Below are 137,798 nucleotides of genomic sequence, written 5' to 3'. Positions count from 1 at the left end.
GTAACAAATCGATGAGCATATTTTGCGTGAGGCAGCACGTATTATAACAATCCAGAATCTATTCTACCACATGTCGATCATATCACAGAGGCTAAGAAATGCTTCACTAAAGCCGACGTGGTCATTACACCAGTATATGCGCAAGACACTCCTCATTAAACGTTTTTACTATTCAGTGATTCCCAGATCTGTTGCTGATTTGTATTATTGATTTTCCAAAAAGCAATGTGAGTAAAAGCGTGTTCTGCATAACTAATCACAACTGTCTTGAAAACAGAATAAGCGCCATCAACGGTGTCTTCTGCAATTTTAGGAAAGCCTCGGGATTTCTGCGTTAATGAGACAAAAAAGTTGTAAAGAAACTTTGCGAATTCATCCAGAGGTGAACGTAAAGATCAGTCAAGTACTGAGAAGAGGGAGCAGCTGGATAAGCACATCTGGAGCCAAACTTTCAAAAAAGCACCTGACTTTGTCAGCAACATCCTGTACTTGTGAATTCATCTTATCAAAGGCTGCGCTGGGCGGTAAATAAGTAATCTTCCGAAGTGCAGCACAACAAAGTAAATAATTGACGTAGATAGAATTACTGAAACACTAAGATTTTGTCTTTTCTGTATTCTTAAACCATCTTCCAGTTCCACAATCCCCCGCAGTCACTGTCACAACACTCAGTTTCATTCAAGGCTTTACCGTCCTTCCTTTCATAGATATAAAATAAAACGCATTTCCTCTACATGTCCAATAATAATAGTAAACTTGCAGGAACGAGAAAAAGCACAAGATGGGAATATTCATGACAAGAGCCTGGGCATCAGGATGAGAATGTGCCTTGTCACCCATTACGTGAGCTCGTCTGCCATCCCTCGGTTACATTGGCACAGGTTACACTCGAGGGCAAATGCAATGGAGAATACCGACAATGTACACCTTCAGAAGTGGAATAAATCGACTGTATAAGTAGAACATTTCCGATAAACGATGAATTTTGTTAATCATAAACAATGCAACATAACTGTTATATGTGTTGTTACTTTTTATTTATACTCACCAAACGTTACATATCTACATGGGAAATAAACATAGGTAATATGTTTATAATCATTCTCATTAAAATACACTGTTAAAATATATTAATGAGCAAACTGAGACAGATTGGCCTTAAATATAAATATAAATAAGCGTGTGCGCCGTCATTTAGGACACAATGCATTGTTAACGTGACGCACTCTCTACTGACACGATGTCACGAAAAAAAAAAGAAACGGCGCAGTCCATGCAAACTCAAATCCTCCTTGATGTTTGACCTTATGATTAATTGTCAATATCAAATCAATAAAGTCATTTTAAGAAGATGATGTCTGCTGTATAGTCTGCTAAAGTTTCCTTATACAGAATATAAAACAGAATCTCAATGATACGAGACTTGCGAGTAGTAACGAATAATATGTGACACTGAGAAATTATAATTCCTAATAACGGGAACAAGTAAAAACTACGACTTCCTAAAACGGACACTGTAAATGTAGGCATTTCAATAAATAATTTAGGAGACTTGTGTGTGCATTTCAATATCGATTTAAGAACTACGTATGCCACCTGTTGTACTATAAACGGTAGCTCAAGCAGCACTTAACAGTAAATAGTCTAACAGGACAATGACTGACTGAAACGAAGATGCTGCGCCGCTACAATTAAGGTTCACACTGTCGTTCTGCATGTTTAGAAGGCGCTGGTTGGCTGAAACTGTTTATAGCGAATTGTCCCAAGTTGGAAGTGCCGTATAGCGATCAGACACGAAAAGACACATGTAGGCATGCTGGACAGTAGTTTGTTTTTCTACAATACGACACCAGGGTCTCCAAACACACAAATATGAAGTTTATTACGTTTTACAGTGAAACTCTTTACATACACAATATAATTAAGGGCGTGTGCCCCCTGCCCGACTACGGTGGCCCAACCTTCCCTCGATAGCTCGATTCGCTCGCTATCCGTCCAAGCTTGTTAAATGGAGGAATAGAAAAAAAACTTTCACAAGAGGAGGATCAGCGACGCGAACCTGAGCGACAACACCACTGAGCCACCTAATCCGGATAATTAACGAGCTCTGCACAACTGAACTACTACTACTGTTCTTACTGCGGGATGAAATATGTTGTTTGACATATGCACGTTAAAATGGTTTAATTGATACGAGAGTATCATTGTTGTATTCTCCTAATGAAGACGAAAAAATTATATTTATAGATGTATACTATATGACGTACGGTTTTGAACAAAATTAAGTGTTCCATAAAAAGGTTGAACGATTTACCTAATCTTTTCATATATATATAAAGTTAATATATGACAATATATCTTTGACACTATGTATCAGACAAAGGAAATCACAGCAATCCACAAGAACAATAATTAATTCTCAGCAACTACCTGAATTGTAGCTTAACCATATCAACTGAAATGTGTAATGTCAATACGAATTACAAAATATAACTAGAGAGTTAAGTGTCAGATAGACTCTCAAAATATAGAGGTCAATGCCTTTCAGTGTGCTGAGGCTTCACAAAGATTCAGTAACCAGTGACCATGTCTGCTCGAAGCCCTGTCATGATCCAATCTCGGTACTACGCATGTCTGAGGCTTCAGTAGCCCCGTCATGATCTCAGTAGTACGCATGTCTGAGGCTTCGGAGCCCCGTTCAAAGCCCGTCATGACGCAATCTCAGTACTCTGCGCAAAGCTTCGACTCATTATTTATTCATCGAGCTCCCGTTTGAAGTACATATGGCATCAACAGAGTTAAAAAACTCAACAGAATTCCCATTGAAATTAAAGTTTGTAGATGATCAATACATGTTAAATGATCGTGCCGATAATACGTTGTGGCAAAAAATAAAATTATAAATTATACATCATACAAACGCCGACTTGTTGAATGCATAATGCTTCAAAGAAGAGCTTTAGCAATACGGGTGACACACATCTCTCACTATAATACTCTCATAAATATCCATTCTTCGCCTCATGCAACGTTTTCATGCAACACTTAAGGTATGTCATATAGTATACATCTATATATAATTGTTTTCGTCTTCAGTACATACATACATGTATACATTAAAAAACATACATTATATACCATCCTCCTGAAAATAGTAGTGGTGCAGCGGTAGCTTCATAATAAAGCATACGTGGGTTCGGGTCCCACGTCCACCCACTGTGAATTATGACCCAAAAGAGTCTGATTTTCTTTTTTTTTTTATTAAACAGCAAATTCCAGCGTGGACCAGAAGCGAGCAAGGCGAGAACACCAGTAAAGATATATCAAATGGAAATGTGAATCTTGTTTTATGTCTATAACAAAAAAAATATTTGAGTAACGATTTCAACTGTTTTTGTAGTTGTTGATGGCGGGTTTAGCGGTTTAAATTTTTAAATATTAAATTGATAAGGTGGAATGTGTTCTTACTTTGAGTGTTAATGTGTTAGTAACTGGGATTGCGCCTCTATTACTGGAAGATTGCTTAGGAATGATACAGACTGGACAACTATATGTTTTAGGAAATGTTTTATTATTGCACTGTGCTGTGACTAAAAAACTTTTTACTGATCACCTGTCCGGACCTTGAAGATGTGTTCACGAGGGAGGGATGCTGTTGTTAAAAGCAAATGCTTTTTCAACAGCAGGTCCAGATGTGTTTATCCGCTGCTTTTTGTTGCCTCAGCACTCAATCTTTAATGCCGACCTTGATATGTGCACTGCTCACATTGGAGTGTCCCGTGTGTGTCTGTGTGCCGGTGACTGATCTGCGCCGTGTCTCTCAGCCTCTCTGATGTGCTTCGGATTGACGCCTTTGAATGTTTGGTGCAGCAGAGCAAATTCAACCTGATCTACCACAGTGGCTTTGATATCACCTTATTCCAGCTTTTCTCAACCTTTAAGTATTTCCGACCCGAGTTTTCATAACCGTTTTAATCGCCCCCTAACATTTTTTGAAATGTAGATGCATATTTGATTATACCTACTTAACTTTTATCGACATTTATCTAATCCTATACAGTATTTATTGTTCTATTATCAGAATGTAGTTTAAGTTAATTTGTTTTGGTTCCAACAGATGTTTTTTTTTTTCACATCTTCGCGCCCCCCTTTTTGTTACTTGCGCCCACAGGTTGAGAACCACTGCCTTATTCAATGGAGGGGTTCATGGACGTCAAATGGCAATGAATAGAAATGGATTAATGTAAATACGTGAGCTGCCATCCGCAATTAGACATCGCATTTTGATGGAGATTTTGGTGATTCCCGAACAGATCTCTTATGCGATCCTTCCACAGTATCTCTCAAAATTATTTAGTTCAAATTGGCTATAAAGATTTCAATTCTGATCATTTTTTTATGATTGTCAATTTTGATGAGTCTTTAAGTCGGATCGAACGCGGGCTCAGAATTTGAAAAGCAACCACCTTAGTCAGTTGAGCCATTGACGGCGTCATTTCTTTGTAGCTAATTCGTTACTTTCGCGCTCCACAAAATATTATAAAGTATTAATAAATGAAATATTTCAATACTTGATCGAATAATAACAACTGATTTAAGGATTTCACCTTTTCTTTCTCAAATGTGCTTACCTATATCATGGCAAAGTACAGGGATAAACCTTTATTTTCCGTCTACTCCATTTTAATTAAGTCAAACCAAAGAAAACATTTAAGGCTATTAAATGTGATCTCAAGAAAAGACGAAGGTTAATTCTAATACTAATAACAGGAGCGATTATAATGATACAGTGCAAAAACTAATTGAGAGAGCCGGGAATCCATGAGTGAGGCGTCTTGTTTTGTTTAACTCTTGCTATCGTATAGTGCATTGGTAGCGAACCTCTCAGTGGGCACGCGCGCCGTCGCCCGAGCACAGAGTTCGTTACTATAAAGCCAGAGGAATGCGGGGCCAGGCTGCTCCCCTCACCGCTCCCCCTCTTCACGCGCGCCGGAGGACTTTTCACATCACCCGCCCTCTGCCCAGCAGCCCAATGGGAGCGCTTCCTTCCTCTCCTGTCTGGGGTAAGGCGGGCGGCACACATGCTGCTTGAGGGTGCGGCAGGGACTGCAGCCTTTTGAGTCTGTGATTCCCGTGGTGCGTTTGGAGGGGATGTGGTATAGCGGGTCCACAGCTCAAAATTGAAAAGGCCAGTTTTAACAGATAATTGCTGCACTCGCGGCTTAAAGGGGGTTATGGTAGAGTGGCCGGAGCGGTTTCCGGGAGCTTTGTGATGCGGGCAGTCCTCGCTTAAGCGCACAGGTGAGGAGTCGTCCGCATCTGTAATTATTGCCGGGAGTTGCTAATTGCCACACCTGATCCACGACCCCGTAATATATAATAGAAGCTTTGGGGGCGGAGCTTAATAGGGAAGACCTGCGTGAAACACTTGAGAGGATCGAAGGGATGACAAAGGACAGCACAGTTAGTTATGAAAATGAAATCCTTAAAGTGTGGAATTCTCTGCCAAATAATCTTAAGTCAATGAAGGCACTTGAGATCGCTTTCCTTACTTTGTTTGGAACATCTTATGCTTGTGCGCAGCTGTTTTCAGCTTTGAATTAAATCAAATCTGACACCAGAAACAGACTAACAGATGACCTGAGTGCTGCATGTGTTGCTCTCAAGCTTACAAAGTATGAGCCAAGGTTTGACAAATTATCAGCATGCATACAACAGCAAAAAGCACATTCATTGTTCAAAAGCATACCGAATGCAAACTTTAACCTTTCAACAAAAAGTTGTTTGTATCATTGAAAGCTCTGTTATTATGTTTTTCTTTAAAGACAAAAGATGTTAATGTATGAGTTGCTTTTCTAAACTAAAAGCTCAGTAGATAGACAGACAGACAGAGCATCAGTATTGGCAGTCCAGTCCAATTTACCATCCAGCTGCACTCCCAGGTATTTATAGGTCTGTACCCTCTGCACACACTCACCTCTGATGATCATGGGGTCCATGAGGGGCCTGGGCCTCCTAAAATCCACCACCAGCTCCTTGGTTATGCTGGTGTTCAGTTTTAGGTGGTATTCAGGTTAAATTGCCATGTTGGCACTTTGCGATAAATAAGTGGGTTTTGGATTGCAGTTTGGGCACTTGGTTTCTAAATGGTTCGCCATTACTGGTATAGTGCATTCTGCTTGTCGGCGTTAGTTATATATATATATATATATATATATATATATATATATATATATATATATATATATATATATATATATATATTTTTTAGACATCAGACACTAGAAGTTGCTGACGAACCCTTCTCTTTATTGTCAGTCTGTAGCAGCAAAAAAATAAAAGCAATAAGAGTTATAACAGACGTCATTGAAGTGGAGCATGAGCTGGTGTAATGTTAATGAAAATGGCCAGGAGGGGTCACTAGAGAGGTGAGTGTCAAATGCTTCGAAGCTTCGATACGATTTCCGACACAATTGCTTCAAACGTTTTGATGCTTCGTGAGGCTTCACTCCGCCCATCACTAGTGGGTAGCGCTGCTGCCTCGCAGTTAGGTTTGCATGTTCTTCCCGTGTCTGCGTGGGTTTCGTCTCACAGTCCAAAGACATTCAGGTTAGGTGCATTGGCAGTCCTAAATTGTCCCTAGTGTGCAGCTTGGTGTGTGTGTCCTGTGGTGGGCTGGCGCGGGTTTTGTTCCTGACTTTGCTGGTTGGGATTGGCTCCAGTAGACCCCCCATGACCATGTACTTAGGATATAGCGGGTTGAATGTTGGATGGATGGATATATTTGGTCGGGTAGCCTACTCTCTACATGCTTATATAATTGATAATTCCTTTGTTTCTCCTTCACCTCAGGTCAAGAATCTGGGTGTCATCCTTGACATTACTCTTTCTTTCCAGTCTCACATTAATAACATCACCCAGTCTTCTTACTTCCACCTACGTAATATTAAATTGCATCCGCTCCTCCCTCACTCCCCATACCGCTGCCATTCTTGTTCACAGTCGTGTTACTTCTCGTCTGGACTCCTCTTTGGTCTCTCTAATAAATCTCTCCATAAGCTTCAGCTGGTCCAGAATTCTGCTGCTCGCCTCATTACTCGAACCTCATTCATTCACCATATCACTCCGGTCTTGCAGCAGCTTCATTAGCTCGAAGTTTCGAATTGATTTAAAAATTCTGCTGGTAACATATAAGGCCATTCATAACCTCGTCCCTCCATACCTGTCCGGCCATCTTCATGTTGCCATTGCCTCCCGTAACCTTCGATCCTCTTCCTCCATCCACCTGACCATCCTTCTCGCCCAACTAACCACCATGGGGAGCGGAGGATTCAGTCGTTCTGGAACTCACTACCTACTGAGCTCAGAAATACCGAAACATCTTCAACCTTTAAATGTAAACTTAAAACCCATCTATTTAAAATGGCTTTCTTCTCCAGGATTACAGTGGCTTTGTTTGGTTTTTATTTTTATATTTTCAGAGTGGCACGGTGGCGCAGTGGTAGCCACGCAGTTAGGAGACCCGGGTTCACTTCTCGTGTCCTCCCTGTGTGGAGTTTGCATGTTCTCCCCGTGTCTGCGTGGGTTTCCTCCCACAGTCCTAAGACATGCTGGTTAGGTACATCGGTGATCCTGAATTGTCCCTAGCTTGGTGTGTGTGCGTGTCCTGCGGTGGGCTGGCACCCTGCCCGGGGTTTGTTTCCTGCCTTGCCCCCTGTGTTGGCTGGGATTGACTCCAGCAGACCCCCCGTGACCCTGTAGTTAGGATATATTTGGTCGGGTCACCTACTCTCAGCATGCTTACAAAGAAAGTCAAAGTGAACTTAATTGTCAGCTCAACCATATACAAGTATACAAAATTGTGAAGTTCAAGATCCACAGTGTAAAACATGACGTGCAAATAATAAATTAAAAATAGAATTTAAAATTAAAACACAAACAAGACAAGACATTGTGCAAAGACAAGACAAAGAAGTAGCAGCCATATTGACGTGTAGTTAGCAATATGAACATTGATGCAGTGTATGGTATTTGCAATCTAGATACATAATACAGTCAATCGATATGTAATGTAATAAATAAATAATAGATAATACAGAAATGATCAGCGTATGATGATCATTGTTTAAGACGTGTAAACAATGACAGGTCAGAATGTTTCGCAGCAGAAGAATATCAAGAGTGTCAAAATATTTAAAGGTCAGTATGAGATCTTCAGTTCTTCTCTACCTGCCCACTCATCTTTACAGGAAAGTGGCTGGCATGTATGAAAGTTCTGGTGGTTGAGGCCGTGTGGAAGACCCCAGGGGGCAGCCTGGTGTTAAGGAGTCTAACAGCTTGGGGGTAAAAACTCTCCTGCAGCCTGGCAGGTCTGGCTCGGATACCACAGTATCTTCTCTTGGATGGCAGAAGTGTGAAAAGTCCATGTGAAGGGTGTAAGGGGGTCCTGCTCAATGCTGCAGGCCTTGCGGACATTGCGGTTGTAAAATATGTCCAGTAGTGAAGGGAGAGACGCCCCAATAATGTTCTCTGCTGTCTTCATTATCCTTTGCAGGCACTTGTGGTCAGATATGTTGCAGTTGCCATACCAGACAGTGATGCCATCTCCTCGACAGGACCGCCACCCGCACGCCAATCCTAAACCTACAACTGTGGCCCAGTAGGTGACAATCCATCCCATTTGACTAGATTAAATCAAGTCAGGACTCTCTTCTGTTAAAATGCTTTGTGTCCGCGATTCCATCCTTTAATTGTCAAAACCATTCACTCCAGTTCAGGCAGAGCTTACCAAGGTGGACACCAGCCATGGTCAGGGTGCAAGTCCGTTGCAGGGCAAATTTGTGGAGACATCATGTGGGAGGCTGAGAGTCACTGCTAACCTTAAGCACATCTAGGGCAGTGGGTGGAGGACCCATGAGGACAACGGGAGAACATGAAAACTACACAGAGACTATAAAAGCCAGGGTTCAAGTACACTATCCATCCATCCATTATCCAACCTGCTATTTCCTAATTACAGGGTCATGGGGGTCTGCCGGAGCCAATCCCAGCCAACACAGGACGCAAGGCAGGAAACAAACCCTGGGCAGGGCACACACACGCATGCCAAGCGACAATGTAGAATCGCCAATGCACCTAACCTGCATGTCTTTGGATTGTGGGAGAAAACCCAAAGAGACACGAGGAGAACATGCAAACTCCATGCAGGGAGAAGACGAGAAGTGAACCCAGGTCTCCTAACTGTGAGACAACAGCGTTACCACTGCGCCACCATGATGCCCTTCAAGTATATTATTCTCTGCCATTATATAAAATAAGATTATGAATGAATAAAAGAGATATTAAATAAATCATGTGCACGAGTGGCTCATCTTTCAGTTACACATCCATCCATTTTTAAACTCAATTACAGACACTCCTCACTTAACAACCGAGTCTGGTTCCTACAACTAGGTCGTTAAGCGAGGAGCTGCTGTGTGCCCCCTCCATAGTTTTGGATATCATCGTGGGAACAGAAAGGACAAGGGCACATCAACAACAACAGAAGAAGCGGCGCGGCTCGGCTCATCTGGAGACCCCCGTGCACACTGAAGATTTTCCCTGCCGCAGGCTGAATTGAGACACTTCAAGATCTCCATGGGAGGGGTCAGCCATGTTCTCCCCTTTTTCTCTTTTTCATTATCACACCCTCATTGCTGCCACAGGAGGTCCTCTGCACCTTTTGTGACAGCCAATTCAGTTCAGCGGGGTAGATCATGTGCGGTGGGAGAAGGGTCTAACTGGAGCCTGCAATCCCAATGACAAAGGTCAGGTAATGCCAACAGTGAAGGTCACGAACGCCTTTTGAGTCAGATAACCCTCCCATAACCCTTTGTGTAATGGAGCCATATAATAATAATTATAATAATCTTCTTCTTTCGGCTGCTCCCGTTAGAGATTGCCACAGCGGATCATCTTCTTCCATCTCTCCCTGTCCTCGTCATCTTGTTCTATCACACCCATCACCTTCATGTCCTCTCTCATCACATCCATAAACCTCCTCTTAGGCCTTCCTCTTCTCTTCTCCTCTTCCCTGGCAGCTCTATCCTTGCCATCCTTCTCCTAATATACCCCTCATCTCTCCTCTGCACATGTCCAAACCAACACAATCTCGCCTCTCTGACTTTGTCTCCCAACCGTCCCACTTGAGCTGACCCTCTGATGTCCTCATTTCTAATCCTGTTCATCCTCGTCACACTCAATGCAAATCTTACCATCTTTAACTCTGCCACCTCCAGCTCTGTCTCCTGTGCCACCGTCTCCAGCCCATATAACATAGCTGGTCTCACTACCGTCCTGTAGAACTTCCTTTTCACTCTCGCTGATACCCGTCTGTCACAAATCACTCCTGACACTCTTCTCCACCCACTCCACCCTGCCTGTACTCTCTTCTTCACTTCTCTTCCACAATCTCCATTACTCTGTATGGTTGATCCTAAGTATTTAAACTCCTCCACCTTCATCAGCTCTACTCTCCTAATCCTCACCATTCCACTGACCCTCCTCTCATTCACACACATGTATTCTGTCCTGGTGGTCCTACTGACCTTCATTCCTCTCCTCTCATATCTCCACCTCTCCAGGGTCTCCTCAACCTGCTCTCTACTCTCACTACAGATCACAATGTCATCAGCAAACATCACAGTCCATGGGGACTCCTGTCTAATCTCGTCTGTCAGCCTGTCCAACACCATTAATATTAATACTTATACAAAGCGCCTTTCTGAGCACTCAAGGACACTGAAAAAACAATTAAAAAATAAAACACATTATAAACAAAACTGAAAACATCAGAAAATACAGTCAGTCAGTCATTATCCAACCCACTATATCCTAACTACAGGGTCACGGGGGTCTGCTGGAGCCAATCCCAGCCAGCACGTGGTGCAAGGGAGGAAACAAACCCTGGGCAGGGCGCCAGCCCACCTCAGGGCACACACGCACGGGATAATTTAAAATCGCCAGTGTACCTAACCTGCATGTCTTTGCACTGTGGGAGGACACGGGGAGAACATGCAAACTCCACGCTGGGAGGACTCGGGAAGCGAACCCAGGTCTCCTCACTGTGAGGCAGCAGCGCTACCCACTGTGCCACTCAGAAAATATTAAAATGAAAACCAAACAAGCCACTGTAATCATAGAGAAGAAAGCCATTTTAAAATCGATGGGTTTTAAGTTTACATTTGAAGGTTGAAGATGATTTGGTATTTCTAAGCTCAGTAGGTAGGGAGTTCCAGAACGACTGAATGCTCCGCTTTCCGTGGTGGTCAGACAGGTGAGAGGGACGGTCAGGTGGATGGAGGAAGAGGATCTAAGGTTACGGGAGGGAATGGCAACATGAAGAAGGTCAGACAGGTATGGAGGTGCGAGGTTATGAATGGCCTTAAATGTTAACAGCAGAATTTTAAAGTCAATTCGAAACTTTGAGCTAATGAAGCTGCTGCAAGACCAGAGTGATATGGTGAATGGATGAGGTTCGAGTAATGAGGCGAGCAGCAGAATTCTGGATCAGCTAAAGTTTTTGGAGAGATTTATTAGAGAGACCAAAGAGGAGTCCAGACGAGAAGTAACGCGACTGTGAACAAGAATGGCAGCGGTATGGGGAGTGAGGGAGGAGCGGATGCGACTAACATTACGTAGGTGGAAGTAAGCAGACTGGGTGATGTTAATAATGTGAGATTGGAAAGAAAGAGTAATGTCAAGGATGGCACCCTGACTCTTGACCTGAAGTGAAGGAGAAACAAAGGAGTTACCAATAGCAAGTGAAAGATTATTGGCTTTGGATAATGATGACCGTGTACCAATAAGGAGAAGCTCAGTTTTGTCTCTGTTTAATTTAAGAAAATTTGAAGAAAACCAGGATTTAAGTTAATAAGCGAAGATGGTGGAAAAGAAGAGGTGGATTTACTAGCAAGTTAGAGCTGGGTGTCATCAGCATAACCGTGAAAATGAATGTCATATTAACGAAAGATATCACCAAGGGGAAGAAGGTAAATAATTAAAAAAAGAGACCCCCGGACAGAGCCCACCTGAAGTAACAGCGGTGGGTTGGGATGTGAAAGATTTAAGCTTAATGAACTGAGTGTGGCCTGAAAGGCAGGATCTGAACCAGTCTAGTGGATTGTGGGTAATGCCAATCAAAGATAATCTATTAAGGCGGCGGTTGTCAACTTGTGGGGAAGTACCAAAAAACGGGGTGCGAAGATGTGAAAAAAGAAAACAAGAATCGAAAATATGAAAAATACATCTATTGAAACCAAAACAAATGAACTTAAACTACATTCTGATACTAGAACAATAAATATAGAGTTAGATAAACGTCGATAAAAGTGAAGTAGGTATGATAAAACTTGTAGCGGTGTATCGGCAGCAAAAATTATAGGAATAAATTTTATTAGGGTTTCGAAAAAAACGTTACGGGGGCACGATTAAAACTGTTATGAAAACTCAGGTCGCAAATACATAAAGGTTGAGAAACGCTGTATTAAGGAGAGAGTGGTGTGACAAATAGTGTCAATGGCCGCACTCAGATCAGAGCACACTAACCATAGTCTAATTTGATGGCTGTCTGACGTTGAGGGCATTTTGTGATGTTGGGACATTACATGACTGACCTCATAGGTACTGCAGTCTGCAATTCCGCTCTGTTTATGGAGGTGGGGCTGGCGGCACAGTGACGAGAATGGAACGTGCGGGCCCATAAAAATTTACACGTGTATCTCCGCGAATACTGACCGACTGCGGGAACGAGACTGAGACTGAGGAAGGGTGATACGAGATGTGATGCTTGACACCGAGATGCCACGCTGCTGTTTCCATGACCAAAGTTCTCAAGCGGTATACGATACTGACTGGCTGGAGAACTGGTCGTAAGTCCGCACGGTCGTTCGACAGGTCGGTCGTTAAGTGAGGAGTTATCTGTATTAGGGCGGTATGAGGTAGAGATCCTGTTTGTCAAGTGCAGTGCCTTCAGAAAGCATTCAGACCCTTTCACTGTCTGCACTTTATCGTGTTGATTTAATGTGTAATGGATGCGAGTATAAATATATCCAAAGACCAAATGTGTCCAATTCTCACAGAAAATGAAAGGGTCTGAGGTTCGATTTCCGGGTCCTCCCTGCGTGGAGTTTGCATGTTCTCCCCGTGTCTGCGTGGGTTTCCTCCCACAGTCCTAAGACATGCAGGTTAGGTACACTGGCGATCCTAAATTGTCCCTAGTGTGTGTTTGGTGTGTGTGTGTGTGCACTCCCTGCGGTGGGCTGGCACCCTGCCCGGGGTTTGTTTCCTGCCTTGCGCCCTGTGTTGGCTGGGATTGGCTCCAGCAGACCCCTGTGTTGCGCCCTGTAGTTAGGATATAGCGGGTTGGATGATGGATGGATGGATGAAGGGGTCTGAATAGGCAGGGCTGTCTTAATGCACGGACATGCTGGGCATTTGCCCGGGGGCATAGGGGCACCATGCTAATCTATGTATATGGTGACTTGTTGAGTGGTTATGTAGGTAGGGGCCCCAGTGCACTGCTTTGCCCGGGGGGCCTATAATGCTGTTAAGATGGCCCTGTGAATAGGCAGTGATTCCACTGTCTCTACAAACCTGTTTATCTGGCTGAGGGTCACAGGCGCCTGAGCTTATCTGCTAAAGTACAGAAACTGTAAAATATTCTTTACATAATAATGGCGAGCAAGAGCTGAAGTCAGAGTTCAGCAGAATACTTTAGCTCAAAGTCAGCTGCGGATTAACCATTAAGCAAAATAAAATGGCGCTAATTCACCAAGGGAAGGGGTGTCACATGATCTGACTCGAGCCTTAACTGGAATGACTTTTGACACGCTTAACAATATCAACAAGGAATTTGAAACTGAACTCCGACTAAAAATAAACGGCTTACAAGATCTCTTGGCATATTGCCACAGCTAGTGTTCATATTTTACTCTTTTAATTTGTACAAGCCAACCCGTGGTGTACCATACGCCGCATAATCAGGCCGGTTTTTTAATAATTTTTAAGCACAGGGAGAAAATTAACATTTGAAAAATCGGTAATGTAATAAATCAGCAAGAAAAGCAACTTTGTAACAATGCACGGAACGAACCAACACACAATCGTCCGTGCGGCGCTCAGGCGCGGAGGGTGGAACGGGAAGAGAGGAGAAGGACGTCCACTCCGCTCCCTCCGTCATGCTGGTCTGCTGATTTCTCGTTCAGTATACACTGCCCGCTCATGTGCCCACCTCGTCACTCGAGTCCAGTCCAGATGCACCTGTGACTGACGTAGACTTTTCATTGCTCTGTGCGGTTTTGGCTGCCTTTCTATATATAATCCACCAAGACACCCGACCACGGTGGTAGCGAGGTGGGAGGGCGGTGTGTACAAAGTGCAGGAGTATCTAAGAAGACGCATGTTTGTCGCGGATGCGAATTGCTGTATGTAGCGTGTAAAACAGTTTGCTATGGTGCACGCGGTCGTGCGTCGTAACCGAAAACTCGTTTTTTAAAGACTGCTCACTTCCTTGTGTTTTAACCTCAGTTGTAAAGGAGTGTTTTAAGGATCCCATGGGATACCCCTCGCAAACAGTTTTACACGCTGCATATGGCGATTCACCTCCGCGAGAAACATGCCTCTATGATCTGCATGTGACCTCTACAACAGACGAATACAAATGACGCCGGTTTTTCTGTGTCGCCGCGTCCGAGTTGGTGGGCGTGGCTCTGTGAGTTGTTGTCGTATCCAATGGTCTTGGAGTTGGTGGCCGTGGCTCGTTCCTGCGTGCGCCATCGTGTCGGCGGCTTAGTGAATCCACACCCCTTCCGGCGTGCTTTCCATGGTTGTCTTGCCTTAGTGAATTATATATATAGATTCTGTTAATATACGAGGGCGAGTCAAAACACAGTCCAACAAAGAAGAAAAATGTTCTTGGTTTTTACTGTAATCCTGATCCCGGGGTAATTTGGGGCGCTGATTCCAAAAATTGCATTGGATAGACCGAAATCAGCTTTACTTTCTTTACCGAAGACAACAACTTAGTATTCTGCAATGACATCGGAAACCTTCAGAAGAAAATTGGTCTTTCAGAATATGAACCAAGTGAGTGGCGTCTTTTCATTGACAGTTCAAGACGTTGTTTGAAATGTGTTCTTTCAAATTGTAATGGCCGACCCCTTTACACCAGACTGGCAACTATACTACTAAGACTATTGCCTTGGCTAACCTGAGGATTTTCAAGTTAATAACAAGCCGTACTCCTTACAAATAGTCCTTTAACCCCCAAATGACAAAATAATAGGCACTATAAGTCAGTAATGTAAAATCAAGTGCAGGTATATTGAGAGTGGGTAAATATATACAAGGACAGACAAATACTCAATGCTATATACAGTATGTCCATATATATATCACACGGGGTGGTGCAGTGGGTAGCACTGCTGCCTCGCAGTTAGGAGACCCGGGTTCACTTCCCAGGTCCTCCCTGCATAGAGTTTGCATGTTCTCCACGTGTCTGCATGGGGTACTCCAGTTTCCAATGCTGGTTAGGTGTATTGGCGATCCTAAAATGCCCCTAGTGTGTGCTTGGTGTGTGCTTGTGTGTGTGTGTGGGCACCCTGCCCAGGGTTTGTTTCCTGCCTTGCGCCCTGTGTTGGCTGTAGTTAGGATATAGGGGGTGGTGGGGTGCACTAAACCTTCTCCTGTTATCTCTGCAGACCAGCCGCGGGAAAACCTGTCTGATTCAGAGCAGATGACGTCACTTCCAGTTTCAGCACCCAGAAAAATATCACTTCCTGCACACAATCTGACATCAGAAGAACATCACTTCCAGTTCCCTTACATCACTTCCTGTCTGATCCCTTAAAGCCCCATCTTTGCAAACCCTCGGCAGTTCTGTTTTGGACTACGTACTTAGAACATCTCTGTACTATTTAAAAGCCTTTTGCAGCCAGGAATAATATATGGGTAGCTGGAACAAAGGCTATAAATTTTTAATATATATATATATATATATATATATATACACTGTAATATATATATATTGTAATAATAACAACAAGCACACAGCATGAAGGTTTGCGGTTTTGGGCCCCGTATACTGTAACAAAAAGATAAAATTAATCTCCAAAACAGAAAATTTACATGAGACAAACAAGGACGGGTGGACAGACATTTTAAATTGGTGGACCGGAAATTAGGGATGTGGAATGCTGGGAAGGTGGATGGGTAATGGACGTCATCAAAGATGGACCCGATGAGAGAAAGGAAGCACGGAAGTAATGGCACTTTGTCCGGGATGGATTATGGCAGAGGCGCTTCAACCTTTCTATGAAAAGAGAGAGAGAGAGAGAGAGGTTTGTAACCCGTCTTTATCCCCTGGCACGACTTGTTGCGATGCGCGTCGGGTCCTTACGCTGCTCCCCATGCACTCGTGCGTGACAATATATAATATATATATATATATATATATATACAATGTAACATTGGATTGCGAGAAACTTGGTCTGCGAGTATTTTGCAAGACAAGCTCAAATTTTTAATACATTTTGACTTGATCAACGAGTAGTCCGTATATGCATTGTCTGCTGAGCATCACGTGATCACAACTGAGCTGATAGTTCTTCTCTCTCTCTCTCTCTCCTAAGCTGCGGGATTGTGGGTAATCGTCTCCCATGCTTGGTCTCAGTCAGCGTGCCTCACTCATTTAGTCAACATCCATATGAACGTATACTGTTTACTACAGCATTGTGACCTCGTGTGTGTGTTGTAACGTGTGAGTCCCTGTTATGCACCCGAAAACATGAAGCTGAGTCTCAGTACTTTAGCAACACCAACTTTATTTGGCGTGAAACAAGAACAACGCGGCTATTTATTGTAGCACGATCTGCCGCTCTCCTGTACACAGACACAGCAGTCAGGCAGGGCCTTGGCCAGGTTAGTGGCCAAGTAATCCTGTTACTTGCATTTACAATGTTCCTGTATCACCCATCGAGACCTTTTCTGTTTGCTTCGGTGAGGAGCCAGTGCTGAGCTATGAGCCTACTGTTGCGCCAGCAATGGATAAACAGTCTTCCACAGACGTGGCGATCGCACTTCAGGACGCTCTTCGGCATGTTGTCCCATTGACAGAGGTCCCAAGAGAGTTTAGACCCCTCACATTTTCTTGAATGAGTGTCACGTTAATAGGAATGTTTCTTGAATGAGCATCACTGAACCACATAAAAACGGCTTTTTCGATGTCTTCAAATGCAGCAGTCCACATACGTTTGCAACCCCAGATTTTTCTTCTTTTTTTGCTCAGTCATTCAAGAAAGTTGACAGCGTCGATGGTGAAATTCTGAATTCACTGGCAACGGCTTTTTTCATTTTGCCGCAATCGAGAGCTGCAAAAATGTAAAGTTTTTTTTTTCTATAATATGAACTGTTTTTGTTTTTTCGTGTCTGCCGTTTTTATAGGAGGGTGACAATGAGCTAAATTCCAATGGCTGTTGACGAGCAATAAGCTAAAGGTATCACTGAAAACCACCGAAAACAAAAACAGCAAAACAGTACAAGGAAAGAACGAAGAAAGAAAAAAAGAAGTATAGTGTTTCTGTTTTGGGATCGTTGTGCACAACTGAGCTGCAAACACAGAGCTAACTGCTGTGCAGAGGATTCATTCAGACATTTCAAGGTCTTTTGGGCACTTCATTGTAATTAAATTGGTTTGAATCCTACCTGGCAGGTAGAAAATTCTTTGTTAGTTGTGGTAATTATACTTCAAAGACACATGATATCCGATATGGTGGTCCACAAGGCTCTATCCATGCTTCCGTTACGTCAGATTATCTTGAGGAATAACGCGAGTTACCACAGCTATGCTGATGACATACAGCTGTATTTATCAATAGCACCTGGTGACCCCGACTCTCTTGATTCACTAACACAATGTCTTACTTTTGTTTCTAAATGGATGAATAGTAATTTTCTCAAGCTAAATAAAGAGAAAACTGAAGTTTTAGTGATTGGCAATAATGGATATATATACTCAGCAAAAAAAGAGACGTCCCTTTTTTAGGACTGTGTATTTCAACAATAATGTTTTAAAAATCCAAATAACTTGACAGATCTTCATTGTCAAGGGTTTAAACAATGTTTTCCATGCATGTTCAATTAACCATAATCAATTAATTAACATGCACCTGTGGAATGGTCGTTAAGACCTTAACAGCTTACAGAAAGTAGGCATTTAAGGTCACAGTTCTAAAAACACAGGACACTAAACAGACTTGTCTACCGACTGTGAAAGATGCCCAGGGTCCCTGCTCATCTGCGTGAACGTGCATTAGGCATGCTGCAGGGAGGCATGAGGACTGCTGATGTGGCTAGGGCAATAAATTGCCATGTCCGCACTGTGAGACACCTAAGACAGCGCTACAGGGAGACAGGAAGGACAGCTGATCATCCTCGCAGTGGAAGACCACGTGTAACAACACCTGCACAGGATCAGTACATCCGAATATCACACCTGCGTGACAGGTACAGGATGGCCACAACAACTGCCCGAGTCACACCAGGAACACACAATCCCTCCATCAGTGCTCAGACTGTCCGCAATAGGCTGAGAGAGGCTGGACTGAGGGCTTGTAGGCCTGTTGTAAGGCAGGTCCTTACCAGACATCACCAGCAACAACTCCGCCTATGGGCACAAATCCACCTTCGCTGGACCAGACAGGAGTGGCAAAAAGTGCTCTTTCTGCATGACAGCAATGTCAGTGTTCTGCCATGACCAGCGAAGAGCCCGGATCTCAATCCCATTGAGCACGTCTGGGACCTGTTGGATCGCAGGGTGAGGGCTAGGGCCATTCCCCCCAGAAATGTCCAGGAACTTGCAGGTGCCTTGGTGGAAGAGTGGGGTAACATCTCACAGCAAGAACTGACAAATCTGGTCCAGTCCATGAGGAGGAGATGCACTGCAGTACTTCAAGCAGCTGGTGGCCACACCACATACTGACTGGTACTTTTGATTTTGAGCCTCCCTTCCTTCATTCAGGGACACATTGTGAAACATTTTTAGTTTATGTCTTATGGTGTTGACTCTTTTAGTGTTCATACAAATATTTACACATTAAGTTTACTGAAAGTAAAAACAGTTGAAAGTCAGAGGACGTTTCTTTTTTTGCTGAGTATATATTTTTTATTGTATTATACTTTATTAATCTGAAGGAAATTACTTGGTTTTTCTCATAACCTTTTGGGTCAGAGCACAGGGTCAGCTAATAAGGTTATTAGAAATAAACTTGATGCATTAGGATTAAAAATCAAAACCGAGGTGAAGAATTTAGGGGTAACTATTGACTCTGACCTGAAATTTCAATCACATATTAATCAGATCACTAGGACAGCATTTTTTCACTTAAGAAACATATCAAAGTTAGACCTCTTATATCATTGCAAGATGCTGAGAAATTAGTTCACGCTTTTGTTTTCAGTCGACTAGATTACTGTAACACACTCACTCCTCTCAGGACCACCCAAAACAAGACACCAATCGACTGCAGCGAGTGCAGGATGGAGCTGCTAGAATCCTAACTAGGAAAAGAAAATCCAAACACATCTCTCCAGTTTTGATGTCACTACACTGGTTACCTGTGTCATTCAGGATTGACTTTAAAATACTGCTTATGGTTTACAAAGCCTTGAATAATCTGCTCCATCTTATATATCGGAGTGTCTGACACTTTATATTCCAAATCGTAACCTTAGATCGTCAAATGAGGGTCTGCTTAGAATTCCAAGAGCAAAACTTAAAAGAAGTGATGAGGCGGGCAGGCGGCCTTCTGCTGTTATGTACCTCAAATCTGGAATTGCCTGCCAATAGGAATTCACCAGGCTGATACGGTGGAGCTCTTTAAAAAAACTGCTAAAAATGCATTATTGTAACATGGCCTTCTCATAACTTCATTTTAGTTTAATCCTGACGCTCTGTATATTCAATTCACTATCATTACTATTCATGGTGGCTCCACAATCCGTACTGACCCCTACTCTCTCTTCTGTTCTTTTTCTGGTTTCTGTGATCTGCACCACCACCACCTGATCAAAGCACCGTGATGTCCCTGCATTGATGGATTAAAGGCCAGAAGTCCATGTGACCGTCATCATCAAGTCCTTCCATGAGAACCCTGAATGCCATGAGGACTGATTGAGGTCACTGATGTCTGGTAGAATGCCTAGAGGGGCTGGGTGGTCTCATGATCTTGTAACCCCTGCAGATTTTATTTTTTCTCTTCAGCTGTCTGGAGTTTTTTTTTTTTTGTATTTTCTGTCCTCCCTGGTCATCGGACCTTACTCTTATTCTATGTTAGTGTTCTCTTATTTTAATTCTTACTTTGTCTTTTTTTCTCTTTCTTCATCATGTAAAGCACTTTGAGCTCCATTATTTGTATGAAAATGTGCTAAAGAAATAAATGTTGTTGTTGTTGATAGTATCTGCTGAATGTACTTTGTAGTAACAAGATTTCTATAGACTCGTGTCATATGGGGAAACTGTCGGGACCATAAAACTACTTCGTTGTAATGAGAATTTCGTTGTAACGGAACTTTTCCTGTATTTCAATGTATTTTGTGAGCATATGAGGCTAGTCAGTGGAGATCAGGAGATCCCAGCCTGGAGTGCCTGCACCTGGAGGTGTGATATGAAAAGAATCGAGCACTGAGCGTGTAATTGTCACCTGTGAATGAGCCACAGAAATACGAGTTCTCATAGGTTCCGTGTTCCTTGTTCATAAAGGCGGATAATTTTTTTTAAGAGAATGTAATTTGTTCCATGCAATGATCAACAGAGAAAGTCGCGCTCTATTACTGTTTTTTTGTGCAAGCCTTGATTGCGAAACATTCCTGATTTCGAGGTTTGATTGACATTTTTGCCGGGTTTGTAAGAGGGACAGAATTGGATGCAACACCCGCAGCTTACGCTTAGCCCCTCTCTCTCTCTTGCTGGCGGTCCTGGCAGTGGTGCAGCACATCCATTTTTGAACTGCAGTCCAGGTGTTATCAGTGTTTCGTCACTTTGCTCTCCAATCCTCTCGATCATTTGATCGTGTGTCATTTCCTATGCATGGAGCTCAATGCCTCACAGGATCCTCCAACCCCAAGATCGTCAATCGAGAGGCTAAGCTTCGTGAGGAACACATTTACATGGCAGGAACAAATCCCCGGGCAGGGCGCCAGCCCACCGCAGTAGGCATGAATCACTTTGGAATAGTACCGACTAGAGACAGGCACTATATAAACTCACAAAAAACTGGTGTCACCCCTGACTTGAGTGTGACCAGGACAAGTCACTTCACAGGCCTGTGCTTAAGAGAGTAGAAATACTGAAGTAATTCAACTATCATGTGTAAAGCACCTTGTGATGATGCTAATTGGCGCTAGGATTGATTCATCACCATGAACACTCGGAACAGGTTGCCACCTTCTTGGGACGCCTCATCCAGTAACACAAAGTAAATAAATCACATACAAAGGGTATAAAACGAATCCCCACCTTTGAAATATTCCCATTTTTTTTTTTTTCTTTACAGCCTTAAATGAAGGCACACAAACCGACATTTTTTCCAGCTTTACTTACTCAATGCCATCTCTAACATCCAAGTGAAAGATATCACAGCTACAGTAAAAAACAAGAAATCCTGAGATGAATAAATGACCCCCAAAGTCAATCAGGTGTCAGTGGCCACCATTTCCATTGCGGTTACTGGCTGTGCTCAGTTGTAATGAGTGTGATTAGTGAAGCTGTTCTTGGGCCATTCATTCCCTTGCTTGGTAGTGAAACCGACAGCAAACAACTGACTATGACTGGCAGGCCCGAGGTGTGGACAGACATCAGGAAGGAGATGGAGACAAAAACATCTCAAAGGCTTTATCAATCTTAGTAAAGTCTATCATAAAGAAGTGTTTGGTGCTACTAGGACCCTCCCAGGATCCTCCAAACTGGACGGAAGAGCAAGGAGGAAACTGGTAAGAGAGGCTACCGAGAGGCCAATGGCCACTTTGAAGGAGTTACAGGATTTGATGGCACATTTGATGGTCATTAACAGTGTGTATGTGACAACAGTTAGACAAGTGCTCCACCATTGTGGCTTGTTTGGAAAAAGCCACTTCTCAAGAAAGGCCACATTAAGGCTCGTTTGAGCTTACCCAGAATGCACCTTGAAGATTCTGATGCCAAGTGGAAAAAGGTTTTATGGTCAGATGAGCCCAAAATCAAACTATTAGGCCTCAATACCAAACGGTACACCAAATCAGGTCACCACCTACAACACACCATACCTACAGTAAAGCATGGAGGGGGCAGCATCATGTTGTAGGGGGCCTGGGGGTCTCATTAGGGTAGAAAGAAAAATGGATGGGGCAAAATACTTGAGGAAAACCTGCTACCCTCTGCCAGAAAGTTGAACACGGGCAGGATGTTCACCTTTCAACACGACAAATGACCCAAAGCACACAGCAAAATTGAGCACACGGTGGCTGAAGAAGAACAAAGTGAATGTCCTGGGGCCTCATGTATAAACGGTGCGTACACACAGAAATGTTGCGTAAGAACTTTTCCACGTTCAAATCGCGATGTATAAAACCTACACTTGGCGTTAAGCCACGCACTTTTCCACGGTACCTCATGCCTTGTCGTACGCAAGTTCTCCACTCGGTTTTGCAAACTGGCGGCACCCAGCGTCAAAGCAATGGTACTGTTCTTGTGTGATTACTCATTATTTTCATGACGCGGCGTTATAAATACACAGAAACTAACCGCATATTGTTTGTTGGTGTAACGCATCGGATTGTAATTAACTCGTAACAATATAATGGTCCAGGGAACAGCCATAGTATATCAAATACCATAACTGCTTTAGCGTTGTTACTCTCACTGCACCTTCTTCTTATTATTATTTTTCTTCTTCTTCTTTCAGCTCCTCCCGTTAGGCGTTGCCACAGCGGATCATCTTTTTCCATATTACTCTCACTGCACCACTCGGAGTATTTATATCACTGTATCTGAGTGTGAATCACAGCAGCAGCTGATCGGAAAGAGAATTATCGATATACAGCTTTAAGGACACGCTGTCTCAGCCACTGCAAAACGTTTTAAAGCCTTTCCTGTACGGACCTCGCGGTTCAGAAACAGTTTAATCCCAAGAACTTTAAATGCACTCAATCAATTGCTCCTTGTAGAACTGTTAGGACTTATAAGTACAATCACCTCACTGTAAACTTGCACTACAGTTATAATATCTCACAACCTGAGCCACTTTATAAAGCGCGTATTTACATATGATGACGATATCATTTTTAAGGTGAAATGCAGCAAAATATGTTTGTTAAATTATACAGATAAAACTTTAACTTCATTTAAATAATCTATATTCTTCACTGGGAGTGTCGTGAAGGATAGAATAATTAAACATGTACTACGAAGATATTTCAATGTTCTTTAAACGTTTTGAAGAATCGGCGCTAAGCTTACAGATGGCTTAACTTCTATTACAGAGCTGATTGTGTGGCGATCGGTTACTTGGGGAAAGAAAAGCAAGGACTCTTGGGCGCACGCCAATATGTATTGAATATAAAACAGAAAGAGAAAATAACAACACAGCTAAAAACGCAGCTACAAATTTCGACAAAAGATAAATGTCATGAGCACGAGGCTCATGAAACACATGTTTAATAACGTGCTTTAACTCCTATCATCATTAAAATGATATCACGTATACATCTCAGTATTTTAGTTATTCAGAGAGCTGTAATATCACAAATGTAATGGACTCTGTGTCCAGTTGGAGGAAGAGAGCCGGATTAAGAAGCAAGTAGTGATTCACACACATAGAGCACATAGAAGATCAAATACAAAACAAAGCATTTAACGTGCTACTTTAATTACGATGTAATTTTGAGAAACTGGTTAATTAAACGATTTTAAGATGAAGTTTATAATGTTCTACTAAATGACAAAATAAACTACGTGATTAAAGTGGAAATGTCGAGATTAAAGTTGACATTTCGTGCTTTTTCCCCACCGTGTGCCTTTTTTTCTCTGTACCCTAATAAGTTTTCATATGACACTCAGACGGTGGGCTTACAACTCGGCTTTTCACGGCGACTTTGATATGTGACTTCTTTTTATTTCCGCACTGTGCGATTTTGTGAATGTGAGCTTTCAAGTTTCTCCAACACGCTATGTCACTCGATCAACTTCCTTTTGTTGATTATTCCACGGTTTATTTGAACAAATAGTACGTTTTTCCTTTGCCTCCACTTGGTATTCGCTGAAATTCGTATATTTTCTCCGTGCTTTTCTCATTGTCTTTTCATAGAAGGCTGCGCTTAAGGGCGATTTATATTGATTTGCATATTCAAATAGGCGTAATTCTGGGAGGATTTGGGGCGTTACAAAATGCGCGTGCACGGCGTAGTTTTCACGCTGATCGGGATTTATGTAACGGAAGAACGTGGAAGTTGGAGTACGCACAGACTCCTGCATCTGGATTTTTCTGTGCGTAAGCACATTTCGGCTTTTGTACTTACGCCATGTTATAGTGCGAGTTCTACGCACGGCGTTATACATGAGGCCCCTGGTGTGGCCAGTCAGAGCCCAGACCTAAATCACACTGAAAATCTGTGGAGAGATCTGAAGATAGCAGACCACCAACGCTCACCATCCGATGTGACCGAACTTGAACAGTTAAACTGTAAAGAAGAGTGGGGGGCAAATATCGAGTGGGCTCAGTCTAGGTGGGCAAAGCTGATAGAGAAGAATCAACAGACTCAAGGCTGTCATTAAAGCAACAGAATGACATTGACATTGGGGGGGCTGATCCTTCATTAATCTCAGTAGGTCTTGCTTTTGATTTTTTATAATTTTTTTTGAACTGTAGCTGTGATGTCTTTCACTTGGATTTTATAAGCTGCATTGAGTAAGTAAAGTAAATATTTGTGTGTGTTTTCATTTAAGGCTGTAAAGCAAAATAAAAATGGGAATATTTCGAATGGGGGGATTCTTTTCTATACCCACTGTATCGCTGTGATGGTCTCGAGATGCCGATCACCTCAGAATGTCACTACGAAGATGTGTGGAGTAACAGCCTCAACTATGGCAACAACAACAGCGAGGTGCTGAGCAGGTGCATGTTGGGTGTTCACCCTGCTGGTGTTGTGCCACCTGGTGGAGGCTGACAGCAATTACACATTTTCTTTCTGAGAGTGTCTGCATTCTGGTAAGCTGTTTGCTAATGGAAGCAATGAAGAGGAAAGCACAGTGCAGGGCATCACTTTAATAAAGAAAGGCATTAGCTGTGCGTCTAATACATGCGAAGAAGATGAAGTGGATGTCACCTGCCCATCAGCCATCTTGATGATCTGCCTCTACAGTAGTCTGTCTTGGTGGATTTCAAAACCTTGTCCTGAAATCAGCATTTTATTTATGTTGCCACGTGCATGGATCACTGAGACTGGTGCAGTGGCATATGGGGCACCATTTGCAAAAGTGTAGACTGTAATGCTCAGATCTCAACAGCAGGGGCACCACTGCTGCATACGCTTTAGCGAGGGATGGCGCGGATTTTGAATGACACGGGGACCCGTGTGATGCCCTTTTGGAAGTCCAGGCTTGGCTCAAGGCCTTCAGGAGGAAGGAAGGTGAACTTCTGAAGAAGAGACGTGAAGAAGAGGAAGAGCTCCATGCGGGCCAGAGGTTCCCCGACGCAGGAACGCTTACCTGAAAAGAAAAACATAAAAAAAAGAACAAAATAGGAGTCAGAGTGGAGGGGGATCTGGTGTGATGGATCCAATGTATGCAAGAGCAGTCCCCTAAGCTAAAATTAAAATCAATCTATCTATCGTATAGCGGCTTTATTTTATATTGCCTTCAACTCTATTTATCTTTGTTAAAATGAAAATACTGATTGCACTACTGAATGCAATCCAACCTATAATACACATTCATTTTGACACTGGATTTTCAATACAAAACTCAATATTTGTGCCAATTTGTTGTTTGAGTTCATGTCCATTCGATCGCTCACTCAAACATGCCTTAAGTCACGGATGTCGAACTCCGGTCTTGGAGGGCCGCAGTGGCTGCAGGTTTTCATTGTAACCATCTTAATTGGTGACCAGTTTTTCCTGCTAATTAACTTGGCCTTAGTTTTAATTAACTTGACTCAGCCAGACAATGAGACAAAACAAGCCGCCACATGACCAGCTCACCTGTGCTCATCACACTGTCTGAATATAAAGAAACGTGACGAGAAGGTCAATCTCTCGGGTCACTGAAACATTTTGATGATGGTTTTAGAAAAAAACTGAAAATCTGAAAACTGAAATTCTGCTGTGACAGAATGAGAGCAACAAGCTGTGGAATTAAATAACGGGTTTGATTAACAGCAAGAATTGGCTTCTCACTAAGGAACTGGTTGGAGTGAAATTGGAGTTTGAAGCCCCAATTTAGCTGGTCATCTGTCAACTCGTTTCATGTCTTATTTCTGTTTGGCTGTTATTTAATGAAGAAAAATCAATTCAGAGGACTAAATCCTTAAAAGCAATGGCTATTAAAATGAAGGGAAAAGGAGCTAATAAGCAGTGAAACCTGGTCACTGATTAGGAAAAGGGTTAGAATGAAAACCTGCAGTCACTGCGCCCCTCTAGGCCTGGAGTTTGACACCCCTGCTGCATATGGTTAGCAGCATACCAATCATATGTTACAGTACTGGCACTAATTGCTGTTACACCCCTCCGACCACATACGCCAGGCTTCTCTGTTAAGCCGCCAGATGCTGGGCAGATGCTGTAAGGATAAGTCTAAACTATTCCTCAAGCCTTTTCTAATTTTATTACATTTGACATGTATAATAGTGATGGTAACTCCGGCTCTTTTCAAAGCTTCGGCTGTCAGATCCTCAAATGAGTGTCTCCTTAGAACTCCAAGAACAAAACTTAAAAGAAGTGGTGAGGCGGGCGGCCTTCTGCTGCTATGCACCTAAAATCTGGAATAGCCTGCCAATAGGAATTCACCAGGCTGATACAGTAGAGCAGTTTAAAACACTGCTGAAAACACATTACTGTAACATGGCCTTCTCATAACTTCACTTTAACTTAATCCTGATACTCTGTATGTTCAATTCATCATAATAACTATTCATGGTGGATCTAAAATCGGTACTGACCCCTACTCTCTTTTCTGTTTCTTTTTCCGGTTTCTTTGTGGTGGTGGCCTGCGCCACCTCCACCTACTCAAAGCTTCATGATGCTCCAACAATGATGGACGGATTAAAAGGTAGAAGTCTACGTGACCATCATCATCCGATCCTAGCCCGATGTGTCGTTTGTGAACGAGCCGGCATTATGAGCAAATGTTCTGTGCGCCCATATAAATAAAGTCCCGTCCCAGCCGAATGGATTTTCAGCAGAGCTGAGCAGGAGCGGCTGAAGCTTCGGCTCTGCTCGACGGGCATCGGCTCCTCTCGTTTGCTTCAAAGCATCGGTTCTTAGAGCCGGCTCGTTCGCGAACGACACATCACTAATGTATAAGCACTTTGAGTAGTTTGAATCATTTGTGGCACAGGAGACAGAGCTGGAGGTGGCAGAGTTAAAGATGTGAAGATGTGCGCTGAGTGTGACGAGGACGGACAGGATTAGAAATCAGGACATTAGAGGGTCAGCCTGTTATAATATGAAGTGTAATGTGACTGTCTGTATGCACATTTTAGTGGCAGACCAAGTATGGTACACAAGGACTAGGCTGCATTTAGAAACCATTAGCCCAGACCAGGGGTCCTCAGTCACGGTCCTGGAGAGCCGCAGTGGCTGCAGGTTTTTGCTCCAACCCAGTTGCTTAATAAAAAGCACTTATTGCTAAAGTAACACTTCTGCTTCACTTTAGTGATTTTGAGCCCTTATTGCTTAATTTTGTCTTAAACAGCTATTTGAATTGCTCCTTATTATCAATAACATGCAAATGACAAGAGAGAGCAGCATTTCTCCATTTAGCTTATTTACATTTACACCTGTGTGTATTTATCTGCACTATTGGGTTTAATTAAATACTTGGAAGAAAAATGAAGAGAAAAAAGTGAAGGACTGAGAATTACTCGTCCATTTTAGCCTTCAAATCATTTGCATGATAGAAAGGGAAAGAAAATCTAGGATATGAGAATGACCTGACATAGCAGAGTTAATTTAATTTCATAGCTTGTTAGTGCTTTATTGGCAAGAATTGCTTTCTAATTAAGCAACCAGGTCAGAACAAAAACCTGCAGCCACTGCGGCTCTCCAGGACTGGGATTGAGGACCCCTGGCCTAGCAGTTTGGAGAATGGGAATACTTTCTGCAGTGTGAGCATTGTGCTATTCTTGTTAGAGGTGGGCTTTGAGTTTACTGTCCTTGTTTGGAGACCAGAGAGGGGAATTGTACAGTACTATTCCTGAGATGAAACTGAATCCTTACTTTCCTTGTTTGGAGAACAGAGAAGGTCCCTGCACGTGGAGAAGACAGTATAAATACATGGAGCAAGCAGTCAAACCCTTTGAAGTTGTCGGACGGAAGATTTTGTCATCCGTCCGTCAACCGTTCAGCGTGGTGATGAAAGATGGCAGACTGCGTAGATCAAGACTCCCACCTTGATAAAATCTGTGGGGCGTAAAATCGCGTAAAAAGTATATTTTTCTCATGTGATGTTTGTACTGCCATAATAACGATGGGAGGGATACCGCCGTTTCTGTCATATTTCTATATTTTTCGGTTACTTAACATGCCGCAATTTCAAACAAACACATTTCCGGAGGGCCTCCTAAGGAAACACAGCCCAAGTTGGACAGTTGGGAGACAAAGTCAGAGAGGCAGGATTGCATTGGTTTGGACATTTGAGGAGGAGAGACGATGGGGATATTGGGAGAAGGGTGTTAAAGATGGAGCTGCCAGGCAAGAGGAAGGCCTAAGCGAAGGTTTAGGGATGTGGTGAGAGAGAAGGTGGGACCCAGGCAACACAAACCCCCTCTGTTGACTCCACCACTAGATCTAGCCATTTAAGTGAATTGATTTATTTGTTTGATTTATCAAAACGACCCCGGGCTGGGTCTTATTGAAAAAACAAAAAAAATGTATAATCAAATAAGTCATACTTCATTTTTTATATTCACCCCAGCTTCAACAGAATGGGGGCATCTGAATGAAATTTAGAGTGTTATACAATACAATATTTATTTTTGTATAACCCAAATCACACAAGAAGTGCCGCAATGGGCTTTAACAGGCCCTGACTCTTGACAGCTCCCCCAGCCTTGACTCTCTAAGGAGACGAGGAAAAAACTCCCCTTGTAGGGAAAAAATGGAAGCAACTTTGGGAAAGGCAGTTCAAAGAGAGACCCCTTTCCAGGTAGGTTGGACGTGCAGTGGGTGTTAAAAAGAAGGGGGTCAATACAACACAATACACAGAACAGAACAAATCCTCAATACAGTATAAAAATAAAAACGTTGACATTTCAGTCTTTTATTTCTAATAGAATTTGCTAAGATTTCTAAAATCCTCTTTTTGTTTCATCATTCTAGGATGTTGAGGGGGTGATGCTACAGGCCCCTCCCACTGGGACCCCCGATCCGAAGCCAGCCCCCCATTACATGATCTATGTAAGGTCAAGGTTGATTTTAGCATAAGGATGCAACATAAAAAAATGTGAAAAAAGTGCAGAAGTCCGAAGATTTTCTGAATGCACGAGACGTTACACGTTTTTATTGCTAGTTTTGTAAGAAATGTTCTGTGCATGTGACGGTAAAATCTGTAACAATGTTTTACCACCGTGTTTTGCGTTTCCCACCACACAACAGGAAGTGTCACCTTAATACAAAATACGTGACGTGCATAGAAGAGTGATGTGGTGTGAAAAAAAGGCACATTTCTTGAGTTACGTGGGAGCCCCCTATACCTTATTGCTTTAACAAGATCACAACTTTAGGGGGTAATTATTGCTCCACATGTGATACACAGGGGGGTGGATGTGAAGAATAATGTGGAGCAATGTCCGGAGCTCCATCTTCACCAATGACTCTCCAAAGTCCAAACTACTAACCGATTTGTAAGATGTCACCTGCGCTCGTGGTCCACCAATCAGAACAATTCATCAGCCCTGAAGTCAGTGTGCGTTCAGTTTAAAGGAATCCTAACACTCCTAACCCCGCTCCCCTCTCGGAGTCCACTGAGCCGCCCACCAGGCTTTAGAAAGGAGTAGAAGAAAAACAAATGTTTTACCAGCTGAAAAAACAAAGAAGGCGTCTCTTCTCAAGAACTTCCCACTGGCGTCAAGGAAGTGCTCAGGTTTGAAGGTGGACGGGTCCTCCCACTCCTCCTCATCAAAGAGCACAGAGTTCAAGTTGATGATCACCGCAGTGTCCTGGAGAGGACAACAGAGTTACAGTTTCCTTCAAACCCCCCCTTTGCTTCACTCTTAAGTGCACCCTGTACTGTTCACCCCACCTTTGGAATGAAGTGCCCACCCAAGGACATATCCTCAATGGCTTGGCGGGCCTGGTTGAGTGGGATGACGTCAGCCATTCTCTGGATCTCATGGATCACTGCATTTGTATAGGGCAGGCTGTTCCGGTCCTGCATCGATGGAGGTTGGTCTCTACCAAGAATGGCATCGATCTCCTTCTGGACTTTCTCTACAGAGACAAATGCAGGAGTGGCAGTTAGTTTTCTGCATCCCATGGTGTCCTCCTCCTCCTCCTGAAAGGGTCGAGACCTTGACACAACAAACCTCATTCTCCGAACCTCTGCGTAGCAGAATTTTGTACTTTTTGACTTTCAAGAATGGAATCAGAAATCAAACGTGAGACCTTACCCTGCACATCCGGATATTTCATCATGTAGAGCAGCGCCCAGCGCAGAGTTGTGGACGTGGTCTCCGTTCCCGCTACAAAGAGGTCCAGAAGGCAGTAGCTCAGATTTTCTTCATGGAATTCTGCCTCCATGTCCTCCTTCCGCTGTGGGGAACAAAAATTTGTAAATCTCACTGCTGACCCCCAGGTGAGGTTGGCAAAACAGGCATTGTGTGGTGTAGTGGTCAAGGCTTTGGACTTCTAACTCTGAGGCTGTGGGTCACTGTGTGACCCTGAGCAAGTCACCTGATCTGCCCGTGCTCCAATTGGAAAACCAAAAGAAATGGAGCAGATTGGATCAGAAATATTGTAAGTCTCCTTGGATAAAGGCGTCAGCCAAATAAGATAAAAGTAAAAATGGCTAATCATCTAAATCTCTAAGATTACACTGAAAGGTGCTACATATTTCCAAAGATTTATTTTTTAGACAGGAGTCCCTGTGGACTGTGATGTTTGCTGATGACATTGTGATCTGTGGTGAGAGTAGGGAGGAGAATGAGGAGAACCTGGAGAGGTGGAGATATGAGACGAGAGGAATGAAGGTCAGTAAGACCACCAGGACAGAATACATGTGTGTGAATGAGAGGGAGGTCAGTGGAATGGTGAGGATGAAGGGAGTAGAGATGGTGAAGGTGGATGAGTTTAAATACTTGGGATCAACAGTACAGAGTAATGGGGAGCGAGGAAGAGAAGTGAAGAAGAGAGTGCAGGCAGGGTGGAGAAGAGTGTCAGGAGTGAATTGTGACAGACGGGTATCAGCAAGAGTGACAGGGAAGGTCTACAGGATGGTAGTGAGACCAGCTGTGTTATATGGGCAGGAGATGGTGGCACAGGAGACAGAGCTGGAGGTGGCAGAGTTTAAGATGCTAAGATTTGCATTGGGTGTGACGAGGATGAATAGGATTAGAAATGAGAACATTAGAGGGTCAGCTCAAGTTGGACGGTTGGGAGACAAAGTCAGAGAGGTGAGATTGTGTTGGTTTGGACATGTGAGGAGAAGAGATGATGGGGATATTGGGAGAAGGATGCTAAGGATAGAGCTGCCAGGGAAGAGGAAGGCCTAAGAGAAGGTTTATGGATGTGGTGAGAGAGGACATGCAGGTGATGGGTGTGACAGAGCAAGATGCAGAGGAGAGAAAGATATGGAAGAAGATGGTCTGTTGTGGTGACCCATAATGAGAGCAGCTGAAAGGGAAAGGAGGAGATTTTTTTGAAAATAATGCATCTTGTTGTACTTTATGAAATCTGATGACCAGAGAAGAGTCAGTCGGCTAGACTGTGGACAGTCTCTAGTGGTGGGCGGATTTCTCAACTTTTACAAGTGGGATACCACCTCCCTGCCGAGACCAAACACTCAGCCGATGAGCAGAAGAGAATTTGAAGCAACCTATAAAATTGGACTTCTCTAGGTGACCATAGAGGAGATGAAAGTTTACATTTTCTAACTGTCTATCTACACTTCACTTTTCATAATTGACAAAGAGTGTCATGTATTAGCCGCCATCGAGACAGACGTGGAGAGAGCAAACCAAATGAACAACTTCTTTAATAGGTTTGATCACAGTAACCCACTCTCACCTCGGAGTACTGCATCCTCCAACCATCCTTCTGCGGATACCAGCATAGGTGAGACATCCCCACCCACAATTACAGCAGCCCAGGTGAGCAGAGAGCTGAAAAGACTTTGTGCCAGCAAAGCAGCGGGTCCAGATGGAGTATCGCCACGACTGCTGAAGGCCTGTGCGTTGTAACTGGCGAGTCCTCTACTGCGCATCTTTAACCTGAGCCTGGAACAGGGGAGAGTCCCGAGGCTTTGGAAAACATCTCGCATCACCCCAGTCCCAAAGGTATCACGTCCTAGTGAACTGAATGACTTCCAGCCTGTTGCTCTGACGTCACATATGATGAAGACCATGGAGTGGCTGCTGCTTCACCACCTGAGGCCACAGGTCCGCCACGCCCTCAACCCTCTGCAGTTTGCATACTAGGAGAAGGTGGAAGCGGAGGATGCCATCATCTATATGCTACACCGATCCCTCTCCCACCTGGACAGAGGCAGTGGTGCTGTAAGAATTATGTTTTTGGACTTTTCTAGCGCCTTCAACACCATCCAACCTCTGCTCTTTAGGGACAAGCTGACAGAGATGGGAGTAGACTCACACCTGGTGGCATGGATTGTGGACTATCTTACAGACAGACCTCAATATGTGCGTCTTGGGAACTGCAGGTCTGACATTGTGGTCAGCAATACAGGGGCGCCGCAGGGGACTGCACTTTCTCCGGTCCTGTTCAATCTAAATACATCAGACTTCCAATATGACTTGGAGTCCTGTCACGTGCAGAAGTTCGCTGATGACACTGCTATTGTGGGCTGCATCAGGTGTGGGCAGGAGGAGGAGTACAGGAAGCTAATCAAGGACTTTGCTAAATGGTGCGACTCAAACCACTTGCACCTTAACACCAGCAAGACCAAGGAAATGGTGGTGGATTTTAGGAGGCCCAGGCCCCTCATGGACCCCGTGATCATCAGAGGTGACTGTGCAGAGGGCGCAGACCTTTAAATATCTGGGAGTGCAGCTGGATGACAAATTGGACTGGACTGCCAATACTGATGCCCTGTGTAAGAAAGGTCAGAGCCGACTATACTTTCTGAGAAGGTTGGCATCCTTCAACATCTGCAGTAAGATGCTGCAGATGTTCTACCAGACGGTTGTGGCGAGTGCCCTCTTCTACGCGGTGGTGTGCTGGGGTGGCAGCATAAAGATGAAAGACGCCTCACGCCTGGACAAACTTGTTAAGAAGGCAGGCTCCATTGTAGGAGTAAAGTTGGACAGTTTAACATCTGTGGCAGAGCGACGGGCACTGAGCAAACTCCTGTCAACCATGAACAATCCACTGCATCCACTGAACAGGATCATCTCCAGACAGAGGAGCAGCTTCAGTGACAGACTTTTGTCACCATCCTGCTCCACTGACAGACTGAGGAGACTCCACACTATGCGACTCTTCAATTCCACCCGGGGGAGTAAATGCTGACATTACTCAAAGTTATTGTCTGCTTTTTTATTTTATTTTATTTTTTTTCATTTTTATTACTATTTAATTTAATATTGTTTCTTTGTATCAGTATACCGCTACTGGATTATGTGAATTTCCCCTTGGGATTAATAAAGTATCTATCTATCTATCTATCTATCTATTAGCAGACCTTTTTTGTGGGGCCTTACAGGCTGAACATGTGTGACTTGTGCTTCTGGCCATCCTTGCAGGAGGATTTGCTATTGGAGATACAGCCAGCAGGGGGCAGCAGCTTCAGACACTTTCAAGGGGTATCATGGGAGGAGGCCACCTACCTTATTGTTTTTTTTTTTTTGACTGCAGAAAGGGACAATGACCTTTAGTGGAATTAACAAAATTTAGAAAATTCCAGTTATGTTAGGCATCCTCTAAGGCAGGGGTGGGCAAAGTCATTCCTGGAGGGCCGCAGTGGCTGCAGGTTTTTGTTCCAACCCAGTTGCTTAATTAGAAAACAATCCTTGCCAATAATTACATTCCATGGCTTGTTAGTGCTTTAACTCTGCTATGTCAAGTCATTCTCATATCCTAGATTTTTTTTTTACATTCTAAGGATATCATGCAAATACTTTGAAGTGTAAAACGGATGGGTAATTCTCAGTCCTCCTCTTTTTTCTCTTCTCTTTCCTTCCAAGTATTTAATTAAACCAAATAGTGCACAATAAATACACACAGGTGTAAAGGGTAACAAGCAAAATGGATAACTGCTGGCTTCTTTTGTGATTTGCATCTTATTGCTAATAAGGAGCAAGTGAAAACCGAGAATGCAGCTGTTTAAGACTTAGATAAGTAATAAGGGTTCAAAATCTTAATGAGGGAGACAACTAAAATGAAGTAAAAGTGTTTCTAGAGCAATAAGTGCTTCTTATTAAGCAATTGGGTTGGAACAAAAACCTGCAGCCACTGCGGCCCTCCAGGAATGAGTTTGCCCACCCCTGCTCTAAGGTCCTGGAGGGCCGCAGTAGCTGCAGGCAGGCCCGTCGCGACAAGGCAGGCAAACCAAGCAATTGCTTGGGGCCCCGAGCTGGCCTGAGGCCCCAAGACAACGACTGGTTAAGAATAAAATGCAGCGACAAACTGTGTGCGCGCCCCATTGATAGTGAATGCAGTAAAGTGCAATGACACTGTTATCGGGATCCCCCTCAAGGGGGCCCCCCTCGCTGACAGCAGCCAGCCAACCACGCGATCTCTGCTGCCGGCAAAATACAAAACTTCCTCGGCAGTCATGAAGCGGAATTATGCTTCAGGAAGCCAAAAAAGAAAGAAGAGAAAGGAAGAGGAGGATAAGAAAAAACAAGACAGTGGTAAGTGATAAATTACACACATAAAATAGCTCGACTTGTCTTATACAAATGGTGCAATTTTGCAGCAGGTAGGCTAGCAGAAATATGTACTGTATGGCTATGCTGTGGTTCCTTTGCGTGCGTGCGTGCGGGGGGCCTCCATGTCCATTTTGCTTGGGGCCCCCAAATTCCTTCAAACGGCCCTGGCTGCAGGTTTTCATTTTAACCCTTTTCTTAATGAGTGACCTGTTTTTGCTGCTAATTAACTTCTTTTCCCTTCGTTTTAATGGCCCTGTTTTTAAAGATTCAGTCCTCTGAATTGATTCGTTTCTTCACTAAATGGCAGCCAAACAGAAACGAGACATAAAATTGAGCCAACAGATGTCCAGCAAACTCAAGCCAATTTCACTCCAATCACTTTCTTAATGAGAAGCCGATTCTTGCTGTCAATTAAACTTGTTATTTAATTCCATGGCTTGTTGCTGCTCTCATTCTGTCACAGCAGACATTTGCAAAGCTGTTGATTTTCTGTTTTTTCAAAATGTTTTAGTGACCTGAGCAGATGTAACTTACTGAGACCACCTTCACCTCACTTTATTTCAGATACTGTGGTTAGCTGGTCATGTGGCGGCTCGTTGTGTGACATTATTGTTTGACTGCTAATTAAGGAAAAAGGAACAACTAAGAGGTCTGAATCACATTAATTTAAATTGAGGCAAAATAAGTTAATTAGCAGTAAAAACGTATCACTAATTAAGAAGATGGTTAGAATAAAAACCTGCAGCCACTGTGGCCCACCAGGACTGGGTTTGGACACCCCTGTTCTAACCCTTTTCTTAATAAGTGACCCGTTTTTGCTGCTAATTAACTCCTTTTCCCTTCATTTTAATTGACTTGATTTTTAAGATTTGTTCCCCTGAATTTCTTCATCGTTCCTCTGAGTTGTGTCATTTCTTTCCTTAAATGGCACCTAAACAGAAATGAAATGTGAAGAAGAGAAGGCAGGGCTTCAAACTGCAACCAATTTCATTCCAGCCACTTGCTTAATGAGTCGCCGATTGTCATTATTAATTAAACCCGCTCTTTAATTCCATGGCTTGCTGCTGCTCTCATTGTGCAATAGCAGACATTTCTGAAATTGTTGATTATCTCTTTTCTAAAAGCTCTGTTAAAATGTTTTGGGGACCCGAGCTGATCGACATTCCTGAGACCTTCATCTTTCTTTATTTTCAGATATCGTATGATGGTCACAGTTTGCTGGTCATGTTTTGAGTCATTTCATATCTCATTATTGCTCGGCTGCTAATTAAGGAAAAAGAAACAATAAAGGTGTCTGAGTCTTCAAGAGCAAGTCAATTAAGATTCATTCAAAAGAAATTAATTAGCAGCAAAAACAGGCCACCAATTAAGGAAAGGGTTAGAATGATAACCTGCAGCCACTGTGGCCCTCCAGGACCGGAGTTTGAGACCACTGCTGTAAGAGATGATACTCCATCAACTAACAAGATCCACGAGAAATTAAAATTTGTCTTTGGTGATCGCGTGGCTACTGACCCATCTATATTACGTGAAGACTGGCTGCAGCATAGGTTCCACTTTACCACACACACTGATCACACCTTTAACTCTGGCTCTGGTGAAGACATTTAGTGAAAGGATATTGGCACCAGTGCCCAGCGTAAGTTACCTTCTCAATTTCCTCCAAATAGCAGTCGATGAAGTCACGTGGTGCCTCAGGATCCAAGTGCTTCTTGTGTTCTTCTATCTCCGTCCTCAAAAACTCAACCACCTTGTCGTAGTCAGAAAACATCACGTGGTGGCGCCCAGGTAGGACCTTCATTATCGTGGGAAAGGCGTTGTACAGCTGGAAGAGAAGTGACACAGGGGGTCTTTCAGAACGTGGCAGCGAGCCTGAGGCATTCCAGAAAATCTCTCTCGGTGTCTCAGAGCTTCTGGAGATTGAGATCCAAGGACCAAGTCACACATCACTCACTCCAACGCAGAGCTGGCAGTCACCTTACCTCTGCCCAGATTGTCCCTTCCAGATACAAGGCTTCATAGATGAGATGCAGCAGCTCCTGGAACCTTTGGTCACTGTACTCAAAGCGGCGGCCGAAAACGATGGAGCAGATGATGTTGGAGACAACGTTGTTGATGAGGAAGTGAGGATCGAAAGGTCTACCTGGCATGGAATTAAAGGGATGTAAAATTAGGTCAGGGCTCACACCCTGTGCCACAAGACTAGGCAGACTTTTGGCCATTCTTCTTACCCTGCTCCTCTTGGATGGCCAGCTGAAAGTGCTTGAACTCCTCCGTGATGCTGAACTCCAGGCTGCTTTTGCCAACACCAAAGTTTCGTAAAGTCGTCAACATGAATCTGCGGTTTTGTTTCCAGCGGTACCCGCTGCTGAGTACCACACCTGGCAGGATAGAAGGGGGCACACATTTCAGGTTAGACATCCCAGAATCCATTTCCCTTCACGCAAAGCATCTTGGGGCAGACGGACCCTCTGACTAGTAGAACCACTGGCCGGTTCAAAAACAGACATCTTTTAGGCTGAGGGATACACAGTCACTATGGGCAGCGGGTTTTGAATTCACTGCTACACATACATCACTGGACATGGGTTCAAATCACATTTCTGCACAACTTTGCGAGAGTCACTTTCTCAGTTCTGTAAAGACAATGTAAATTATACAGAGAAGCTCTTTGGAATGAGGTGCACCGTGAATCATGGCATTGTGCAAAATGAAAATTGTAGATATCTACCCATCTATTTTCTACCACTTATCTGGGTCCAGGTCACGGGGGCAGCAGCCTGAACAAAGATGACCAGGGTTTATTTTGTCCCTTCAACTCCTCTGTGGGGATACTGAGGTGTTTCCAGGCCTGCCGTGAGATATAATCTCTACAGTTTGTCCTATGTCTGCCCCAAGATCTGTTTTCCGGTTGGACATGCTGAAGACACCTCCTCAGGGAGGCGACCAGGAGGCATCCTAATCAAATATCCGAATCACCTCAAATGACCCCTTTCTTGGCAGAGGAGCAGCGTCTCTTCATTGAGATCTTCCTGAATGTCTGCGCTCCTCACCCAGGCGCTCTGAAGGACAGTCATTTGATTCGCTTCTATTCATAATCTATTTCTTTCGGTCACTAGTCAAAGCTCATGGCCATAGGTGAGGGTAGGAAAGTAGAGTGACCAGTAAATTGAGAGCTTTGCCTTTTAGCTCAGCTCCGTCTTATCAATGACTGACTGGTACAGCATCTGGATAATTCATGACGCCACTCCGATCTGCATTTCAGTCTCTTGCTGCCATCTTCTAACCTATAGATGCTTAAACTACTCTGCTTTAGGCAGCTCCTTCTTCTCCTCAAACTGGACATTGCACTCCAGCCTTTCCTGGCTGAGAACTATGACCTCAGTGTCTTGGAGGTGCTGATCCTCATCTCGACCTCTTCACACTTGACAGCGAGCCTCCACACCAGAGGTCACCACCTGAAGAATGCAAAAATCAAAGGTGCGATCCTGAGGTCACCAAACGGGACCTCCTCCATCCCTTGGCTGAGCCTAGAAATTCAGCCCATAAAAATTATAAACAGTCCCACAGCCACCGGGAAGAAGCCTGACTTACTACCAGAAATGAGAGCCAAACTTTTGGTCCAGTTCTACGGGTACTAAATAGCTTATAACAGCAGGTCCGGTACCCTTATTTCTAAAGAACCCTCCATAGGACACTCCAAGAGATGTGGTTTTACGCCTTACCAAAGTCCTCATAACACATGTAGCCTGTAAGGTATCCTCCCATGAACCCTCCACAATTCCCGTGGGAATAAAGAGCTGGACCAGTGTTCCAACTGGAATGAAATCCACATTGTTCATCCTGAATACAAGAAATGACCACCAGATGGATCCTCCTTTCTAGCATCCTGGTACAGACATTCCCAAAAGACATGAATGGTGTAATCGCCCTAAAGTTGGAACATACCCTCCAGTCCCCCTTCTAAAAAATAAGGACCATCACCCCAGCTTGCCAATCCCAAGGCACCGTCTCTAACCTCCACCCAATGTTGAACAGGCTTGTCAATCAAACCAGATAAAGCTTTCGGGAACTCCAGGAGAATGTCACCCACCGCCAGAGCCGTTCTACCTCAGCGACATCAGCTCTAGTGATGGGTGAGCCCTCCTCCGAGTCCCCGGACTCTGCTACCGCTAAGGAAGGTGTGTCAGGGGGATTCAGAAGGTCCTCCAAATTCCCCTTCCACTGCCTCAATCAATCCCCAGGAGAGGTCAACTGCACTCCATCCCTGCTGCGTAGAAGGCTTTAAAAATTGGAGGTAATCGTTTTTAATTCCTGTCTATTACAGTCCCTGACTTTGAAAAGAACGTATAGCTGCTGTTCATCCTGAAAGGCGCTATAAACACCTGTAAGGCACCTCATTGTTACTGGGACTGTTAAGTCAGAGGCTTTCTGTCTTTTCAATCTTTCTGGTGTGTTTAAAAGCCATAGTGTGTGACTATACATACATATGCTGTATATATAAATTATATATATATATATATATATATATATATATATATATATATATATATATATATATATATATATATATATATATATATATATATATATACACTGCTCACAAAAATTAAAGGAACACTTTAAAGAAACACATTAGATACATCAGATCTCAATATGAAGTTGGATATCTATACAAATAACAACAGGGCAATGTCTTAGGAACAAAAGGATGCCAAGTCTTTTAATGGAAATAAAAGTTTTCTGCCTACAGAGGGCTCAATTGTGTAGACACCCTAAAATCAGAGTGAAATGAAGATGTGGCAGGCTAGTCCATTTTTTCAAAAACTTAATTTCTGCTACTCAAAATGCTTTTCAGTATCTTGTGTGGCCCCACGAGCTTGTATGCATGCTTGACAACGTCGGGCATGCTCCTAATGAGACGACGGATGGTGTCTTGTGGCATTTCCTCCCAGATCTGTATGAGGGCATCCCTGAGCTGTTGTACAGTCTGAGGAGCAACCTGGCGGCGCCTAATGGACCGAAACATAATGTTCCACAGATGTTCTATTGGGTTTAAGTCAGGGGATCGTGAAGGCCATTCAATTGTTTCAATTCCTTCATCCTCCAGGTACTGCCTGCATACTCTTGCCACATGAGGCCGGGCATTGTCATGCATTAGAGGAAACCAGGACCTACTGCACCAGCGTAGGGTCTGACAATGGGTCCAAGGATTTCATCCTGATACCTAATGGCAGTCAAGGTGTCTTTGTCTAGCTTGTAGAAGTCTGTGCGTCCCTCCATGGATATGCCTCCCCAGACCATCACTGACCCACCACCAAACTGGTCATGCCGAATGATGTTACAGACAGCATAACATTCTCCATGGCTTCTGCAGACCCTTCAACGTCTGTCACATGTGCTCAGGGTGAACCTGCTCTCATCTGTGAAAAACACAGGGTGCCATTGGTGGACCTGACAATTCTGGTATTCTGTGGCAAAATGCCAATTGAGCTCCCCGGTGCTGTGCAGTGAGCAAAGGGCGCAGTAGACATTTGGGCCCTCAGGCAACCCTCATGAAGTCTGTTTCTGATTGTTTGGTCAGAGACATTCACACCAGTGGCCTGCTGGAGGTCATTTTGTAGGACTCTGGCAGTGCTCATCCTGTTCCTCCTTGACCAAAGGAGCAGATACTGGTCCTGCTGATGGGTTATGGACCTTCTATGGCCCTCTCCAGCTCTCCTAGAGTAACTGCTTGTCTCCTAGAATCTCCTCCATGCCCTTGAGACTGTTCAGGGAGACACAGCAAATCTTCTGGCAATGATACGTATTGATGTGCCATCCTGGAGAAGTTGGACTACCTGTGCAACCTCTGTAGGGTCCAGGTATCACCTCATGCTACCAGTAGTGACACTGACTGTAGCCAAATGCAAAACTAGTGAAGAAACAGTCAGAAAAGATGAGGAGGGAAAAATGTCAGTGGCCTCCACCTGTTAAACCATTCCTGTTTTGGGGGTCATCTCATTGTTGCCCCTCTAGTTAATTTCATTAACACCACAGCAGCTGAAACTGATTAAGAACTCCCTCTGCTACTTAACTGACCAGATTAATATCCCATAAGTTTCATTGACTTTATGCTATACTCTGACTAAAAAGTGTTCCTTTAATTCTTTTGAGTAGTATATATATATATATATATATATATATATATATATATAGTGTGTATATATATATATATACACATATATATATATAGTGTGTATATATATATATATATATTATATACAGTGATCCCTCGCTATATCGCGCTTTGACTTTTGTGGCTTCACTCCATCACGGATTTTAAATGTAAGCATATCTAAATATATATCACAGATTTTTTCGCTGGTTTGCGGATTTCTGCGGACAACGGGTCTTTGAATTTATGTTACGTGCTTCCTCAGTTGGTTTGCCCAGTTGATTTCATACAAGGGACGCTATTGGCGGATGGCTGAGAAGCTACCCAATCAGAGCACGTATTACATATTAAATAAAACTCCTCAATGATATACGATATGCTTTCCATGCGGTGCTTCACAATCTTAAAAGTTCTAACATCCCGTATTGATTTTTCATTGTTTGCTTTTCTCTATCTCTCTCACACTCTCTGAGAAATACAGGCAGATACTTATCCATCATGCAATACCATCAGGGAGGCGTATGATTGGCCCCATTATCTGCTCCTGATGGAGGGGGTTTGAGCAGAGTGGCAGTTTGCTTAGAAGATACAGAAGCTCCTCTAAAAAATGTTGAAAGGCTACCTTCACATTGATCCCTTCATTGCGCCGCTTTATCGCAGTGCTTGCATACTTAAAAGCGCACCAGCCCTATTGATTTTTGATTGTTTACTTTACTTTCTCTCTGACATTCTCTGCTCCTGATGCGCACTTTGAAGAGGAAGATATGTTTGCATTCTTTTAATTGTGAGAAAGAACTGTCATCTCTGTCTTGTCATGGAGCACAGTTTAAACTTTTGACTAAAGGGTGTTATTTCATGTCTAGAGGGCTCTAATAATGTTAAAAAAACGTATTTAGAAGGTCGTAAACAGGTTTTCTATGCTCTAACTGTGAAAATATTAGATTTATAAATAAAGAATCCTACTTTGTGGAAATTCATTTATCTGTCTGGAGCGGATTAACCACTATAAACGAGGGTTTACTGTATAACTGTGCGGAGAATATTTATAAACAGTGTGGGAGAGTTTCTAAGAGCTTAAAATATATAAAAATAATCATACAAACATATGGTTTCTACTTCGCGGATTCTCACCTATCGCGGGGGGTTCTGGAAAGAAGGTAATGCCATGCCAAACCAAGGGGTGGAAGAGTGCACTGATCCTTTCTCTGTTTCCTCTGCATAACCACCACGGAAAATTCTGCCTGGGCCTGATGACATCACTTCCGGCTCCTGCCCAGATGACATAATTTCCCCTGTTCAACTTTAAAACCACCATATTTTGTCTATCATCTCAGTTCTGTTTTGGGCTAATGTCTGTAAAGACCTATTGCTGAAACCTTTGCCATTTTACTGCCAGTTCTCAAGTATATGGGGTGGCTGCCTCAAACCTTTTTGAAATATCGCTTGCATTTGACAGTATCCAGTGTGTGTGTGTATATACATATATATATATATATTTTTTTTTTTGACTCATTTCGGCTTACACAGAAGGGGGATTGCAGTCAATACTTTCACCACTAGTGGGGTGGCAAATACATTGGATGTTTCCTAAAAAGACAACACAACCCCATTCCTCATTCCGCCGTTCCTTGTCCAAATCCAGTTTATTGAACGTTTGATCATTGAGAAGCTATGCCATAATTTTAGCACTGTAGGTGGCACCCACCATTCTACACACTACAACACAGCCGCACCAACACATAGCCAACAACAGAGTATATTTTCTAATTAACCCGACCACATCATTCTGAACTGAAGACCTAAGAAGAAATTTGGCTGATCCCCTAGAGAATATCCTTCAGAGACCACTCCAGTCCAGAAACTGACTCAAGTCATTCACTTAATTAAAAAGAATTTACCGTATAATTTGTTGATTCTTTTAAATACAGGGTCTTCAGATCGCCCTAGGATGGCATCTGGCTGGTTGACTAATGCCTCCTTGGCCATCTTATAGCCATTGACAACCACAATGCGAGATCTTCCCAGGCGCAGACTGAAGACGTTGCCATACTTTTGTGCAAGCTGTAAGAGATAAAGACTAGTAAATGTCTTTTTTTAGTGAAAGGCACTATATGCTACAATTACTGCAGGACCCTTAGGTGATTGACAGTAAATAAACAAAGACCCTCAAATGGAAGACACTGGGCATTGTGCCAGTGCCAGAAGAATTAAAGACAATGTAAATTATACAGAGCTGCTCTTTGGGATGAAGGGCACCATGAAAAGCACTATATGATATAAAAACCACAGTCTATTACAATCACTGATATTGATGTGAAACTGTTGTTTAGATGGATATTTATATTAAAAGCTGCTATATAAGGGCTACAGGTAATTGTTTTTATATCTTGAAATTCAGAGATGGTGGTGATATTTTTCAGTTAAAACGGAGAATGAAACTGTCCATGTGAGATGTTACTTCACTATTTATTGGGACAGAAAGTGAAAGTGATGGAACCAGTTTGGAACTGCCAGAATCGTTGAGGTACCTACCTAGTAATCCCTGTTTATTTATAACAAAAGAAACAAAAGGGTGCACAATGGCACAATGAATAAGACACTCGGGAGCGCTTTTAGGACTGGGGCCTCATGTATAAATGGTGCGTATGCACAAAAATGTTGTGTACGCCCATTTCCACGCTAAGGTTGATCCCTTGCATACGCAAGTTCTCCGCTCGGTTTTGCACCCAACGTCAAAGCAGTGCTACTGTTCCCGTGTACTTTCCCTTCCCCTGATGTGGCTTTTTCAAATACATTGAAATTAACCGCATATTGTTTATTAGTTTAAAGGCATCTGATTGTAATCAACCATAAAAGCAAGTGCAATAAATGGAGGTAAAAATCAATAAATAATCTTTAAAACAAAATCAACACCCTTTTTAACACCGGTGCCTTCTTCGTCTAACTGGCGGCTTCCCTGATTATCCCGACAGGCTTTGCAGCAGGGGAGTCACCCTACCTGCAGCTACAGCTGATCTTCTCCCGGTCTGGCTGCCTTCCATCACCTGCTAACGTACGACTCCTTCGCCGGACTGAGACTCAGGTTCCCCGGTAACCAGGGCGCTCACACTTGGGCTCTCCCTCTCAAGCCTCCTCGACTCCCGCTGCCCTCCGTGGCGAGTCATCCACACTTCTGGTCACTGCAGCTCCTCTGAACTGCTCACCTGGAGTGACCGCTTCTGTCTGCCGCCCGAATGTAGGCCAACCACTCTTTCCAGGGGCTCTCCTCCCGGCTGCCTGCCTTCACACTCCCGAGCCTGCTCTTCCTGCTCGCTCACTCCCGCACCGGCTCTTTTCATCTCCCGCCTTCCTCTTCTCTCTTTAACCTCCGTTCTTTTGTCCTCTTTATCCTTTCATTTTTTTTCTCCCCTCTGCACTTCTCCTTTTTATGATGGGGACGTGGCACAGGCGTGGCGATCAGCTACTCCCGGCATTAATTACGGACACGGGCGATCCCTCACCTGTGCACTTCAGTGCGAGAAATGCCGACGCCTGAATCGTCCCCGGGAACCTCTTCCACCATGCTACCAGGCCCCCTATCTATCTCTATGGCTTTATTATATAGTGCCTTTTCTATCTCTCTCTGTCCCTGTATTATAATGCCACTCCTATCTATTATTTGTTTAAAAACTGGCCACCCTTTTAGAGCCGCGGACCTGCTATATCACAGACGGTCATTAAAAAAGACTAAGGAGACGGAGATTTGGTGCTCAAAACACCCGAATCGGTAAAGTGCCTGACGAACCACGGACGAGGCTGCAGGGCATCCACCTTCTGACCACATGTCTATATGCACAACTAAAGGAAGTTTACATAATTTGCGAACTGGAAGTACAAACATAATCATATTATAGCCACAGAATTTTAACATGACGTATACCTGTAGACCTCAATGCTTACCTGAACTTTACTTGTTGTTGTGATGCCATTTAGTGATACAATACTCAAAATGACAGAAAGATCTGGTAGCAGACAGAAGCACTTCTCAAACGTGTGGGGCCAAGTACCTGCATGAATTTATGTGTATCCGTCTCCTCTGTTGTTATGGTTGCTACAATGTACAAAAGAATCATTAAGCTTCAGTAACCTTGTGCTACTGAAGTCGTGAACAGCAGTTGTGTTCAGTGGAAGCCTTGAAGAAGAAGGTCAATGCTTACCTTAGAAGATGGCTTGGGTTGCCCAGGAGCCTCAGCAGTATGGCACTCTATGGCCAAAACAACAAGCTGCCTCTGCAACTGCCACTCAGAACCTTAGAAGAAGAATTCAAGGTGACGAGAGCCCAGGAAGTATTGTCATACTGGGAGTCAAATGAACCAGGAGTGGCTGAAGATGGAACAAAGTGGCAAGCAAAGGAAGTGCTTCAGCAGGCAGAGACTATGCTGCACTTGAAAAGGTGGCTGGGAGTTGCCACATGAGGCACAGCTGAACTGGGATCTTTCACAGCTTCACCTCACCATAGGAAGGAGAGCCATTACTTGGTCCAGTAGGAAGTGAAATGACTTCCGGCCTGTCGCTCTGACGTCATGTAATGAAGACCATGGAGCGGCTGCTGCTTCACCACCTGAGGCCACAGCTTCACCACGTCCTCGACCCTCTGCAGTTCGCATACCAGGAGAAGGTGGGAGCAGAGGATGCCATCATCTACTGTATATGCTACACCAATCCCTCTCCACTTGGACAGAGGCAGTGGTGCTGTAAAATTATGTTTCTGGACTTCTCTAGCGCTTTCAACACCATCCAACCTCTGCTCCTTAAGGACAAGCTGACTGAGATGGCAGTAGATTCACACCTGGTGGCATCAGTGGACTATCTTACAAACAGACCTCAATATGTGCGTCTCAGGAACTTCAGGTCTGACATTGTGGTCAGCAGCACAGGAGCGCCGCAGGGAACTGGACTTTCTCTGGTCCTGTTCAGCCAACATACATCAGACTTCCAATACAACTCGGAGTCCTGCCACCTGCAAAAGTTCACTGACGACACTGCTATGGTGGGCTGCATCAGGAGTGGGCAGGAGGAGCAGTACAGGAACGTAATCAAGGACTTTGTTAAATGGTGTGACTCAAACCACCTACAACTGAACACCAGCAAAACCAAGGAGCTGGTGGTGGATTTTAGGAGGCCCAGGCCCCTCATGGACCCTGTGATCATCAGAGGTGACTGTGTTGAGGGTGCAGATCTATAAATACCTGGGAGTGCAGCTGGGTGATAAACTGGACTGGACTGCCAACACTGATGCTCTGTGTGAGAGAGGACAGAGACGACTATACTTCATTAGAAGACTGGCATCCTTCAACATCTGTAATAAGATGCTGCAGATGTTCTACCAGACAGTGGTGGTGAGTGCCCTCTTCTACGCGGTGGTGTGCTGGGGAGGCAGCATAAAGATGAAGAACAAACTGGTGAGGAAGGCAGGCTCTGTTGTAGGCACGGAGCTGGACAGTTTGACATCCGTGGCAGAGCGACGGGCACTGAGCAGACTCCTGTCAATCATGGAGAATCCACTGCATCCACTGAACAGGATCATCTCCAGACAGAGGAGCAGCTTCAGCGACAGACAGACTGCTGTCACCGTCCTGCTCACTGACACACTGAGGATACCCCACACTATGAGACTCTTCAATTCCACCCGGGGGTTTGGGGTAAACGTTAACATTATACCAAGTTATTGTCTGTTATACCTGCATTGTTATCACTCTTTAATTTAATATTGTTATTTATCAGTATGCTGCTGCTGGAGTATGGGAATTAATAAAGTATCTATCTATCTAGAATGTGGCCACAGGACAACTGGACAAGATGGAGCAATGCATTAGAGAGGAAGTTGACATGGGCAGAGCTGTGGAAAGTCGTGTCCCACGACTAAGATAGACATGTTCACAAATTCACCAATACCTTTCAATGGAGGAATTTTCAAGTTGGTGGCATGGTGGCGCAGTGGGTAGTGCTGCTGCCTCACAGTTAGGAGACCCTTAAGGGTTCACTTCCCGGGTCCTCCCTGCATGGAGTTTGCATGTTCTCCCCGTGGCTCTGTGGGTTTCCTCCCACATTCCAAAGACATGCAGGTTAGGTGCATTGGCAATCCTATATTGTCCCGTGTGTGTGATTGGTGTGTGTGTGTGCGCCCTGCCTGGGGTTTGTTTCCTGCCTTGCGCCCTGTGTTGGCTGGGATTGGCTCCAGCAGACCCCCGTGACCCTGTAGTTAGGATATAGCGGGTTGGATAATGGATGGTTGGATGTCTAATACTTTGAAACACTTAAGTCTGTAATAAGTCACATTTAATCCATGTCCTTACATGTAGTTTTTTATGTTTAATTTAAAAAATATTAACTCTTATTCTTTTAGTGTGGTAATATGCCATTTAACACAATTTGTTGTGGTGTAAAACATGGCCACTTGTGTATTTTGGGTTTTAATTTTTATTTTGATTCCTACTTTATTTAATTTGCATTAATAGTTGTGTTTATAATAATTAGTCATTTATTTGATTTATTATTTAATAGGCAGTGGCAAGAAACTGTTCTCCTTTTTTGTTTCTGGAAAGGTATGCTACTTTATTTCTTTCTTAAGAATATATAAGATTATAAAGTCACAACAGTTTGATTGTGCAAGGCTATACATCTCTCTATTATAATAAAAAATCCAGCGATGAGGCTTTTTGGAAGAATTTTTCCAAGTCCAGAGAGTTGAGACTTTGACCATGAGATTTTTTTCAATTCCCGACCTCCCCTCAACCATTTACGGTTAACGGCCCATGCCTACGGTCCTCTCCCCTCTCATTCGTGTGAATGCTTTTGTCAGACACAGTTCCTGCGCTCTCAGCTCTTATACATTTTTACGTTTTAGTCACTTCAAGTTCCCAATTCAAGAAGATTTATTACTGTATGTCCAAATCTTACTGAAGAATTTCATCCCGAGGGGTTATCAAAAGAAAAAATGAGTACACAGGCAATCCTAGCAGCGGGAAACAATGAAGTGAAACGAATTAACGCCAAAATTGTCGATCGGTTACACGGCAAGTTGGTTAAATGCGTATCAATAGACTCTGCTGAAACAGTTGGTGTTGATGGTGAGGAAGATGAAAACATCAACTTACAATATCACGAAGAATATCTACAAGTGTTAACACCGTCTGGTCTTACTGTAGAAAGAAGGACGTATCCAAGAAAGGTAATGTAGTACATCTTCAGGGGATAGCATTACACAACAAAGGAGATCTTGAAATGCCATTCGCATTCAAACAGTAACAGTTTCCCATTAGAATAGCTTTTGCAAAGACAATTCACAAATCACAGAGCCAAACATTCGAAAAAGTCTTTTTTTATTTAATAGAGAAAAAGAAATGAAATTCAATCACGGGCAGTTATACCGTTAACACCGTCTGGTCTTCCACCTCATGAATTACTGTAGAAAGGAGGACGTATCCAAGAAAGGTAATGTAGTACATCTTCCACGGATAATGCTTGAATTTGAAAGAGTCATTTTATTTAATAGAGAGAAAGAAATGAAATTCACTCACGGGCAGTTTATATGTTGCATTGTCACGATGAAAGCCCAAACACAGAATCAAAATTCAGTGTGATATCGATGAAAATTGAACTCAAAAAATTATTTTTACTGAATTTTTACAGTAAAAGTGTAAGTTTAAAAAGTATTTGCGTGTTAATTTCAAAGCCAAACAGAATGAAATCGTATTATGCAATGAATAACTCTAACGCAACATGAAACATAATTTACTTTCAAATTATTAGGTCTTATTCTTTTTTAATATGGTTAATTACTCGCTGTAATGTAAAATAGTTCTATTATGTATATGTAACAATTCCCATGAAAATAAAAATCTGTTTAAATTGTACAACCGCATCCCCATATGCGAGCGACAGAACTGCAAAGAGGCTAGCGGGTAGCGCTGGCATGGGGGTTGGCGAGCGAAGATAAGCAGGGGCAATGCCCCCTAGTATTGTAAATAGTTTTTTCCTAGTGAAAGGTGAATAATTTAAATATTTTTATATGTAACACGTTTATTATGTTATTAAAAAAGCAAAACTCATAGGGCATTGGGGAGAAATTGTTGGTGTGACGCCCTGTTTTTTTTTTTTTATCGCTTCTGGAAAGAGAAAGTTAAATAAAATTCTGTTTCGTCTCCACGTGCCTCTTAGTTGATTTTTCCTGACACCACACGGAGTAGGAGGCACCGCCGACTGGTCACACCGTTCTTACTAACCTTTGACAGTGGAGCCTCCTAAGCTATCAATGGGCATGGGATTTCAACTTACTGTCCTTGAGATACTTGAATCAGCCCGATCACCCCTTTTTTACACAAAAGGATAATATTTGCCTGCGGTGGGTTGGCACCCTGCCCAGGATTGGTTCCTGCCTTGTGCCCTGTGTTGGCTGGGATTGGCTCCAGCGGACCCCCGTGACCCTGTGTTTGGATTCAGCGGGTTGGAAAATGGATGGATGGATGGATAATATTTGCCAACTTCCAGCCTTTTCGTATTTCCCCATTACAGATCGAATTCCTTAAAATATGTGTCAAGGGTTTATATCTGCAGTTGCTCACCTTCTTTAACACTCTGTAATAAATGTCATCTTGTCCTGGTGATTTGTTTGCTGTCAGCCTATTTAATCTCGGCAGCTCTTCTCCCTCCACAGTATCCAAGTCACTCAGTAGCTCCTTATTTATTCCCTTCAGAGTTTTCTTTTAACAATTAACTACTAAACATTTTAGATTGAATTTGTCCAACATTGACTGTGAATATTTTTAGACCTGTCCCCATGTCCACACTTATCCCAATTTATCTCACTGAGGCTTTGCTGCATCGTCTTAAAGAATTTGCCAGTAACGTTTCCGAATGCATCCTTACGCGGTTTTCACAAATCAACAATTGCGCGTGACGGCAGTGGCATAACTAAAGTGGTGAGGTAATCTGTGATAGTCTGTTCCAATGTGAAGTTGATTTGAATTAATTACTCTTGTTTACAGGACATCCGGTATAAAATTTTGCCAAATCCATATGTGGACAGATGATCCGCTGTGGCAACCCCTAACGGGAGCAGCCGAAAGAAGAAGACGACTCTGGTTTACCTTAGAGGGTCAGCTCAAGTTGGACGGTTGGGAGACAAAGCCAGAGAGGTGAGATTGCGTTGGTTTGGACATGTGCAGAGGTGAGAGGCTGGGGATATTTGGAGAAGGATGCTAAGGATAAAGCTGACGGGTAAGATGAAATGAGTAAGCCCTAAGCGAAGGTTTATAGATGTGGTGAGAGAGGACATGCAGGTGATGGGTGTAACAGAACAAGATGATGAGAACAGAAAGATATGGAAGAAGATGATCTGCTGTGGCGATCCCTATTGGGAGCAGCCGAAAGAAGAAGACGACTCTTCTAGTCGAAAGTAGTTAGTACCTCTATATATAATCTTCATTTGGATCTTGATCTTTGTTTGTCCGCGAATGAATTAGAAGAAGAAGCACTAGATGGCAGTAGAGAGACAGCTAAAACATAGGCATTGCATTAAGAATCTCCTCCAGGCTTATACTACTGAAGACTGTAGTACGCCAGTCACACCTCAAAACACAGACATTCAAACTAAACAAATTGTTGTGCTTTAAATTACCTAAAGAGATCTTCATTTAGATCTTGATCTTTGTTTGTCCACAAATTCCACGCATGCACAGACCACCTTCCAGTTTAGTACGCTGTTGTTACTCACGGGTGTCATCAATGTGCCAGAATAACGAAAGGGGTGGTGGACAGTGTTACGCTGGTCAGCTCCTGAGGCCTGGTTAGAGAATGAGATTGCCGAAGATAAAAGGTACGTGCCTACGTAACATATGAGTGAAAGAAAAGACCGTGGGTAAAATGAATGACAACGTAACAGCACGTTCTGGAAATTATTACTGTTACGTTGTAGCCGGCGAGTGCTGCGCGTCTCACAGTTGTACCGTGGCTTGCTCACATGTCAGTGAAGTGATCCCTATTTATGCTTTAAAGAGCCTGGATACCTATGTGTCCCCCTTTTATCACCATTGCTCCGTGTATATCGCCTCACTCTTTGGATTGCCACAAAGCAACCTGCGAGATTGGAGAAAGAGAAAGAGATCGTGAGAGGAAACAACAGCGTCGTGAAAACGAGATGGACTGTGAACGGACAGAAGCAGAAATGCTCCTACACCACCACATAATTACGATTCGGACAGTAGGCCGTTCCTATCGAATCAATATCCGAGGGTTTTCTTTTGTAATTTTATTTCCCTTATAAAAAATCATAATGCTGTGCGACGAAGGGCCCAGTTCACAACTGGCAGCCGCGTTTAAACAGCGAGCCCTTCACAGACAACTTTAACACGTGCAACGTAGCTGGGCGCACATGGCTAGTAACTTTTATAACGTGTTTGAAACCATAGATAAAAATATGCAAATATGTTTAGGGCATCATTTCCATCAGAAGAAAAAAATAAAAGTTGTCCTCCGTTTATGAATTTGCAGACTTCATCAAAATAAAAAAAAAATATCACATGATAGCAGTAGTCTGCATGTGTTTCGTTTCAACTATTGCAGTGGCAGTTGGTACGGCTGAGCGGTCATTCAGAAAGCCGAAACTTATTAAAAATGATTGACGATCTATAATGTCCCAGACTACACTCATAAGCAGGCTCTTTTATTAACTCTTTGAGAGCTGAATATTTTTTCCAAAAAATTCTGAAAAGCACACAAAGCAATGGTTTCACACATAAATCAACCTAAAATGTCTACTCTTACATGCTGCTGTTGGCGCATGTTTGGCATCTCTGTGGCTGAGCGGGCGGTTTCCTCCCACAGTCCAAAGACATGCAGGTTAGGTGCATTGCCGATTCTAAATTGTCCCCAGTGTGTGCTTGGTGTGTGGGTGTGTGCCCTGTGGTGGGCTGGCACCCTGCCTGGGGTTTGTTTCCTGTCTTGTGCCCTGTGTTCACTGGAATTGGCTCCAGCAGACCCCCGTGACCCTGTAGTTAGGATATAACGGGTTGGATAATGGATGGATGGATGGATGGCTGTGAGGTGGCACCTCAATGACCAGCAGGAATGCAAGGCGCAGCGGTGGCAGTCGCAGTGTGACGCAATGTGGTTTGTACCCATTGTCATCATCATAAGTGGTGGTCCTCCCAGGCGAACGCTGCTGTAGGCGCATCAGCTGCCCAAACGTGTTCAGCAACACGAGACCAGCTGGGGACTGATCAGCTAATGCTGGTACCTCACTTTCGTTTTCGATATCCATCTACTGATCACTTGCATCAAATTCCAAGTCCGACAAGTCAGAGTCCGATTTAGCGATATTATGTAAAACGCACATGGAGTATTTTAATTTGCTCATCCGCTTTTTGTCGCTCGCCAGATGTCGATGCCATTTTAGAAATTGTTTGCTATTGGCTACTCACACATGGAATCGAGGTCAAAACAACAAAGCTGCTCAATTTTCCTTCTAGCAAAAAGAATCGAACTAAAACGTAAGTGCGAGTTTTGACGCAGTTTACAGTCGATTAACGTCCTCTAACCCTGAATTTTCGACAAAAGTCAACATCAGCCCTGAAATAGTTAACAGAGTCACGAAGAGCTAAGCAACTAAATGTGAAGAAAATAATTCAAGATTCTGACAAATTCAAATCACAAATGAGAAATATATATTAAAACTAGCCATCCCCTGTGGCTTTGCCCGCGTATTAGTGAAACAGGACAGTGAGCTTCATGATGCTCCAACAACGATGGATGGATTTAAAGGCAGAAGTCTACGTGACCATCATCTTCATCAAGCCGTTCCGTGAGAACCCTAAATCCAAAGACGACTGTTTCATTTATGTTAGGTAGAATGCCCAGAGGGGACTGGTCAGGCGGTCTCATGGTCTGGAATCCCTACAGATTTTATTTTTTCTCCAGCCGTCTGGAGTTTTTTTGTTTTTTCTGTCCCCCCTGGCCGTTGAACCTTACTCTTATTCGATGTTAATTAATGTTGATTTATTTTATTTTATAATTGTGTCTTTCATTTTTCTATTCTTTAATATGTAAAGCACTTTGAGCTACTGTCTGTATGAAAATGTGCTATAGAAATAAATGTTGTTGTTGTTGTTGAGGAGGCCTCGCCCAGCTCTCACTCCTGACGTCACTCTTCCTCCTCCCCTCGGCCCGCATTGCCTGTCTCGGGTTAGCGCGAATATATCACTCCTGCAAGCGAACTATGACACTTGGCGCAATGAGAAAGTCGCAAAATCAACTGTAATGGTCAAGCAAATTATAGAAAAAAAAAAAAAAAGATCTAAATCCGTTAAGTAGCTCTCTTGTTCGCTAACTAAGCGGAGATTACGCGAGTGTCTATTCTTTAAATCGATAACTAACTTCATACTGAGCACCTTTACCTGCTGAAAGAGACATGTTTGTTTGAATTGTTTGAATAAAGTTCCAGCCTCTACAATCTCCTGTGTTTCTGTGCAATTCTGTGACCCAAGTGTGACACCCTGCAGCCTCGCTGTCCCTGGGGTTGAGCCGCTGCACTCGACTAGCCTGCCAGCATCAGCGCTTACCTCTGTGTGCTCACGTGCAGCCAGCTCGGTGATTTACCGTTGCACCTTCTACATCTTGTTCCAGTAGCTTTTTTAGTTCATTAGCAGTGTGTAAAATTATCAGTGTTACAGTAATTTTAAGTGATGCTCTTTGCATTTAACTAGATAGATAGATAGATAGATAGATAGATAGATAGATAGATAGATAGATAAATAGATAGAGTGAAAGGCACTATATGATAGATAGATAGATAGATAGATAGATAGATAGATAGATAGATAGATAGATAGATAGATAGATAGAGTGAAAGGCACTATATGATAGATAGATAGATAGATAGATAGATAGATAGATAGATAGATAGATAGAGTGAAAGGCACTATATGATAGATAGATAGATAGATAGATAGATAGATAGATAGATAGATAGATAGAGTGAAAGGCACTATATGATAGATAGATAGATAGATAGATAGATAGATAGATAGATAGATAGAAAGGCACTATATGATAGATAGATAGATAGATAGATAGATAGATAGATAGATAGATAGATAGATAGATAGATAGATAGATAGATAGATAGATAGATACTTTATTAATCCCAAGGGGAAATTCACACAATGCTCCATTATTAAATTTCACTTTTTCTTTGTAAATTGTGACGTTTACTTAAAGTGCAGCAAAAAAGTATTTGGTGTCCAGGGATGCATTGACCCCCAAACACAATGTAAAAAGCAATTCAAGGGACCTCTGACCATCACTTTATCAAATGCATGCTATTAGGTTAAAAATTCAAGTTCAATGATTTTATTAAATATTTCAATTTGAAAACATTATTTAATGTGCTGACGTGAAAGAATTATACTAGTACGTACTTTAGCTTAGACCTGCAAGTAATCTAAACTCAAATTCCTTTTTTCATTTGTTGAAAAACAAAATTCAAGTTCGTCTAACCTAATCTAACGCTATGGCTACTTCATTTCTCTGTTTCATGGGTGTGCATTAACTTTTTTACATTTAAGATTTTTCATTTAAAGATTTACCAATGTTGTTTCGTGTCCTAGTGTGAGGTTCCGTGAGAACCCTAAATCCAAAGACGACTGTTTCATTTATGTGAGGTAGATTGTCCAGAGGGGACTGGTCAGGCGGTCTCATGGTCTCGAATCCCTACAGATTTTATTTTTTTCACCAGCCGTCTGGAGATTTTTTGTTTTTTCTGTCCCCCCTGGCCATTAAACCTTACTCTTATTCGATTTATTTTCTTTTCTTATTGTGTCTTTCATTTTTCTATTCTTTATTATGTAAAGCACTTTGAGCTACTGTTTGTATGAAAATGTGCTATAGAAATAAATGTTGTTTCGTGTCCTAGTGTGAGGATATAAACAGAGGAAACTCCATTTTCTGTATTCCATCTCGCCTGAAGAAGGCGCCCGAGTTGCCTCGAAAGCTTGCATACTGTAATCTTTTTAGTTAGCCAATAAAAGGGGTCATTTTGCTTGGCTTTTCTCTTCATCCATCGTGGCTAACACGGTACAACACCCTAGTACTATGGGAAACTCCACCCTGTTAACGCGCTCTGCCAAGTTCGTGACGCCATACTGCAAGTGAAAAAAAAACAACTACGGTGAGAGACAGAACGGATATTTTAATCGCTGTCAAAGGTGAATAGTAATTAATTCCTCCTTCACTAATCCTGCATTATTATTTGTGCAATGCTGATAGGACTAGTAACGTTACTTTACGTCTGTAGAGGTTAAGCTATACGGATTCAGACCGGCTAACGTGATGGCTGTCTAACTAACATTACACAGACGAGCAGATAAAAGCTAAGTGATAGAGGATCAATTTCAAGCTAATAATTATTTACATTGCTCTAAGATAGTAAATATCATTTACTTATTACCGGTTGAATAGCTCTAGTGAAATTTAGTGCCGTCCATCTTACCATATTTTCACAACATTACTTTTTTTTTGCTCGAGCCGCTAATCATTTCTCACGTGCGTTTCGATGTTGGTTCAGGATTTTAGACGCAATATTGCCTTAGTGCATGTAAGCCCGATGGCATTGTGGAGTAGGACCCGGACACAGACGGGCAGACACGTTAAACTCACCCCACACACGTTTATTAACACAGTCCATATTTACAATTAAGTGCTCAAAACCCCAAAATTCCCCCAAAGTCCTGGCCACTCAATCCACAGTGCCTTTCACTTCAGGCCGCCTCCTTGCCTCTCCTCCAAGACCTTGTCTTCTCCTCCCGACTCCAGCCATTTTCTGAAAGGAGGCGGCCCCTTTTATAAACACCCGGATGTGCTCCAGGTGTTGTCCCGGCAACCTCCCACCGACACGCCCCAGTGTGGCGGAAGTGCCGGCTGCGTACCCAGAAGCACTCCGGGTGTCCCCAGTCTTCTTCCAACTTGCCCATCCGGGTGTGGTGGAAGTGCCGAGATCCAGAGCTCCAAAGGCATGGGGGCGTCCCCTGGCAGTGACCACGGGCCCCTACAGGGTTGAGCTTCTAAGCTCTGTACCCGTGGCCCCCAAAGGAACCAGGGCGGTCGCCCCCACATGGTCTGGGGAAGGCATAAGCCCTCCTCCGGTCTTCCTAGGCATCCCGGCCATCTCCGACAGCATATTGAGAAGATACTTCATTCATTGTAATCTTTCTTTGACTTTACTTATTTTCCAGTTGTTAAGTTTAGAGTAGACTCTGAAGCTGTAATGTAAAATGTTTTTGCATCTTACAATAGAAGTCAGGTTTGACATATTTGGCATTGAGGCCTATATTTTTGCTGCTGCATTTAGACAACTTTTTTGAAAGATGTTGAAAAATGTAAAAATGCAACATTAAATTTCCAAATAAAGTCAGATTTGCAACACTTTCATTCTTTAAGGGGCTGTAGTTTTAACAATTTAATAAGTAATTAAACTTGATATGGCTTAAAATTAAAAGGCAGAAAACACTACTTACACCAGCTTCATTTTTTACATCATCACAACTTTATATATTAATAATTAAGTATGTAGAACTTAAAAGTGTCTTTTAAAAATGTAACGTAAATTAGTTGGGACAACTTCATTTTTATGTGCAGTGAATTTAAAAAGTTGTGTGTATCCTATAATTTTTAGGTAGATGGTGCTTAACAGTAATTTAAGATCTGAAGGAAAAACCTTTTCCAATTACTCAGTGTTGGAGGCTGGTTCTACGTAATTTTTAACCAGAAGTTGTAGTAACTCAAAAAGCTTGACGCAGAGCGTTGAGTTAATTTTTTTTTTGTTGACCCCAAACAATTGTTTTTAGAGTGATATATTTGGCAGTTTAAGGGTTAAAGCCCCCAAATCGCCGAGACGCCCTGCACCTTCTAAGGCTTCTGGCAATGAAAACGCGACTGCATGAATTCCAGTACATATGGTGGTAACGTCGGTATTTTACATTCTAGCACTGCGAGAGACTTAGCAGTACAGTACTGTGCAGTATACGGCTTTACCTTTACATTCTTTATTGTTAGGTGATGTATTAAGTTGAGTTTGGAATTAAATAAAAGTGTTTTGGAGGCATATTTAGGGTTTAAACTATAAAAATGGGCATTTTTTTTTTTTTTGGGTTTTTCACAATTCTCGGGTGCTCTAGAAACGTAACCGCCGCAAAATTTGGGGGTGTACTGTAAATATAGATTACTTGTTTTTATTATTTTTTTCAATAGTGAAATCCACCTTTAGTATGCAGTACAGTTCCTTATGGATCATTTTTTGTATCATATACAAATTACATAATTATAACGATAATTCTTCCTAAAGTTTTCATTCAGTGCTACTGCAGTATTATGTAGATTTAATCATAATTAATCATTTTTTGATTAACAATTTTAATCATTGAATTCATTTTCAAGTTTACAAAACATTTGACAACAGTGGTTTCAGTAACTTATGCGTACTGGTACTGCACACTAAATTTGGGTTTCCTATAACTTTAACATGTGATGAATACATAATTTTACATCCATCCATCCATCCATTTTCTAACCCGCTGAATCCGAATACAGGGTCACGGGGGTCTGCTGGAGCCAATCCCAGCCAACACAGGGCACAAGGCAGGAACCAATCCTGGGCAGGGTGCCAACCCACCGCAGCATAATTTTACAATAAATGTTAAAAAGCATTGTAATACTCATATACAGTGGTGTGAAAAACTATTTGCCCCCTTCCTGATTTCTTATTCTTTTGCATGTTTGTCACACAAAATGTTTCTGATCATCAAACACATTTAACCATTAGTCAAATATAACACAAGTAAACACAAAATGCAGTTTTTAAATGATGGTTTTATTATTTAGGGAGAAAAAAAATCCAAACCTACATGGCCCTGTGTGAAAAAGTAATTGCCCCCTTGTTCAAAAATCACCTAACTGTGGTGTATCACACCTGAGTTCAATTTCCTGATTACTGCCACACCTGTTTCAGTCAAGAAATCACTTCAATAGGAGCTGCCTGACACAGAGAAGTAGACCAAAAGCACCTCAAAAGCTAGACATCATGCCAAGATCCAAAGAAATTCAGGAACAAATGAGAACAGAAGTAATTGAGATCTATCAGTCTGGTAAAGGTTATAAAGCCATTTCTAAAGCTTTGGGACTCCAGCAAACCACAGTGAGAGCCATTATCCACAAATGGCAAAACATGGAACAGTGGTGAACCTTCCCAGGAGTGGCGGCCGACCAAAATTACCCCAAGAACGCAGAGACGACTCATTCGAGAGGTCACAAAAGACCCCAGGACAACGTCTAAAGAACTGCAGGCCTCACTTGACTCAATTAAGGTCAGTGTTCACGACTCCACCATAAGAAAGAGACTGGGCAAAAACGGCCTGCATGGCAGATTTCCAAGACGCAAACCACTGTTAAACAAAAAGAACATTAGGGCTCGTCTCAATTTTGCTAAGAAACATCTCAATGATTGCCAAGACTTTTGGGAAAATACCTTGTGGACTGATGAGACAAAAGTTGAACTTTTGGAAGGCAAATGTCCGTTACATCTGGCGTGAAAGGAACACAGCATTTCAGAAAAAGAACATCATACCAACAGTAAAATATGGTGGTGGTAGTGTGATGGTCTGGGGTTGTTTTGCTGCTTCAGGACCTGGAAGGCTTGCTGTGATAGATGGAACCATGAATTCTACTGTCTACCAAAAATCCTGAAGGAGAATGTCCGGCCATCTGTTCGTCAACTCAAGCTGAAGCGATCTTGGGTGCTGCAACAGGACAATGAGCCAAAACACACCAGCAAATCCACCTCTGAATGGCTGAAGAATAACAAAATGAAGACTTTGGAGTGGCCTAGTCAAAGTCCTGACCTGAATCCAATTGAGATGCTATGGCATGACCTTAAAAAGGCGCTTCATGCTAGAAAACCCTCAAATAAAGCTGAATTACAACAATTCTGCAAAGATGAGCGGGCCAAAATTCCTCCAGAGCGCCTTAAAAGACTCATTGCAAGTTATCGCAAACGCTTGATTGCAGTTTTTGCTGCTAAGGGTGGCCCAACCAGTTATTAGGTTCAGGGGGCAATTACTTTTTCACACAGGGCCATGTAGGTTTGGATTTTTTTCTCCCTAAATAATAAAAACCATCATTTAAAAACTGCATTTTGTGTTTACTTGTGTTATATTTGACTAATGGTTAAATGTGTTTGATGATCAGAAACATTTTGTGTGACAAACATGCAAAAGAATAAGAAATCAGGAAGGGGGCAAATAGTTTTTCACACCACTGTATTTATAATAATTACACGGTCCATTTCAAAAACTCCTTGGCAGAAATGCAAAGTGGGTAAGGCAATCCTAGTGCAAAGGACATCACCTAAAGACTTCAGAAATCAAAATGTGTGTTTGTTACATTATATAGTTATATTTTTTGTGTTTGTATAAAAATGTACAAAATGCTTGACATGCATATGTGTATCGATGTGCCTATAAGTACACACAGGCCCCATACTGTCCAGTTATGCCCCTGGAGTGTGAACTTGCACAAACGATGGATTTAAAGGATTATTTGTAAACCTTACAAAGAAAAAGAGGTTTGAATTTTAGTGATTTGTATTTTTTAGAACTGTAAACATTATTATTGAATTTTAAAGCAATATATTTGGTTTGTAAAATGAAAAGGCCATCAAGCAATTTTCTGTTTATTTTAAATTGTTATATGAATATATTATATTTCTGTTGACCTGTTCCATCCATCCATCGTCCAACCCGCCATATCCTAACTACAGGGTCACAGGGGTCTGCTGGTGCCAATCCCAGTCAACACAGGGCACAAGGCAGGAAACAAACCACGGGCAGGGCGCCAGCCCACCGCAGTCTGTTGACCTGTTTTCTAAGCAAAATTACGTCAAAACCTCAGTTCGCCCGATTTGGGTAGTAATCGTCTTGTCGATAATTGTGAAAACCATTAAAACAAATCAATGCCTTGAGTACAATTAAAATGCATCCATGGCTGTGAATTAATACATCGGTTTGGAATCCATTTCAGCTACCAGTTTATTAACAGAACACGTCATAGCTACTACTGACGCTAGCACAGGCTCACACAGCAGCGATCCACACTGCCTGACATAAGAGTTTCATTAAAGGGTCACCCAACTGATCTTAGCCGGGACGGGGGCGTGTCGGCGCCTTTTACAAATTCTTCTTCTTCTTCCTGGGCTGCACAATGGCCGGAATCTTCCCTGCTCACACGCCCATTTAAAGAGTAACAGTCTTTCATAATTCATTTTATTGAGCCCTTAAATAACCACGCGTATGCCCATCCATCCAACTTGCATAATTCACTTAAGGGACCCAAAGTGAAATCGCGGAGTGGTCGGGTTTTCTTCTTGTAGTGGTGGCGGCTGTAATGGCTACTTAAGTGGCCCCCTGCGTAAACAGACCTGCACAAGGGTCCTACCGGTTTCTCCTCAGCTGGGACCTTTCAAAGGCCACCCCGCCGCCATGTTTGCCATAGGTTGACGCATCCACACGCGTTGCAAGCGAGCGGTTTATAGCGTCGTTTGCGCTGGGAATTCCTATAGTTTCGTGTGTCCCCCTGACGTAAAATATTTTTAAAAGCCGCTCTTTTAAAATCCGGGCATGTATGCGTTCACATTTTTAAAAATAAAGCCAATAGCTTTGCAAGATCGACACTGTTGCAACATTTAGGGATTTAAGTGAAAGGCGCTATACATAAAAAAGATTAACGCATCGATTTTAGCCTGAAAAAGGCGAAGAGACGGTCCACTCACCTTTTTCATGTAAATGTGCGGCTCTTTAGGGTCCATGTGAAAGACATTCCCAAAAAACGGCACTCCCGGTGGGCTCGGTGGAAAGTTCCTCGGAGCTCTGTTCTTAACGTAATCGGTGACCAACAGAATGCCGGCGATGAACAGCAGCACATACTGCGCCTCCAGACGCTCCCACAGCGGAGCGGGCAGCAGATGGGTAAGCGACATTGCGGCTCGGAGTCGGTGGTCCCGCGGTGTCCACACACAGATACCCCAGGACGGGCCCCACCACCACACGCGGCTGCGCGGATTCGCACACGAGCGCCACACCCCTTGCGAGACTCGCGATCAGCGACTAGTAACTGCCTGCAAAAGCCGCACCTGTGGACGTGAGGAGGGCACAGCAGTCAGGGTGCTCAGCCGTGAAGTCTTCACAGACCACCGGCCTGCCCTCACACACTACACAGCATAATGAATAAACTGTAGAATAATGCTAGCTGGGATAGGCTCCTGCACCCCCTGCGACTCTGTTCAGGACTAAGCTGGTTAGAAAATGACCTTGCTGTGAAATTTGTCAGTAAATAATAACAGCGTGAAATGTAAGTATAGATATTTAAGTCATGAAATATTTGGGGCGGCACGGGGGCGCTGCTGCCTCGCAGTTAGGAGACCCGGGTTCGCTTCCTGGGTCCTCCCTGCGTGGAGTTTGCATGTTCTCCCCGTGTCTGGTTGGGTTTCCTGTCACAGTCCAAAGACATGCAGGCTGGGTGCCTTGGCGATTCTAAATTGTCCCTAGTGTGTGTGTGTGTGTGTGCGCGTGCCCTGCGATAGGCTGGCACCCTGCACCGGGGTTTGTTTCCTGTCTTGCACCCTGTGTTGGCTGGGATTGGCTCCAGCGGAACCCCGTGACCCTGTAGTTAGGATATAGCGGAATGGATAACAACAACAACAACAACATTTATTTCTATAGCACATTTTCATACAAACAGTAGCTCAAAGTGCTTTACATATTAAAGAATAGAAAAATGAAAGACACAATTATAAAACAAAATAAATCAACATTAACATCGAATAAGAGTAAGGTTCAATGGCCAGGGGGGACAGAAAAAACAAAAAAACTCCAGACGGCTGGAGAAAAAATAAAATCTGTAGGGATTCCAGACCATGAGACCGCCTGACCAGTCCCCTCTGGGCATTCTACCTAACATAAATGAAACAGTCCTCTTTGGATTTAGGATTCTCACGGAAGGGCTTGATGATGATGATGGTCACGTAGACTTCTGCCTTTTAATCCGTCCATCATTGTTTGAGCATCATGAAGCTTTGAGTAGGTGGTGGTGGCGCAGGCTGAAATATTTGGTTGCTTATTTATGTTTTTGTTTCATTGATTTATTTCCCCGACACTGCACACAACATAAAATAAGCTCTGAAAGTCAAACGCAAAGTGGGCTTTGTTGCTTGAGGTAGGAGTCCTGTGGCTGATGCGCATGCCCAAAGTTGGAACTGCTGGCGACAGCAAGAAAGAGTTGAACGGAATGACTCGGCCATGCGGCTGCTTTAATTCAAGAAATTCAGTACGGATCAGCATCTGAAGTGTCTTCTATAAATGTGGCCCCTGATGGCCAGAGGTTTACGTCTGCTCTCCCATCTGCCAGGCTGTATGGGTTAAATTACACCAGAACAACAGATCTATGAATGGTTTCTTTTCACAGGCCATCAGGCTCATTGATGGTTAATTCACTTGTCTGTGGCCTGGCTGGGCTTCTCCAGATGAGCCGGTGGTGTCCAGAATGGTGGACTATCTGTCGGGCAGGTCGCAGTTTGTGAGGGTCAAGGACTGTGTGAGCAACACTGGAGTACCACAAGGACCAGGCCTGGCTGCTCTTCTCTTCATTCTGTACACCTGACACCGTACTTATACAGTAGGTCAGGTCACATGCAGAAATTCTCAGGTGATTCTGCAATTATGGGGTGTACTGATAAGGGGGATAAGACAGAGAAGAGGAGTCGGGTAGGACTTGGAGAATTGTATGCAACTGAACATCAGCAAAACCAAAGGAACTGCCTATTGACTTTCACCACAGCAAACAGCCCCCATGTCTGGTTCACTATTCAGGGGGTGGCTGTTGAGGGGGTCCACAGCAATGACAGGTTGGACTTGTTTTGTGACACACAGGAGACTGCATTCCTTTAATGTGGGAAGTGACATCCTGAACATCTTCAACAACTCTGTGATGGCCAGTGTGGTGTGGTGCACTGGGCTGGCTGGTAATGTCACTTCAAGAGAGTCCCACCAATCAACAAGCTAATTAAAAGGACAGGCTCAGTTGATGACGTAGTCCTATGGTTTCTCCAAAGTCTTTAATGGTTTTATTCTTGCCTTTCATCCTCATTAATGGTTTCTTTGACTTTCATTGGCACAGCTCTTGTCCTCACGTTCAACGATGGCAGCTGCAGACTCCAAAGGGTAGAAGCAGGCCAGGGTATTAAGAAGCAAGAAAACCGACCTGAGGAATCGCAAACACTTGTGATGCCAGTTGTCCCAAACATTATGGTGTCCCGAAACACCATGTCGAAAAAGTGATGTCATTTCAACATCGTGTGACGGAAATGTCTGCTGATCCCCCTAAACGAAAGTCTGCAATGTCCACTTTAATCGCAATGTCTGAATTGTTTGGATTCGCCATTTTAAAATGTGGAGTAGAGGGGGAAATCGAGTAAAAATGGGAATTTGTCCCAAACATTATGGAGGGCACTGTATGTTGAGGGTAAAATAGCATAAGACAAAGGAATAACTGTTAGAGGCTATTTAAAATAAAAAAGAAAAAGAATCCAAAGTCTGCTGATAAAAATCTCAAATACAGAACTGCATAAGCTTTGAGATGCATTCACATAAACATTAACACATTTCCATTTCAGGATAATTAAAGCAGAATTGCCCATTAGCTTTAGAATATAAATTAGTATTAATTATTATTTTTATTAGACTCTATTACTTTTTGTGTCAACAGTTTTGTGCCCTAAAAAAGCAAGCAGAGCTTTCAAATCTAATGATAAAACTCCACCTCCACACGTACCCAGGTATTTTTTTTTTTACAAAACGTTTGTTTTTGTATGCATTTTGGCCTTTCGTCCACACGCAAACTGCATTTCAGGTCCGTGAAAACAAACCTTTTGAAAAACTCCGTCCAAGGTGAAGATGTTTAGAAACCCACGCCTTCCTTGTTTACTTATAGCTGAGGAAAATGGAGGTTTTGGCTTGTAATGTCAGCGTGTGCGCCGGTATCTTCTCTGCTTGACGTCAGTGTTGTGCTCCATTATCTGTGTTGTTTGTTGGCATAGCTAAAGTAGTGCTGGTGCTAACCTTGTTAAATGGGACATTCTTACATGTTTAGATCGTGATGGGCGGCCACGGCCATCACTTGGCTGGGATGCCAACAAAGTGGAAGGACCTGGGAGAGGGCATTGATGAGGCAATACCTCCCCTGGGACACTAGAGGGCAGCCCTCCTGGCAGGCCCGCCGCCAGAAATGCTTGGGCCCCCTGACAATTGGGTACGTGTAGGCCCCTCTGCCTTCCCCTGGGTCCCCAGATGCCAAAACCTTCAAATACGTATAGAAAATGATGGAAATGTAGTTTATCCGACAGCGACAATGCTGCATTTATGAATACCATACTTGATGAGTTAAGCCTTCTCGCATATCAAAGTTTGACTGCGAGAAGGAAAGCCACTGCTAACGGAAGCTCGTAGCGGAATTGAAACAATACATTAATGAGATAGGCCTACAAATTATCTAACGTGTAACGGTAAAATTATACCAATGCAATGAACAGGAGTAACATCTGAACATTTTAATACAGTGGGATGCAAAAGTTTGGGCACCCTTGTTAATAGTCATTATTTTCCTGTATAAATCGTTGGTTGTTACGATAAAAAATGTCAGTTAAATCTATCATATAGGAGACACACACAGTGAGATTTGAGAAGTGAAATGAAGTTTATTGGATTTACAGAAAGTGTGCAATAATTGTTCAAACAAAATCAGGCAGGTGCATAAATTTGGGCACCACAAAAAAGAAATGAAATCAATATTTAGTAGATCCGCCTTTTGCAGAAATTCCAGCCTCTAAACGCTTCCTGTAGGTTCCAATGAGAGTCTGGATTGTGGTTGAAGGTATTTTGGACCATTCCTCTTTACAAAACATCTCTAGTTCATTCAGGTTTGATGGCTTCCGAGCATGGACAGCTCTCTTTAACTCACACCACAGATTTTCAAATCTATTCAGGTCTGGGGACTGAGATGGCCATTCCAGAACGTTGTACTTGTTCCTCTGCATGAATGCCTTAGTGGATTTTGAGCAGTGTTTCGGGTCGTTGTCTTGTTGAAAGATCCAGCCCGCGCAGCTTCAGCTTTGTCACTGATTCCTGGACATTGGTCTCCAGAATCTGCTGATACTGAGTGGAATCCATGCGTCCCTCAACTTTGACAAGATTCTCAGTCCCTGCACTGGCCACACAGCCCCACAGTATGATGGAACCACCACCATATTTTACTGTAGGTAGCAGGTGTTTTTCTTGGAATGCTGTGTTCTTTTTCCTCCATGCATAACGCCCTTGTTATGCCCAAATAACTCCATTTTAGTTTCATCAGTCCACAGCACCTTACTCCAAAATGAAGCTGGCTTGTCCACATGTGCTTGAGCAGACCTCAAGCGGCTCTGTTTGTGCTTCCTCTTCATCACTCTAGCATACAGCATCTCCTTGTGTAAAGTGCGCCGAATGGTTGAACGATGCCCAGTGACTCCATCTGCTACAAGATGATGTTGGAGGTCTTTGGTGCTGGTCTGTGGGTTGACTCTGACTGTTCTCACCATTCGCCGCTTCTGTCTATCCGAAATCTTTCTTGGTCTGCCACTTGAGCCTTAACTTGAACTGAGCCTGTGGTCTTCCATTTCCTCAATATGTTCCTAACTGTGGAGACAGACAGCTTCAATCTCTGGGACAGCTTTCTGTATCCTTCCCCTAAACCATGATGGTGAACAATCTTTGTCTTCAGGTCATTTAAGAGTTGTTTTGTGACCCCATGTTGCTACTCTTCAGAGAAAATTAAAGGAGGAGGGAAACTTACAATTGACCCCCTTAAATACTCGGATTCACCTGTGTATGTAGGTCAGGGGTCACTGAGCTTACCAAGCCAATTGGAGTTCCAATAATTAGTTCTAAAAGTTTGGGAATCAATAAAATGACAACGGTGCCCAAATTTATGCACCTGCCTGATTTTGTTTGAACAATTATTGCACACTTTCTGTAAATCCAATAAACTTCATTTCACTTCTCAAATCTCACTGTGTGTGTCTCCTATATGATATATTTAACTGACATTTTTTATCGTAACAACCAACTATTTATACAGGAAAATAAGGACTATTAACAAGGTTGCCCAAACTTTTGCATCCCACTGTATATACCAACGGTTAGGGTTATGGTGTACAATCAGTATGGTAACTTGCTGTATCAAACTTCAAAGTTGTCAAAAAATCCAGGTGATCCAGAATCTTCAGTGATACACACAAAACCAACGCACACTTGTCTCTGCTTTAAAAGCAACAATAAACACTCAAGCGAATGAATTATCAAACTACGGAGTCGGACTTCTGCTACACCACACACGTTAACATCCACGATAGTGCACAACAATATGGCTGTTGTCTGAGACAGAACAGCGCCTGTGTGTGTGAAACGGAAGTATTCAATCACAGCGGCGAAGTCAATCCATTATCCACGTACCCTGTACAACAAACATACGACTCAACGTCAAGCTCAAGGACGTTGGCGTCGGCTCTCCTTTGTCTTTGAGAAGCGTGCCGCTGCCGGCCCCCTTTGACAAGCGTGCTTCACACGACACGAGCATGATATCTACTTGCGTGGAGCGTGCGACTATTAAAACACTCACTTGTATTGTTGTAAGCTAAATGATTTAACTTTTCTATTACATGTAACTTGGATAATTGTCTGAATATATATCTACGCGCACAACATCAGCATAAAAAAAAATCAAGCGTGAAGGGGCCCGCTTCCATTAGGGCCCCTGGACCAGAGTCCCGTTTGTCCCCCCCTGGCGGCGGGCCTGCTCCTGGGTGGCTGTGACACCATGAATTCCCACAGGGCATGTTGGGAGCTAGAGTTTGGCACAGCACTGTTGGGTTCCATAGGGGCCGACAGGGGGAACAGCAGAGCCCTATAGAGGACCTCCAGCACACCATGCTGCAAAAGGCATTGTGGGTCACCAAACTGTTCTTAGATGGTTGGGAGAAGTTGCTCTCAGAGGATGCTTTGGTCCCATTCGTTATTCATGGCTGTGTTCTTAGGCCAAATTGTTAGTGAGCCCTGCACTGCCTTGGCTGACACGAATGGTCTCAGGATGCTTTTCTTGTTGGCCTGACACAGAGCTGATGGCAGTGCTCTTCACCTTTTCTTTTTTCCAGATGCCCCAAACAATCGGAAAGGGGATTTTATCAGACAAAACGACTTTCCCCCAGAAGTCCTCAGCAGTCCAATCCCAGAATATCAGTCTGTCCCTGATGTTTTTCTTGGCTTCTTTGCTGCCCTTCTTGACACCCACCAGGCCATCCTCCAAAAGTCTTCACCTCACTCACACCTGCCTGCTGCCATTCCTGAGTAAGCTCTGCACTGGTGGTTCCCCCCTCCTCCCGATCCCGAGCCATGAATAAAGAATGGGACCAAAACATCCTCCAAGAGCAACTTCTCCCAACCATCCAAGAACACTTTGGTGACCCACAGTGCCTTTTCCAGCATGATGGAGCACCAGGCCATAAGGCAACAATGACAACTAAGTGGCTCAGGGAACAAAACATCAAAATTTGGGTTCCATGGACAGGAAACTCCCCAGACCTTAATCCCATTGAGAACGTGTGGTCAGTCCTCAAGGTGTGGGGGGACAAACAAAAAAAATAAAATAAATAATAATTCTGACAAACTCCAACCATTGATTATGTAAGAATGGGCTGCCATCAGTCAGGATTGGGCCCAGATGTTGATTGCCAACCTGCCAGGGTGAATGGCAGAGGTCCTGGAAAAGAAAGAAGGGCCAACACTGCAAATATTGACTCTGCATAAACTTCATGTCATTGTCAATGAAAGCCTTTGAAACTTCTGAAATGCTTGTAATTCTACTTTAGTAGACCAGAGAAACATCTGACACAAAAGATCTAAAAACACTGAAGCAGCAAACTTTGTGAAAACCAACACTTGTGTCATTCTCAGAACTTTTGGCCACGACTGTACAAGTCACTGAGTCCAGAGCACAGGAACCTGCGGCAGGGTTTCACCGAGCCCATGGGAGTCATGTAGAAATAAAGCAGCCATCCACAAATTCCATGGATTATTTGAACAGAAAGGGGAGGTTTTCTCTAAGCATACAAGCCACCGGTGATTACAAGTGTTCATTAATTGACGTCGTAGTGAACTGGGCAGGTGGTGTTCATGACCAGAGACGTTCTTAGGCATACGCGAATTAGGCATCCGCGTAGGACCCCGACCGTGAGGGTGGCCCCTGTCATGCCTCTGGCACTGCAGCTGTCTGTGCCAGTCCCTCACGTCATGTGTCACGATACCCTCCTCATCCTAAATTTTATCGTTCTGAGTGGAAATTGGAGGGGAAGGGTAGTAGCAGCGGGCAATAGGCAGGGAATTGGGGGCGTAGTCGTGGGGCTGGGAATGTATAAATAGCGATCGCTCAGTCTGGATAAACCATTGCACAACGTGGATTGGTTACTGGTCATCTAAGGCCTTTTCCGGACGTTTTATTAGAATATCATTCTGAGCTTCTGGGGGCTCTGCCCCAAATGGGGCCTGCACATTTCTAAACAGCGTCAAGCCCCCAAACTGCTAAGAACGGCCCTGTCATGACGCCCGTATTTTCGCAAATTCTATGCTGAACACACCTTTGGGGAAAAAAAGGGCACTGGACATTAATCAAAAAATGACATTCCCTTTGTTATCTATACCTGTTTCGTGCTCTGGACGGTGGACTTTTGCATTTTCATGTGGATGGATATTTATTTTAAAAAGTGATGAGCATGTGGATGGGATTTTTTTTTTTTAGAACAAAGGAGGAAAACTCCCCGTTTTTTTAAAAAATACCCAGGTACGTGTGGACGAGACCTGAAAGGCATACAGAAAATGTGGAACAAAACGCAGAGTGAAGTTAAAGAATCATACAGCACTAAAGTAGAAAACAAACTCACTCGGAACGGCACATGGAAGATGTTTGGAATGGACGGGGTATCATTATTAGACTCACACAATACAGGGCTTAGGTGCTAGAAGGGACAAATCTAACACTGGGAATCTTTTTTTTTTTTTTTCCTACCATCTCCACCTTTTTCCAAATGGCCAGTCTCCCTCACATCATCTATGCTGCATCAGTAGCTCCCTGTAAATATTTTACTCCAAGTATGACCAGAAACGAGTCCTCTTCTGACCATCAGTATGGACTGTCCATAACTACTGAGGAGATAACCAAGGAGGCCACACACAGGAAAAGCTGTGGGACTGGATGGAGTTCATAAGGCCTGTGCTGACCAAGTAGTATCTACAACATTCTGCCATAGTAAAAAATAGTAGAGAATTAATTTTGATCTTTAAAGGAAGATGTGATTAATTTACATTTAATAAAAGGAACACTACTCTGAGTTAATGACACAAAAATGCTACCTCTTCTTAAAAACAGTAAGCGATTAATCCTGATCACGAGGAATGGCGCACATCTTGTATGGAACAGGATTGCGCGTGAATCCATTTCGAGCCTTCAGACTTGGCTCAACTCCAGCCGGGGCACGAAATGTGAACTTCTGAAGCAAAGACGTGAAGAACAGAAATACCTGCATGCGAGCAAGAGTCTCCCCAAGACAGGTCCTTTTACCTGGGAAAACAGAAGAGACGACGCAGTATAAACACAAAGAAGAAAAAACACAAAAGAAAACTCCAATCAAAGCTGGAAACAGCGGAACGACTTCGAAAAAATGAAATCACACAATCGTAATCAACTAAAGTCCAGAACTGAAGTATCTGCATCGGAGAGTTTAGGCCAGGGGTCTTTTCCCCTGAGAGCTCCTTTTACAAAATGAAAATGGCCGAGAGCTCCTCCTGTTTTCTAACGTTTCTTCTCGTCGCTTATTTCAACCCAAACAAACTGAATAAGCTCGTTTTGCCTGAACATTTGTAAAATGTCGGTGTCCACAACTCACATTTTGCATTAAAACATCACAAAAAAATATTGAGTTCACCTGCAAGTGCATTTTCTATGTCTGTGTGCATTTTCTCATGTATCTCACACTATTGAATGATGACAAAACAAAACAATGCAATTCCAAATCCACAGATATGACATATTCATTTGTCATTTTGTCACATGTCACTTTATTCACATGTCCAGTCGCATGTGTGATGTGTTTTTGAGTTAGTCAGATGACTGGCACTGAGGTGTACGGTGGAGTGGAGCCACTCAGGTTCATTCTGATGGAGTCGTTTAAATGTTCGTCTGTCAGTCGTGTTCTGAACTTTGACTTCATGACATTCACGTCAGACCCACTGAGGTATGGAGACCCAAACAAAGCAGACATTTTCAGAGCTGCAGCTTGGTGAAGATTCTTATAGTCACCCTTCTTATAGTCTACTAAGCTCCAGAAGTGCTGTTGAGACTTTAACTGCACATTATTCTGAAGGTTTACTAATATATAATATAAACTAGCAGGAGTACCCGGCGTTGCCCAGGAATCTATAACCGGTGAATTTCCCAAATGAATGAAACAGAACATAGAAATAGAACAAACAGTTTTCTGATTCACATTTTATTGTAACAGGTAATATAAGTGGTCATTCCAGAGCCTTCGGATACACTACATTTATTGTTTTCCCTTGTGGTGCGAAAATGAACGAATGGGTATACAGTATTAGCGAAACGCAGGACAATTATAACGTGTTTCATGGTATTGCAAATGGAATAAGCACCATAGTGAGATGAATTAACCTTATTTACAATACGTCGAAAAGCGAACAAATAGCACCAGTCAGTCAGAAAGAGCAACACTGAAATCGTACTGTGAGTCGGAAAGCGAGCAAATAGCAGCACAAATACGGAAAGCCAGTCAGGCGCACTGGGTCGTTCACGCTTTACATACGACAGTTTTCTTCACCCCTATGAAAACAGTCAGCCTTCTCATACTTGGACACTTCCGCCATCTCTTGGCAATTTAAAGAAACATGGGTGAAGAGTGACGCACAGGGGCCAAACGTGCCACTAGATGGTGCCGCCGTTAACGTCTGTTGCAACGTGCGGCCATCTTGTCGATGATAAGTACGGGGACGTGTGCCAAATGTTGTGTCGGTGAAAAGGTGCCCTGCGCTTCACCACGAACATTTTTCCCAACCAAACATACCCCATGACCTCCTCCTGGTCACAAAGGAGCCCCATCCCCAGTTTGGTGGCGATCGGACGCCCAGTGCAGATTTGTATGGCGGACAAACAAACATACATATGCACACACATATATACATCGACTCTGCTTTATATATTAGATATAAAATCCAATGTCTCTCCCTCTGTATGTCCGTCCGCTTTTCACGAGACAGCTACTTCACGGGTTTAGATCGGGTTTTTTTCTATAATTTGCTTGAACATTCCGGTGATTTTGTGACATCTCTCATTTCATTATGCATCATAGCTTGCGGTATCGATTTATTTGCGTTAATCCGAGAAACATGCAGCGGGCCGAGGGAAGGGGCCTTCTTCACTCACTCGCCAGCTTCGGGGCGTGTGCCTTAACTCTGCTTAGCTAGCGAACGAGAGAACAAATGAATTCAACATTGTTTGATATTTAAAATAAAGTGTTACTTGGGTCTTGATGAGTTTGAGTCCGGATATTCTCTTAAGTGTTCGCCACATAGAAAAGAGAGATTGCAATTCAGATTGTGGATCGTGATTTTGTGTTAAAAGGATCGTGATATGAATTTTTGGAAAGATCGTCAACCCCTAATTTGACTGATCAAGTTTTCAAATTTATGCAGGATTCATTAACCCTTTGGCGAGCTACTTGGAAAGGGATTGCGAGCTACCGGTAACTCGCGAGCGACGTGTTGGAGTCCCCTGGTTTAGAGTGACCAAAGATTAGGAAACCATGAACAATCTGCTGAAGCTGCAGGTCTGTGAGTAAATGCGCCGTGTAGTAAAGACAAGTTCATGACAAACACGTTGCACTGTTCACACCCAGTGCCAATATGTACATTTTTTAAAAGCAAGTATTTATTAAAATCAGTGCAAGCAGAGTCTCTAGGATTGTGAAGTGTTTTTTACCCTTTGTTGCACACATGCGCCTTGGGGACAACTTAAAGGCTCTGGTGATGGTAATTCCTCACCAATCCACAGGGTGGCACTGTTTTCTAACACCTCTTCTCTTCCTCCCTCCCTCCCTCTGCAGACAGGATGATTGACAGATTCCCCACCTCTGACATCACTCCCGTTGTCCCGCCTCTTCCTGCCTGGCCTGCATCTTGGCTAGTCGAATCTGAGTGTCATGTTTTTATGTTTGCAGAAAAGATTTTTCTTTACAATACACGGGGTCGCAATGTCACCCCAGATCTTTGGCTTGTCCTCTTTAAACACAGAAGAAGAACAACGTCTTAATGAATTGCACTGCATTTCTTGCCACTGCTAGTCCAACACATCGGACTTGGTTGACGTTTCCAGCTTTTTGGTCTACAAAAAAAACCAATGTGCCCAACTACTGGACTTTCCTGTTATTTCATCATAAGAAGTCAACTTCTATCTACTGGACATGACACTCATTAGGGAATTAACAAAAGCAAAGCAATGGAGACAACCAAAGTGAAGTGGCCCTACCTGTTAGAAAAGGCAAAAATGCATCCCTCCTGATGAACTTTCCATCCGAGTCGAGAAAGTGGTCCGGATTAAAAGAGTCAGGAGTCTCCCACTCACTCTTGTCGTTAAGCACAGATGACAGATTAATGACCACTTTAGTATCCTAGACAGGGCAACATTTTTAATTACTTTCTTATAGTAATAAAATAAAATAAAGATAAGAAGAAAAACGCAGACAGCCATTATTTAACGAGCTACTTTAAATGACTAAATTCTAAAGAGTGCTAATTCACGTTCTTATTCTCCTGTTTTCTATTCATTTCCATGTCTCTGTCAGACTTAACACTTTTGGATTAAAATGAACTTCTTTTTCAACTGTTTCTTAACTTACAATGGTAATTGGCTGAAACAAATGTCATTTTGCAAAGTCTTGAGCACTTCACAGCAAACACAATCTAAGGTCACTTCAGACGAAGGTGGGCCAAAAATTAGTCACACGTTATAAGCTTAAAATATGAGAGCAGACAGGTGAAGTGATATTTTGGCTTTACAGATACAACTAGCAACCTTTGACATGAAGTCCAGCTTATTAGCCATTACACTATGTAGGAGGGGAATGGGTATCCTGCTCGGGAAGGGTGATTTATTACCCGGATGAGAGGCCAGTGTGGAACGACAAGTGAATTGGCCGGCAGGACAGAGAAATAACTTTGCGCCAGGTCGGTATAACAGATGAACCAGTGGAAGCTGATAGTCGGGTGCTGTTCCATCCTCCATACACCAGGTGGCAGTGGTCCTCATATGGCAGCCCAGTCAGGACACCCTAAAGGGTACTTGGGAAATGGAGTCTGGAAGTACAGCCGTGTCGGGGTCCGTACATACCAGCAGAGGGCGTTGAAATAGAGAAACAGGACTTCTTCTGGTTGTGCAGGAATAGTTGGCATTCGCAGCAGAGTGTCGATTAAAACACTTGGAAAGTAAATTTCAAATTAAAACTTTAATATGCAGGTATAGATGTACATATCTTGATCTTGACTTTCAGAAAGCATTTGGTGAGGTGCCACATGAGAGGCTGGGCATCAAAACTAAAAGAAGTGGGAGTTCAGGGTGATGTTTTTAGATGGGTACAGAATTCGCTCAGACACAGGAAGGAGCGGGTGATGGTGTGAGGAACCTCATCAGAACTGGTCGATGTTAAGAGTGGTGACCAGCAGGGGGCAGCGCTGGGGCTGCTGCTATTTTTAATATATATAAATGATTTAGATCGGAATATCAGTGACAAGCTGGTTAAGTTTGCAGATGATACCACAATAGGTGGATTAGCAGATAATTTGGAATCTGTTATATCATCACAGAAGGACTTGGATAGCAGACAGGCTGGGGCAGATTTGTGGCAGATGAAATTTAATGTTAGTAAATGTAAAGAATTACACATTGGAAGTAAAAATGTGAGGTATGAATACACAATGGGCGATCGGGAAATCGAGAGTCCACCTTATGAGAAGGATTTAGGAGGTCACAGGATTTTAAGTCACAGGAGGTTCTGCTCAACCTTTATCACACACTGGTGAGGAATCATCTGGAGTTCTGGGTACAGTTTTCGTCTCCAGGCTACAAAAAGGACATAGCAGCACAAGAAAAGGTCCAGAGAAGAGCGACAAGGCTGATTCAGGGCTACAGGGGATGAGTTATGAGGAAAGATTAAGAGAGCTGAGCCTTTAAAGGAGATTGAGAGGAGATCTGACTGAAGTGTTTAAAGTTATGAAGGGAATTAGTCCAGTGGATCGAGACTTTGAAATGAGTTTAAGGAGACCATGGGGACATAGTTGGAAACTTGTTAAGGGTAAATTCTGCACAAACATTAGGAAGTTTTTCTTTACACAAAGAACGATAGACACTTGGAATGAGCGACCAAGTAGTGTGGTAGACAGTAAGACTTTAGGGACTTTCAAAACTCGACTTGATGTTTTTTTGGAAGAAATAAGAGGACAGGACTGGCGAGCTTTGTTGGGCTGAATGGCCTGTTATCATCTAGAATGTTCTAATGTTCTAATATAAGTGCGTGTGTGATCTACAATAATACAATAAAGCAGAACTATTCTTAATTCTAAAGTTACACATAAAGGAAAATAACATTGCAAAATCTTACACAAATATTAATCACAAAGTTGCAATACTGAAGTTGGCCGCTGTAACTAAAGGCACTATTGAGAAGCGTTTTACAGAGTTAATGAAATTACAAGCATAAGTATTAGAACTTTATTAATAAGTTAAACATTCTGAGTGAACAGGTGCCTTATAAGAACTGCACGGTCACTTTTAGGGCGGATGTCGACTTTTGTCGACAGGAGGGGTTGAGGGCGAATGTCGATTAAAGTCGACATCCAGGGATAGAGGGCGATAATCAGCTGTTAATGGCGACAAATCTCACTGTCACGTCACAGGCATTCCCTCTGTGCTTGGAGGAATGCTAGACTCGTTGACTCGGCAACTAATCCTAGCGTGTGCGTGAGATGCGAAATGTAACCAATGGCAAGATGGCATCGACATGTGACAAGGGAGCGAAGTGAGTGCAGAAAAGAAAACACTCGGCAGACGATGTTTTGCGCATTATCGCGGAGTCAGACTCTGATTTTTCAGAATCGGATTTTATTGACAGTGATCAGGAGATCGAGCAAGAGAGTGAGAAGCCGGCATCAGCCGATCGAACACCAGCCGATGCCGCGCCAGTGGATCTGCTGCCAGTTGAGCGCTTCGCGCAGCCGATGTATCTACGGCAAGGTTCGCGTGGGATAAATACACAGACATTGATCCGTTGAGAGCCGATCTGGCTATCGGACTTCACAAGACGGCATGGCTTGCTGTTGGACACGACAGATCACCAGCTGCTGTACTTCAGGCTGCTCTCTCCTGATGCTGCTTTTCAGCTACCGTCAGACGAGACAAACAGGTAGGCAGAGAAATTGTTTGAATCGCGGGCTGCGTTTGCATCGCATTCTCGTGAGTGTAAACTCACAACAAAAGACGAGATGAAGCGTGCTGTGGTATTACAAATAGAGATGGGACAGAACTGGTGATATAACTTCAGGGAGCATTGGTCCAAACGTGCTTTGTCCCCTGGTGGCTTTGGACAGGTTATGCAGCATGGTGATAGGTACGTGCTGCTGCTGCAAAGTTTGATTCACTTCTGTAATAAACAGAAGCAAATCCCATGGGGTGAGCCAGGCTATAATGCCATGCATAAAGTTCATAAAGTTTCAGAAGATGAAAAGAGGTGACAATACGGTTTTCATGCGGGCAGAAAACTTGGTGGCAGTGGAATGGCACGATGGCTTACTTTATCATAGTAACATGTTGGGTATTAATATGTCTTGGGTTTGGGGCTCAGTGGCACCTCTTTGTGATAACCACCCTAATAATCAGAAATGCATGACCTAGCACAGGGATTCCCAAACTCGGTCCTGTGGCTGCAGGTTTCTGTTCCAACTATCTTCCGTTTTTCACTGGACTCCTGGGCTAATTAAGTGAACTGTTATTTCCCAGATTCTGTGTTTTGGGAACAATATAGGAATTGAAAAAGTAAGCTTGGTAGAAATATCTCTTGTGACAGATTAGGTGCTTTTCTCGCACCCTTGTACCCTCGGACCACACGTCAGACACCAGATAATATATAATTATTTATTATAATAATAAAGTGCACAAAGCACGCTCCTCTCCACAATTCTCAAATGAACAATACAATAATCCAATAAACCAATCCTCCACTCCCAGACGCTTAGCCACCCTGCCTCCCAACTCAGCTCACCGTCTGGGAGCTCCCACAGTCCTTTTATATCCCCGACCCGAAGTGTTCCCAATCCAACAGTCCATAAGTCCTTATTCCTTCCGGGTCAGGGTAAACAATGCTTTTTCTCACCCCGGAAGCCCGTCGCTCTTCCTATGACGAACTTCCGGGTCATAGAACTCTTCGGTCCTCCCTGCAGCTCCCTCTCGTGGCCCCATGGCATCCAGCAGGGCGGTGCATAAAAACTCCATTGTCCATGATGCCCTGCTGGTCGTCTGGGGACCTCCATTCTGCAAGGAGGGCTCCACCTGGCGGCTTGGGGGTATTGACCGGGATAAACAGCCGGCCATCCTCCACACTCTCTATTATATAAAAACAAACCCTGGGACAAGACAAGACTTTTTCAAAGAGAGAATTTCAAGTCCCCCGAGACCAGACTTTGTGCCAAGAGATTTAACCAGCTTATAATCAGCCCGGACCAAGTGGAATTGAAAACCTAGCGGGTCCAAATGGGGGCGGAAATAAAAGACAAAGAGTAGAAGACAAAGTAGAACGCCATAAAGAGGTTCAAAAATGTTGGTGCGATAGACATGCAGAGCAGGTTAGAGATTATGAAAGTACTAAAATTTGAAAGTCTCAAAAAACTGACAGTAAAGATCTCATTAGAGCTAACAAACGGAAATTATTACTCGCTGAAATAACAGAACAGGGAAAAGAGATCGAATATATGGACAGAGGTGATATGACAGAAGTATATGCAGCCATTGTTCGGCTTTAAAGTTTAGTCGAAGACTTGTTGATCGTCTAATTCGTGTTGCCATTAGGGAAAAGTAGCGTTTCTTCCCAATGAAGAGGCGTATCCACGAGAATGAAAAGATTTATTATTTGGTGAAAGTGAAATCCACAAAGACTACAGGTAAAATATCCGAATGTACAATAATCTGTTTGCAATTGCAACATTCAATGCTCAATATGTAGAATTACACGTTTCAGGACTACACGCTATGAGAAGCTGCGGTCCCACAACACTTAAAGCTACGACGAGTTTAATTTCAAAGAAATTTGGGCAGGTTTATATTTAGGATCACAGAGAAGCGATGCAACATGGAATCGAAAGAGTTAAACGACTGGACGTATTAGAAATTCTACAGCCAATAATGGATACAAATCCATACGTCTTTACACGAAATTTATCTGAAAACCACGGACAAAAAAGTTTTCTTGGATTTCTATATGAATCCGTAAGATCACGCTCGCATGTATAATAAACCAACATGTGACGAATTGTCAGTGATAATAGTTTTGAAAGACAGAGATATCAAAGACAGAGTTAATATACGTGTTTATCCAAAAGCACAGCGGCAGATCCGGGAAATGACCTGCGAGTACGGCGAGTGAAGGGAGCAGAGGGTAGAGCCCCCTAGTATATATATATATATATATATATATTAAAATGTACTAAGCAGTTATATGGGAATAATGTATTTTTTTCTTTTTTTACAATATTTTCATCTTGATGTTCATTCTACTTTTCTAATGTTTAATTAATTTATTATTTACTAATTACTGGGTCTGATGCTAAAGTAGTCTTTCATGATTCAGTGTCTGCTCTGCTAGTTTTTTAATTGTCATTGTTAGGAAACAATGAAGGGAGCAAATTGCACAGAGAAAGGGAAATCAACAAAGGAGAGTTTAAATTTATAGAAAAAACAGAAATATTTCTAAACGCCTTTATAAATGAAAAAAATCATGCTGTGGTACTTTTCTGAATGTAGAATAAGAGAAAAGGAAAAAAACAATACCAGCTAATTAATTGAGGTCCATGTTATCAGTTGTTGTCACTGATTATGAATCTGGTTGGAAGAAAAACCTGCAGCCACCGGGGGTCCCCAGGACCGAGTTTGGGAATCCCTAACCTAGAGGATTTCCTAGGACAAAGCTTTGTACAATTCTACAATAGTATACACATTTTGATAGATCTCATAATTTTATGTTTGCATTTGTAAACCTTATTTAACAGCTCGAAGCCCGTCTACGGTGAAGCGTGCTGTGTGCTGTCAACGCATGCGATTGGGCTCAGGGGATAGTAATTACCCTCCGAGCCAGGTGTTGGCGCTGTCATTAAAATGTGTCTCTTCTACCACCCTCTGCAGAAAGAATGATTGACGGACTGGCCTCCGATGACGCCACTTCCGGTTTCCACTCTACCGAACCCGCCTTTTCCTCTCAGTTTCCTGTATAAACTGCCATCTTGGGACATTCAGGTAAATGTCTGACTGAAGAAGACTTGTTTAGTTCTTTTTTATTTTTGACAACATCATTCTAATAAATGATGACTACTTTGGTGCCCCAAAACTTTATACTCTCTTTTTGTCTGTTCTTTTATAGTGCAAATAAAATGCACTCAACATTAACAATAGTTTGAAGGTCTTGTAATAATTCAGCACATAAAATCTAATAAAAAAAGCAGAATGTGTGTTGTCACACACATGCGAGAAGGAGGACATTGTATGGACCAAGTGAGGGTAATTCCACACCAAGCCATGGGTGCGCTAAACCTTTGTCTGTTGTCTCTGCAGACCAAACACAGGAAAACCTGTTTGATTCAACCTTGAAGACATCACTTCCAGTGCCGGTGCCCAGAAGCACGTCATTTCTGGTTCCGTTATATCACTTCTGGTCCTGGCCTTTAAAGCCGCCATTTTCTCAATAGTAATTCAGTTCAGTTGGGAGCTCAGCCAGGACCAATATATGGGTGGCTGCCGCAAACTTTTTTCCTGTGTTGACGCTGATTATTTTCACAATTTTCTGTCTAAGGAGACAACATCAGGTCTCCTCAAGTGGTAATTCCACACGGAGCCAGGCGTTGGTGTTGTCTTTTAATATCTCTGCTCTTCCTCTATTTGCAGACCAGAAGACTGACGGTCGAAAGACTTCTGATGTCAGTCGTGGCTTTCAGTCACCTGAGCTCACCATTTCCTGCCAGTTTCCTTTATATCCACCGTCACCGCCATCTTGATTCAGCCTGCGTCAAGACACGCATCTGAAAAGATGTCTTCTCTATAACTTTAAAAACCGTTTTTTGTGCAACAACCATTCAATTATACGGTGTGGCGGACGGCCCTGTCATGGAAGGGAGAGAGCATATTCAGGGTATTACCTCACCCGGAACACTAGAGGGCAGCCACGGGTTTGGAACATGGAAGCTCAAACCTGCTGGGGCCCATCATAGACCTATATAGATAGACGCCGCGTTCACTGTGTTGCCCAGTCGACACGATACGTCAACGCGTCTGCCCTACTGCGAGTGGCAAAAGTGCCATTTAAACTAATACAGGTAGACATGGAAACTGGGTTTTCTGATGAAAAAACAATAACGTTTAAAACTGTATCTTTTACATATTTGGCGAATCGTTTAAATGCACTTATTTATATCCATTTCTAAACTAATAATGGCAATTATTAAATAATAATAATAATAATTATTAATATTAAATAATTCCTCCCATGTAACATTTCTCGGGCTGCCTTCTTCCATCTCCGACACATTTCTAGACTTCGTCCTGTTCTTACCCAACACAGTACTGAAGTATCGGTTAATGCCCGAGTCACCTCACGTGTAGATTACTGTAATGCTATTCTATCTGGCATCCCACAAAAACGTATCCATCGCTTACAACTTCTTCAAAATTTTGCTGCCAGGATGATAACCTGCTGTTCTAAATCCACTGCATACATCACACCGATTCTCTCTCGACTTCACTGGCTCTCTGTTAACTACAGAATCCGATACACAACCCCGCTCTGAACATTTAAAGCTCTCCACAACCTCACTGATCTCCTCCAGACTGACACTCCTCTCCCTCACTCAGATCCTGATCTGCAGCTCGACTTTCTGTACCACACGTCAGACTCAGTGCTGTGGGAGCTCGAGCGTCTCTCCTGGTGCTCCTCAACTCGGGAATTCTCTTCCCTCTCATATCCGTCAGCTCGATTCAATAACACATTTTCAAACTGCCCTCAAAACGTATCTTTTCAAACTGGCATACCAATTGTGAATTTTGCACTGTTACTGCCAGTTATCTTTGTTTGTTTGCTAATTATTGCTTTTTGATTTATCATTCTCTTCTTTTAATTTTACTAATGTTGTTTAATTTAATTGTAAGGGGACCTTGAGTGCTAAGATTATAAAATGGGATTTTCTGATGGCCAAATATATCCAAAACAATTGTTCAGCCTTACCTATGAAATGTAATCACCCGGGATCTGGTTTGGAGCGTACAGCGGTTTGTATAATCCCAAGCAACACATGCGTGAGGCATCTTTATCAACTACTTCACTTCACAGCAGTGCCACTCGCAATATGGTGGCGACGTTGACGTACAATGCTGCTGGTCATGCGGCTTCTAGTAATTCTATGTCTATGGGGCCCATGGCCACCACCAGGGGGCGCCTGGATGATTGCTGAACCTTGAGATCGCCACAGCCGGAAATGCTGCCAGAAGATGAGCACAGAGCACCTGGAGCACTTCCGAATGCCCTATAAAAGGGTGCCGCCTCACTCCATTGAGGGAGCCGGAGTTGGGAGGGGGTGGATGAAGCTTTCCAGGAGGAGTGGAGGCAGAAGGACAAAGAAAGAAAGAAAGAAAGAAAGAAAGAAAGAAAGAAAGAAAGAAAGAAAGAAAGAAAGAATGTGTGTTTGTGTACTGTGCTGTGTTGGTGGGAGCGAAAAAGAGAAAAGCGCCTCCCCATTCAAACAAACATGTGCTGTGCTGGACTTGCGGTTCTGTGGCTGCTGTGTCCAGGGTTTGGGGAGCTGTACGCCCCCTGGTTACCACAACAGGGATGACCATTTAGTGTCCCAAACCTTTAAAATCTCTTTTGTATCCTTCTTACTGTTTCTCCAGTAAGCAAATTCTCACCATTGTCTCTGCCATTTGCACAGGAGGAGACCATAGACTCGGTTTCATCCTGAACGTTTTTACCTGGAGGAACGTTACTTAGTTAATCACAACTGTGCTTCATTAGGGGTGGCCCACTAAAGGGGGCAATTTTGAGACTTGGCAATGACATGCAAAGTTGCTCCCCATGGTGGGTTTAATCGGTGAAATTTTATTTTGGGGCAAAAAAATTTCCCCCTTGGGAATTTAATTAGTGGCCACCTGGGCACTTTATTTCACCCTCGATAGCATCAGGTAACGTTCCTAGCATTCTGTACAATCCTGCTCAAACTTCTAAGAGCATCACCATCGGCACTAGGAATACGATGAACTGACTCCTATTAAAAGAAACTGCTCAGAAAAATTAAAGGAACACTTTGAAAACACATCATCTGTAAATGGGAAAAAATCCTGCTGGCTATCTCTACTGATATGGACTGGGTAATGTATTAGGAACGAAAGGATGGCACATCGTTTGATGGAAATGAAAATGGTCAACCTATAAAGGGCTGAATTCAAAGACACCCCGAAAATCAAAGTGAAACAATGATACGGCAGGCTAGTCCATTTGGCCGAAATCTCATTGCAGCAACTCCAAATCATACTCAGTACTTTGTTTGGCCCCCATGTGCATGTATGCATGCCTGACAATGTATATACTCCTAATGAGATGACGGATGGTGTCCTGGGGGATCTCCTCCCTGATCTGGACCAGAGCATCACTGAGCTCCTGGACAGTCTGAGGTGCAACCTGGTGGCGTCGGATGGACCGAAACAGAATGTCCCACCCGGAGGTGTTCTATTGGATTGAGTTCAGGCGAGTGAGTGTGGGGGCCAGTCAATGGTATCGATTCCTTCAACCTCCAGGAACTGCCTGCATACTCTCACCACATGAGGCTGGGCATTGTCGTGCACCAGGAGGAACCAGCATAGGGTCTGACAATGGGTCCAAGGATTTCATCTGGATAATTTCACCCCGATACTTAATGGCAGTCCTGCGGTGCCGTTGTCTAGCCTGTAGAGGTCTGTGCGTCCCACCATGGATTTACCTCCCCAGATATACCATCAGTGACCCCCCCACCAAACCGGTCATACTGAACGATGTCACAGGCAGCATAACGTTCTCCATAGCTTCTCCAGACCCTTTCACGTCTGTCACATGTGCTCAGGGTTAACCTGCTCTCATCCGTGAAAAGCACAGGGCGCCCGCCAGTGGTGGACCTGCCAATTCTGGTATTCTATGGCAAATGCAATCGAGTTCCATGGTGCCCACTAGATGATGTTGGGCCCTCAGGCCACCCTCATGAAGTCTGTTTCTGATTGTTTGCTCAGAGACATTCACACCAGTGGCCTGCTTGCTGGAGGTCATTTTGTAGGCTCTGGCAGCACTCATCATGTTCCTCTTTGCCCAAAGGAGCAAATACTGGCGGGTCCTGCTGATGGGTTAAGGACCTTCTACGAGGGGCCCTGTCCAGCTCTCCTCGAGTAACTGCCTGTCTGTCTCCTGGAATCTCCTCCATGCCCTTGATACTGTACTGGGAGAAACAGCAAACCTACTGGCAATGCCACGTATTGATGGAGAAGTTGGACTACCTGTGCCAGCTCTGTAGGGTCCAGGTATCACTTCATGCTACCAGTGGTGAAACTGCCTATAGCCAAATGCAAAACGAGTGACAAAACAGATGAGAAGGGAAAAATGTCAGTGGCCTCCCTCCACCTGTTAAACCATTCATTTCTGTTTTTGGGGGTCGTCTCATTGTTGTCCCCCTCTAGTGCACCAAAGCAGCTGAAACGGATGAACAATCCCCTCTGCTACTTAACTGACCAGATCAACAGACCACAAGTTTCACTGACTTGATGCTATATTCTCCTTCAAAAGGGTTCCTTTCATTTTTTTTAGCAGCTTAACATTTCTTTTCCTCTTTTGTTTTAATGAATAAATGCATGCCAAATGTTTTGTTACCTTTGGTATCAGATATCCTCCAAGGCTGATATCGTCACTTGTTATTCTGGTCAGACTGAGGGGGATCACATTGCCCATCCTAAGCACCTCACAAATGACTGCCTCTGTGAATGGCATCTGAGGTCTCTTGTCCATCGATGGAGGGCCGTCTTGTCCCATAACACTTTCGATTTCAGTTTGAACCTTTTCTAAATGAGACAATGCAGAAAGACAGAGAGAGAGAGAGAGAGAGATGGTCAGATCATAAATCCATCACTTTGCTGTTTTTGCGATCTGTGGAATATCCCCACTTGACTAAACAAGACCCATTTACACTTATTTATTTGGCTGACACTTTTATCTAAAGCGACTTACAAAATTTGAGATATAATTAGTTGCATTTCTTTTCTTTTTCCAATTGGGGCACAGGTGGGTCACAAGGTGTCATTGGTGGGATTTGAACCCACAACCTCAGGATTTGAAGTGCAAAGCCATAACCACTGCACCACACTGCCAAAAACTGAAATGTAAACCCCACTTAAAATAACTCACAGACATGTAATTATAACTTCTTATTCTTTAGCAGCTTTAATAATAACTAAATCTTAATCTTATAGACAGAGAATGAGAAAGGATAATAAAATAGGGCGACATATTAATGAGAAGTGTGTTAAGCATCAATGAAAGAGTGCAGTTTAACTTGATGTTATGGCGCTTTTCCACTGCATAGTACGGCACGACACGGTTCAGTTCAGCTCACTTTTGGGGGGTTTTCCACTGGGAACCGTACCTGGTCCTTTTTTTAGTACCACCTCAGCCGAGGTTCCAAGCGCGTCGAACCGTTACCAAAACGTGACGTGTAAACTCTGCTGGTCACTGATTGGCCGGAGAAAATCGTCATTACTGCGTCACTGAACTTGCGACACAAGACACAACAGACCCGCTAGATTTTTAGCACAGCCAGCGAAGGTTCGGACGCACCATTTTGTTTTAACCAAAAATGGCTGTTTCGTGGTCGGATCCAGCGAGAGCTGGATGGGGCGACACGGAATGAAAAAGTTTTTCAGGAGGTCGGCGCAACTATAACGACATGTGAATAATCCCGCTCACTCTAAAGCGGTACTAAACTGCAGTCGAACGCAAAACCGAGCCGAACTGAGCCGAACCAAGGTGAGCTGTACTGAACCGTACTGTGCCGTACTATGCAGTGGAAAAGCGCCATAACAGACACCATGCATGGCCGGGCATCCCTTCCGGGATATGTTCCAGTCCATTGCCTGGGGGGTAAGCAAAAAAGCAGGAAGAAAGGATATTCCCTGCCAGACATCTACTTATGCTAGCTCAGGTTCCTTACCTGGCCAGGAGGCCAATAACTCATAATGGTAGAATCAGGCGAGTTAAACTGGCTCAAACTACTTGCTTCCCCTGATAGCAGCATCCCTGGGTTTGGATTCCCACAGGGCATGCTGGGACTTGTAGTCTCATGGGGCAGCCCTGTCGGGTTTTTGTGGGGAGCTGCTGGGATTAGCACAAGGGGTATTCTTCTGTTTGACCCAGCAGGCTATCCACAGGCACTGGAAGTGCTCCCCAGTCATTGATGGAAGATGGACAAATCTCACCTGGGAGGAGCAGAGGAGAAGAATGAAAGAAAGACAAAAAAAGAATTGTGTTGTGCTTGTGTCGCTATCACAAGGAAGCCTTTGTAAGCTCTTATATTTACCATAAGGTTTTCATTTACATCTGGGAATTGTGTCTGTGAGGTTTGAGGTGCTTCCACGTCCCCTACTGGCCACAATGGTCATATCACCTGGCTTACATTTTGATGGATGGCGAGTACAAATGATCAAAGTCAAAGTGAACTTTATTGTCATCTCATATACAAGTATACAGATAGACAAAATTTAAATTTAAAATTCAAACACAAACAAGGCATTGTGCAAAGACAAGACAAAGAAGTAGCAGCAATACTGACGTGTAGTTAGCAATATGAATATTAATGCAATGTATGGTTTTAGCAATCTAGATACATAAATATAGAATACAATAGAATGCCTTTTATTGTCACTATACACATGTACAAAGAGATTAAAAGCAGCTCCTTCAGTGCAGATATAAATGTAGAACACAACAAGTAAATAAACAAATGGTGCAAAAAAGTTCTGCGACGCTATATATATATGGAAAGAATAATAACTATTACACTATTGGGTTATTGCACATTATTCAAATATTGCACAATAATGATGATCATGTGCAGTGAGTAGTGGATGTTGGACCCTAAGAGTAATGATATTGCACCGTTATTATCAGCACCATTTAGATATTGCACAGCTGATGGACAGAAGGAAGTCCAGGGATTGGGGGGTTAGACTGTGTACTCAGTGCATGTGTGAGTTTAGAATGGTTATGGCTTTTGGGAAAAAACTGTTCTTGAGTCCGTTTGTCCTTGTTGTGATGCACCTGTAGTGCCTCCCTGAGGGCAGCAGGTCAAACAGATCAGAGCCAGGGTGGGAGCTGTCCTTGATGATGTTTTCTGCTCTGCAGAGGCAGCGGGAGGTGTAAATGTCCATCAATGATCTTCTGTGCTGCCTTCACTACTCTCTGTAGCCTCTCCTTGTCTGCCATGGGGCAGCTGCTGTACCCTACTGTGATACAGTACGTCAGCAGGCTCTTGATGGACGAGCGGTAGAAGGTCAGTAGCAGGTTGGAGTCCAGGTTGTACTTTCTGAGGACCCTCAGGAGGTGTAACCGCTGCTGAGCCTTCTTGATGACTGCTGTCATGTTGTCAGCAGAGATAAGGACGCAGAGAAACCGGAAGGTATGGACCCTCTCCACACACTCACCATTGATGTAAAGGGGGCTAGGTCAGTGCTGTGCATCCTGAAGTCGACAATGATCTCCTTGGTTTTCCTGGTAGATTTACCTGATTTACGTAAAATAATTTCTCAGCTGAGACCCTCCACCTGTGTCCTTGACCCGATACCAACAAGGTTTTTCAAAGAAGTATCAGGCGTGCTAATTGATAATATTCTTGACATAGTAAACTCGTCATTAGATACGGGGGTCTTCCCAGACTGTCTTAAGACTGCTGTAGTTAAACTCCTACTTAAGAAACATAATCTCGACCCCTTGGCTCTTTAAAATTTTAGACCCATCTCTAACCTGCCTTTCTTAAGTAAAATTCTAGAGAAGGCAGTCATTATGCAGTTAAATGACCACCTCAATAAACCTGCTTTTCTTGATAAATTTCAGTCGGGTTTTAGAACAAATCACAGCACAGAAACTGCACTCGTTAAAGTAGTAAATGACTTGCGGGTGAATGCAGACAGAGGCCATTTATCTGTTCTCATCCTCTTAGATCTGAGTGCTGCATTTGACACCATTGATCACGACATTCTTAGAAATCCACTTTGTCAATGGGTGGGCCTCTCTGGCAGGGTCTTAAATTTGTTTGAACCCTACCTGACAGGTAGAAAATTCTTTGATAGTTGTGGTAATTATACTTCAAAGACCCCTGATGTTCTATATGGTGGACCACAAGACTCTATTCAGGGTCCACTGCTCTTTTCAATCTACATGCTTCTGTTAGGTCAGATAATCTCAAGGCACAACGTGAGCTACCAGAGCTATGCTGATGACACACAGCTGTACTTATCAATAGCACCTGATGACCCCGACTCTCTCGATTCACTAACACAATGTCTTACTGGTATTTCTGATTGGATGAATAGTAATTTTCTCAAGCTAAATAAAGAGAAAACAGAAATTTTAGTGATTGGCAATAATGGATATAATGAGATTATTAGAAATAAACTTGATGCATTAGGATTAAAAGTCAAGACAGAGGTAAAGAACTTAGGGGTAATTGTTGACTCTGACCTGAATTTTAAATCGCATATTAATCAGATCATTAGGACAGCATTTTTTCACTTAAGAAACATAAGTAAAGTTAGATCTCTTATATCACTGAAAGATGCTGAGAAATGAGTTCACGCTTTGGTTTTCAGTCGACTAGATTACTGTAACGCACTCCTCTCAGGACTACCCAAAAAAGACGTCAATCGTTTGCACCGAGTGCAGAATGCAGCTGCTAGAATCCTAACTAGGAAAAGAAAATCCGAGCACATCTCTCCAGTTTTGATGTCACTACACTGGTTACCTGTGTCATTCAGAATTGACTTTAACATATTTCTTATGGTTTACAAAGCCTTAAATAATCTGCTTCTTCTTATATATCAGAATGTCTGACATCTGATATTCCAAATCGTAACCTTAGATCTTCAAATGAGTGTCTCCTTAGAATACCAAGAGCAAAACTTAAAAGAAGTGGTGAGGCGGGCGGGCAACCTTCTGCTGTTATGCACCTAAAATCTGGAATAGCCTGCCAATAGGAATTCACCAGGCTGATACAGTAGAGCACTTTAAAACACTGCTGAAAACACATTACTGTAACATGGCTTTCTGATAACTTCACCTTCATCTAATCATGATACTCTGTATATTCATTATAATTACTATTCATGGTGGCTCTAAAATCCATACTGACCCCTACTCTCTCTTCTGTTTCTTTTCCCAGTTTTCTGTGGTGACGACCTGCACCATCACCACCTAATCAAAGCACCGTGATGTTCCTACATTGATAGATTAAAATCCAGAAGTCTACATGACCATCATCATCATCAAGCCCTTCCATAAGAACCCTAAATCCAAAGAGGACTGTTTCATTTATGTGAGGTAGAATGCCCAGAGGGGACTGGGTGGTCTTGTGGCCTCAGAACCCCTGCAGATTTTATTTTTTCTCCGGCCGACTGGAGTTTTTTTTTTGTTTTTTCAGTCCTCCCTGGCCATCGGACCACCTTACTCTTATTCTATGTTAATTAGTGTTCTCTTATTTTAATTCTTACTTTGTCTTTTTATTTCTCTTTTCTTCATCATGTAAAGCACTTTGAGCTACATTATTTGTATGAAAATGTGCGACAGAAATAAATGTTGTATTCTTTTCTTAAGAGACGTGTGAGTTTTTTTTCCACATTAATCCTGTTTCTCATGGTTTGTAGATCATTGGTCTAAATTTATAATCCAGCTGGGTACATCAACAGGAAACGTAGTACTAAGCAAAATATCGAAAAATGATTATACCATAAAACGTAACATTTTCTCTTAAGGGTTATATAAAATAACAAAAAAATGCATTTATCATAGTGAATAATAAAATAACAGCACCAGCCATTAAGCATAAGCTCAGAAGGGTATGAGACTCAGACACATGCTAGGTGCACATTGGACTCAACTCTTACACAAGATGCTGTAACGAGACACCGTGTGAACAAACCTTGCACATCTGGGTATTTCACCATGAACAGCAGAGCCCAGAGGATTGTCGTCGCAGTGGTCTCACTCCCAGCTACAAACAGATCAAAGACCGTTGCAGTAAGGGTCCCTTCGGTGAATCCAGCGACGTCACTGTTGCCCTGAAGAAAAAAAAAAAGTAAAAGCATGTTTTGTGAGCAAGCACGAGGACGGTATGACATTTGTAATACACCGTTAATTTCTTTATTAATGCTGGGCAACACGTTTTCATAAAAGCTGGTGCTCTTTAACCTCATCAGACTAGTATTGTGCCATAAAGGTTTGACAGTATTCCCTGTAAAAAATAAAAGAACACTCACATTTTTTTTTTTTTTTAATAAAAGATCTGCACTATATAATTTTAAGCAGATACAGGGGGATGCAAACATTTGGGCAACCTTGTTAATAGTCATTATTTTCCTGTATAAATCGTTGGTTGTTACGATAAAAAATGTCAGTTAAATATATCATATAGGAGACACACACAGTGATATTTGAGAAGTGAAATGAAGTTTATTGGATTTACAGAAAGTGTGCAATAATTGTTCAAACAAAATCAAGCAGGTGCATACATTTGGGCACCACAAAAAAGAAATGAAATCAATATTTAGTAGATCGGCCTTTTGCCGAAATTCCAGCCTCTAAACGCTTCCTGTAGGTTCCAATGAGAGTCTGGATTGTGGTTGAAGGTATTTTGGACCATTCCTCTTTACAAAACATCTCGAGTTCATTCAGGTTTGATGGCTTCTGAGCATGGACAGCTCTCTTTAACTCACACCACAGATTTTCAATTCTATTCAGGTCTGGGGACTGAGATGGCCATTCCAGAACGTTGTACTTGTTCCTCTGCATGAATGCCTTAGTGGATTTTGAGCAGTGTTTTGGGTCGTTGTCTTGTTGAAAGATCCAGCCCCGGCAGCTTCAGCTTTGTCACTGATTCCTGGACATTGGTCTCCAGAATCTGCTGATACTGAGTGGAATCCATGCGTCCCTCAACTTTGACAAGATTCCCAGTCCCTGCACTGGCCACACAGCCCCACAGCATGATGGAACCACCACCATATTTTACTGTAGGTAGCAGGTGTTTTTCTTGGAATGCTGTGTTCTTTTTCCTCCATGCATAACGCCCTTGTTATGCCCAAATAACTCCATTTTAGTTTCATCAGTCCACAGCACCTTATTCCAAAATGAAGCTGGCTTGTCCAAATGTGCTTGAGCAGACCTCAAGCGGCTCTGTTTGTGCTTCCTCTGCATCACTCTCGCATACAGCATCTCCTTGTGTAAAGTGCGAATGGTTGAACGATGCACAGTGACTCCATCTGCTGCAAGATGATGTTGTAGGTCTTTGGTGCTGGTCTGTGGGTTGACTCTGACTGTTCTCACCATTCGTCACTTCTGTCTATTCGAAATCTTTCTTGGTCTGCCACTTCGAGCCTTAACTTCAACTGAGCCTGTGGTCTTCCATTTCCTCAATATGTTCCTAACTGTGGAGACAGACAGCTTCAATCTCTGGGACAGCTTTCTGTATCCTTCCCCTAAACCATGATGGTGAACAATCTTTGTCTTCAGGTCATTTAAGAGTTGTTTTGTGACCCCCATGTTGCTACTCTTCAGAGAAAATTAAAGGAGGAGGGAAACTTACAATTGACCCCCTTAAATACTCGGATTCACCTGTGTATGTAGGTCAGGGGTCACTGAGCTTACCAAGCCAATTGGAGTTCCAATAATTAGTTCTAAAAGTTTGGGAATCAATAAAATGACAACGGTGCCCAAATTTATGCACCTGCCTGATTTTGTTTGAACAATTATTGCACACTTTCTGTAAATCCAATAAACTTCATTTCACTTCTCAAATATCACTGTGTGTGTCTCCTATATGATATATTTAACTGACATTTTTTATCGTAACAACCAACTATTTATACAGGAAAATAACGACTATTAACAAGGTTGCCCAAACTTTTGCATCCCACTGTAGCTGTCACCAGGCATGCACAAGTAGGAGGCATTCATGAGGCTCTACTCAGGCAAGAGGTACTACCCTGTGCCAAGAGGCGGCACCCTGGTTAACTCAACATCACTTTCCAGCTGCAGTTCACGGGGAATGTTGCCCAGAAGGCAAGTGATGGCACCTCCAGGCACTGTGGTATAGCGGGTCCGCGGCTTCAAAAGAGAGGCCAGATTTGAAATAATCCATTTCGCCGTGCCAGTCTCCGTGGGCACGATCGTGCAGCCAAGGGGAATTCATGAGGTAATTGGGGTGAGTTGGACCTGCACGTGGGGGTGTAATCATTCTCAATTGCTTAATCGGCTTCCTTCGGTGCATGATTTAGGCGCTGCGCCCACAGAGCCGTAAAAGAATGGGCTGACACAGAGAGGATGGGGAGACGAGAAAGAAAGGAAAAAGGCTTGGTGAGCGAGATAAAGGCATTGGGGGAAAACGTAAGAGGACGAGCCGGCCAGCCAGATGGAAAAGAGAGGTCAGCGCGGCCGGGGGTCCCGGATGGAGCGAAGGATCGGCGCTTGACAGGATCGCTGCTACTGATTTGATAGAAGAGAGGGGTCGATCGAGGAGGAGTCCACCCTAGGGATCAGAGGGACGACTTCGAGTGTGAGAAGGAAGACGGGAGGACAACCGACCCCGAGTGGTCTGGCAGACGCCGGCCGAAGCAGCCAAGACGGGGGTCGGTAGTGTGAGGACTGTGGCAGCTGAAGTCTCTCCCACTGAGCCTACCTTGAAAGAGCTGGAGAGATTGGAAGGATCTGAGCTTGGCTGGTATGACCCTGAATGTCTGGTACAGGATATTAATCTCGTTTTAGCCTTGTTTTAACCATTTGGGATTTTTACCATTTTTATGGATTATTTATTTATGAGCACTCGAAGCACTCCACTTTATTTGAGATTTTGTTTTTTTTGTTGTTGTTAATAAAAACACCGTTTGCACTTTGCACCTTCCCCTTGCTTCGTTTGGGATCTTCATTGTCCGGCTCATCCGGTTACATTACCGACGGCGTTGGGTTCAAGGACTCTCAAAAGGGAGATGCGAGTGTGGAGCGGAACCCGCATCTGGGCACCCACCGGTACACATCATTGGGATCCGCCCCATCTGGGAATCCGTGCCATAAAACCCAAGAGTGTCTGGCTGCGGACCCCTTTGAGGAGGTTGTCGCCTTACATTAGACGTCAGTGATAACACTGTGGTTAAGTTTAGGGTTGGGGGAAGGGGATCTGACTCAAGTCAAGTAGACCAGGCGTAGGCAACAAAGGGTTAACAACTAAAATGTCCCTTTGTCCAGGCAGCTGTCACTGAGACCCTGAGCCTACCCTAAAACAGTTCAACAAAGACATGAAGAATGTGCAATCTTAAACACTCACTGTACAGTTAGCTCCATAAATATTTGGACAGAGACAACTTTTTTGTAATTTCGGTCCTGTACGTTACCACAATGAATTTGAAATGAAACAACTCAGATGCTGTTGAAGTGCAGACTTTCAGCTTTAATTCAGTGAGTTGAACAAAACAATTACATAAAAATGTGAGGCAACTAAAGTATTTATTGAACACAATCCCTTCATTTCAGGGGCTCCAAAGTAATTGGACAATTGACTCAAAGGCTATTTGATGGGCAGGTGTGTTCAAGTCCGTCGTTATGTCTTATCGATTAAGCAGATAAAAGGCCTGGAGTTGATTTGAGGTGTGGTGCTCGCGTGTGGAAGATTTTGCTGTGAACAGACAACATGCGGTCAAAGGAGCTCTCCATGCAGGTGATAGAAGCCATCCTTAAGCTGCGAAAACAGAAAAAACCCATCTGAGAAATTGCTGGAATATTACAATTGGCAAAATCTCCAGTTTGGTACATCGTGAGAAAGAAAGAGAGCACTGGTGAACTCAGCAACGCAAAAAGACCTGGACGTCAACGGAAGACAACAGTGGTGGGTGATCGCAGAATCATTTCCATGATGAAGAGAAACCCCTTCACAACAGCCAGCCAAGTGAACAACACTCTCCAGGGCTTGGTCGGCGTATCGATATCCAAGTCTACCATAAAGAGAAGACTGCATGACAGTAAATACAGAGGGTGCACTGCAAGGTGCCAGCCACTCATAAGCCTCAAGAATAGAAAGGCTAGATTGGACTTTGCTAAAGAACATCTAAAAAAGCCAGCACAGTTCTGGAAAAACAGATGAAACCAAGATCAACCTCTACCAGAATGATGAAGGCAAGAAGAAAGTATGGAGAAGGCGTGGAACAGCTCATTATCCAAAGCATAGCACATCATCTGTAAAACACGCTGGAGTCAGGCAGGGTGATGGCTTGGGTGTGCATGGCTGCCAGTGGCACTGGGACACTCGTGTTTATTGATGATGTGACACAGGACAGAAGCAGCCGAGTGAATTCTGAGGTGTTCAGAGACATACTGTCTGCTCAAATCCAGCTAAATGACGTCACATTGATTGGGCGGCGGGCGTTTCATGATACAGATGGACAATGACCCAAAACATACAGCCAAAGCAACCCAGGAGTTTATTAAAGCAAAGAAGTGGACAATTCTTGAATGGCCAAGTCAGTCACCTGATCTTAACCCAACTGAGCAGGCATTTCACTTAAACTTCAGACATAAAGGCCCACAAACAAACAGCAACTGAAAGTAAAGGCCTGGCAGAGCATTAAAAAGGAGGAAACCCAGCATCTGGTGATGTCCAGGAGTTCAAGACTTCAGGCTGGCATTGCCAGCAAAGGGTTTTCAACCAAGTATTAGAAATTAACATTTGATTTCCAGTTATTTAATTTGTCCAATTACTTTTGAGCCCCTGAAATGAAGGGATACTTTAATTGCCTCACATTTCTATGCAATTGTTTTGTTCAACCCACTGAATTAAAGCTGAAAGTCTTCACTTCAACGTCATCCGAGTTGTTTCATTTAAAATTCATTGTGGTAATGTACAGAACCAAAATGAGAAAAAAGGTGTCTATGTCTAAATATTTATGGACCTAACTGTATCTTTGACTCTAGAATGTCATTTAAAGAACATATTACAAAGTTGTCCAAAACATGTTTCTTCCATCTTAAAAATGTTAGGAAATTAAGGCGCTTTTTAAATAAACAGGATTCTGAGAAATTAATTCATGCATTTATCTCTAGTAGGATTGACTACAGCAATGCGGTGCTCACTGGATGTTCAAACTGTTCTTTATTCAGCCTCCAGTTAATTCAAAATGCGGCTACAAGAATTATTACAAGAACAAGAAAATACGAACACATAACTCCAGTTCTTAAATCATTACACTGGCTCCCGGTTAAGTTTAGGGCAGATTTTAAAATCCTCCTTTTAACATATAAAGCATTAAATGGCGGAGGTCCGGCTTACTTGTCTGAACTTATAATGACTTACAAACTACAGCGCACATTAAGATCTCAAGACGCCGGTCTCCTTATGATTCCAAGAATTAATAAAATAACAGTAGGAGGTCGAGCTTTTAGTTACAGGGCCCCTAAACTGTGGGGTGGTCTGCACGCCACTATAAGATATGCCCCTTCAGTCTCAGCTTTTAAGACTCACTACTTCAGTTTAGCACACCCTGACTAGAGCTGCTGATTAACTGTGCAGACTGCATCTCTGTTGTTAGTCATTAGCACAAAACATAAGTACTATGACAGTTATAATCTGTTATTAACCCTCACCTATTCTGTTTCTCTTCTTGGTATTCAAATATAGCACTTGGTGTATCCAGCAGGGGGCGCTCGCTCCCCGTGAATGAGTTCTTTCTTGTGATTGCGGTGTGTTACTTAACCTGAATCTATGTCGATATCACTCCCTAGTAATAGAACGGTAAGAAATCACATGGGAGAAATAATTTTACTTTGTTTAATGTCGGCTTACACTAATAAAAAGACAAGACCCCCGGTCGGGAGTGGGGGGCCGGAGGAATGAAGTCTGTCAGTGGCATCATTGCTGATGCGGAAAGCATTCTCACGAACAGGTGGTGATGTCTTCCATCCATTCGTTGGTTTCAAAGGTGTGCCGGGCAATATTCCAAGGATTTATACTCTTTCTTCATGTGCAAGGCCCGCTTCAGATGAACATGCTATTCCAAACAAGGCAATAATGCTTGAACAAGGATACAGTTCCATGCTGACTAACAGACAGAAATAGCACACAGTAACAGCTACAGCTACCCACAGTCTGACTGCGAACGGTGTCCATTTGTCCTAGCCTGTCTTTTTGTCATATTGCTTGCATGGCAATTCTAGTGCGCTTAATCTGACTGTGTCTGCTGTACCACATGTGAGTAACACATGAGACAGATTTGCACAGAGCACAGTGACATGTTAAACTTATGCTTACACTTTGTGCCACTGCTCTAATGCCAGCTTATTTACCTGCCTATGGAAAAAGTCATCTCTGATAAAGGAGTACTGGAATCATCATGTAGAAAGGTCCTTTCATCTGATTGGTTGGCACAGCACTGACTTGGATGTAGAATGGCCAGTAGGGGGCAGGTGGCTGGTTGGTCGAGTTCTCCAGGACTCTGACTATATCTTGCTTGTCTTCAACTCGTTTTGTAGAATCTGGCGGTGGTTCTACAATTGACTGACAGACAGACATTGATGTCTTTCATTTATGTTAATTAGTTTCTATTCTGTTTTTGATGTATTTTAATAAATCTGTATCCTTATATATGATATTTCTGTGCTTGGTATCATCTTGAGATGTTGTCGCTTGGTCACTTGGTGAGGAGCGCTGTGCAAGAACAAAGTCGTTTATATTATTATACTTCTGAGGAGGCCATGATAGACTGGCCATCAAGCTCTGTGAAGGTGTTCTGTTTTGTGTGTTGTATTTTCCCCATTTTCTGATATCCACTGAACGCCCAATCTACAGTGCATCCGGAAATTATTCACAGCGCTTCATCACTTTTTCCACATTTTGTTATGTTACAGCCTTATTCCAAAATGGATTAAATTCATTTTTTTCCTCAGAATTCTACACACAACACCCCATAATGACAACGTGAAAAAAGTTTACTTGAGGTTTTGCAAATTTATTAAAAATAAAAAAACTGAGAAAGCACATGTCCATAAGTATTCACAGCCTTTGCTCAATACTTTGTCAATGCGCCTTTGGCAGCAATTCCAGCCTCAAGTCTTCTTGAATATGATGCCACAAGCTTGGCACACCTATCCTTGGCCAGTTTCGCCCATTCCTCTTGGCAGCACCTCTCAAGCTCCATCAAGTTGGATGGGAAGCGTCGGTGCACAGCCATTTTAAGATCTCCAGAGATGTTCAATCAGATTCAAGTCTGGCCACTCAAGGACATTCACAGAGTTGTCCTGAAGCCACTCCTTTGATATCTTGGCTGTGTGCTTACGGTCGTTGTCCTGCTGAAAGATGAACCGTCGCCCCAGTCTGAGGTCAAGAGCGCTCTGGAGCAGGTTTTCATCCAGGATGTCTCTGTACATTGCTGCAGTCATCTTTCCCTTTATCCTGACTAGTCTCCCAGTTCCTGATGCTGCCACCACCATGCGTCACTGTAGGGATGGTATTGGCCTGGTGATGAGCAGTGCCTGGTTTCCTCCAAACGTGACGCCTGGCATTCACACCAAAGAGTTCAATCTTTGTCTCATCAGAGCAGAGAATTTTGTTTCTCATGGTCTGAGAGTCCTTCAGGTGCCTTTTGACAAACTCCAGGCGGGCTGCCATGTGCCTTTTACTAAGGAGTGGCTTCCGTGTGGCCAATCTACCATACAGGCCTGATTGGTGAATTGCTGCAGAGATGGTTGTCCTTCTGGAAGGTTCTCCTCTCTCCACAGAGGACCTCTGAAGCTCTGACAGAGTGATCATCGGGTTCTTGGTCACCTCCCTGACTAAGGCCCTTCTCCCCCAATCGCTCAGTTTAGATGGCAGGCCAGCTCTAGGAAGAGTCCTGGTGGTTTCAAACTTCTTCCACTTACAGATGATGGAGGCCACTGTGCTCATTGGGACCTTCAAAGCAGCAGAAATTTTTCTGTAACCTTCCCCAGATTTGTGCCTCGAGACAATCCTGTCTCGGAGGTCTACAGACAATTCCTTTGACTTCATGCTTGGTTTGTGTTCTGACATGAACTGTCAACTATGGGACCTTCTATAGACAGGTGTGTCCCTTTCAAATCAGGTCCAATCAACTGAATTGACCACAGGTGGACTCCAATGAAGCTGCAGAAACATCTCAAGGATGATCAGGGGAAACAGGATGAACCTGACCTCAATTTGGAGCTTCATTGCAAAGGCTGTGAATACTTATGGACATGTGCTTCCTCAGTTTTTTTTTATTTTTAATAAATTTGCAAAAATCTCAAGTAAACGTTTTTCACGTTGTCATTATGGGGTGTTGTGTGTAGAATTCTGAGGAAAAAAATGAATTTAATCCATTTTGGAATAAGGCTGTAACATCACAAAATGTGGAAAAAGTGATGAAGCGCTGTGAATACTTTCCGGATGCACTGTACCTGCCAGGGGGTCTTTCCCTGAATTGTCTTTCCCAAGATTTCATCCCTTTTTATTTTGCCTACAAGGCTTTATTTTGTGAGGTTTTTTTTTTTTAGTCCTGAAGAAATCAGAGCCCGAGGCTGTCAAAAAACAAGGCACATTAAAAGCCATTGAGGCCTTCCTTGTGTCATTTTGGGCTAGACAAGAACTACATTGCTTTTTGCATTTTACCATTATTGATCATTCTAAACCCCATTTGTTTGTATTGTCATGCTGCATGTTTATATCTGGTATTTCTATTTTTACTTTGACACTATTGCTTATTTACTCATGTTGTTAATTGTCAGCATTTGTTTAGTGATGTTTCTGCTGCACTACATTGCTGTTCAGTATACTTAAGTGTTGCTGCATTTTTGATTCTTACACTAGTGGGACTAGTATCAAATATTTCAATATTAGCGTAAGTTAAATTGGCAATAAAGAGAACTGAATTAATTACTACACCGCCATGTCAACCTGGAAATATCAGATGACAGCAATTGTATTTCAATACTCCACTCAAGGAGGTAGCATGACAAACAATGTACATCGGTGCTGGGAATGGCATTGCATTGCTTTAATAGGTGCATCATTTTTTCAATTTTTTTGCATTTATCCTTTGTGACTGATGGCCAGGATGCCTTCATAAAGGAAGGACCAGGGGAGAGAACAGGCATAGAGCAGTATCTCCCTGGAGCGCTAGAGGGCAGCGCCTTGGATTCCTACAGGGCTTCATGGGAGTTGGACTTCAGTACAGCCCTGTTGGGTTTCGTGGGAGATGCCAGGGGGTGCTGCAGGGACTGTCAGGCTTCCACCTAACCTGGAAGTGCTTCTGGACCACCAGAAATACTCCCGGGTGTAAGATAAAAGGGTTGCCATACTCTCCAATCTGTGGTGTTTATCAGGCTGAGGATGGGACTTCCATCCAAAAAGAAGGAACAGTATGTAAAGTAAGATATCATTGGTTGATTAACAGCCTATAACCAAGGATGATGAGCTTTTGTATGTTTAAATATATTCTTAGAGACTAAAGTAATATTTCGTTCTGAGATACAGTGGTGTGAAAAACTATTTGCCCCCTTCCTGATTTCTTATTCTTTTGCATCTTTGTCACACAAAATGTTTCTGATCATCCAACACATTTAACAATTAGTCAAATATAACACAAGTAAAGACAAAATGCAGTTTTTAAATGATGGTTTTTATTATTTAGGGATAAAAAATCCAAACCTACATGGCCCTGTGTGAAAAGGTAATTGCCCCCTGAACCTAATAACTGGTTGGGCCACCCTTAGCAGCAATAACTGCAATCAAGCATTTGCGATAACTTGCAATGAGTCTTTTACGGCGCTCTGGAGGAATTTTGGCCCACTCATCTTTGCAGAATTGTTGTAATTCAGCTTTATTTGAGGGTTTTCTAGCATTAACCGTCTTTTTAAGGTCATGCCATAGCATCTCAATTGGATTCAGGTCAGGACTTTGACTAGGCCACTCCAAAGTCTTCATTTTGTTTTTCTTCAGCCATTCAGAGGTGGATTTGCTGGTGTGTTTTGGGTCATTGTCCTGTTGCAGCACCCAAGATCGCTTCAGCTTGAGTTGACGAACAGATGGCCGGACATTCTCCTTCAGGATTTTTTGGTAGACAATAGAATTCATGGTTCCATCTATCACAGCAAGCCTTCCAGGTCCTGAAGCAGCAAAACAACCCCAGACCATCACACTACCACCACCATATTTTACTGTTGGTATGATGTTCTTTTTCTGAAATGCTGTGTTCCTTTTCGCCAGATGTAACGGGACATTTGCCTTCCAAAAAGTTCAACTTTTGTCTCATCAGTCCACAAGGTATTTTCCCAAAAGTCTTGGCAATCATTGAGATGTTTCTTAGCAAAATTGAGACGAGCCCTAATGTTCTTTTTGCTTAACAGTGGTTTGCGTCTTGGAAATCTGCCATGCAGGCCGTTTTGCCCAGTCTCTTTCTTATGGTGGAGTCATGAAAACTGACCTTAATTGAGGCAAGTGAGGCCTGCAGTTCTTTAGATGTTGTCCTGGGGTTTTTTGTGACCTCTCGGATGAGTCGTCTCTGCGCTCTTGGAGTAATTTTGGTCGGCCGGCCACTCCTGGGAAGGTTCACCACTGTTCCATGTTTTTGCCATTTGTGGATAATGGCTCTCACTGTGGTTCGCTGGAGTCCCAAAGCTTTAGAAATGGCTTTATAACCTTTACCAGACTGATAGATCTCAATTACTTCTGTTCTCATTTGTTCCTGAATTTCTTTGGATCTTGGCATGATGTCTAGCTTTTGAGGTGCTTTTGGTCTACTTCTCTGTGCCAGGCAGCTCCTATTGAAGTGATTTCTTGATTGAAACAGGTGTGGCAGTAATCAGGCCTGGGGGGGCTATGGAAATTGAACTCAGGTGTGATACACCACAGTTAGGTGATTTTTTAACAAGGGGGCAATTACTTTTTCACACAGGGCCATGTAGGTTTGGATTTTTTCTCCCTAAATAATAAAACCATCATTTAAAAACTGCATTTTGTGTTTACTTGTGTTATATTTGACTAATGGTTAAATGTGTTTGATGATCAGAAACATTTTGTGTGACAAACATGCAGAAGAATAAGAAATCAGGAAGGGGGCAAATAGTTTTTCACACCACTTTATATCTAAGACATTGTACATCAGTAAGTCTCTTGGTCCTATTCATTGATGAGCTGCACATGTGTCATTCGTATAGCACTTATGTGGCTGGGGTCTGTGTGTGTGTGTGTGTGTGTGTATTGGTGTATGTTAATCTTAGGGTGCAAATGTAGACTAATCCAGTAACAGACCTGATGAGTTCAATTATCCCTGGAAAACATATCTAGGTCTCACAAGAAAGCAAGGAAAGGTAATTTAAGGGTAAGAGCACGATAATACAGAGGGTGAGACTCATCAGTCAGTGTAAGCAGGCACTTCCTGGGGCCTAAACAACGGTAAGGCCTAACCCATATATGGGGTTGTTATTTTGTTGGTTTGAAATAAAATGCCGGATTCGGGTTTCCTTAAGTGGGTGTGTGTGTCGTTATTGCCGTCAAGTTGGTCGATACAATACCTTTTTCATTTCAGACAGGTAGTAATCGATGTAATCCCGAGGAGCTGCAGGATCCCAGTCCTTCTTGTGTTCTTCAATTTCATTTCTTATAAAATCAAAGACTTGCGCATACTTTGAAAAGAGTTCATTATGCTTCCCTGGTAAAAATTTCATTATTCCAGGGAATGCGTTGTAAGCCTTAAATTAAAAGAGAAGAGAGGAGAAATGAATTTCAAAGCAAATAGATTTTAAGGACATTTCTATTAATCCGTTAACTTAAGGAGAATATCAATGGCCAAGATGGTGTATTCATTTTAGGAAACCAGCCTTTAATTTATATTATGGAATAGGGATAGTCAGAGTACACAATGGTTTTATGAGGATGAAGCAAAACCTTTGTCCTAATGTTCTATATATTTTTAATGCATTTCTGCAGACGCAAGCAAGTAGTCTATAGAAGGTAGACATGCTCAGGGTCTGTTTAGGTTATTATTGACAAGCTCTTCAGGAACAACAACATTTATTTCCATGACACATTTTCATACAGGACGTAGATAAAGCTGAGTTTGATGAAATGATCAGATGGCCAGTAGGAAAAAAAAATAAAGAAAATACCTCCAGATAAGCTGGAGAGAGAAATAAAATCTGCAGAAATTCCAAGACTCAAAGGCCAAGAAATATAAAATATGATAAGACCTTTTCATTGTCTGCCTCGAGAAAAATAAAGAAATTGCATGATTTACCTGAGCCCAAACACTCCCTTCTAGATACACAGCACTGTTGATCAGATGCATTAGCTCATCAAACTGAGCGTCACTATATTCAAATCTCCGACCAAGAAGCATGGAACAGATGACGTTGGAGATGGCGGTGCTTGTCAGCAAATGTGGATCAAAAGGCTGCCCTGAGAAATGGATAAATGACCAATAAGACAACTGTATTGAATGAGGGTTATGTGCAGGCCAGAAGGAGCTGTGACCAGAAGGGGGCGTTGCAGCACCCAAATCCCTAGACGCAACAATACAAACACGAGTCCTGGGTGCAATCTAATGTTTTATTATACTGTACATACACCTCACTTATACAGGTCTGTTTGATAAATAAATAAATAATAAAATTAATATGAATAAGATAATGTAGCGCTTGGTTAATGATTGATTAATTTATATCTTGGAGAAAAAGGGAATAATAGCCAATTACCAAAGTGGTTTTAGGAAGGGTAGAATAACAATGGATTCTGTATTGAAACCTGAAGATGAAATTAGAAAAGTACAGGACAATAAAGAATTTGTAATTGCAGTTTCTGCTATGACCGCTAGTAGTCGTGGTCCACTGGAACAGTTCTGGACATCATCAGCTAGGAATTGGGGTGTCATTTTTAACAGCAGTCTTAAACAGGATAAAAAGTTGATAAAAACTGTTCTTTTTCAGTTGGGACTGTTGGCAGAGGTAAAGCCTTTTCTTTGTTTTTCTGACTTTGAGGAGGTCATACCTGCTTTTATTTCCTTGCATTTCCCCTTGGTGTGAATTTCCCCTTGGGATTAATAAAGCATCTATCTATCTATCTCTCCTGGTTACTGTCATTCTCAGTACACAGGGCTCAGGCTGTCCCTTCTCTGTCATTAATAGCTCATTCAAAATGCAGCTGCTAGGCTTCTGACAAAAACTCGGAAGTCAGTACATATTACTCTGGTATCGGCCTCACTTCATTTACTACCTGTTAGTTTTAGAATCGATTTTAAGTCTTTATTGCTTGTTTGTAAGTCTAAATGGTTTAACACCGACATATCTTACCAATCTTCTTAAACCATATGCCTCGTCTGTGTCTTTAAGATCGTCTGACCAGTTGCTACTAGTGGTACCTCGGACAAGGCTGAAGCACAGGGGCGATCGTGTGTTTGTGGTGGCTGCTCCTCGGCTCTGGGACAACCTGCCGCTGCAGATTAGATTACATGTGATCCAAAACTGAACATTTTTAAATCCAGATTAGAAACATATATTTTCTCCCTGGCTTTTAATTCAGATTAAAATGGTTGCTGCTTTGTATTTTATGTATTGGATTGCCACTGTCCTTTATGCATGTTGACTGTAATTATGGAATTTTGTTTCTGTTATGCTATATGTTATTTATTGTCTTTCTTTTAATACTGTTATTTACTGTACTGCAGTTTGGAAAACACTTTTCTGTTTTTATATAGGTGCTTTATAAATGAAGTTGGCTTGACTTGGCAGTTTTTTGTTTTTTTGACAAAGAAAAAGCTTCTGCTATGTTATGGAAAGAAGGGCTTTTGTTAAAATTGCATAATTTTGGAATTAGGGGTAGAATATATAATTTTATAAAGAGTTTTTTTTATTTGGTAGGAGCATACAGGTTAGGGTGAGATCCAGATATTCAAACATATATAAGGTAGAAAATGGTACTCCACAAGGCAGTGTGCTTAGCCCACTATTGTTTAAAACTATGATAAATAATATATTTTCTTACACAGGAACAGAAGTGTGTAAATCATTGTATGCTGATGATGGGGCTCTATGGATTATGAGTAGGAGTTTGTATACATTGCTAACAAAATACAATTAAAGATAAGTAAAGTTAAAGAATGGGCCACATAAATGGGGGTTTAACCGTTCCCTGGCAAAATCGTAAGTGATTTGCTTCAGCAAGAGAGTGAAAAGACCAAAACTAAATTTATGAATATATGGTCAAAAGTTGAAAAGGGAATCAGTAGTTAAATTTTTAGGATTATATATGGATAGTAAATTGACTTGGAAGTATCATACAAGTAAAATAATAGACAAATGTAAATAAGCAATAAATATACAAAGATGTCCAAGATGATATGATTGAGGTGTCCATCCATCCATCTATCTATTGTGGCGGATGGATGGGACCCATTGCCCGGCTGGGATGCCCCTTTGACGGGAGGACCAAGGTAGAGGACATATCCAGGGCAATAACTCCCTCGGAACACTAGAGTGCAAACCCCCTGGATTACATCGGGGCCACAGGTTTAAAGCTTAAAACTTAACCGGGAGCCAGTGTAAGGATTTCATAACTGGAGTTACAGTGGTGTGAAAAACTATTTGCCCCCTTCCTGATTTCTTATTCTTTTGCATGTTTGTCACACAAAATGTTTCTGATCATCAAACACATTTAACCATTAGTCAAATATAACACAAGTAAACACAAAATGCAGTTTTTAAATGACGGTTTTTATTATTTAGGGAGAAAAAAAAATCCAAACCTACACGGCCCTGTGTGAAAAAGTAATTGCCCCCTTGTTCAAAAATAACCTAACTGTGGTGTATCACAGCTGAGTTCAATTTCCGTAGCCACCCCCAGGCCTGATTACTGCCACACCTGTTTCAATCAAGAAATCACTTCAATAGGAGCTGCCTGACACAGAGAAGTAGACCAAAAGCACCTCAAAAGCTAGACATCATGCCAAGATCCAAAGAAATTCAGGAACAAATGAGAAGAGAAGTAATTGAGATCTATCAGTCTGGTAAAGGTTATAAAGCCATTTCTAAAGCTTTGGGACTCCAGCGAACCACAGTGAGAGCCATTATCCACAAATGGCAAAAACATGGAACAGTGGTGAACCTTCCCAGGAGTGGCGGCCGACCAAAATTACCTCAAGCGCAGAGCGACTCATCCGAGAGGTCACAAAAGACCCCAGGACAACGTCTAAAGAACTGCAGGCCTCACTTGCCTCAATTAAGGTCAGTGTTCACGACTCCACCATAAGAAAGAGACTGGGCAAAAACGGCCTGCATGGCAGATTTCCAAGACGCAAACCACTGTTAAGAAAAAAGAACATTAGGGCTCGTCTCAATTTTGCTAAGAAACATCTCAATGATTGCCAAGACTTTTGGGAAAATACCTTGTGGACTGATGAGACAAAAGTTGAACTTTTTGGAAGACAAATGTCCCGATACATCTGGCATAAAAGGAACACAGCATTTCAGAAAAAGAACATCATACCAACAGTAAAATATGGTGGTGGTAGTGTGATGGTCTGGGGTTGTTTTGCTGCTTCAGGACCTGGAAGGCTTGCTGTGATAGATGGAACCATGAATTCTACTGTCTAGCAAAAAATCCTGAAGGAGAATGTCCGCCATCTGTTCGTCAACTCAAGCTGAAGCGATCTTGGGTGCTGCAACAGGACAATGACCCAAAACACACCAGCAAATCCACCTCTGAATGGCTGAAGAAAAACAAAATGAAGACTTTGGAGTGGCCTAGTCAAAGTCCTGACCTGAATCCAATTGAGATGCTATGGCATGACCTTAAAAAGGCGCTTCATGCTAGAAAACCCTCAAATAAAGCTGAATTACAACAATTCTGCAAAGATGAGTGGGCCAAAATTCCTCCAGAGCGCCTTAAAAGACTCATTGCAAGTTATCGCAAACGCTTGATTGAAGTTATTGCTGCTAAGGGTGGCCCAACCAGTCATTAGGTTCAGGGGGCAATTACTTTGTAGGTTTTTTTTCTCCCTAAATAATCAAAACCATCATTTAAAAACTGCATTTTGTGTTTACTTGTGTTATATTTGACTAATGGTTAAATGTGTTTGATGATCAGAAACATTTTGTGTGACAAACATGCAAAAGAATAAGAAATCAGGAAGGGGGCAAATAGTTTTTCACACCACTGTATGTGTTCGTATTTTCTTGTTCTTGTAATAATTCTTGCAGCCGCATTTTGGATTAACTGGAGGCTGTATAAAGAACAGTTTGAACATCTAGTGAACACCGCATTGCAGTAGTCAATCCTACTAGAAATACTCACAATCCTGTTTATTTAGAAAGCGCCTTAACTTCCCAATATTTTTAAGATGGAATAAACATGATTTGGACAACTTTGTAATGTGCGCTTTACATGACACGTTAGAGTCAAAGATAACTTCTAGATTGCGGGCTGATTCAGTAAAATTAATGGGGATTCCAACTGAGTTAAATGATGACAGAATATTGTTGTGATCAGCGTCATTCCCTCCAATAATTAACATCTCTGTTTTATCGGTGTTTAAAGACAAGTAGTTCTCATCCATCCACTCCTTTAATTCACTAACACAACTAATTAAAGTCAACATCGGAGAAACTTTATTTGATCTAAATGAAATGTATATCATCTGCATACAAGTGAAAATTAACATTATGTTCCCTAATGAGAGATCCCAGTGGAAGCATGTAAAGTGAAAACAGTAAAGGTCCCAGTACTGAGCCTTGCGGGACACCATATTGAACTTCTGTGAATAATGATGGAGTCCTGTCTGCACATTTCTGTACATATTGGAATTGATTTGATAAATAAGAACTAAACCAAGTGAGCACAGGGCCTGTGCAGTAAAATAGAGTCGGTAGGCACGGCGTACAATATAGTGTAATTTTACTGTTTCTTCTGAAGTCACACAGTGCCTTCTTGGGGGCTGAGGGCACCCATGCCATGTCAGCCTGCTTCAACAGGGTCCCCTGGGACCGAATGTGGAAATCGTGGATATACAGGCTACAATATTTTTTACTTTAAGTAGACACAGTTTTATGCCTCTGTCTATGATTACTTTTTAACTCTCAATGAACGTGGAATAAATAGAATTGAACGCCCCCTTATCACCAGGAAACATAACAACACTTTGTTCCATCCAATGATCTACCGAAGCAAAAAAAACACTTTTAAATATGACTCAACAGCATTAAAATTCTTAATTTTTTAAGAGGTGCTCACCCTGCTTCTCCTTAAGAGCTTCACTTAAAACCTTCAACTCCTCAAGAATGATGAACTCCAAACTTCTTCTTCCTACTCCAAAGTTTCTTAGAGTGCTTAATGTGAATTTCTTGTGCATCTTCCATTTATAGTCATTGTCAAGTCCTATACCTGTGAAGGTAAAAGCACAAGTAAGACTTGGTAGGAGCACCGGACCACTACATCACTTGTGAATAAGTCAAATGCACAAGTGGTGCATATTATGGTGTAAGGAACCTTATCAGAATTGGGTGATGTTAAGAGTGGTGTCCAGTAGGGGTCAGTGTTGGGGCTGCTGCTGTTTTTAACATGTATAAATGGCTTGGATAGGAATATAAAGTTTGCTGATGATATCAAGATAGGTGGACTGACAGATAATTGAGAATCTGTTGAATCATCACAGATGAACTTGGATAGCATACAAGCTTGGGCAGATTTGTGAACAATGAAATTTAATGTAACTAAATGTAAAGTATTACATGTAGGAAGTAAAAATGTTAGGTTTGCATATACAATGTGAGGTCTGAAAATCAAAAGTCTACCTTACGGTCTTACTGTACAACCAGTGTCAGAGCTTGGTCCGCATTGCCGGCAGTAAGTCGAGCCCGTTTCCAGTGAGAGTTGGACTCCGCCAGGGCTGCCCTTTTTCACCGATTCTGCTCATAACTTTTATGGACAGAATTTCTAGGCGCAGCCAGGGTGTTGAAGGGGTCCGGTTTGGTGGTCTCAGGATTGGGTCACTGCTTTTTGCAGATGATGTTGTCCTGTTTGCTTCATCAGGCCGTGATCTTCAGCTCTCTCTGGATCGGTTCGCAGCTGAGTGTGAAGCAGCTGGGATGAGAATCAGCACCTCCAAATCCGAGAGCATGGTCCTCAGCTGGAAAAGGGTGGAGTGCCCTCTCAGGGTTGGGGGAGAGATCCTGCCACAAGTGGAGGAGTTCAAGTATCTCGGGGTCTTGTTCACGAGTGAGGGAAGAATGAAGCGTGAGATCGACAGGCGGATCGGTGAGGCGTCAGCAGTGATGCGGGCTCTGCATCGGTCTGTCGTAGTGAAAAAGGAGCTGAGCCGTAAGGCAAAGCTCTCAATTTACCAGTCGATCTACTCTCCTACCCTCACCTCTGGTCATGAGCTATGGGTAGTGACCGAAAGAACGAGATCGCGAATACAAGCGGCTGAAATGAGTTTCCTCCGCAGGGTGTCCGGGCTTTCCCTTAAAGATAGGGTGAGAAGCTCAGTCATCCGGGAGGGGCTCAGAGTAGAGCCGCTGCTCCTCCGCATCGAGAGGAGTCAGATGAGGTGGCTCGGGCATCTGATCAGGATGCCTCCTGGACGCCTCCCTGGTGAGGTGTTCCGGGCACGTCCAACCGGGAGGAGGCCCCGGGGAAGACCCAGGACATGCTGGAGGGACTATGTCTCCCGGCTGGCCTGGGAGCATGGGATTCTCCGGAAGAGCTGGAAGAAGTGGCGGGAGAGGGAAGTCTGGGCCTCTCTGCTTAAGCTGCTGCCCCCGCGACCCGACCTCGGATAAGCGGAAGAGAATGGATGGATGGATGGATACCTTACGAGAAGGATTTAGGAGTCATAGCGGACTCAACACTATCAACTGTCAGACCGTGTTCAGAAGCCATTAAGAAGGCTAACAGAATGTCAGGTTATATAGCACCTTGATGTGTGGAGTACAAGTCACAGGAGGTTCTGCTCAGCTTTATAACTCACTGGTGAGGCCTCATCTGGAGTCCTTTGTGCAGTTTGGGTCTCCAGGCTACAAAAAGGACATAACAGCACCAGAAAAGGTCCTGAGAAGAGCGACTAGGCTGACTCCAGGGCTACAGGGGATGAGTTATGAGGAAAGATTAAAAGAGCTGAGCCTTTACAATTTAAGCAAAAGAAGATTAAAAGGAGAAATAATTGAAGTGTTTAAAATTACGAAGGGAATTACTCCAGTGGATCGAGACGGTGATTTTAAAATGAGTTCATCAAGAATACAGGGACACAGTTTGAAACTTATTAAGTGTAAACTTAGAGGAAGTTTTTCTTCACACAGAGAACTACAGACACTTGGAATAAGTGACCAAGTCGTGTGGTAGACAGGAGGGGTTTGGGGGTTTCCAAAAACTCATCTTGATGTTATTTTAGAAGAATTAAGTGAATAAGACTGGCGAACTTTGTTGGACTGATTGGCCTGTTCTTGCCCAGATTGTTATAAATTTTTACAGTCGATCATCAATAAGTGCCACCAATCATAAGACTACTGAGGACTGGTCAGAAAAAGGCTTGCTGGATTGCTGCTAAAAAAATGTCCTCAAATAGCAGCATAAAGTGTTTTGACAGACTTACAAATATTTAAGCACCATGACCCCCTATAGATTGTGTACTGTACGTTTATTTTTGTCATTACGTTATTTTGCACATTCCTACATTACAGTTCTCACCACGTATAAACAGCTTACACTGTATATATATATAGCAGATAAGAAATGTCACTAAACATCCACCAGGCCGCACTCTTGTACAATTATTCATATCTTAACTTATACTTTCCTATACAAACCCAAACGACTAGGAGTCTGACCTGCTAGCAGATATCAGGAATTGTCTGCATTGTGTTCCCGTTGAAATGAGATTTCTTTGCGTTGCACCCTCCCTCCTCATAAGCTATCGTCTATGGGGGGTGAAAGCTTCAGATTCGTCATGAATTTCAATCTCCGGTTTTCGACGGATCTCAATGTTTTAGGGTCTCCTGATACCGAAAACATCGATATCTTGATGATGGGTGTGTGTCTGCGTGTCACAGTTTCTTGTGGACGGTCTTGAGCTGAAACGACTATGCAGAAAAATACCAAACTCGAAACGTAAGCCTGTTAAGAGATGACGATGTGTGATTAGTTTTTAAGGCAAATTGTGCAAGAGAAAGAGGTACTCTAGAGCAGTGGTCTCAAACTCCAGTCCTGCAGGGCCGCAGTGGCTGCATGTTTACATTCCAACCCTTTTCTTATTTAGTGACATGTTTTTGCTTCTAATTAACTCCTTTTCCCTTCATTTTATTTGACTTGTTTTTTTAAGATTTCTTCTTCTGAATTGCTTCATTTCTTTCCTTAATTGGCACCCAAACAGAAATGAAATGTGAAGTGAGCGAGCCAACAGAACACCAACTAAGTCAGGGCCTCAAACTCCAGCCGATTTCACTCCAACCAGTTGCTTAATTAGGTGTTGAGTCTTATTAATTAAAGCAGCTCTTTAAATCCATGGCTTGTTGCTGCTCTCATTGTGCAATAGCAGACATTTCTGAAATTGTTGAGTTTCTCTTTTCTAAGAGCACAGTTAAAATGATTTGGAGACATGAGCAGAGGAGCATTCCTGAGACTTTCATCTTTCTTTATTCTCCGATATTGTATGATGGACACAGTTTGCTGGTCATGTTTTGGCTTATTTTGTATCTCGTGATTGTTTGGCTGCTAATTAAGGAAAAAGAAACAACTAAAGGGTCTGAGTCTTCAACAGCAAGTCAATTAAAATGAATTCCAAAGGATGTTAATTAGAACCAAAATGGGACACCAATTAAGAAAAGGGTTAGAATGAAAACCTGCAGCCACTGTGGCACTCGAGGACCGGAGTTGGGAACCCCTGCTCTAGAGGAACCCTCAAATACCGTAATTCTGCAATAAATTAGGAATTCTTCTCATCAATTGCTATCGTAGAGACCTATTTTATGATCAGAAAGATCAGCATCAGAGCGGCAAATAAGTACTGAAATGTTATTGAATGGCAGCACGGTGGTGTGGTGGGTAGCGCTGCTGCCTCGCAGTTAGGAGACCTGGGTTCACTTCCCAGGTCCTCCCTGCATGGAGTTTGCATGCTCCCACAGTCCAGACATGAAGGTTAAGTGCATTGGAGATTCTAAATTGTCCCTAGTGTGTGTTTGGTGTGTGTGCCCTGCAGTGGGCTGGCGCCGTGCCCAGGGTTTGTTTCCTGCCTTGCGCCCTGTGGTGGCTGGGATTGACTCCAGCAGACCCCCGTGACCTTTTTGTTAGGATATAGCGGGTTGGATAACAGACGGATGGATGTTATAGAATAGATTGGGTCACTTAGTTCTGAGGGTGCAAAGCCTACTGACGCTAACGTCCATCTTTAACTTCCACTTCCTTCAGTTTTACACTGTACACTCATATATTTAAAAAGGAAATTTACAAGAAAATATAACAACAAGTAAAAATTTGTAAGTACCTGTGATAAACAATTACCAAGTATAACAAGCAACATAGTCTTTTATGCACCATCTGCTTATTCTTTGAAATATGTGGATGAATTTACATGCCTGTTGTTGTATAAATGACTTTGTACATCGGAAGCACTGGTCGGTTGATTATGGCATATGGATGAGTGACCAGAGCCTCCTTGACCATCTTAAAGCTGTTGATGAAAACGGTTTTCTTTCGTCCAAGACGCAGGCTGAAGACATCGCCATACTTCTCTGCAAGCTAATAAAAAAGAAGAATGTTAGTAAAACAGTAATGAAAAATCAAAATGGCTGACGTAATTATAAAATCATCTAGCTTGTGAGTATTTCACTAAAAGAATTCAGAACTTGGGGAATTATAATAATAATATAAGAAGAAGAAAAAGCTGTGTGATTTGTGTTGGATTATTATTTGCACTGAAAGGGTCTTTGTAAAACAATACTTTTTCTTCTTCTTCATCTTTACCCACTTCTATGGGGGCTCAATGTGCTTGATCAACCTTCTCCACACAGCTCAGTCCTGCACCTCCTCACCAGTCAGACTCTTTTCCTTCAGATATTCTTTTACTTTATCCAACCACCTCCTCTTTGGCATCCCTCACCCCTGGACTCCCATCTCCATCAGTCTTTTGTTCACAAATTCCTTGTCTCTCCTCATCACATATCCATACCACTTCCATCTCCTTCCCCAGATTTTCTCTCCCATTTTTCTAACAGATCCCACTTCTTCTCCTGCGCTCTCCTTACTGCCCACGTCTCAGCTCCATACATCATTGCTGGCCTTACCACTTTCTTAAAAACCTGACCTTTAACCTGGATGGCTAGATTAATCAAGTGCCTTGAGTGCCTGGTATCCAAAAACGCCAAAGATATCTCCAAGAGCGCTAAAGCTCAAACAAGTTCAAGACTGAATGGAGAAGTTCTTACATTTAATCCTGTAACTGATGCGTTGAAGCCAAATACAAGCAGATGATTATGAAGATGGACAGAAGAATTTACAAATGGGAGTACAGATGACAGATGGACATATGAAAATCTACTGAGATATCTGCTCAACACAATATTGTAACTGTTTAGTTAACGTTCTTAACATTATTCTTCAATCACGCAATACTGATAGCTTCTTCCAATTGTTCCATTGACACGGCACTCTGTGAGTAATCTCTGCATCCAATTGTCTATCTTGGGTTACCACTGATCCTAGATATTTAAACTTATCTACTTATATGGTGGTCCACAAGGCTCTATCCTGGGTCTGCTGCTCTTCTCAATCTACATGCTTCTGTTAGGTCAGATTATCTCAGGGCACAACGTGAGCTACCACAGCTATGTGGCTCAAGTAGCCCGTGGCATTTAAACGATGCCCAATTGGCACTAAGGGGCCTAAAGTGTGCCAAGAAAACATCCCCCACACCATTACACCACCACCACCAGCCTGCACAGTGGTAACAAGGCATGATGGATCCAAGTTCTCATTCTGTTTACGCCAAATTCTGACTCTACCATTTGAATGTCTCAACAGAAATCGAGACTCATCAGACCAGGCAACATTTTTCCAGTCTTCAACTGTCCAATTTTGGTGAGCTTGTGCAAATTGTAGCCTCTTTTTCCTATTTGTAGTGGAGATGAGTGGTACCCGGTGGGGTCTTCTGCTGTTTTAGCCCATCCGCCTCAAGGTTGTGCGTGTTGTGGCTTCACAAATGCTTTGCTGCATACCTCGGTTGTAATGAGTGGTCATTTCAGTCAAAGTTGCTCTTCTATCAGCTTGAATCAGTCGGCCCATTCATTCTCCTCTGACCTCTAGCATCAACAAGGCATTTTCGCCCACAGGACTGCCGCATACTGGATGTTTTTCCCTTTTCACACCATTCTTTGTAAACCCTAGAAATGGTTGTGCGTGAAAATCCCAGTAACTGAGCAGATTGTGAAATACTCAGACCGGCCCGTCTGGCACCAACAACCATGCCACGCTCAGAATTGCTTAAATCACCTTTCTTTGCCATTCTGACATTCAGTTTGGAGTTCAGGAGATTGTCTTGACCAGGACCACACCCCTAAATGCATTGAAGCAACTGCCATGTGATTGGTTGATTAGATAATTGCATTAATGAGAAATTGAACAGGTGTTTCTAATAATCCTTTAGGTGAGTGTATTTCAATAAACCTATATAAGGAGTTTAAAATACACTAAAAAGGGACTCCAAAATATATAAATATATTCTAAAACCAGGTACTTTTGAAAAAAATAGGAAAAGGGGTTTAAAAAAACTAATTCATTTTTAAGTTTTAGGGTCCCCTTCACTGATTTAACCTTAGGGCTGAGAAATAACATTAGGATAAGAAGGTGAAAGGCCCCAAACAAGAGTGATATGTTAAGGGTTAGTGAAGGAAAAGAACTACAGACAGTGAGGTTAAGGTTAAGGTTAGAACATAGGAGTGGGGAAGGACAGTTTAATACAACAGAAAACCAGGGCTGTGGAGTCAGTAGATAAATGCTCCGACTCCGACTCCTCAGTTTCTAAATCTTCCGACTCCTCTGTATGTATATACTATGCTAATGTATTTTCTACATCCATTGAAGGAAAGGAAGGCAACATACATGTCATTTCACCACAGAACTACTGGCTAGGAAGCCAACACTCTACTATAATGCCAGATTAAAGACAAACACAATTGATTGGCTGCCGCAGATTGCGGGTGTCCACATGGACGGGCAGATCCAGCTTGCCGAAAATCTCGACCACCGCCCCCATCCAAAGTAATGTGATGCCTCGGTCTGCTGCAGTGGCTGTCTCCTCTGTCAGCCAGCTGGAAGTTTAGCGCATTGTGTCACTCACCGGCCAGCTGATCAGCAGAACGAGCCTCTGCTGGAGACAGGTAGGGAGATCTGTGTTCTCGCTGAGCTGAGAATACACCAGATGATTTTTCAGGCGTTTGACGCGTGATGACTCGTTGAACGGCCGAAAAATCGGCAGTGCATCTGTAAATGTATGGGGAGCTTTAGGCCAGGTTCACAGTTCCCTGTAACAGTGGAACACGACACAATTGAAAGTGGTGCCGCACCTTACCTGTGCATTACATCCCATATAGTGAAGCATACAGTCAATGAAAAGCATGCTTCATGGTTACTTGACATGTTCGTTTTGTGGTAACATTATGCACTGCATGCATTGGACTTTATTCTTAGAGCAGAGAAGTAGTTCATTATGACTGTTTGTGAATTGGGACATTTCAACTTACTTTTTTAATTCCCATTTAAATTTAGTAAGAGTAGGAGTCGGTTAACTTTTTGCCGACTCCGACTCCAGGTACCCAAAATTGTCTCCGACTTCGACTCCTCGACTCCGACTCCACAGCCCTGCAGAAAACAATAACAATGGGAAAGGAAAAAAGCAGTCTAAAATCACCTGTTTCCTTGTCATGCCAACCCAATCCTGATTAGCCAAAGCAGCAAAAGGTTCTTTAAAGGCTGGGTGTCACTGTTTCATATTATGTGACATACCAGTTTTATTTTTAATTTTAGAATCATTCTTTAGTGTAGCCAAGTAGCTGTGTTTTGTTTTTGATAAAACATAGATGATTTATGTAAAACACAGAGATGAGAGCGTGCAATTTCAGCCAATAACACGGTCAAGTCAGTAATTGATGAAAGCCAGACATTTTTACCTTTTCAGGCAATGCCTGCCGCACGGAGGACACAACGCCAAAAAGAAGGACCTCCTTTTGACGGATGTCTGGTAACCCTAACCATGTGGGAGCAGGCCCCTTATTATTTCATAAACCATTAAGCAGGTAGACGGTCTGAAGTTGATTCCAAGTGTGGAATTTGCATTTGTCAGCTGTCGTTGTGAACTCTCAATGTGAGGTCCAAATAGCTGTCCATGCAAGTAAAAAAAGGCCATCATTAGGCTGAAGTAACAGACCCATCTGAGAGATAGCAGAAACAGCAGGAGTGGTCAAATCAACCATCTGGTAGATTCTTAAAGAGAAGGAACACAGTGGTGAGCTCAGCAACACCAGACGGCCTGGACAACCACAGAAGACGACTGTGCTGGTTGATTGCAGAATTCTGTCCTTGATGAAGAAGAACCCCTTCACGACATTTAACCAAACCAAGACCACTATCTGGGAGGTGGGCCTATCATTGCCAAATTCTATGATTAAGAGAAGACTTCATGAAAGTAAAGACAGAAGGTTTACCACAAGGTGCAGACCACTGGTAAGTCTCAAGCATAGGAAGGGCAGATTAGACTTTGACATAAAACATTTTTTAAAAGTCTGTCCAGTTCTTGAACAGTTTTCCTTGGACAAATGAAACTAAGATCAATAGGCACCAGAATGATGGAAAGAGAAGAGTATGGAGAAGAGAAGATACGACTCATGATCTGATGAATACCACATCATCTGTAAAACATGGCGGAGGTGGAGTGTTATGGCCTGGTCATGTATGGCTGCCAATGGAAGTCACTCACTGGTGTTTATTGATGATGTGACTGCTAATAGAAGTAGCAGGATGAACTCTGACGTGTCCAGAGCGCCATACTGTGTGCGCAGAGTCAAACAAATGCTGCAAAACTGACAGGATGACCTTCACAGTACAGATGAGCCAAAACATACAGTGTTTTGACAGCAAACCAAGTGCTTTTCAAGGCAAAGAAGTGGAACATTCTTCAATGACCAAGTCAGTCAACTGACCTCAACACAACTGGACATGCAGGTCACTTACTGAACACACAACTGGCAGAGCATCACTACAGTGGAAACCCAGCAGTTTTTTCCTACAAGGTTTTTCCGCACCATTGTGCTTTCATTTTGAATGTCTGTCCATGTGGACTTTTTCTTTTGTCAACACGCTCAGACGTCATGTCAAGTGACCGTTTGGACACCTGCTCTGATCGTGCACCACCCACATCAACCAGCTAGGACTCATTTTTCATGTAAATGATTTTTATTTAATTCTAATTGGATTGCTTCATAATCGTGACAATTAAAGTCAGGTAGGGATGTGTGCTGGAAGACTTTTACATTATTAGGTATTTGTTTTCCATTTGCAGAGCTTAAGCACCATGTGGCACAGCTGGTCTGCACCAGCAGATTCTGGATGAAAGTTTACAGGTGGGCACAAAGCAAATGTTACATCTGCTCTACAACTATTGTATGTTGATTCAACAATTTAATACATGAACACTGAGCTTATACTGTTGTGTTTGTTACAGAAGTGAGCTTTTTTTTTAACGTTTGTAATGCTACAAATATGCCCTTCATGCTGTTTGGGACAAATACACCTTTTTCTTGGTTTACCCTCTGCTCTATGGCTTAAAATTACAAATCAAATAATTCAGACATGATTAAAGCACACATTGCAGATTTTCATTTAAGGGGATTTGCATACATTGCTGTCATGCCATCTTTTTCTACACGTTCCCCCCATTTCAGGGCACCATCATGTTTGGGACATTTGGCATCACGTATTTGAGATTCCTCAGGTGGGTTTCATGGCATCATAAGATACCGCGGTGTTGTGGGGTACAAAATCTGTAAATTTTGGTCTATATTTTCATTATATTTTCTTCAAGACAAAAAAACAGATGAACCTAATAGAGGACACATCAAAGCATATCCTCTTCCTGATTGTGCCTCACTTTTAAAACAGCTGTTCCAACAAAAAAAGGAAGACATGCTGGCGCCTAAGGCTATCAATAAGTTTATAACCTGGGCATCTGGGACAAGTTGCTAAATTGGTTGACAGCCTGGGAAAGGAAGACATGCCAGTAGGTGCTAAGCAACATCAAAAATTTTTTTGTTTGGGAAAAATGGACATGCTCAAGACTAAAGAATCTGAGTAAAATTCATCCATCATATTGACAGCCAGCTAATCAGGTGTATGCAACAAAGTGTTGTGAAATCCCCGGCCTGACATTTTATAATAAATATGCCTCATCTGAAGAGCGACGTCAGGAGGAAGAAGGGATGAAGATGTCAGGAAAAGAGAACAGAGCGACAACAGAAAAGGGCGCCACCAACGTACAGCCATTTCTATCTGATCGTCAGAAAAGCATCTAATTGACAAATACGAGTGCTTGATCACAAGCCACCTGCGACATTCATCCTTGTCAGCTTTACTTTTTCGTAAGCTTTTTTCTAAAGACTATATATATATCTGGACTTTACTATCAGTCCTATTTTCTATTATTCTTTGTTCTACTAGTATTATTATTCCTGCTATAAATACCACACTGCATTTAACTTTCTATGCTTCGTCTTAATGTCTTGAGTATTGAAGTAATAAGGTAGATTTCTTTGAGCACCAGGTGTAGTCAGAGGTTTGCCATTACCTGCGGGTTGCGAGGTTTATTAAGGCTGAGGGTGAGAGCCCCACTCAAAAGTAGGGAACAGGATATCAAGTAAGGCAGTCTTGGTTGACGAATGGTCTATAGCCCAGGGTGGCGAGCCTTTGTATGTTTGAATATTTTCTTGGAGACCAAAAGTAATATTTAGGTCTGAGATTATCTTTAAAATGTCGTGTGTTGTTTGTGCCGATAATAAGCAAGTCTCTTGAAGTGCTGAGAGAGTGACAGGCCGTGTTACTCCTAAGGCACTTATGTGGATTAAAGTGCTAGAGGTTAACCAGCTGTGCGTGTGTCATTCATAGGGCACTGTTGAGTTTCTGTCTGTATGCGCATGTACGTGTGTGATAATCTTAAGGTGCGACAGTAGACCAAGCCGGTAATGAACCTTATGAGTACACTTACCCTTAGGTAAAGGGTAAGTACAGGGAAATGTCATGATACAGTCGGCTTGCTTCGACCCTTTGGAGTCTGTAGTTGCCATTGTTGAACATTGTGATGGTAGTAGAACCGTGACCGGGTCTTTTGTCGGTGAGGGGAACCGAAAGAACCAGCAGCAGCCAATATTAAACAAAATAAAGTACGGTAAAGAGTTGACAGGTGCAGTGCTGAAAGGTTCATAAAGTGAAGATCCCCCTAAGCTACTTAATGTTGGCACATCATTCAGATTAAATATCAGATTTTTTTTTTATGTTAGATAATGCCTTCACTTGCCGACTTGGCAGAGACCTCTTTTAAGCGGACTAGCCATGTTAGTGGTCAGTTGACAGGCAGTTTTCATTCTAAACGTGCATGGCTGCATACTCCCTTTATGATGTTAAAAGCCAACAAGCAGCTGATTTCTCAACATTTGGGAAGCACGAAACAGGAAAGGGGGAAAGCATTCGCAGTACGGTTATGGTAGTAGTTTTACCTCATTCGTTCATGTATGTCTTATTATCATTTAAGAATTTAGATGTAATCCCTGGGGAGGTGTGAGATGTATGTAAGATGGTATATACCAGTAAGAATAAAATATGGCTAAGGCGGTGTTCCTTCACCTGTATCTGAATGGTAGAAGCCCATTGCCTTTAAGCCACTGAGTAGGAAATACTTAAAAGGCCTCAGTACCATTAGTAAGGGGTGGGTGGTAAGGATAGGTGTCTCTATTCTGCATATTACAAAGGTTCATTTTCCCCCATGCTCCAGGTTGTCTTAAAGGTATTTTTCCAACCTTTTTAAACCAGTAAATCTCCTAGATTTTGGGAAGCACTTGGGAAAAGAGGTTTTGGCTGCTACAGAGCCATTGGAACAGTTATTCAACCTTTTTCTTTATACAGTTTTATTTTTTTGGCAGCTTTGGACTACGGACATTTTATGAGCCTTTGTCTATAAGTACTGTAAACAAATTTTTTGTGTAATTTATTGAATTTATCCTGTTTGGTAGATACGACTACTTTTGTTTTACTGGATTGTTTTATATATATATATATATATATATATATATATATTGTCAGGGATGCCAGGGACAACGACCCGGCCGGGACGCCATGAGGGACCGGATGTGGGTCTACGCCAGTGTTTCTCAAATAGTGGGGCGCGCCCCCTGTGGCTCCGTCAAGGGGGGCGCGTTTGACCTCGGGGAACATGCTTATTTATTTTTCTTTTAAATTTTTTTGGAATTTAGAATCCACTTTAAATCTTTTCTGTTACATTTAATAAAGCTATTCTTTGTTGTAAATTGGTCCATATTTCTTTCTTTTTTTATTCTCTTATACGTTAATAAGGATACAGTGTTATGCAGAGGTGTACTTATAACAATTTTATAGACAAATGATACTATTTATAGTCGCAGGCGAGATGTTTTCTTCTTCCTAGGGGGGGCATGACAGAAAATAATTGAGAAGCACTGGTCTACGCCCACCCTGGGTCACGTGGGGGCCGCCTTCCTGGTTGCTTTGGGGGCCACGGGTTGAGGGCATGGAAGCCCCACCATGTAGGGGCCCATTGTCACCGCCAGGAGGTGCCCCAATGCCTTGGGGACCTGTTACCTCAGCACTTCCGCCACACCAGGAAGTGCTGGGGGGAAGAATTAAAAGGGCACCCGGAGAGCTGCCGGGAGAACAGCTGGCACTTCCGCCACACTGGGGCGTGGCCAATGAAGGAGTGTCGGGAATCACCTGGAGCTCATCTGGGAGAGTATAAAAGGGGCCGTCTCCCTTCATTCAGGGCTAGAGTCGGGTGGAAGTAGGACAAGGCAGAGAGGAGAGTGGAGGCGGCCCAAAGAAAGGCATTGAGTGGCCAGGACTGTGTTGGGGTTTGTGCACTGACTTTATTTAGTGTCTGAGTGACACATTATTGTAAATAATTGTAAATAAAACATGTGGTGGTTTGAAAACAACATGTCCGCCTGTCTGTGTCCGGGTCGGCTCCACAAGATATATATATATATATATATATATATATATATATATATATATATATTAGCAAAATACCCCAGAGAAGTAGTGTGTTAAAGAAGTTATGAAAAAGAAAAGGAGACATTTTAAAAATAACATAACATGATTGTCAAAGTAATTGTTTTGTCTCTGTTATGAGTGTTGCTGCCATCAAGGATTTGATTGTCATTATTTCTTTCAATCAGGTTCGTATTTGGAGAACGTTTTGTGTTCAAGTTACATTCCGTGTTTGTCAACCATTGTAAGGATGCAACAGGTTTCATTGATAACTTTATGTCCACGTTGTCAGTGTTGAAACATCCATAAATATCAAAGTGTCCACTACCCAAATCGCTACCCTTGAATCTCAGATGTTTAACAGGCATTCCTGGTTGTCCAAAGGTGTAAAATATTTCCCCATTTCTATACACTTGAAAGCAACAATGAAACAATTCTGCGGCAGCTATCAGTTCACATGCAGAACCATAGGTTGAGAGTGTAAGCATTTCACTGCTCTAGTGGTCCTGCGTAGTACAACTGTCTCCTGTCCACACCTTGAACCTGTCCCAGTCATTCAGTACATAAGACACAATGTCTCTGTGGATATCAAGGCTGAGACGGATATGGCCATGCAATAAGTAAGAGAGAGAATGGAAGAGGCAAGCGCGTCTTCAACCTGAGCCTGGAACAGGGGAGAGTCCCGAGGCTTTGGAAAACATCTTGTATCACCCCAGTCCCAAAGGTATCACGTCCTAGTGAGCTGAATGACTTCCGGCCTGTTGCTCTGACGTCACATCTGATGAAGACCATGGAGTGGCTGCTGCTTCACCACCTGAGGCCACAGGTCCGTCACGCCCTCGACCCTCTGCAGTTCGCATACCAGGAGAAGGTGGGAGCGGAGAATGCCATCATCTATATGTTACACCGATCCCTCTCCCACTTGGACAGAGGCAGTGGTGCTGTAAGAATTATGTTTTTGGACTTCTCTAGCGCCTTCAACACCATCCAACCTCTGCCCCTTTGAGACAAGCTGACTGAGATGGGAGTAGACTCACACCTGGTGCCATGGATCGTGGACTATCTTACAGACAGACCTCAGTATGTGCGTCTTGGGAACTGCAGGTCTGACATTGTGTTCAGCAATACAGGGGCGCCGAGGACTGTACTTTCTCCGGTCCTGTTCAATCTATATACATTAGACTTCCAATATGACTCGGAGTCCTGCCACGTGCAAAAGTTCGCTGATGACACTGCTATGGTGGGCTGCATCAGGAGTGGGCAGGAGGAGGAGTATAGGAAGCTAATCAAGGACTTTGTTAAATGGTGCGACTCAAACCACCTACACCTGAACACCAGCAAGACCAAGGAGCTGGTGGTGGATTTTAGGAGGCCCAGGCCCCTCATGGACCCTGTGATCATCAGAGGTGACTGTGCAGAGGGTGCAGACCTATAAATACCTGGGAGTGCAGCTGGATGACAAATTGGACTGGACTGCCAATACTGATGCTCTATGTAAGAAAGGTCAGAGCCGACTATACTTTCTGAGAAGGTTGGCATCCTTCAACATCTGCAGTAAGATGCTGCAGATGTTCTACCAGACGGTTGTGGCGAGCACCCTCTTCTACGTGGTGGTGTGCTGGGGAGGCAGCATAAAGAAGAAAGACGCCTCACGCCTGGACAAACTTGTTAAGAAGGCAGGCTGTATTGTAGGAGTAAAGTTGGACAGTTTAACATCTGTGGCAGAGCGACGGGCATTAAGCAAACTCCTGTCAATCATGAAGAATCCAATGCATCCACTGAACAGTATCATCTCCAGACAGAGGAGCTGCTTCAGCGACAGACAGACTGCTGTCACCGTCCTGCTCACTGACAGACTGAGGAGACTCCACACCATGCGACTCTTCAGTTCCACCCGGTGGAGTAAATGCTGACATTACTCAAAGTTATTGTCTGCTTTTTTTATTTTTATTTTTTTCATTTTTATTACTATTTAATTTAATATTGTTTCTTTGTATCAGTATACTGCTGCTGGATTATGTGAATTTCCCCTTGGGATTAATAAAGTATCTATCTATCAATCTATCAATCTCGGGGCATGGAAACCACTGGGTACAGGTCGACGGTGATCAACGGAATAGACATGTTATTTGGGGTAAACTTGCACCCGTTGAGAAAGAAAGTACGAAAGGAAAGCGAGAAGCAGTGAAGCAGGGAATGAAAAGCAGAAGTCAGCACCAGGCAGACGTACACGAGCAAGTGAGGAAGCCCAGCAATGATAGCTTTGAAGTGTTGGAGTAAATGAAAAGGCAGGAGTCACCAGCAGAAAGACGTGAAGCAAGGCAAACAATAACAGAGTAAAGAAGAAGGGAGCAGTGAGCACGACGAACAGCTGAGGAAGGTAAGAAAGTGAGTGTGGAGGCACATGAGCACGGATGTTGTTAATGTATACAGGCAGGGAGCAAACCTCGCGGTAGGTGCGCGGACAGCGGCCGTGTGGAAAAAGGAAGGGGGACCGGGGGAGGCCCTTGTGCATCTGCCGTGAAATAAATCCTCTGTTAACGGAAATAAGGAATGAAACCGCCAAAAGGAGAGGTCAGTTCCAAAAGTTCCTTACGGTATAATGGAGAGAACCGCCAAACAGAAGACGTTATTTTCGAAGGTTCGTTACGGGGCACAGCGTGAAAAGAAACATACTTAACGTTTGTAAATACAGAATAAAGGATGAGCACGGGAAATTTGGGCTTCCTACGTATATTGGAAGTCACAGAAATAGTGAGGAGGGGTTTCCCCCATCTTTATATACACAGTTTAGGCGGTACACCCGTTTCCCCCCCTTGGGTGATGCAATAGGACATGAAACATACCTAACTTTGGTAAGTACACTGCAAGGAATGAGAAAACGAAATTTCAGCTTCCCACCAAAATGGAAAGTAGGAGAGTTAGTGATAAGTCAGAGAGGGCTTTGCCTTTTATATTAATTGATTTTTAAAATTTTTGTTGTTGTGGATTCTGTCGTTTATCTCTCCCACCAACACTGGTTTACCTTTTGTTTTGCAATAAACATTGGTAACTTTATTTTCAAGAGGTTTTGTACTTTATCTGGGTTTTGGGGGTACCTTGAGTGAAATCCGGCTATGGACTACTAGCGGACACTGACCGAAGACTGCGTTTCGTGACAAACATGAGGACAAAAGCTGTGCCAATGAAAGTCACAGAAGCCAATATGAGGCTTAACAATAGCAATAAAACCACTGGAGACATCAGTAGAACCTTGGGATTACCTGAATCAACTGTCTGAAATATCATGAAGAAGAAAGAATACACTGGTCAGCTCAGTAGGCCAAGGAAGACCTCCACTGTTGAAGACAGAAGAATTCTCACTAAGGTCAAGAAAAAGCCCCAAACCCTGGCCTGTCCGACCAATCGGAAACATTCTTCAGGAGGCACATGTGGACGTGTCAGAGACGAACATCTGCAGAGCACTTCAATAGCAGAAGCCACAGTGCAAGATGAAAAATCACAAAAACAGGATGGCCAGATTGGGAAAAAATGACTTTAAAGAGCCTGCAGAATTCTGGGAGAAAGGCCTTGTGGTCAGACGAGACAAAGATGAACCTGCTAAAGTGTGATGGCAAGAGCAAAATGTGGAGACGAAAAGGAACTGTCCAAGATCCAAAGCAGACCACCTCATCTGTTAAACATGGCGGTGCTGGGGGTGTTATGGCTTGGGCATCTTCATTGATGATGGAACTGCCAATGGCAGTGGCACAATGAATTCTGAGGTGCATCGAAACAACTGATCTGCTCAAGATCCAGTAAATGCGTGTAAATTCCTCAGACGGCACTTCATCCTACAACAAAACAATGATTTCAAATACACTGTGTAGGGGTGGTCGGCCCCTCGTGGTCTGGAGGACGCGTAAGCCCTCCTCTGGTCCTCCTGGGCGTAAGGAAACACAGGAGTATTTCAAACTCAAAAAATGACCAGGCCAGTCACCTAAATTAAATCCAGCTGAGCAGGCCTTCCACATGCTGAAGAGAAAACGTATGGGGACAAGCCCACCAAAACAAGCAGCAGCTGAAGATGGCAGCATTAGAGGCTTGGCAGAGCATCACCAGAGAAGATCCTCAGTGCATGCAAGAGAATATGCGACACACTCTTAAATATGACAAACGGCTTTAACAGACGTGCCATTGCTGTGTCCCAAACATTATGGTGCCCTGAAATGGGGTGGGAGGGCGTCTAGAAAAAGTGCTGTCATTTCTACATGTCTGCAAATCCCCTTAAATGAAAGTCTGCAATGTGCACTTTAATCACAACGTCTGATTTATTTGATTAGTAATTTTACATTTTGGAGCAGAGGGGTACATCAAGGAAAAATGTGTCCTTGTCCCCAACATGATGGAGGGCACTGTAGCTACCGTATGTTACTAGTGTCACACACGTGCGAGTAGGAGGCAGCTAAAGGGCCCGAGTAATTGTAATAAAACATCCGACCAGGGGGCGGCAGAGTGGGCCGACTGTCTTTCTCAGTTCCTGTTTCCTGAAGAGGCATTAGCTCTTTTAGAAATGTGTTCTTTTAAAATTGTGGCATATTAAATAATTAAACAATATCATAATATACAAGGAAACGGAGATATCCCTCCCATCGTGATTACGGCGGTACAAGAACCACATGAGAAACAATATCTTTTAGCTTACATTTACTGACGGTTAACGTGGTTACAGACGGAGAGGCGCATGGACAGACTTAATCCAGGTGGGAAATCTGGATCAACACAGTCAGCCATGTTCACGTCACCACACTGGGAGGTTTTTCTTTGAGCTTTGTCGATTCTGCCCCTAAGGGTCTGGCTGTTGTCCAAGCCTTTATAATGTCTTGCTTCACTTGCTGGTCTTCTCCGTCTCCAAACAAGGGGCTAAATTCCTCCCCCACAAAATACAGAAATATCATAGTGCTTACATGCCGATTCTCATTCCCCCAATAAGGAAAGAAGATTTGTGCCGATAGAGGACAGAAATACCCTATCCTGCGTTTAAGCTGACTATACAAGCCTCCAGTTGTCTTTGGCTATCTAATCCAATGCTTGGCTAGCAATTCTAACTGCTGAGCCCCTGTGTGCCAAATTTAACATGCACATGTGAATAAAACTCATAACAGTATTGTCCAGATACAGTGACATAACGAAAAATGTAGTATTACAGTTCCCTACAGACTTTTCCCGGGAAATCCCGAAAGGTTCTGGCGCCTCAGAAGACATAATTTTCTTTGCTGACGTCACATCCGGTCCAGAAGACATCACTTCTGATGACGTCACTTCCTTTACGGGCCTTTAAAGCCTCCATCTTTGTCTGTAATAATCAGTTCTGTTGTGGACTCTGTTCTATGCACATCGTGCTACTAAAATTCTACTTTTGCAGCCGGGAAAGCAATATACGGGCGGCTGCCCCAAATCTTTATGATGTCTGTGTTGCATTATTATCACACCAGATAAAGTTGGCTTGTGAGGCGCTTGATTATTGAATGGAAAATCCCCAGTAAAAAGTTACTGATGAGTACTGCAAGGTCTTGCTTTAAAACCAGAAGTCTCTGTTGCCACATAAATGATGTTAGTTACATGGTGCATCTTACTGTATTAATAATAGTTTTATCATTCTGATCTGATGTTTTCTTTTGATTTTTGAGGGTAGATATTTTTTGAAAAGGCGGCACGGTGGCGCAGTGGGTAGTGCAGCTGCCTCGCAGTTAGGTGACCCGGGTTCGCTTCCTGGGTCCTCCCTGCGAGGAGTTTGCATGTTCTCCCGGTGTCTGCGTGGGTTTCCTCTGGGTACTCCACACCAGGAACTGAGGTGGGGCGGCACGGTGTTAGAGCTGCTGCCTCGTGGGTTTCCTCCGGGTGCTCCAGTTTCCTCCCACAGTCCAAAGACATGCAGGTTAGGTGCATTGGCGATCCTAAAAATTGTCCCTGTGTGCCCTACGGTTGGCTGGCGCCCTGCCCGGGGTTTGTTTCCTGGCTTGCGCCCTTTGTTGGCTGGGATTGGCTCCAGCAGACCCCCCGTGACCCAGTAGTTAGGATATAGCGGGTTGGATAAAGGATGGATGGATGGATATTTTTTTGAAAATATAAACAATTTAACCGTGCGCCTTACATTGTGTCTAGTCTTTCCTTTTGAAATACTGCTTATTTACATTAGCATTTTTGTGCTATCAAAAGACTTTTTATAAAATAAACATAATTAAATATGCACAAATGACATCTTTTGAAAAATATTTTGCATTTTTCAGGCTTTTCTTAGAGAGCGGAACCCAATTTTATTTTGGTACAATACTGATAGATCTCAAGTTGTCTTTGAAATTACGAAGATGCTTCTGTACCGTTTATGTTAATATACAGTAATATCATTACATTACTCAAATACTGTACATTCAAAGACAGTTTTGGATAGCCTTTCCCTTATAATCTTCACAAACGCAGCAGTCTACATCCATCCAGGCTTCTTTCAAACCTGCTTAAAGCTGAGTAGGGTCATGGAGCCAAACCCTGAAAGCATAGGGGCGCCAGGCAGGAACAATCCCCAGCCAGCCTACTGCAGCGTGACAACACACAAACACACATTCCCACCAATTAGCACCGCCAATCCACCTAACCGGCATGTCTTTGGAGTGTGGTAGGAAACTGGAGCCCCCAGAAGGAATCCATATGCACACTTGGAGAACATGCAAACTCCATGCAGGATGGACCCAGGATGAGAACCCCAGTCTCCTTGTTAAGAGGCAGCAGTACTACCACCATGCCACCCTAGCAATGTACAAAGATTACATTTTAATTTTTCTTCAGGAAGCATGAAGATCACTCTCTTAATGTTGTCTTCTACAAAGTTATCAATCACAAGCCTTTAACACCCATTGCTTGGTTTGATTTGCACTTTTCACTTTGCGTGATGCTGCCTGTGCTTTTCTCATACATTTGTGAGCAGGACTCAAGGTTGTGTACCCAAGTCTTAGCTAAAGGTGGGTCAGGCCACACTCACCATGCCCCCGCTGTCAGTCCTGAGCTTCATCCATCCGTCCGTTATCCAACCCACTATATCCTAACTACAGGGTCTCGGGGGGGGTCTGCTGGAGCCAATCCCAGCCAACACAGGGCGCTTTAGATACTATACTATTTATTATTAATTTATATTATTATTATTATTATTTATTATTAATTTATTATATTTTTATTATTAATTTATGTATTATTATTTAGATACTATTATACAATTTATGATGCATGCAAGTGTATACACTGATTATATTTATTTTCTCATAAAGAACCAATCAGTCGATCCATTTTTAAAGAACCAATCAGTCGATCCATTTTTAAAGATCATAAAAAATAATAAGAGACTTGGGATTGCCAGCGCATTTCTTGTAATTTAACGTTATTTAAAAACAGTTAGCAGGGTGTGCTCCAGGATATCCATACTCCTAATGCTTTTACCTTTTCGTTTGCATCCATCCATCCAGCTATATCCTAACTTGGTCTGCTGGAGCCAATCCTAGCCAAAGCAGGCTGCAAGGCAGGAAACAGGGCGCACACACACACACACCAAGCACACACTAGGGACAATTTAGGATCACCAATGCATGTCTTTGGACTGTGGAAGGAGACCGGAGTACCTGGAGGAATATGCAAACTCCACGCTGGGAGGACCGGGAAGCGAACCCGGGTCTCCTAACTGCGATGCAGCAGTGCTACCCACTGCGCCACCCGTCCTCAGCTTCATCGATCGAATAAAGAAGTGGGCGTGGCTCTCGAGATTACTTTGTGCCGAGCGAGTTACGTTCGGAGATTTGTGATCGAAATGGGGCATAAAAAATACACGAAGAAAGATCAGACGTATGGACAAAAGCGTGAAATGTACAGTATTTATTATATGTTTAAGGGTTAATGCACATCCACAGCATTGAAGACCACCATGCGCATTCCCTGTACAGCGGTAAGATTTCTTGGTAACTTTTGAATGATGTGCCATATAAGTAAAAACATGTCAATTTACACGGGAATTTTCCAGAATCACTCACCACAAACAGGACATAAATTGTCATTCTTGTCTATTTCGCGGATGTAGGTGGTCACATAACGGTGACAAAACATTTAGTAAGGAATAAAAAAAAAAAAAAAGACACCCCTCCCCCGAGTACTTTGTACTTACCTTTGACAAGTAGACGTACGACTGCTCTGCGTCGAAGCTCAACGCGTTGCCTACAAATGGCAGTCCCGGGGGGCTCGGCGGGAAGTTTTTCGGAGCCCTGTTGATCACATAATCGGAAACAATTAACGTGACAACGAGAAGCAGAAGGGCGGTGAGCACGTCCAGCCGCTCGACTATCCAGAGGAATGACATTGCGCGGCTGTTCGAGTTGTCGTCGACGTCTCGATGCGTGCTGCCAGCTCCGGGAATGTTTGTTCTTGTCACACTGAGCTGCGGCCCTCTGCGAGGGGGTTTAGGGTGCGCGCTCTTGCGCACGTCTCTCAGTGGAGCGCCTGTGGCGCGTGCGCGCGCTCATTCTCTGAAAACGCGGCCTCTTCGCTCCGTTATCACATCGGTGCGTGTCTGTCGTGGGATTCGATCAGCATCGAAAGTGACGACTTTTTTTGTGTTTTGGTTTGAGACCTTACGCCATTTTATCAATGTAGCACTGCCGTTTCTGTATCTAAAGGATGTGGTCCTCTCACTAAGTGCTCGGATTTGTTTCATTTTGATTCTGACCATCCTAGGCTCCATCCGCAGGTACTTATCAGCTGGGAACAATTTTCAGTACATTACAGTACAGTACAACTTATTTTTGTATAGCATTCTACACTGAGTGCAGACACAGAGCGCAGGGAACAATTCTCAGTTAAAAAAACAAAGGCAGATGATACTAATTACTAACACAGAACTGGTTCATATATAAGTGCAGATTTGGTAAAATACACACAGAGAACAAAGGTAGAAACTGATTAAACATAAATGGAAGCCAACAAAATCTGTCCATTAATTAACTTATGAACTATATGGCCAGTTGACAATGATGGAGATTAAACTTGTAAAAGATAAAATCAGAAACAAAGTCCCAGTCATGGAGCCCTCGGCCAACTGGCCGCTTGCCCACTCCTGAGTTTTCAGTACAGGAGTCTATGCTGGCCATGGAATCTGATGACAGAATCTTTCCATATGATGATTCCAAATACTCCTGTATCTGAGATAACTTTTCCAAACACAGGAGAGCTGCCTGGCAGAAGAGCAGCGGCACATCCGGGTACCAAGAGGAGAAAAAGAACAGAGAGGGTTAGTAATGGTTTAAAATAATATTGTCATACTTATATTTATGTTGGCTAACATACAGAAATGCAGTATGTACAGCTAATCAGCAGCTCTAGTCAGGGTATGCTGGACTAAAATTTTGAGTTTTCAGTGTCAGTTTAAAAGCTGAGATTGAAGGGACATCTCCTATATTAGCAGGCAGATGATTTCACAGCTTCAGGGCCCTGTAACTTAAAGCGCGACCTTCTACTGTTATTTTATTAATCCTTGGAATCTTATGTAGGCTGTCGTCATGAGATCTCAATGTGCACTCTGATACTGCCATACGGAGCAGTGGGATTGAGTGGATACTTGTCTATGCTAAACACTTAATAAAACAGAAATTTGAAAATAGGACAGAATGGTTGTCACTCTTGTTAGTGCCATTTATTTATTTATTGAAAGTGCCACACAGGATGGACAGGAATCCTGACCAGGAGAGGTCATTGGACGGGAAGCCCCAAGAGGATGGACAGACATCCCGGCCAAGAAATAGAAAGGTGGCCATACCCAAATGGGACTCCCCACGTGGATGGATTGACATCCCAAAGAAAGGAGAAGATGGTTCCTTACCCAGATGAGAAGTCCCAGGCAGATGGACAAACGTCCCAGCCCGGCATGTTTATAGTACCTTACCTCACCAGGATGAAAGGGAAGAACTGGCAATAAGTGATGTTTGTTCCCCCCAGGACACTAGATGGCAGCAGCCCTAGATATCGGTGGTCCTACCTGTTTCTTTACTCTTTAGTCTAATTACTTGAGGTTAGAAGGGAAGAAGGGAGGAAGTGCTAAAGTACCTGATCACAGAGTGGTACATGTTTGGGTTTGTTAGACATTTTATTAAGGTCTAAACAGTAAGGAGCGTAGCAGACTAAAAAATCCAGCTAAGAGTCACAGAATGATTTATTTACTTTTTTGGTAGGGATCCCAGGAACGCACCCAGCCTTGACCCGACTCACACAAACTCCCTCACGGAGATTAAAAGTAAACAGTAATAAAACAGAAATTGAAGAATGTATTAAACAATAATACATGAAATATAACTATTCAAACCACAACCATCCTACCCCAGTTCCCTTCCGGCCATTAGGCAATAAACACAAATTCAACAATAACAACCAACTAACAAAAACCACACACGATGAAGTCCATAAAAACGGCAACTGATGTAATGAAATGATGGAGATAGATAGTCCAGAGATCAGCTCACTGTATGTGAATGTAAAGATCAGTCCTATAAGATGACGTGTGATGGGATCAGGAGCGCTCCTTTCTTCACAGGTTGACAACCAATCCTAAAACAGTCCTCATGCAGCAGGAAGACACCATTACACTGAACAGGAGATGATCCAGGACAAGACAAGAATCCACAGCAATTGAACGGGAATGCAAAGAGACAGGTAACTCCAGACACGAAACAACAAAAAACTCCCCTCCTCTGTATAACTGGCCTCCGTTAACCCTTTAACCGCCAACACCCTAAATATTCCCCACGCCGGGTGAAATCTGAAACAATTTTCATTTTTTTACTTTTTTACATTTATTCAAGCGGTATTTGCCACTAAATGTTGTGCAAGTTCTAGAAATGGGCAAACACGTAATAAAACACAAAAATGTACGTTTTCTCAGGCTTATGGATTTAGTGTCTACTACAAAATGGAACAGTCAAAAGCTATCGAAGTAGTTCGGTCAATCATAGTTTCATTCCCAGTATTTGAGTTTGCTGTGCCACAATAAAGCAGGGAACTGCACAAAGTCCTGGATTGCTGGGACACTTTGAGCAGAAGGTCTTGACGTCTCTACGTTGACCCTTCTTTGAACATACACGACAGCGTGCCTGTGGCTTGGTCCAAGTTGTTGTTGGTTCGAGTTTGTCCGGAAAGTGACGTTCTGTGAGCTTCACCACTGCTTCTACTCTATCTGCATGTTGTTCCTCACCAGAGAAAATGAAGTCTGCAATGACGTCATGTTCAAACTGCAGAAATGTTTTTGTGCCTCCATTTTTCTGGTACAAAATATGAGCATTCAGCATTGCCATTTGGAGCAGATCAACTGATAACTTTTTTTACCACTTCATAGTTTTTCTTGCAGCCGAATAGGGTTCCAATACTTGGTCCTGCTTGTCAACAGCACCCATGTTGCTGTTATATTCAATGAGGCATTGTGGCTTGTAACGGACATCAGTAGATGATGGGCGTCCTCTTCTGCGGGGAGCCTCCTGCACAAACTCATTGTGCTGAGTTGTTAGCATGTGAACATCTTTCTTGTCTCGAAATTTCAGGCACAGCAATGGGCCACTGCGGTATGCAATGTGCTGACCCGGTGCTGGCGCTGAATTGCGAACTTCTGGAGGGACCCTGTTAGAACGAATTGTGCCACATGCTGTAGTTTTACGATGATGAAGGTAATGGAACAGCCTACAACTGGAGTAGCAGTTATCCATCCAAATGGTGTACCCATTGTCCAATAGTGGTAGGGCAAGGTACACAACAATTTTCTCTGAAAGTCCAAAGTCCTTACATTCGTCTGGCAACACTGCTGAAATACTACTCATAGGATCCTCTTTGCCAGTGTATACACGAAATCTATAAATGTAACCTGAATTCTCAGCTAAGCAACACATCTTGATACCAAACCGTGCCCTTTTCAATGGTAGATACTGTCGAAACTGTAAGCGGCCCTTCCACAACAATAAACTTTCACCAACTGCAACTGACGGGCCTGGTACGTAGGGCAACTGAAATGTTTCAAATACTTTGTAAATGGTCGCTGGGATTGGCTCCAGCAGACCCCCGTGACCCTATTCGGATTCAGCGGGTTAGATAATGGATGGATGGATGGTCAATCAAAGGACGTAGCTTGAACAAGCGGTCACGGTTTGGATCTTTCTTATCTGGCTCATTGCTGTTGTCATTCAAATGAAAGAATTTCAGCAGCAAAGAGAATCGGTTACGTTTCATGATAGTTGCAAAAAATAGGTGTTGCATACATAGGATCTGTAGACCAGTACATCTGAATATCTGGTTTTCTGATTATTCCCATCCACATCAAAATCCCAATTAATTTTTTCATTTCGTTTTCATGAGTGTCTGCCCAAGCATGAACACGGGAATGTGGAGGTAAATTGGGATTTTTCTCAATAAACTGTGCTGCATACAGATTTGTTTGATGAACAAAATGTCTGATCAAGTCAGGTGACACAAACAGCTCATACAACTGCTTAGCAGTGTAATTGTTTACATCAACAGTAAACCCACACGTTGCCTCAAACGGATACAGAAATGGTAGTTCACTACGGGCAGCAGTCCAGTTGAGATGCTGCGGATACACCCACTCATCACTATCATCCGATGCGTCGTCATTCACAGTATCATGCAGCGCACGTTGCTGATCATCATTGTCGCTAAAATCTTCTTCAGAACTGCTAAAATCGTGATCAGAATTATTGTCCAAAATCGCCTGCAAAACCTCACTTGAAGTCAGTTTACGTTTCGCCGTATTCACAACTTTCACTTCCGAATCACAAAGTAAAGAACGGTTATTTCCACCCAATACAACAATAGAGTTCTCGAAATACAATGTAGTAATAATACCCACGCCATACCGTTAGTTATACTACGCGCCAGGCATTCATATAACCATAAGCAAATGTGCCGGATAATTCCAGCAGTAAGGCGTCAGCAATAAAGCTACGATGCCGGATATATCCGGCAGAGGGCGGTTAAGAGGTTAAAATCTTGCGCCGGCCCCCTTGTCCCCAGCAGCCCCTGCACCCTCAGCAGAAGACCAATCAGAGCCACTGCAGGGACTGCTGGGAGTTGAAGTTTTCACTCCCCAATAGTGCCGCTATAAGAGTATAAAAGGGAAAACAGGGTCACCATTGGATCTTACATAACACACTCTGAAATGTTTCGTTTACGTGGGTCAGAGTTACCATAAACATATGCATGTTCCACAGTCAAGTTTTCTTTTATAAATCCTGACGTTTGCATGGAAAGTTGCGTACGTGCATTTTGATCCTCCTTTTTTTGTGCGTACACAATCCTTATAAATAAGGCCCCTGGAGTACTGCGTGCCACGTTCAGGAAGTCTACAGAAGAGAAACTGGACTGATTTTGGGACTGAAGGGTATAAGCTATACTACAGGAGAGGAACCATTTCAGTGTGAAAAAATATAGATTAATGAATGTTTTAAAAATGATGAAGGGAAGAGCTCAGTGGATCGAGAGTGTGACTTTAAATTGAGTTTGAAAAGAACATGGGGACACAGTTGGAAACTTGTGAAGGGTAAATTTCACACAAACATTAGAACATTTTTCTTAATACAGAGAATTACAAACACGCAAAATAAATGACCGAGTAGTGTGGAGGACAGTAGAACTATAGGGACCTTCAAATCTCGACTTGATGCTATTTTGGAGAAATTCGGTGACTAGAGTGGCAAGCTTTTTTGGGCTGATTGGGTTGTTCTCATCAAAATGTTATTTCAAGTTCTAACTAAAGATTTTTTACTTTAATGCTCAGAGAATCTAAATAAATAAATAAATAAATAAAAGCGAGTTGAAGCTGAATATTGCCAAGCCGAATTATGATATCATTAGCAATAAGAGAAACCTGGTTAAATAATAACGAGGGCATGAAAAATAAAATGGATGATTACTTATGTTTTAGGAAATACAGTTAAAACAGAACAGAAAAGTGTGTTGTAGTTTATGAAAAACAGAATTTAAATGCACGTCATCTTCAACTGGATAATAAGCCATCTCTTAGCAAGAACGGCTTCCCTATAATTAATGGCCTTTGGAATAAAAAAGCTAATTAAAGGTGCAATGAACCACTAATGACACAGGACTTTTTTATATACATAAATATATATATATATATATATATATATATAATATATATATTTTACATATATATATATATATATATATATATATTTTACATATATATATATTGTGGAACGAGCCCCGGCTACAGACAGACGGACAACGTTTTTTCACCCAATACACACATTTTGTTTATCCTACTATTTACAAGTCCATGCACAACCCAGTGCCTCCAGCACCAATCCCCCAAAGTCCAGGCCTCTCTCTCCAGTGTCTGCCTTCTTCAGGCCACCTCCACTCCTCTCCAGCAAGACTCTTGTCCACTTCCGCCCGACTCCAGTCTTCGAATGGAGGGCGGTGGCCCCTTTTATGCAAGCCCGGATGGGCTCCAGGTGCTTCCCGACACTCCTCCGGGGACACTCCCGTGTGTGGTGGAAGTGCCGGCTGCGCCCCCGGAAACACTCCGGATGTCCCCAGTCTTCTTCCCCCCAGCACTTCCGGGTGTGGCAGAAGTGCTGAGGTCCAGGGCTCTCCAGGCACTGGGGCGCCCCCTGGCGGTGACCATGGGCCCCTACAGGGTTGAGCTTCCATGCTCTGCACCTGTGGTCCCCAACGTAACCACGGCGTTCACCCCATCATCGTCTGGAGGAGGCGCAAGCCCTCCTCCGGTCCTCTTGGGCGTCCCGGCTGGGTACCACCCCAGCCGCATGCCACTATATATATTGTGGACTATGCCTGGTACCTTATCCCGGCCAAGACCCCCAAGCTGCCAGATGGAGCCCTCCCTGCAATGTGGAGATGCCCCGAATTCCAGCAGGGCATCATGGACTTTGGAGTTGTAATACACAGCCCTGCTGGATAACGTCGGGGCCACCAGGGGAGGCTGCAGGGAGGCACAGAGACGTTTGGTTTTCCTACAGCCCGGAAGTACTTGCAGGTCACGAGGACGGAAGGAAAAAAGTGCTTCCGGGCTGATGAAGAAAGAAGGGTTTTGATTTGACCCGGAAGTGCTAGGAAGTCACATGGACTGCAGGTTAAGGAGCACTTCCGGGTCATGAACTATAAAAGGACTGTGGGAGCTCCCAGACGGCGAGCTGAGCTGGGTGGTAGGAGGCAACGCGTCTGGGAGTGGAGGATTGATTATTGATTTATTATTGTGTTTATTTGTGAGTATAGTGTGGAGTGGAGGGTGCTTAGTGCACATAATTATTATAATAAAGAATGATTGCAGTTTTACCTGGTGTTTGACGTGGTACCTGAGGGTTCAAGGGAGCGATAGTGCCCCCTATTGCTACTATATATATATATATATATATATAAATATATATATATATACATACACTAGGGGGCTTTGCACCCTGTTTGCTTCACTTGCCAATCCCCAGGCCTGCGTTATGCAATAGCCTCTTTGAGGTTCTGCCACTCGCGTTTAGGGGTGCAGATGTACAATTTAAACAGATTATTATTTTCATGAAAATTGTTACATATGCATAAGAGAACTAACTATTTTACTTTACAGAGAGTAATTAACCATATTTAAAAATAGTAAAATGTAATCATTTGAAAGTAAATAATGTTTCATGTTGCGTTAGAGGTATTCGTTGCGTTATACAATTTCATTCTATTTGGATTGGAAATTAACACGCAAATACATTTTAAACTTATACTTTGCTGTAAAACTTCAGTAAAACAATTTTTTAAATTAAATTTTTGTCAAAATCGCATTGAATTTTAATTCTGTGTTTGGACTTTCATTGTGACAGTGCAACGTATAACTGCCTGTGATTGAATTTCGTTTCTTTCTCTCTATTAAATAAAACAACTTTTTTGAAATTTAATGTTATCCGCGGAAGATGTACTTACATTACCTTTCTTGGATACAATCCATCTTCCTACAGTAATTTGTGAGGTGGAAGACCGGATGATGTTAACGTTTGTAGATATTCTTTGTGATATTGTAAGTTGATGTTTTCATCTTCCACACGATCACCACTAACTGTTTCATTAGAGTCTATTGATACGCAATTAACAAATTTCCCATGTAACTAATCGACAATTATTTATTTGACTTCATCCTTTCTCGGATGTACTAATTTCTTCTTTTGATAACTCTTCATAATTAAATTTTTCAATAAGATTTGGACATAATACGTTTTCTTTAATTGGGAACTTAAAGTGAGGAAAATGTAAAAATTTAGAGCTGAGAGAGCAGGAACGGCGTCCGACAAAAGCATTCACACGAATGAGAGGTGAGAGGACAGTGTGTGTGATTGAATATGGTTGAGAGGAGGGCGTGACTTAAAAAATCTAATGGCCAAAGTCTCGTCTCGTACCAGGATGTTTTTATATAATATATACAGGGGGTCCTCAGATTACGACACAGTTCTGTTCCTACAATAGTGATGTAACCTGAATTTTGGTGTAAGTTGAAACACACCCTAGCCTAAGTCACTTGCCTATCCTAACACATTTGCAAAATCATAATCTAGAACATAAAAACACAACTAAGCCACAGAAAACGAAAAGGGCATAAATATGCTGTACTGTAGTAACCGAAAAAATGACAAAAAATGAGTGTAAAAAAAGTTCCTTACCTTTATTCCTTCTTATCTCTTTACAATGTCTAATTTCACTTCCATCGTGATGGCTTTCCCTCTTCTTTGAAACACTAACATCTGAAGACTCTGACTTTCGTTTAGGAGCCATGATAAGGGCCAAAAAGTCGCTAAACAAAGCAACACAAACAGAACAATTGTGCCGCGCGCAACCAAACGAGTTCGCCCACATAGTCTACAAGTACGACACTAATGGTGTAAGCTGAAACACGTCTGAATTTGTTTACATTTTTATGAGAGTGAGCGTTGTAAACTCAAAACGTCGAGACGTCGTAACCCGAGGACCCCCTATATATATATATATATAACCCGAGGATATATATATATATATATATATATATATATATATATATATATATTTTTAAGATGCTAGAAGTTGCTGTTGCCCCTTTCACCCCAACAGACAGATGCTCAGGACATAAAGTTAAAGCAATAAGAAGCGTTTTAATCCTTTTTCTTCTATAAAGAGTGCCCAAAGCACCACAGCCACAATATCACAGGCAAGTAAATCACCAAGCACAATAATAAGCACTATTCTTTCTCTCTCTCTCTCTCTATCTATCTTCTCCTCCACACCTCCCAGCAAGCTTTGTCCACCTCCACCTGACTCTGGCTTGCTTGCCGGGTCTTCAGCAGTACTTAATATAGTTCCTGACCCAGAAGTGCTTCTGCTCTTCCGCCAACATTACTTGCCAGAAATTCCACGTCTCTGAAGTACTTTGGGGCTTCTGTCCTCATGATCCACTAGTACTTCCAGGCTATAGAGAAAGCATGACTCCCCATGTCCTTTGATTGCTCCCACGGCACCCAACAGGGCTGAGAAACCGAACTCCAGAGTCCCAGGATGCCCTACGGGAATCCGAAGCAACGCTACTCTCCAGGGGAGCTGCCATCTAACATTTTGGAGGAGGCAGTGTCGACAAATAGCTGCCTTCCCCCATCCTTCCATTTTAGGAGCGTCCCAGCCATCCATCTCTCACTATACATATATATACTGTATATATATATATATATATATATATATTTATTTATCTGAGGTACAAAGCTCCAGTCTGCTCAGCGTTTATGACCTTCCATAAATATTTCACCTGGCCTAAGTGAACTGCTATGTAAATAAGGAAGTTGTTTGGTAAACTTGAAAATGTTTGTTAATTCTTGGCTTACCATAAGTATCAGAATTTAAGTTGATTGTGAAATAGATGTTCATCCATGTGGAATTCATTTTATTATAATTTCTTCCAGAATGCATTGCTGTTGTTATCAGTCTCACATGTATTTTGCTAAAATTAAACAGCCTTGGCGTGACTGTCTTCTCACAGTAGGTTTTTCACACACTGCTAACTGCCCTTTCAGTGGTCAGGGACTGGCATGGTCCAAGTTAATCGTGGACTGATATCATGACATGTTTTGCTTAAATGAGAAATGGCAGAAGCCCGACGATTCTTTGATGTAAATGAGGTGA

At 42.8% G+C, this 137,798-nt stretch overlaps 2 protein-coding genes across 3 annotated transcripts; both read right to left on the bottom strand.

Moving 5' to 3' along the window:
- Positions 1-25,316: 25,316 nt before the first annotated feature.
- LOC120515083 (cytochrome P450 2J2-like) lies at positions 25,317-62,033 on the bottom strand. Of its 2 annotated transcripts, XM_039735807.1 has the most exons (10): positions 61,334-61,404; positions 45,421-45,571; positions 43,380-43,542; positions 37,556-37,705; positions 37,307-37,467; positions 36,973-37,149; positions 30,891-31,032; positions 30,524-30,711; positions 30,299-30,440; positions 25,317-25,774 (listed from the first exon to the last, which is right to left on the bottom strand). In XM_039735807.1, exons 3-10 carry the CDS (start codon positions 43,465-43,467, stop codon positions 25,599-25,601), a joined length of 1,224 nt encoding a protein of 407 aa, XP_039591741.1. In that variant the 5' UTR covers positions 43,468-43,542; positions 45,421-45,571; positions 61,334-61,404; the 3' UTR covers positions 25,317-25,598. The 2 variants fall into 2 exon arrangements, with proteins under 2 accessions (XP_039591741.1, XP_039591740.1); XM_039735806.1 differs by lacking the exon at positions 45,421-45,571 and having other exon boundaries at positions 61,334-62,033.
- Positions 62,034-69,424: 7,391 nt separating this feature from the next.
- On the bottom strand, positions 69,425-128,101 carry LOC120514690 (cytochrome P450 2J2-like). Its single transcript, XM_039735191.1, has 9 exons — positions 127,759-128,101; positions 110,873-111,035; positions 106,539-106,688; positions 101,554-101,714; positions 100,832-101,008; positions 89,211-89,349; positions 83,900-84,087; positions 73,234-73,375; positions 69,425-70,257 (listed from the first exon to the last, which is right to left on the bottom strand). The coding sequence occupies exons 1-9, from the start codon at positions 127,948-127,950 to the stop codon at positions 70,073-70,075; spliced, it is 1,497 nt and encodes a 498-aa protein (XP_039591125.1). The 5' UTR covers positions 127,951-128,101; the 3' UTR covers positions 69,425-70,072.
- Positions 128,102-137,798: the final 9,697 nt, after the last annotated feature.

Source organism: Polypterus senegalus, chromosome 14 (genome assembly GCF_016835505.1).
Source record: "Polypterus senegalus isolate Bchr_013 chromosome 14, ASM1683550v1, whole genome shotgun sequence".
NCBI lineage: Eukaryota > Metazoa > Chordata > Cladistia > Polypteriformes > Polypteridae > Polypterus > Polypterus senegalus.
This window is presented reverse-complemented; position numbering and strand designations above follow the sequence as displayed.

Excerpts from the sequence above, each read along its gene's own strand:
- LOC120515083 (XM_039735806.1), bottom strand. The coding sequence starts at position 61,540 with ATGTCGCTTACCCATCTGCTGCCCGCTCCGCTGTGGGAGCGTCTGGAG. Across the intron at positions 37,468-37,555 it reads GGCCATCCAAGAGGAGCAGG|GTAGACCTTTCGATCCTCAC; the intron begins GTAAGAAGAATG and ends ATTCCATGCCAG. Across the intron at positions 31,033-36,972 it reads ATTTGGAGGAAATTGAGAAG|CGGAAGGAGGACATGGAGGC; the intron begins GTAACTTACGCT and ends TGTTCCCCACAG.
- LOC120514690 (XM_039735191.1), bottom strand. The coding sequence starts at position 127,950 with ATGTCATTCCTCTGGATAGTCGAGCGGCTGGACGTGCTCACCGCCCTT. Across the intron at positions 73,376-83,899 it reads GAGGATATCTGATACCAAAG|GATACTAAAGTGGTCATTAA; the intron begins GTAACAAAACAT and ends TGCCCTGTCTAG. Across the intron at positions 70,258-73,233 it reads ATTTTTGCCTTTTCTAACAG|GTAAAAGGACCTGTCTTGGG; the intron begins GTAGGGCCACTT and ends CTGTTTTCCCAG.